The sequence below is a fragment of the Cornus florida genome, unplaced genomic scaffold (assembly GCF_030987335.1).
Source record: "Cornus florida cultivar Cherokee Brave unplaced genomic scaffold, ASM3098733v1 CherokeeBrave_3.0.0_Hap2_Chr06, whole genome shotgun sequence".
Classification (NCBI taxonomy): domain Eukaryota; kingdom Viridiplantae; phylum Streptophyta; class Magnoliopsida; order Cornales; family Cornaceae; genus Cornus; species Cornus florida.
The window spans coordinates 105,788,530-105,902,464 of record NW_026775576.1 but is presented as its reverse complement, the minus strand read 5'-3'; the positions used below and the strand labels follow the sequence as shown (position 1 = coordinate 105,902,464).

The following is a 113,935-nucleotide window of genomic DNA, read 5'->3' as shown; positions in this document are numbered from 1 at the left end:
TGAGATATAAGAAAGTTGAAAAGAAAAATGTTCATACCTTAATATTTGTTGCAGCTCTGCCTTTAGGTCTCTTGCTGAACATTATCCACACAAAGGCGGTGAAAACTTTCACCCTCAAAAACACAAAGGCAATAATGAAAATTTGCTTTGGACTGGAATGTAGTTATATGAACTACATTATCAGCCATAAAGCAAAGATGTATATTGACCTTGAAAGGTTAAGAGATGTTACACCTGACAAAGCAAAGTAAGCCAACTTAAAATAGTTAGTATGCATATAAATTGACCGATACCACTAATTTCAAACTTTGAGGTAAAATTTTAATGTTTCTCGCATCTGGGCACTGATTTGTGAATTCCATTCAAAAATATCTCTGGTCGAGGCTGTGCACCCTGGATCAAAAAACATTGTAAATTCAACATTTCCCTTAAAATTAATTATCTTTAATTGCTATATTTCTTGTATTAGTTTTTTTCGCAAAATGTCAACCGGAACTGTTAACAAATCATAACAGAATTTCTAATAAAGGTATGAACCACATTATCAGATGATTACTTTTGGAAAGGTATGCTTCCACTATAATTAACGATGATTGTCTAACTCATATTTTCATCAATTTGTTTTATCAATAGTGGAAATGCTAACAGAAGGCTTTCGATTTTACAAACCAAAAAAGTACCACTCAACATATGATTAATCAAAAGAGAAAAAAAAAAAAAAATACCAATCTTCAAATTTCATGTGCAATAATGAGTCTTTCTCTATCTATACATATTAAGATGATAAGAGTTTGTTCTGGGTCTGCCTGATTTTTAATTTATTTATTGAAAACGTGCAGGGTGGAATTGTATCATACATATTGTATGCTATATGGGTAAGGAAATTCTGGTGTAAAGTGGGACCGTTGTAATTCAGTTGTTGCATAGATATATGATTTTCAAATGACTCGTTATCCACAACGTCCCAATATAATTTCTTATTCGCCCACATGTAAAATAAGAAGGTTAGCTATTGTATGAGTATGCAAATAAATTCCTAAAATTTCAAAGAGGAAGAGAGATTATGGCCCAATTCTATTATCCAACTACATAAACAATTGGAAATAAAGGAATTGAACCATAAAATCTATCCAATATGACTTCTGATATACGACTAAATAATCACAATCTTATAAATTATCAAATAATTCTAAATTTACCCCCAAAAAAATAGCAAAACATCCAATATTAGTTCCTAAACCAATATCAAAAGTTTTCAACTATTGTTCCTAAACCAATATCAAAAGTTTTCAACTATTGTTCCTAAACCAAAATTCACGTTCTTCAAGTGTTAAAGATGTTAATAAATCCTTTTTGCATTATATAATCAATGGCCTTGCAGCATATCAAAGAAAGTTATAAACTTTATGAAGTTGCCTTCACATAATTCTAATTCAAACTTAATTGAGAAAATACAAATAGCCTTATACTATTTTCAGTTTAACATTAAGAAAAGAATCAACAGTACTCTTCTTTTTTTCACAGAATCATTTAAGTTCCAAATCATTCCCTAAATGTTCTCTCACCTTTGCAACCATATTCACATGTCCATTTTCAAATTTGAAATTTCTATTTCCCATGCATATATCCACTTAATATCAAAGAGTGGTAAACAAAAGTGCCATTCAGACTCTCCATCATTTGCCATTATTTAATCCCGAATCAACAAATTTCAAATATGCATTTCTACACTTCAACCACTTTTGGCTATTTGAGGTTTGTAACAATGTCCCCACATTAAAGTCTTGATCCGTATTCATGTTTGGATAAATTATGAAGGAAAAAAAAGGAAATAATAGCATTCTTGTTTGAAAAAGGTAACATCGAGAAAAGAAAAGAAACCATTATAACCAATTTACAATGATACACTTTTGTATGATAGTGAAAGCTACCAAATCCAATAAGCACTCCCAAATAAAAAAATAAAAATAATGAACAATGAGTCATTAAAAGATTCAGTAAGAATGAATTTCAACATTGCTGTGTAATATTCATATGATGCCAACAAAGAAAAACGGGTACAAAGAAGACCAAAAAAGTAACAAAATTTTTGTAAGTTCACTTAAAACTTGTTTTTATTTTTATCTTCTATATGCTAAAGGCCATTACTTAGCTGGTCTTGGAGGAAAAGATTGGATATAGACTCAAAACTTTGGCAATGTTTTGCACAGGTGATTGCTCACAGACCTAACCTTCTAAATACAATTTCAAGCAATGATAAAACTAATTACACTATTTCATATTTTTATGAGTGAAGATGACGGACATGCTCTATCGAAACTTGTAGAAATCTCTATTAGTTAACTTTAATTAGAGTTCAACACATTTGACTTGGAAAATTTGTGTTAGGAATGATTAAGAGTGAAGGCATCAGGAAAATTTGTTTTGGTTTTCTTTAATGTTCATACTAAAAATATTTATTCATCAGGTTAGCTTTCGGGATGGTGATGAGTTGGTGTTAATGTAACTGAACTTCAAACTTGTACACGCGAAATCTGGTTAAATTGGATAGTGTGGAAAAGATTGGGTAGAATAAATTAAAAAAGTGAGAATTATATGCCCTAATGTCAAGATGGGATCCAAATGTTTCTAAATTTTTATTCTTTAAAATGTAAAGGTTATTTTCGGTATTATGAAAGTTTCACTTAAGTTGCTACCATTTCTCTCCAAATCTTCCCACTTGTGCAAGGATAGCAAATCCTTTTCTTTTTTTTTCTCTCTCCTGAATGATAAACTTAACATGAAAATCACCATCCCTCCCTTTCCTTTCCAATTCCATCAATCCAAACAAAGCCTTAGTAAATATCTTGCAACACTTGGTCTTTCCCCCAAAAGAAATTTTCATTTTGACAATATTTTAAAATTTTCATACAACTTTAAGAAATGTTATTTAATAGTAAATTAAAAAATCCAATGAAGCTACTAATTCAGAATGTTTCAAGTGTGCATTTGGGAATGAATGAAAGTGATACATACAATGTTAGAAATCAACTCATCAGAAGAAATTCAAAGATAGTGTATACTTGAATTCAAGTGATACAAATGAACGGATCAACCTCAATGCAAAGTTACACCCATGGAAAATGTCTTTTAATCTTAATGTGAATATGTTAACCGTCAAAGCAAAGTTACTTCTATGAAAAATGTATTTTAAAGGGACAAAACTAACTAAAGTGAATAATCAAAAGAATATCTGACGAAATCTTCACAACACTCGGCTGACACTATTTCAGTCTGATTTTGTAGATTGGTTTAGCACAACCCTACTCCCATAATGCATCCATACAAACACCATGTATCAAAAATAGGCAACCTAATCAAACAGGAAAAATACACATCACCAGTAACATACCTATTTTCCGACACTACTCAATCCAAAGAACGGGGATAGGTTGAAGAAACAGTCCTGCACCAATACAATTGAAGGAGAAGTCATAAGAAACATTTATTAGTCTTATTCTGAAGATTGTAAGATGTTATTTAGAACCTGTAGTAGAAGAGGTTGTTTGTAAGAAACTTAACAATTATGGAGATGGTGATTTAGACTCATGAATTCAAAATGTGTGCCATTAAATAAAATAGATGTTAACATAGGCAATCCAACAACTCTAGCAAAAAGAAAACAGTTACCCGAAGACTGAGGCGACATCTCCGGAGTCCAGACTCTTTAAGCCGGGATCAAAGCCCAAACCCTACGTCCAAAATACTGATAAACTGGTCCTGGGAATAACCTAGGAAAATGTTTCACCATTTTGTGTTATTCCAATAAAAAAAAAAAAAAGAGAATTTACTTGATTGAGATTGTATAATACAAAAGTGGGACTTGATTATTGGTGTACATATATGCATATATTAATTTTATAATCAAAATATTAGTATTCAAACCCACCAACCAGTCCACTGAGTTGAATTGTTAATCAAGTATTATATATAAGTAAAAAATTACATGAAGAAGCCACAAACCGGCTCAATCTAACAGCCCAATCTAGTAATCTAGTCATTGAACTAGATAGTTCGGTGAAAGTAAACAAGTTGGCTGACTACTCTCAACCACAAAAATAAGAGAGAATTGAGTGATAAATCTCCACCACAAAGGCAAGAGAGAGACATGATCGAGGAGATCGCTTCAGAGCGAATCCGGTGGTCTTGGTGGAGGATGAAGGACTTGTATTCATGTACTTTCTATCTTTCCTCCCTTTAACAAACTGCTTCAATTCATTGGGGAGAAATACCAATGACGCAGTCAATCCGTGGCACGAAATCCATCATCGAACTTGTTCAATGCGCCAAGAAGACAAGCAAAAACCTTTCTGGCAACAGTAGATGAGAAATCTACACCCATTTCAGAGTAGCAACCAGTCAACAACCTCAGGCATACCAAGGTTGTCAGGATCAAAGATCCGTCTATACGATCGGATCATAGTACGGTTGTACATATAGAAATTCACTAGTTAACATCATAATCATGCATTTGGGACAGCCTAAGTATATTTTTTCTGTGACTGAGAATTAAAGTGAGCTATTTATGATCTTAAACATACCTTTGTTTAGTGCGAAAAGATAGTGCCAAATAGAGAGCACGCGTGGTAGATGCGCCGGAGAGAGAGATGAAGCCGGATTGAAGACTTTTTCCGGAAACTTTTAAGGGCTTCTTTGCTTCGCTAGGCAAGTTTATATAGAAGAGTGGGGTGAAGGTGGGTTGAACATTGGTACCCGTTTTCAACAGAGCATGATAAAATAGGTGATCCAAATCCACTAAAAAATGGGCGGGTTAACGGGTTTGAACCTCCATCTCTTTGGCTTTCTCTCTCTACCGGATGAGAAAAGATAAGAAAAGAAAAGAAAAATAGGGTGTAAGTGTGTTTCACTGGGTCAAATGGAGACAAAAGAGAGGATAGGAAGAGACTGGTATCCCTCACTGTTCTCCATTTGCTTTCTCTCCAATTTTAATTAACCTTCACAAATCAATACACATATTTAATATTTCATTCAAGTCCCTGTTACATGCATCGTTGGAGTTTTATATCCCAATGCTCCATTGTTGTACACTGTAAAAAAAAATAGAGGTTATCCCATTTTACCATCTATGGTGGAAGATATCAAGGTCTGGCCTCTTTGGGGTGGTCCATTCATTAATATAAGAGAATAGGGTTTTAGTGGACAAGGTCTTATCTGATGCACTCTTTACCTTTTCTGCCTCGTTTCAAAAAATTTATTTGAAATGTGTTCGATATATCCATGATCAGCTTTCCAAGAATGTACACATATGGTATATATATACAATATATTAAGCATATTCTCACATTCTCACATTTTACGATATAGTCGTGATACTTTGTGAATCTAAATTAAATATAAATATGGTATCTGATCTTGCAAAAAAAAAAAATTATCAATGTCGTATACAAAAAAAATTGCAGTTCTCCAAGTTCATAAAAAGTAAAAGAAACAGTAAGTTACACAAAATCTTTCCCCAGTATAACAAGGCCTCATGCTCTTGCTTTGTGGAAAGGGGTAGGACACTAATTTGATTATAATCCTTTTTTTTTTTCTCATCTTTCTTATCCAAATTAGAACAACCATCCTTTTTTTTTTTTCTTTTTTTTTTCCTCCCCTTTTTATCTAAACATGAATAGAAATTATTACTATCTTTTTTTTTTCTTTTTTTTTTTTTTCTCTCCTAACTAATGGTATCATTCCTTAATTGATACATGTGCGTCTATCAATTCAACATACATTCAAGATATTTTATCAAACATGTAACGAAGAGATTCTCCCTATCTCTTGAACCAAATTCTTAGTGAAAAAAATGATTTTCGATAACTTCTTGATTATTCTTCCGTCCATTGAACCAAATTCTTAGTGAAAAAAATGATTTTCGATAACTTCTTGATTCCTCTTCCCAAATTTATCATTTATTAATTTTGTTTGAGATAGAGATAGGCATATCTCATTTTAACAATGACTGAACCAATGAAGAAAGTGAGAGAAATGGAACTTAACCAACTTTTTCTTTTATGATGGACAAATCAGGTCTCTATTTTGCAAGAAAGTAGGAGGAGGTGTCTTTTAACTAAAATAAGTTTGCTTTTTTTCTTAATAAATCAAAAGTGATTTTGAGGATTTTTTATGAAACTTCTCTTATTAGAGTTCTCACTACCACAAATTATTTGAATTCAATTTTTTATTTTTCGTATTTGTATTTGATTTTTTGTGCAATGTTGAGTAAATTGCCTCAATTTTGGATGAGTTAAATGTCTTTAATTTACAATTTGTTTTTTAATTTTTATCTTTTAAACATGTAGAAGTGTAGAACCCAAATTTGTTCACTTGTTATTTTCTCAAATTTATATGTGCAACTCCCAGGAGGTAACTTAATTGCAAAGATTCTCACATTACTACTTGAAAATCAAAAGTTTGGATTCACTTGGAGTCACCCATAAAGATTTTTTTTCATAAATACAAAGTCGAGTCAAAATTATGAGTCCTCGTTGGGTCAAAAGGTTTTTTTTTTTTTTGGAAATATTAAGGGTGTGAAAAACTAGTAACTGGTTTTTAAAGCTGAGCTTGTTTTAAAATAGGTTGGTTTTATTGAAGGCAAATGATAGGATGACCGAATGATTTTTCCGAATAAGTCTCGAATCTAACGTGTTTTTGTCTACCTCATCTACTTAAACAGTTTTCAAATAATAATTATTTAACACGTGATAAGTATACCTAACCACGTCAAATTCAGGACTTATTTGGGAATTGCTTTTAGGTTCCCCTATCATTACTCTTTATTAAATTAGTCAAACTATATTAATTTAGATTTATAGCTTTAAATTTCATAAAATAAGATAGAATTAAAGAATTTTCAAAAGAAATTACATTTTTTTAGGTAAATCAAACATGTTTGACCAATTACTTGCATAATTAGTATGAATTTTAATATTTTTTAACAGCTCATTTATAATCTGAAATTATTTATATCCCGATTTGCTTTTCACCCGACCTCACATTTGACCGCTCATCATCGAATAGGTTCAATCTCAACCCAACTTGCTCATTTGTTAGGCTCATAAGAAACTTATTTATTTATTTTATTATTGTCTTTTTTATATTTTTTGTGTCGAACTTTTTATAACACTCTCATAATTTATTACTGATCACATATCCCTGAATGTTTTTGAGAACCACTCATAAAAATTTGAACTCCCAAATAAGCACAAATTATATAACAATGAGATACATATAATCTTACTCATTTAACCTAAATTTAAACAACAATTTTCTTATATAACAATGAGATACATATAATCTTACTCATTTAACCTAAATTTAAACAACAATTTTCTTTTCTAAAAAAACAATCTTTTACCTAGTTATAACACTGTGTGTGTGTGTATATATATATTATTACTATTATTATTTTTAAAGAGAGAGAAACACAACTCCTCAGAATCAAACCTTACTACAAAAAAAAATAATAATAATAAATTAATCACACCCCTAAACATTGTGGCGGGTCAGACTAATTTGCTGCTCGTTTAATCATTGTCATATTTACATTTATGTGCATGTTCAATTACCTAAACATGACGAATTGACAAGTAGCACGGTTGAGGACAACTATGTAAATTCGAATAGAGTCTCATTGACACCTAATTTATACCAATGATTTTACAGGATCGTCTCATGGAATAGAAGCATTAAACAGAAATGTCACCGTTGGTCCATTCTAGCCTTTGGACTTCACCATTCAAACATTTGCATTCTCAAAAGAAGCTATTACTTCTCAAATTATCCACCACCACCACCACCACCACCACCGAACGGTATGATGAATCGAAGCCTAGTCGGCCCTTACCCCCTCCGATCCGAGTTTCGCTCACTGAGTCAGCCGGCCGAGGCGTGTTCGCGACCCGTAGAATCGGTACTGGAGAACTCATCCACACTGCCAAACCCATAGTTTCTCATCCTTCTCTCTCTTCCATCCACGGTACCTGTTATTTCTGCCTCAAAAGGCTTGGAAATAAAACAAGTTCTTTAGCCGAGGGTGTCTCATTTTGCAGCCAAGAATGTAGAGAACAATATAAGGTAAAATGGGTATACACAGTTACAAACACATGTGATTTGTGGTTATTGTTTTCTCTCAAAAAGTAATTTTATTCACTTTGTTCTAGTATTATTGTCTAATGTATTTGCGGGGTTCTGTTTTTATATTGTTTGGTGAAGAAAGATAGTGCATGACTTCATTCTGAAATTTTAAATATGGTACATGCCCATGACATGTTTGTGAATTGGTTTGTGGGACAAGTGGTTAGTTGGGTTGTCATAGTATTAGGAGTGAAGTAGCTTTGCTTTGACCACTTCAATCATAAAATTGGATTTGGACTAATGCGGTTCATTGGATGTTCGAATTTCATGTAAGTGTGTTAAAGGGTTAGTTTTTAACCCCAACTCAGTGCACAAGAATTGTGGGCTGTTGTACTGACAACATTGTTTCAGGTGTTTCTAAGGACAATCATCTACCCAAATTTCCTAATTTATTCATTTTGATAATTTTTGGAAGGATTCAAGGAGTTTTCATTTTTATCTTTTAAAAGAAAAACCAAAATAAGGGTATTCAGCTATATGGGCAACCTGAACACTGCCTATTTATTAGACGGATCAAACAAAACAGAATCGTAATCAGATTTTGTTGATTCAAGGTACAAATATGACATGCTTATGGGTAGATTACAATATGCAAAAGGTAGAGAATAATGTTTAAGAAAGAAAAAAAAAAAGGTTACTGGAGCATTGTAAAAAATAAAGAAGTGTCTATCTAATAAAAGGGGAATGTTGTGCTTGGTTTGGGTAACTCCTACCTTCTAGTTTCTTAGTGGAATTTGTGGACGATCTACTTATCATTCTAATTTATTAACATGTCAGTCATTTATGGCCTATTTTTGAATTCTCTTTAGGAATATATATATATATATATTTCAGCCATCTTTAGAAGTTCGTGGGAAATAATAAACCATTTCGTGCTTTAAATGGGCCTCAATTGATCTCCATTTCATTGAAACTCATGCTTTTCCCATGATTTCAGGATTATTATGAAGTTGAGAAGATGGCAGATTGGTCATCCTACAATGACTACTGCCGGTACGGAATTTTCTCAAACCTTAAATTTTTATTTGCTTGTATTGCAGTGATCCTCCAACATCATGATAAATTGTGTTTTGGTCAAAATGTTTTTCCTTATTCTATTCACGTTGACACCATAGTTCTACCTTGTAATTCATTGGTTATTAGAAATATGGGCTGCATTCCAGTTTTAAGATCATCTTGCAACATGATACGCTTAAAAAGCAGCTGTAGTCTTCTTCATTTTTCTTCATTTGGAGTTAAATTCAGCATGGAAAACAACTTATGCACTAATGGCATAGAAACAATTTTTTATGTTTGGCAAGGAAAGATTTATGGTTGTCATATTCATGACTTAGCAATTTCGTGGTTCCGGCAAATTATCAAATTTCAGATTCTAAACTATGCTCATGCAGTTATTTTAGATTTTGTCTTGTCATCTATATCAATGCATGCATGCTTACAATGGCATGCCTACTAATTTAAGATTCTATTAGACAGTTGTTGTGGACTGAAGATTAGACTATGTGGTGCAACTTGATACACAAGACATCTGATAGACAAGGCACCCTCGATGGAACTACTATTTTGGTTTAATACAATCACATTTAGGAAAAAAAATAGTCGTTCCATTGAGAGTGCCTTGTTTATCAGGTGTCTTGTTTATCAAGTTGCACCACATTATAACATGATTGTTAACTGAAATTCCAGCTATCTACAGAGTTAAATGTGTGTTGCACTTTCAATTCTCTGGCCACATCACTAAATATTAAAACAACAGTTGTATCATTTAATTGCAAGTTTACAATAGGCATGATGAGTAATTGTATACCCTTGTGCTCCCCAATCAATAAATATTTCACAAGGCATCCTTCAATTTGAATTATTTATTTTTTGAAGTGCTCAAGGTTTGAAATATCCACTTCTTGTCAAGCGGTTAGCTTGTATGGTTATATCAGGAGTAGCCTCTGCTGATGATCTTGACATACTTCAGCCTGCTATTTTATCTCCTGAGATGACTTTTATGGTAAGTTAAGACTTATCAATCCTGATGTTAATTATTTTTTTAGTTAAGAAGGTTCAAGCAGGGCTTTGAGCCATGTCAGGTGCGATTTATGTCTCTCTTTTATTTGAAAATTTCCATGCACAAGTTTGTCAAATTTATCGTACTATAAAAATTTAATATTAGATCTAAATTAGATATAGGTTAGATCTTGAAAGACAATGCAAAAGGAATAAAGTTTTTCAAAATCTGACCAATTAATTTAATGTTTGGGAATCCTAGATTGTAAATCTATGGAGAAATATTGAGTTTTCATTTGTTTGAATGAGCAAATATGAGGATTTGAGGGCTAGTGGTACAAGGAATTTGCATGAATTTGAGGGTTGGTGGTGGAAGAAATAAGAGACGAGAAAAAAAAGGGTTAGATACCCAAACCATTTAATGACATGAAATGACACTATGGGATTGACTTGCCTGAGAATGTCACATCATGCTTGTGACGTGGCATGACGTGACCATCTTGGGTGTATCAGCCGGTGATATTTAAATTTAAAACACATTGAAACTATGTTGTTTTGTGCATGTTTTATTTATTTATTTTATTGTAAATGCTTGAATCGCACTTTACATGGCTCAACTAGACTGAATCGAGTGATTTGCATGTGTGATGTGCCATGACGAGCTTGACTCGGCTGAATTGAGCCAAGTCAACTGCGATTTTCATTTGAACTGAGATCTTGGCCTTACTTTGTCTTGAATTTAGCTTAGTTTGAGTTGAATTGAGCAAGTTGGTCCTAGTCGACTGAGTTTTGAAAACTTGGTGAGAATTAGGGAAAGGAAATGTATAATTTGACAATGATGATACATTAGTTGGCTTTTGTTTCTTCCATTTCTTGTTATTATCATTTTATAGATCATGACAATAATCAGATTGAAAAGGAGTTTTGCTTGCTTAAGAGTGTCTTCAATAATGCACTTATCACAGGCGAAAAGACAGCGTGTATCCTCCATGCGGGAGAGATTTCCCTTTATTTTATTTCTTTTTAAATAAACTACTTTCCATGTGTTATTTGTAGCATTTTTGAGTTTGAGATATACAAAGTTCTTTGACATTACTAGTTCTAACCGAGCAATGGTACAATGGTGTGCTTGCAAGAATTCGCATTAATGCATTCCGTATTGAATTGGTTGGAGGGATGTATGAAGATCTTCTTTCAGCAGCGTCAGCATCTGTAGAAGCTGAAGCTGCTGTTGGAAATGCTGTTTATATGCTTCCGTCCTTCTACAACCATGACTGTGGTAAGCTCTCTTATTCATTTGCTAATTCAGAGTCTGCTGTTTATGAGGGGCACAAGCCAAGCTACACATCTTTGCTTCCTTTGCTTAGTTGTTTATATATATACCTAAGGCTGAGGGAATTTGTTCTGGGAATTTAGGATATATTATAATAAAATGGTTTAATTGTATTTTCTAGTGATTCAATGTAAATAATTGTCTAGTTCAATGGAGTCATCACCTAAATATGCGCATTATGTTCAAAAGAACAAGCAGAAATAAGACCTTTAAATACTAAATTGATCCACGTAAAAGCCATTTAAAACGAAATGAGAAGTTTTCATTTCTATGTAAATCCAGGCCTGATTAATCAGTGATTGGTGATCAGATGCAGAGGTTCCTATAGACAACCGACGACCATAAGTGATTGGTACACGTTTCCTAATGTGGTATATTGAACAAAAACATGCATATGCAGTAATTTACGCACTGCCTTCCAGAATCCGGTACCAAGGGATAAGCATATATATAGGAAGTGCTTAAGGAAAATTTAGGAATATTCTAAGATTTTTGGACAATCTCTCCCTTCCTCATTTGGAACACTCTTGAATTGGACAAGTTTTTTACTTCCTTTAAAAGCATGCTTAATATGGTTTATCCATTTAAGGGCGCAACTCCTCTTAATTTTCCTTATTGTAGGTTTTTTTGTCTCTGGCCATTAGGCCTTTTGCCTTAGATCTTTATATCCTAGTAGGTTCAATTCATTAATTTTTATGTTTCCTTGTAAATTGTGAAACTGAAAGTAGACATGATAATGAGATTTTCCTTGCCAATTGGGCAGGTTTTAGGGCATTATCGCTCTAGTGAATAGTAGGATTTGTGGTTCTATGCAGCTGACTTTTTGTTCTTACAGATCCAAATGTACACATTATTTGGATAGAAAATGTGGATGCGAGATTGAAGGCTCTCCGTGACATTGAAGCAGGTTAATCTCATGTTTCTGCTTTTCTGTTTTTCCTTAAAATCTTCTAGGCTGAGTTTTGTAGTAGGCTGATATAGAAGTATTAGGAAGAGGACTTGAGTAAATAACTCACCATGCTGTTTATGGAGCAAGAATATGGATTCATTGATAAAAATTCTACAACTGCTTTCGTAGCGTCCATATCTCATACCCATGTTTGAGTATATACTGCAACTACTTTTGAAGCGTCCATGTAACATTGCTAGATGTTAATTTCATACCTCAACTAAAAACATTAATGGAGTTTTTCACTTTCAGTTTACAAATAGTTTATATGGTAGTTGCACTATATTTTAATATCTCACACATGTAAGGTACAGGGTTGATATTTGGATAGGCATTTATTATTGCACTTGTATGCAACACCAGGGCTTTTAAGTCACTGATTATATCATTACAATAACATAAAGTATTTTTAATGAAGCAATATTGCTTCATATAAACATGACTAGCTGCTTCTGAATATATAGTAATCATTCCCTTCAGTATCTAGGAGCTACTTTTTTGCTGACTCATGAGCGGGGAAAATCTCAGCCTATAAAGACACTAGCATTTGACAGTTCACAACTTTAGGTGATATCTCTTCTCCTCTTTTTGCCAGGCAAAACTTGGGGGTTCAGGAAACATTTGCACAGTATTTTGTTTAAATAATCCTCCTTCAACCCAGTATATTCTATACTATATATATATAAAATGAGTTTTGTCTGCCATAAATAGACTTAAAATTCTTGATGTGGCATGGTTAAAAAGTGATTTCTAGTGAAGCGATATACCGCATTACCAAATGCAAACGCGTATGGCATGTTTCATTTTATCATCAGCCATGCAAGTATGAAGTTCTAAAATGGCACCTCTTGATCTCTGTTGTTGACAAAGCTGGCTTATAGGCACTTCTTTTTAATAAAACTTCCAGATGAACCATTATCTAGATTTTATTTTCCTGTTTGGTATTGCAGGTGAAGAGCTGCGAATTTGCTATATCGATGCAAGTATGGATCATGGTGCTCGGCAAACTATCCTGTCCGAAGGGTTTGGTTTTCAATGCCGTTGTCCTAGGTGCTTATCTGGTGATTAAGGTGTTCCTTATTTTTGTTTTTGTTTTTCCCCACTGGTGGGGCAAGAGTTGGGTTGGGGGGTTGGGTTATCCTTTATCAAGCAAATGCAAACTAAAGTTGACAACTAAGCTGAATAAAGTGGTGGGAATTTGATATTCAAATTTCTGATTGTATTTGTGATTGCTCAATTTGCATTGGCTTCAAGTTTGCCGTGACACCAATATGTAGTGCTGGGCTTTCTTTATTTAATGCAGTTCAAGTTTGATTTTGTATAGGCTTGTTCATAAATGAATTGCTGATAAATGAGCTTGAGCTTGAAGCCTTGAGCAATCTAATACAGGATTAAACTTGTACTGCATTACATAAACAGCGAAAAGAGTGGCTTAGCTCTATTTTTTTATTTTTATTTTTATAATTATTATTATTATTATGAGCAATTCATTTATGAACAAACCTATACAAAATATGTTCTTTTGTCAACCATTTGATCTTAGGATGGATGGGTGACCAGAATTTTAAGTCCTCTGAATATATATAATGTATGATGTACAGATCTTGTGAACCATCTTGGCGTTCAAACTGTTCAGATTCAAAGTTGGCATGGTTAGGTAAATGATTATTTTGTGACGCTTAACATCGGACCAAAAGTAAAAGATATTAAAGCCACCCTGGTGCATATCGCGGTAAGGTATTCACCATTTTTGTCAAATTATTAATTTTACCAAGAAAATACATTATGCCACCTTGGTACATTTTGCCTACGGTTTTCACCACTTTTGTTGAATTATTAATTTTGCCCCAATTTCAATCGTGCAAGTTCATGAGAACATATTGTGTTAAAAAAAAAAAAAAAAAAGTAGTTCATTGAGAACATATTTGCTTATTCTTTTAAGAACATGCTTCACAGAGCACCAAACAAATGCACAACACTTAATAATAATTGTCCATGTATGTAGCTTGGATGCGCATGTAGAAAGAACGTATAAATTTAGGTTAAAATCGGATTAGACTCTTGGCTTCTTACTGGGTTACTCTAGGTTGGTATCGTCCAAGCTCGGCCCAAACTTTAAGGTGTCCAGGCCCCTGAAAAATGGGTTGGATTTGATTGTCCCACTGTCCCCACAGTCCCACTTGCAAATTGAAACCAATGAATGAAAAAGTGACTGAACAGTGAATCTGAAATTGATTTATGTTACTGATTAATTTAAGGGTAAAAAAATAAGGAAAGTAAAAAAAAAAAGGTAGTTTGAAAATGAACCCATTTTCAACATAGGGCTCTTCTTTAATAAAATCCCACACCCTTTATTCTCAGATACTTTTTGCCATTGTTTATAACCTAAATTGATAATAAAATATAAAACAAAATTATATTCCCTCCATCTTAGCCGTTGGAGAGAAATGTGGAAAGGTGGCAAAAAGAGAGCCTTTTCATTACACTCCTAACTCTCATCTCCTCTTCCCTTAAAACCTCAACCCACCCCTCTCTTCTCACTCCTCACTCTCTCTCTCTCTCTCTCTCACACATCAAACCAAACTCAAAACTATAGTTGTTTGTTTGTTAACTAGTCTTTTGCTTTCTTTTTGTATAGGAGGTAATTAGTTAAGGTTTCAACTCAACCATTTTCACCTTTCGAACTTAAGTTTGTTTTACAATTTTCTTCTCAACTTTTCAATTCTCCAGGCAACAATGGAAGCTTTTTCTCTAACTTCCTTCTCAACTATGCCAAAGGACACGGTAAGATTGTCCGGTAAGCGTGAATGTAGCTTGTTGAAGAAGAAGAAGAAGAGCATTGTGTATTGCCAAAATGGTGGGAATGCAGTAAAATCTAGTGGGCTGGCTTCTGTTTTGCCTGAAAGATCAGCGGTGGTGAGCTCGGATCATGGTACGGCCCTATTGGATGCAGGAAGCTTGGTTTTGACACCGAATGGGAAGGGCCAGGCTGAGGGTACCGCAGTGAAGGAGTTGGTGCCTTATGGTGCGCCTACCAAGCATATATTGCAGATGGGTGATGGTATTGGCATTGTCAAGTTTCTTAGAGGAAAGGGTTTTTTCATCACTGGTGCAACTGGTTTTCTTGCAAAAGGTACATATTTTTCATACTTGTAACTAGCCTTTCTTTGTATATGGAAATATCGTGGGCCATTTTCACTTCCATATATATATATATATATATATTATGGATTCAAAGAGACTCATGGATGATTAGGATGTTACCGAGTTTCTTTTTGATTTCACAAATTGGATTCCTTAATCTAAACTTCAATTCTAGCTGCTAAACATTATTATTAAGTGCATTGATAATTTGATAGCCAAAAACTTTAAAATTATAATTAAATTAATTTTCAATATCATAATATAATGAGCCTCCTTTCAATTCACATGATCTACGTGATAAGATGAAGCTATGTGGGGCTACTAGAAAAACAATTGTGTAAATCATGATAACATTTTTATGATCACCATGTTTTCCATGTATATATATGTTTATTTGAGGTTTTTAATGATGATGATATGGTTTCCGTTTTCTTTCTATTACCCTTTTCTGGTTTATTGTTATTCAGTTCTTATTGAGAAGATACTACGGACTGTGCCCGATGTGGGGAAGATATTTCTGTTGATCAAGGCGAAAAACAAGGAAGCTGCAATGGAAAGATTGGAAAATGAAGTATTATTACATACTGCTAAACTTCAATGCATTGGCTTTTAATTTTTTTTTTTTTCTGTGTTCATAATTATATAAATGATCTATGATTGTTGTAGATCATAAATACAGACCTGTTCAAGTGCCTTCAGCAAACCTATGGAAAATCCTATCAAGCTTTCATGTTGAGCAAGCTAGTTCCTGTGGTCGGAAATGCCTGTGAATCTAATCTTGGGTTAGATGAAGATATTGCAGATATGATTGCAAAAGATGTTGATATTATTGTAAATTCTGCAGCTAATACAACTTTTGATGAAAGGTAATGAGAAATTTTACATTTTCTCTAGTGATTGAGATGTCAATGGCTCTCTTTAAGTGTCTAAAAATTTGATTTTGATGAAACTGCAGATATGATGTTGCCCTGGACATAAACACAGGAGGACCAAGTCGCCTTATGAGCTTTGCAAAAAAGTGCAAGAAACTTAAGCTCTTTCTGCAAGTATCTACAGGTAAGTGCGATGAAGGAAAATATAGGGAACAATCGTCAACACTATCACTTGCCTGTAATTTGACCAGCATCTTGCTTTGTTAGCATGTATAACTACTACTTGTCTCAAACGTTCAAGCTTTTGAAAAACTGATGTCCTTGTCACCCACTATTAGGAGGATCGTTCTATGGCCACTAAATCATTTCCGATGCCCTGTATGAAGCAGGACATTACTTGCTCGGATACTATGTTAAAATCACTACTTGCCTGGAAAGCTTTAAAATTTTGAATTATTAGTGGTGTGTTGGTCACCCAAATCTAGGAATAATCGTTTTATGTCCACTAGATGATTTTTGGTGACCTATATGGAGCACTTTTCCTCCAGTACTGTATATTATTAATTTTGTTAACAACTACAGTTTAGATGCATATTGTTGGCAAAATGTGCCTGCTAATTCCAATTACACGTATCAACTACAATCACATTTTGATTTGTTCTCTTGCCTACAGCTTATGTTAATGGACAAAGACAAGGAAAAATCATGGAAAAGCCATTCTGCATAGGGGATAACATTGCAAGAGAGAGCCTCATTTTTGAAACCTCGGAAGGATCCCTTCCTTCATTGAACATTGAAGATGAAATAAAGCTAGTTTTGGAATCAAAGAATGCATTCGAAGATGACGCAGTAGCTCAGAAAATGATCATGAAAGAACTAGGTTTGGAGAGGTGACGAGTCTCAACTTTTATTCTTTCTTGAATGTTATCTTATATTAGTAGCTACATTGGAAAAAACAGACGAAAATTTGAATCCGACAATGTGCACAACCTACCCTATATTAAATTTTAAAATTATCACTTTATTTATTAAATGAACACCCTTTTTACATGTTGTAATCGAAAGGAGTCTGAATTTATGGTAACACAAAGTTTGATCTAATCAGGGCAAAGAAATATGGATGGCAAGATACTTATGTGTTCACAAAGGCTATGGGAGAGATGTTGATCGATAATATGAGAGGAGAAATACCGGTAGTCATAATTCGTCCCAGTGTTATTGAGAGCACTTACAAAGAACCATTCCCTGGATGGATGGAAGGAAATAGGTATGCCATATAATTTGGTAATGGCAAGCATTGCTCTGTTGTAAACTTTGTCGTGATTCTCTCTCCCTCTGCAGGATGATGGATCCAATTATTCTTTATTATGGAAAAGGGCAACTCAGTGGATTTCTGGTTGATCCAAATGGTGTCCTTGATGTAGTAAGTAGCAATCTTCTGGTTCTTATTTACTAATCATACAATCCGAGGACAGACTGCCTATAATTGGCAGCCTGTAAGTATTACATGTTGTCACAGATCATTGTTTTTATATGAATTGCTTGGACATTCATGACATCATGCATGGTATATAGAATATACAAGCTGATAATAACATATTTAGATGTCACATTTCCTTTTGACCTCATGAAGGTCAGGTGCTGCCTTCTTAACATGACTAGTTGCAGGTCCCAGCTGACATGGTCGTCAACGCAACCTTGGCGGCCATTGCAAAGCACGGTGCAGCAGGAAGTTCAGAAAGTAACATCTACCAGATTGCTTCATCAGTTGTTAACCCTCTAGTTTTCGGGGACCTGGCCAGATTGCTGTATGAACACTTCAATTCCATGCCATTCATAGACTCAAAGGGGACACCAATCCCTGTTCCCACAATGCAACTCTTCAGCTCCATGGAAGACTTCTCATCTCACCTCTGGAGAGACGCAATAAATCGAACTGGATTGACCGCTTTACCCACTCCGAATGGGAAGCTGTCCCAAAAACTCGAGAATATTTGCAGAAAATCAGTGGAGCAAGCAAAGTACTTGGCAAATATATATGAACCATACACCTTCTATGGTGGAAGGTAAGATAACAATTTTATAGTTCCTGTATATTTGCTTCTCTTGTGGAGCAATATTGTATTGACATATATAATGAATAAAAAAAACTGGCAGGTTTGATAATAGCAACACTCAGAGATTGATGGAATGCATGTCTGAAGAGGAAAGGAGTGAATTTGGATTTGATGTGGAGAACATAGATTGGAAAGATTACATAGCAAATGTCCACATTCCAGGTCTAAGGAGGCATGTGATGAAGGGTAGAGGGATGTGCAGCTAAGTAAGTACAATATATATGCATCTTGCAGTTGGGATTAACTTCGAAATCCAAGTCCTGCATATGATTGTAATGAACTAGTGTAATTGCCTTTTTCTTTTTCTTTTTCTTTTCTTTTGTTTTTAAGATTTCCCATAAGTGGGGGGCAAAAAGAAAAGCTTTGCCTTTATCATAATTACTGTGATATCATTGCATCCTTAACTTCTATCATAAAAGCTCTTTTGGTTAATTCAGTTCTCTTGATGGATTGCAATTTAAGGGGTGTTTCCACATAAAAATGAAGTGTTAAATGCTCAATCCATTGAAATTTCTTAATACGTACAGATCAAGTACAGTTAACACTGGTAATTTTCATATACATACGTACTGAAGCTTCAAATGAAAAGGTGAGCTATGCCATTGCAGTTAACACCAATAATATTTCAGTCCACTGTGTGATGAATGAAAGTTAAGAGACGTCCATGGGTGATCCATCTTTCAGGTCAATTATAAAATAAAAATTAAGTAATGAAAATTTGAAGAGCTAGCTAGATTTTAGAAGTTTTGAAGCAGAATGCAGTGTGTTGCGAACAGTTAGACATAGGAATTTTGTTAAGGTCATAAGTACACGTTCCAACCCTGAGTTAAGAGCATTAATGGTGCTGCAATACATGCCTAATGGAAGTCTGGAGAAGTGGTTAATTTTATTCTCACAATTATTGCTTGAATCTGCTTCAAAGAGTTGGCATCGATCATGCTTGATGTTGTCTTGGCTTTGGAATATCTTCGTCATAATCAATCAGAGCCAATTGTTCACTGTGATATGAAGACATATATGGTCGCGCATGTCGGTGATTTTGGCATTGCAAAGTTTGGAATATCTTCGTCATAATCAATCAAAGCCAATTGTTCACTGTGATATGAAGACATATATGGTCGCGCATTTCGGTAACTTTGGCATTGCAAAGTTTTTAACTGAAAATAAGATTGAAACACAAACACCGTAACTTTGGCATTGCAAAGTTTTAAACTGAAAACAAGATTGAAACACAAACAAAGACTTTAGGTGCGATTGCTACATGTATTTTTTTTCTGCCTTAACTATTCTATTTTCCAATATCTGTTTTTTCTTTAATGCAGCCAATAATTAAGAAATCATTTACAATAATAGCATCTCAGGCCATTGCTGCCAGTTGATTTTTTTAATTCAATTTTATCTTTAACACATATATGGAAGCAATAGGTTGGTTATCTGCACCAGTCTTGGGCATGTGTAGGTGAGGTTTTGGTGATCGATCCTGACAAATGCGTTTGTTTTATCTGATATATGGAAGCAATAGGTTGGTTATATATATGCATTTTTGCATGGTTCAAATAATCAATTAGGAATTATTATTTGTCTACATATTACCTTGGATATTATGTTGGTGAGGTTTCTGGTGATCCAAGCCAATTGTTTGGTTGGGTTGTTGAATTTCTTTTGTCAACTTTACGATTATATTATGGTAAAAACTCGATATATATATATACTTTGTGCCCAGCTTATAGCTAAGTGAAGAATTTTCACGAAGAAAATTTTATTAACAGTAGTATATCATATATATATATATATATATATATATATAGAGAGAGAGAGAGAGAGAGAGAGAGAGAGAGAGTGGATTGGTTTGTTTTTCATGCTCTCTATTCTACTATTATATTGAACCATGTCCATATTAACAAAAAAAAAAAAAAAAAAATTCACTTCATAGACAAAGCCCATTAACCAAAGAAAAAAGAGGGTAGGGTTAATATGAACAGTAAAAGAAAAATCTTGAAAAGCAGTGGAAACTTCAACAGAAATCTAGGGCACAAACTCAAAATTCCAATTTGCAGAGACGTAAGCATGCGAGGTCAACTATCACATCACATTTGAAAGGAAATTTTTTTTCTCTGATGGATGAAAGGAGGAGTTCTCGTGGATTGGATATTTCCTTTGTAAAAGGGCAATTAATTACATGTTTCACTGATCGAGGAGGCGAAAGCGAATGGATTCGCAAATGAAGGCCAACCCTATCTAATCAGCTCAATAGTGATGATATATATATATATATATACATATACCCTCACACTAGTCTATGGGATGGATGGATGATGAGGAAGAGTGTTAGTGTGATATTTGTGAAATATAAATGCTTTGTCAACAAATATTTCTTCTACCACTGTGAAGATCATGATCATGAATGCTACCCTCATCGGAGATGCGTTCTCTAAGGATGATAAATATTCAAATGTTGAGTTGGGCGGGCTCAATAATATCACTACAATCGTGAAGACATGCTCGCAATGGTTCGAGATCACGAGGACAAGACTCCATGCGACAACTGTGTCTCTGCGATGAGGTCTTCTTTTAATGTGAATACTGCAATTTCAACTTTGAACATGTCACGTTCTGTGCAATAATGTTTTCAATTTACAAGTTTTATATAAAGGCACACAGTCATATAAAGCCAAAATGAAAGTAAAAATTCTTGAGCGGAGTGCAAAAAAAAAGGTAATATTTAATCACAGATAGTGAAAATTTGAGCGAGAATGTATGCCGAATTTGAGAGCGAGTGCTCAGAATATGGAGTATAAATATATTTTTTCCTCCTCTGCTTAATTTACTACTTGGCAAAATATATATATATATATATATATATATATATTTAGAGTAATGTTACTTAGATTTTTTATTTTTTATTTAGAGTAATGTTACTGAGATTTTCCTCTTTTTATTTTTATTTTTATTCTTATTTTTTATTTTTATTTTTATGATTATGTACAAATATTGAGGTACGAACTCAATTACTTGTAAATGAGTAAAAAGAGAGTTTTATGGTTCAAATTTCGCTCAAAAATTCATTAACTGTCAAAATTTTACGGGTAAAGTGCAAGAAATTCCTTTAAACTATATTTGAATTTGCAAATAATTCATTTGAAGTATATTTTGTGCTTAATACTCCCTGAACTATTACATTTTGTAACAAAATGGCCCAATGTCTAGACTATTTTTTATTAAGTAACCATAATGTCCCTTCTTATTAAATTACACTTCATTTATTTTTTCTTATTGAAATAAAATATGAAAAAATTCATACTATATTGGCATATACTCCATTAAATTTGCATAAATTTACCTTTAATTTTTTTAATTAATTGTTTAAATAAAAATCTTAAGTAAATTTTTTTATTTATTTAATTTATTAAATTTTCTTGAACATATTGTATTAAAAAGAAGGCATTTTTATGATAAAAAAGTTTAAACTTAATATAATAAGTTTTATTATAAAGAGTATTTTTTTAATAATAAATTAATCATATTAGAAAATGGTAATTAAAAGTCTATTTATTTTTTTTCCCATTTTTATGATAAATTGGTACTAATAATAAAATCAAGGTAAATGGTATAATTAATATTTAGATAAGAGAAAAGATAATAAAAATAATTTAATGAGAAATGAAAATTTTAATGAGAAAGGATAAAATAGTCTTTTGTGATAGGTTTGTCCTTAATTGCAACAAATCAGCAATTCAAGGGGCCAACAATTTAGATGAGTTATTTGTAAAAGTGTAATAGTTCAAGGGTTTTTTGCACTTTATCCAAATTTTACACTTTAAATTATATTATTAATTTTGATCAACTCATATATTGTTAATGAATTTTTGAATGAAATTTTAATTATTTAATTCTCGTTTAGTCATTTTTTAAGTAGGTGCGTTTGTATCTCAATATTTGTATATAATCATGGCAAAAAAAAATTCTGTCAACTCATAAAAAAAATTTCACCTCAAGACTTCATAATAACATTACTCTTTTAACAATAATTTAAAATTTCATTGCCTCACGCGGCTAGACTCCAAAAAAAATCTCTAGCGGCCTAGCGCACTTGGACTTTGGTACCACTAGTTTCATAATGGGGACTTCTCTATGGTCTGTACTCTGTATACAACTTGAGTTGACTTTCAACTTAATTAATGGAAATCATTGATTGAGGGAATGGCCAATCCGGATGCGAAGGTGTGTGAACTTTGACCTCTTCTATTTTTCAGTTTACAGCTGTTTCTAGAGGCCATTCTTCATTATTGGAGACTGCACACAATGCCTCTATAATTCGAATTTGTGCCAGCAGGCTAATGTAGTGACCGCTTCTCGGTTGATGCAATATATATATATTTTAGACATTTAGACGCGGCTATAGTTTTTCTTTGTTGTAGCATATATTTAGAAGAATATGAATCTATTGTTTTCAAGAGATAATACAAAGTATATACAGTATATAATTATAAATTAAACAGTGGCAAAATTAATTATCATGCCACTGTTTAATTGATAATTCCATGTTTTATATGATTATTAATGATACAAGAACACTTACATGATAATTTAAAATATATTTAGAAGCAATATTAATAACGTTTCTTGTATTATTCTCGTAAAATCATTGAAGATATATATCAAGCTGGAGATGTTGTTCTTGATATATCTACACAATCTTACAACATTTTACTTAGCAAAATATATATATGTATATATATAAATCTAACTCATGACAAAGAGTCAACAGGTCAAGGATAAGAGGCCTTCACACAATGATCTTTTCTTTTGACATTGTTGTGGAGCTAGCTGGTTGTTGATAATACCGGATACTGGAAACAATTAATAATGTAATCCAATTATGTAATCCCCCATATGACTTTTTTGTTGGTCAGAATAGATTATCCTTTTGACTCCAATACGATTGCGAACTGTTCTTGATATCTTTTGACAGCATATACAAAGAAGACTCAGATGATGTGAATTCACGTTGCACTGTCCATACCTGACATTTTTCTTGCTAGTCAGATATGCTCGTTCTATATAATACAGCTTCGGTCAAGCAATTAATGTGCATGAATATTTCGTACTGGTGCATTAATATTAATTGTGCAGTGTGTATATATATGTGTGTGTGATCAGCTGTTAGTACAATGTATAATGCCCTCTTCTCTCTCTCTCAATCTTGATGATGATATTGCAAAGCTTTCACATGACCTCTCTATTCATATTACTGCTGCAAGTACTGCTGCTACTGCAGTCTTGCATGGTAAGTTTGGCCTTCCTTTCCTCAAACTACACTGATCAAATTGCTCTCCTTGCCTTCAAGTCCGCAATCAAGTCTGACCCCAAAAATGTGTTGGGGAGTAATTGGACTGAAAAGGCCAATTTCTGCGAATGGGTTGGGGTCTCATGTAGCCAGCGTAGGCAAAGAGTAACAGCTTTGAACCTTGGCGGGTCACAACTCGATGGCACCATTTCTCCTCATATTGGTAACCTTTCCTTCCTCACAGAACTGCAACTTAGTTATAACCATTTGCATGGTCATGTTGTTCATGAGCTGAGTCAATTACGTCGCTTGACTATACTCATATTAGATTTTAACAACTTACAAGGGTTGATCCCTGCAAGTTTACACCTTTGTGAACAGCTTCGGGTCATTTCTATGGTAGACAATGATTTAACTGGTGGCATTCCCAGAGAATTGAGCACCTTGACCAAGCTCCATACGCTTTTTCTCGGAGGTAACAACCTCACAGGTACAATTCCTTCTTTCTTGGGTAACATGTCAGCATTATTAGCGCTTGATATGGGACTAAACAAATTTTATGGTAGTATTCCTCATGAGATAGGAAATCTTCCCATTCTGGAATTCCTTAATTTGGGTGAGAACTATCTCACTGGATCCATACCTCCCTCCATTTTCAACATCTCATCTTTAGCACAACTTTCTCTACTTCAAAATAGTCTTTCTGGAAATCTTCCGTCCAATACTGGGCGTTGGCTTCCTAGTCTTCAAACACTCTTTCTCGCAGTTAGTGAACTCGGTGGAAACATCCCTTTGCATCTGTCCAATTCTTCTCAGCTCGACATCTTAGATCTTGGTTTAAACAAATTCACAGGAACAGTGCCCACAAGTCTAGGCCACTTAGAAGTACTCACTAGACTTAATCTGCAGCAAAATCAGCTAACTTTAGAACTGTCCACAAGTCAAGAACTTAGTTTTCTCACTTCTTTGACAAGCTTGAGATACTTGGAGCAGTTGTACATAAATGAGAATTTATTTCATGGCATCTTACCAGATTCTATTGGAAATTTTTCAAGTTCCCTCCAGATTTTTTCTGCATTTAATTGCCAGATAATAGGTCCAATTCCTGAGAGAATTGGTTCTCTTAGAACCTTGACTTTACTTGATTTGGAAGACAACAATTTAAATGGAACCATACCATCCACTATTGAGGGTTTGAAAGGGTTGCAGAGGCTGTATCTTGATGGTAACAAGATTGAAGGATCCATTCCAAATGGGATTTGTAGTTTGGGCAACTTGGGAGAGATTTATCTCGAAAACAATAAGTTCTCTGGATCAATCCCTGGTTGCATTGGAGATGTTACTAGGCTGCAGAGATTGATATTAGGTTCTAATGCACTAAACTCCTCGATACCAATCAGTTTATGGAGCCTCAACAACCTCTTGTTCTTGAATTTATCGTTCAATTCTTTGAGTGGAAGCCTAGGTCCAAACATGAGAGCACCGAAATCCCTTGAAAGCATAGATTTATCTTCCAACCAAATCTCTGGTATTATTCCAAGCAGTTTGGGAACCTTTCAAAGCCTAACTTCTCTCAACTTGTCAAGAAATTTATTTTGGGGATCCATACCTGAATCGTTTGGCAACTTGATAACGTTGGATTCCTCGGACCTCTCCGTCAACAATCTATCTGGTCCGATACCCAAATCTCTGGAGGCACTTTCTCATCTCAAATTCTTGAATTTATCTTACAATAAGCTGTCTGGTGAAATTCCAAGTGGAGGGCCTATTGCAAACTTTACAGTGCAATCTTTTATGAAAAATAAAGCGCTTTGTGTGAAAAGTGTTTTAAAGGGCATCCCACAGTGCAAAACTTCAAAAGCTAAGCATTTTCCTTTCAAATACATTTTTCCGGCCATTGTTGCATCAGTGGCAATCCTTATTGCTCTGTTGTATATGATGCTGAAAACATCATAGAAAAAATGCACAAACTCAGAATTCTGTTATAGATGCAACAGAACATAGATTGATTTCATATCATGAGCTTTGTTGTGCTACAAATGACTTTTGTGAAGCTAGCTTGATTGGAATAGGAGGTTTTGGCTCAGTATACAAAGGAACACTTTCTGACGGAACAAACATTGCTGTAAAAATTTTAAATTTACAACTTGAGGGAGCTTTTAGAAGTTTTGAAGCAGAATGCAGTGTGTTGCGAACAGTTAGACATAGGAATCTTGTGAAGGTCATAAGTACATGTTCCAACCCTGAGTTAAGAGCATTGGTGCTGGAATACATGCCTAATGGAAGCCTTGAGAAGTGGTTGTATTCTCACAATTACTGCTTAAATCTCCTTCAAAGAGTTAGCATCATGCATGATGTTGCATTGGCTTTGGAATATCTTCATCAGAGTCAATCAGTGCCAGTTGTTCATTGTGATTTGAAACCTAGTAATGTCCTTTTAGACGAAGACATGGTCGCGCATGTGGGTGATTTTGGCATTGCAAAGTTTTTAATGGAAAACAAGATTGAAACACAAACCAAGACTTTAGGTACAATTGGCTACATTGCGCCAGGTATATTTTTTTCTGCCCCACCTATTCTATTATTCAATATCTATTAATAAATTCTTTTGATGCTGACATTAAGAAATCATTTATAATAATAGTTACTTAGGCCATTGCTATCCATTGATTTTCCTTTTCTAGCTATTTTATCCGTACCATGCTTCTTACACAATGATAATGTTTCGCAGAGTATGGTTCTGAAGGTAGAGTGTCTACTAAAGGTGATATATACAGCTATGGAATAATGTTGTTGGAGACATTCATAAGAAAGAAACCAACAAATGAAATGTTTACTGGCGAGTTAAGTCTAAGAGAATGGGTGAAAGCTTCACTTTCTTCCAATATAATGGAAATCGTGGATGGCAATTTATTGACGGCAGGAGATCAAGAAATAATTGCGTTAGAGGGTATTTTTACTGTCATCATGAAATTAGGCTTGGAGTGTTGCAAAGAATTGCCGGAAGAGAGAAGTGACACAAAAGAATTGGCGAATAAGCTGAACAAAATTAAACTGCAACTGCTTAGCAACCCATGTCACTGATGTGTGCTCTGTTTTCGTCTTTTAATTTGCACGACTATGTCCTAATTAAGACGCAAGTGCTGGTGTTTGTTGTTTTGATTCTCCAGACTGGTGTTGTGTGTGGACGGATAGTCATGATGATGTTTTGTTTTAGTTGTTTTTCTTTTATCTTTGCCTGGGACCTACATGCTCTCGGTGTTCTTCTTAGCAAGCATATCATGAAGAAAAGTTGATATTAAATCGTGCATTTTTTGATGGATGATTGTAAAGTCAAATGGGCATATATTGGTCAAAATATGTACTGAGGACCAAGCCTTCATAGCAAACAAACTGTGAAGCCCAAAAACAGACAGTATAAAGCACCAACCCTCAAACCAAAAAGGACCAAGCCTGTTCAGTTAACAAAATAATAGGAGCAAAGCCCAAAGAATCGTGCTATTCAGGCACAATTCTTCGACCGTAGTGTTGGGCCTGGGTGGTCTGGACAAAAATTAAAGGGTAAGTGTCACAAGTGTGTGAGTGATGACTGTTTCTTCTTTTATATCTTCAGAATTTATTTATGTAAAAACTGTGACAGTGTAATAAGAGAAGAGCCCATGGGCTAGTTACAAGGCCTGACTCCTGAGAGAAAGGGAAACATACTAACATGGTACCAAAATAGCTAAATATAAAAGAAGCGCAAATAAGACCACCTGCTGCATAAACCAACAACGTGAGTGACACATCAGTTATTCGATGTTTTAGTACGAGTCAATGTCCGACCCTACCGCCAGTGATGCGTTCTGGTAACATAACATATGGACCGTCGGATCAGAATAAAATAATATATGTATAGGACCGTGCAACATAAAGGGACGCACGTAGGAGTGGCGCTTGTTAGCGGTTAAAACGCTCGAAACCGATATTCCCGCGAAACACAAACGCTGTTTCCTTTGTTTGCCCCAATATTCGACAGGAGAGGAGAGAGAAAGAAGAGAGAGAATTTGACATCACGCAGCTCATTTTTCTTCTTCTTCTTCTTCTTCTTCTTCTTCTTCCTCCCTCCCTCCATTCTTCTCTCTCATACCCCAATTTGTTTCTCTTACGGATTGTGATTTTTGTGGTCTCGTCACATTGATAGGATTGCAGGTGTTTGGTATGTAGTGCATTCATTAAATCAATTTTAATCTTATTCACATTTCTTAGTATCTTGTATGTCACATGTTTTACTATCCAAATAGTATATAAATTTTGGGTATTTTTTCTTTATTGAATCCATTTATGCTTTGGATTCTCCCACAATTTTACTTCTGCAAATCCTTGTAAGTTATTTTCCCTAGTATTTTGAAGCTTGTGATCTTCGTTTTTGCCCTTCAAATCATGTTAATCTCAACTGTGACAATGAATTAGACCAAATTGATCCCTTGACATCATTAACGCACAAATTTATCAAATCTGATTTCTCTCTATAATATATATTATATATCAATAACCTATCACAACCCCCGAAATGCTAGAATTCCAAGTTCTTTTTATTTTCTTCAGCATTCTGAGCTTCCAAACAGATTTATTTTCTTATAATTTCATTAACGAGATGGAGTAGGGAATAAGGGTGTGTGAAAGTATAATTAAAGTTTTTTGGCCCGGCAAACAGATTTAATTTCATAATCACACTGAAAGTCAATGTATGTGTTAATAATGGTTTTTTTTTGTTTTTTTTTTTTTTTTTTTTTTTTGATTCTATCATATGGTTTTGACAAGTCGCATTGCAGTAACTGCAGGAATCTGCTTGGATATAACACATCAGTTGTGAATTTACCGTATATGAGTTGTTGAATATTGCTACGCTCGGTAGTTGAATTATGTTCTGCTGTGGAGGCAAGGAAGAGGAATCGAAAGGCCCATCTGTGAACCAATATACTGCCCCACCTAAAGGGGCGAATACTTATGGCCGTGGTAATATGCTCGCTTACTGCTCTTTATGCTGTTAATTAACTTAATTTCATGTTGGTTATCACATGTCTTTTGCACCATTGTTTAATAAGTGCAGTTTTAGTGATTAATTATGGGCTAAGCAATGGCTGTGTATTCTATGAATATTGTTAACCATATTGCGTTGCCTGCACAATTGTTCCTCCGGGATTCGAACATTGACTGCTGTGTTTCAGGCTAAAGTTTGAATTTTGGGGAAAAAACTTCATTACAAGGGTTATGCCATGTCATTTCGCCTAACAAGATACAAATTATAATTGTTTACCTTCTTGGGATTTTTATTCTTCTTTATTTCTTAACTTCCATCATTACTTATTTTTTTACTTCGACGCATAAATGTTTATCTTGGTATCTAGAATTATGTGTCCGGTAACCATGCTCGTATGATTCAGAACCATAAATATTTGACTGTGGAATAGAGACCTCTGAAGTATTCATTCCATAGAAGTATTTTAATATCTATTAGACAGTTATATGTAAGTGTATAATACAGGAGAAGACCATTTCAGTACTCTGTTTAGTATCAATATCTAGTTAAAGACTTTGTTTTCATATGTGCATTTTCCAATTTTTATTCTTCCTGCCTTTTAATGCAAGTGGCATATATGGAATTGAATTTAAAGTTTGTTCATGCGGAATGGAAACATAGGATTCATGTAGCCGACCCCAAATGATAATTGAAAAAATGGCTTGGTTGTTGTTGAATTTATAGTTTGTTCATGCTTGTGTTGAAATTTGCCTTATTCATGTTTTAGGCAATGAAAGAGGAGAGCCAAGGAGTTCTAATGCTGTAAGAAGTGGGGCTCCTCTAAAAGCTTTATCTATTGAAACTCCAGCTTTGTCACTGGAAGAATTACGTAGGTTGACCAGTAACTTTGGTGCAAAAGCTTTAATTGGAGAAGGTTCTTATGGCCGGGTTTTTTATGCAACGTTAAGCAATGGTAAGCCAGCAGCAATAAAGAAGTTGGATTCCAGTTCTTCACCTGAGCCAGACTCCGATTTTGCGTCTCAGGTGAATATTTTGGGCATTAGTTTTGTGAAAGCCAATGTGGTCAGGCTTCATATACTCTTTTTATCTAATTTGTATGACTATTTATTTATATTGCAGTTATCAGCAGTGTCAAGATTGAAACATGATCATTTTGTGGAGTTGATTGGGTACTGCTTGGAGGGAGATAATCGAATTTTGGCGTATGAGTATGCATCAAAGGGTTCTTTACACGACATCTTACATGGTACATATATGGTACATATACACACACACACACACACAGTGTGACCAAATTTCCAAATTTCTGGACAACCAATTCATTTTTATTTATTCCCTGGTGTAGGGAGGAAAGGTGTAGAAGGTGCTGAGCCTGGTCCAGTTCTTAGTTGGAATCAGAGAGTTAAAATTGCTTTTGGTGCTGCGAAAGGCCTTGAATATCTACATGAAAAGTGCTCGCCTTCTATTGTACATCGTGACATCAGATCCAGCAATATCCTACTGTTTGATGATTTTTTGTCTAAAATAGCTGATTTCAACTTGACAAATCAATCTTCTGACACGGCAGCTCGACTGCATTCAACCAGAGTCCTGGGAACATTTGGCTACCATGCACCCGAGTAAGCCTTTTTACTCTTCATTAATCAAACACCACATTAAATTCCTTGAGTTTGTAACTTAAATAAAGACTTTCTTATCCAGTTTGGAGACAGGTCTCTGTTTGTTTTGCACACAAACAGAGAACTACCTTTATGTTGTATATGCAGTAGAGATCCCAATTACTGTCTGTTAAGTCTCTTTGAGTGCAAAAATTAAACTTTTTATTGTAGTCTGCACTAACATATCTTGGTTTCTGATTAGATATGCCATGACAGGGCAGATAACTCAGAAGAGCGATGTTTACAGTTTTGGAGTTGTTCTTCTAGAGCTTTTGACAGGGAGGAAACCAGTAGACCACACAATGCCCAAAGGACAACAGAGTCTTGTTACTTGGGTGTGTTTTCAGTCTCAATTTTTCTTCCTTTGTCACCTCTATTGTATACATACATACATATATATATATATATATATATATATATATCTAACTCGTATTCTCAAATTCTGCAGGCAACTCCAAGATTGAGTGAGGACAAAGTGAAACAATGCGTTGATCCCAAGCTAAACAATGACTATCCACCGAAAGCTATTGCTAAGGTTCGATTATTTAGTTCTAATAACTTCCCAATACACATTTCTATAAAGGTGACTTGGGCAGAAAAGGGTTGTGAATGTATCTGCATCTTCACAATTGTGTTTATTTGTAAATTTTCAGTTGGCAGCAGTTGCAGCACTGTGTGTTCAGTATGAAGCAGACTTCCGGCCGAATATGACCATTGTGGTGAAGGCTCTCCAGCCACTTCTCACCTCAAAACCAGCAGGCCCAGACCCTCATGGATCATAGTGTACCAGCTCAAATATATTCTAGCAGGATCGATCAGACTCGTGTAACACTAAAATCTTTATTTTACTCTCTGAAATTCTTGTTTGAATATTTCCAAGGCATTGTTAACTTATTTTTCCAGGATTACGGTTTTTTTTTTTTTTTTTTATCCGTTTCATTACTCCCTGGAATAACTCTTTTGCTATTTCTTGGTAGAAGACATTGAATTTTTGTTCTGTACTTAGAATTCTTGGATTCATTATCACAAAATCTTCCTTAGAAGAAAAACAAAACCATATATGCAAACCTCTGTTTAACTGGTAAGTACACTTCCAATCAAGAAACAATTGATCACAAAACATACCTTCACAAATCTTGAACTATCTGACATTTATTATTATTATTATTATTATTTTGGGGTCAATTATACCTTTATCTTTTGTTTTTTTTACTGTATTTTCTTGTGAGTAGACAAATATTGTTCTTTTCTAATCATCTTAATTGATGGTACATATGCTAGTAAGTGTAATAGTACATAAAGACATGCATAAGAAATGGGAACATATATACAAATAATGAATTTGGTTCCCTCCATTTGTGACTAAAGTCACTATGCCTATTAATTGTTAAGTAATCTTTTTAGGTAAGAAAAATTGGTAAAACCCTCTGGTACAATAAGCTGCAAGGCAAGGTAAATTTCGAATGCGTGCAAGGTAAAACCCAAATTCTCCTTCAAAGAATAAAGTAACAGTGTGCGTTATTTTAAGAAATTGAAGATTATGAATACAAGTGAGTGCTTTTCGAGGATTGGATTTTATAAGGAAACTTGAAAAAAATAAAAATAATAATAATAAGACCATATTTCTTCCGGACGATTTTGACTAATTTAAACAGATTGATTTCATTATTAAAACCGATTAAATCAGTATTGGCTAGGTTTATCGTTAAACTTTGATTGTTGCTCGTTTAAATTTTGGCTAGGGATGGCAAATTCCCCATTCCCACCGGGGCCCGTCCCGCCCCGCCCCATTTATAGCGGGAATAGGGATCCTTTTAGCTAAACGGGGATGGAGATGGGGGCAATTTATCAATACCCGCCGCGGCTGGGGGCGGGAGCGGGGGATGGGGTAAACCCGCCCCAGGTGTGAAATTACTAATATACCCTTATATATAATAATTTATTACTAAATTAGATTTATTATATATATGAAAATAAGAAAAAATATATATATATATATGTTTTTTTAAATAAAAAAAAAATTATGAGGCCGGGGGCGGGGACGGGGATAAGGTGTCGGGGGTGGGTATGGGGATTCTGGCAAAATTTTAAGTGAGGATAAGAGCGGGGATGAGAAATGAAAAATGTATCGGGGATGGGAATGGGGAATAAAATCCCCGCCCCGTTGCCATCCCTAATTTTGGCATTCCTCTCGTTTTAGCCTATTTATTGCTTTTGTTTTACTGATAGGCTTCTTTGGGCTGCTGGGCCTTTTGCCCCCTGGGCTTCGGGGATATAAGGGCCCTTTGATGCTGTACAATTATTATTATATTTTTTTATAATTATAAAATCTCTAATTACCGAAGAAATTTTTTTTCATTTAGTCACATGGCCCCCACTTCCTTACAATATTACATCTGCAACGTAGAAAATTCCATTAATTAAATTCATTGTGGGTCGTTTGTAAACCCCAGTAGCTTTTAAACAAATAAATTAAATTAAATGATATAATTACCTTAAAAAGAACATTAATATCCCACAATTATTGGAAAATCTTAAAAATTAACTGTCAAATGTAACTTAATTAGGTGGGTACTTATAGGCCTTGGCTCTGTAAATCCAAATTAAGGAACAAGTGGTCCCTTTTGTGCTTCAAACGTCTAGCCAAAAATAATATAGACCATATATGTCTTAAATGTGATACTCTGTATTTCTGAGCCATAATATTTGTCACTATGAGTAGGATTCTCCTCTACTTTGAATTTAAAATATAAAAGAGAAAAAATAATTTTTAATATAAATTTTAAATTCAAAATAAAAATGTATCATTTCATAATTGTGCCACATAAAAGAAAATTCAATTTAACTATATTCTTTAAGAGGCATTTAGTGTATAAATACCACCCTAGCAAGGGTCATTAGAATCCATATTTTCATTGACAAAACAAATACTATGGCTAAGTTTTCTTACCTTCACCTCTTACTCGTTGTCCTTGTCTTTTCAGGTTTGTTCGTTTGTCCTATATTATATTTTCTCCGTCTCACATTAGTTGTCTATTTCGAAAACTTTGACTCACCATCACCTTTTTTATTTTTGAGGTCATTTTTAGTTATATTCCTACTTTGACTCACCATCACCTTTTTTTATTTTTGAGGTCATTTTTAGTTATATTCCTTTTATATATACTTATACACTATCTATATCCCATATTAGATATCTACTTCGGTAATTTGACTCACAAAAATTGTGAGTCAAAATTTTTGAAGTGGACAGACAACTAATATGTGATGGATCTACCCATATAGATTGACTCTATAGTATATAATGTAGCGGGTTAGTTGCATAAAGTTTCCCTTGACTTGTAGCATTTTATAATAAATTTCTCTTAAATTTTTTTTTAAAAAAATTATTTTTTTATTTACTTTCATTAAATATGTATTACAATTATGAAAATAGTCTATAAAATCTGCCTCGTTCCTGTCTCGTCTCACCCCGCCCCATCCCGTTTAATAAACAGTTTTGGAACAGAAACGGGATAGACATTTTAAATGGAGTTAGGGATGGGCATAGCACTCCCGGCCCATTGCCATCCTAAATTAGGGTTGCATGTATAATTAATTAATTTGGATATGTTTTTCCAATTGTGTCTGCGAAGTAATTCATGCCCCATGTATTACTCGGTGCTGAACAAACACAATGTGTAATATGTTGAAGTTATATATATATATATATATATATATATATAAGATTGATTAATTTGGACATGTTTTTCCAATTGCAGGAATGCTCTATGATGTGGTTGGTCAAAAAAGATGTCCAGACTTGTTGTACCCCTAGGGTTGTACACTTGCTGATTGTCGTGAGAAGTGCTCTAAAAAGTACAAACAGGAACTGATGCCATTTGGAGTTTGCGTTTACAATAATAGTGGAGCTACTTACGAATGCCAGTGCATCCACAACTGCTAAGATATCCAGTTTGACCGCCACCTACTTCATGATTAGCTCTTAATTTCTCTTTTGCCATCGAAAATAAAACTTGATCGATCCTACGTGAACCTCATGATCATGCTAATTAATTAATAACGGTCATTTTGTGCTTCATAATGTTGAATTGTTCTTCCGTCATCCTTTTTCTTCTTTTTTTATTTTTATTTTTATTTTTTTTAGAGTATAATAATATATTGATTTGAAAGATGGGTTAGGTTGTCCAAAGTCAGATAACCATGCATGCTCGTTTATTGTCAGGTTTAATCGAAATTCAAATGCATGATATAACGGATCGAAGCAAGAGGATTAGCCGTAATACATAAGTTAATATATTATTTTCCTCTAATGTCCTAATCAATTTATAAATATATTCCTTTCCTCTAAGGACAATCAACTCCCAAAGAAAGCAGGTGCATGTGGGTTGTCCTATAGGCGCAAATCGGGAATCACCTCTTTTGATCGCCCATTTTTGAGATGGAAAGTGAGTTTAGAGATGGATGAGATATGTGTCATGGTCGTTTTTTCGTGGAAAGCTTCATCCATTGGATTTGATGGATGTGTTTCCAGTGCACCATGTCACTCTTTTCAACGAGTACATTTAAAAGTATTTCGCGTATATGTCTAACATTGAGAAGTAACAGGAAGGCATCTGATTCCGTTAAACTTGGTTATATCCTACAAGTTGGATATTTGGGAGGTAGGCTGGTTGGATTGCCACTCTTGTCCCCAGATCCATGTGGATCTTGTCAATCTTTCTAATGTACATTTAAAGGTCTTCAGCGTAGATATTTAATCCTGAGAAATAGTAGAGAGGCATCCGATTTCGTTATACTTGGTGCTTAACTTATAAGTAGTGTAAGCCAGCTACAAACTAAAGAATAAAAAATAAAGCAAACAATTATAAATAAATAAATAATATGTAGAAGCAAATAAGCATATTAATATGAATGACTAAATGAGTAACATGATTATTGATTAATATTTACCAAAATCAATAAAAATGATTAATATGATTATTGTTCACAATATAGGGGATATACATGTAGATGTTGCATGTATCATATACCTTGACTTGACTAATTTGACATCGTTTGGTTTTTAAAGTACATAACACATTATTACAATAAATAAAAAGCATTGGCATGGAATGCATTAATGTATGCGTGATCGGTTCGTGTTTATGCAAACACAAGAGAATGTGCTCATAAGTAACGAACAAGCATGGATCTGTGAAAGGCTTAGTGGGAGCATCGGCCCCCATTGAAATTTTTTATTTTTTCATTTTACATCCCTAAATTTATACTTTTTAATAATTTTTTATTTTTTCATTTTACATCCCTAAATTTATACTTTTTTACATTTATACCCATAAAATTTTGAAATTGCCCCCACTAAAATTAAAAATAAAAAAAAAATAATAATAATAATAATAATAATAACCTCTATATAAATCCCCCACCCCCTTCATACAAATTCCTAGATCCATCCCTAGCGGCAAATAACAATTTCATCTATATCATGGATTTTAACAATAGTAAATAAGTTAGTTGAGGAGGTTATTTGTATCAATGTATTAACATTGTTAGGCTAATATATCAAACATAGCTTCAGTTGGTAAGGCTGATGCCACCATATATAGGTTCAATTTAAGTTTACCATCGATCTGTTAGTGCAATCCATCTTACTAGCTGTATGTTCAAACCTACCATTTCTAATTCCAATACTACCCACAGTGTCCCAACTATATATTACTCAATGCATTCTTAAACTCAAGCCACTGTTTTGCTGCAAGCTGCACCTGAACTCTTTCCTTAATAAAATTTAGAACAATGCTTGCCTCTTACCCTATCAAAAAATAGTGGCTCAATGAAAATATGACACGTGTCTTTAAAAAGTTGTATAATATTAAAAATAAAACTCAATTGACAAAACTCTACCATACTCCATAATCCATTTTAGCCGAATAGAACCCAATTGACAAAACTTTACCATACTCCATAACCCTACTCCCTCACCACTGCCACCATCCCTTTTCCATCCTTCTCCCCACCACCTCTCCTTCTCTCTCCCTTACCACTTCCTCTCTTCAATTTTTACTTTATCTATTTTTTTTATATATATTTGTATATATATATATATATATATATATATATATGCAGCAATTAAATCAAAAGATGCAAGTTTCACAACTTAAGGAGAATTTTAGTTTCAAGAACAAATTTTGACTTCTAAATCTCCTATGTGAGAAACACGAGTTGTCCTTACATATAATATATAGCAAATACAATGATATCTTTGACTTTACTGCCGGAGGCTATTTTCTTGGCGGGAGTGACCACGATGAGGGGACGGGATGAGGTAGTGTAATACCCCTAATTTTAAAAAGGATATTCCTGGTATTTAATTTATTATTTAAGTGCATTTTATTTGATTATGTGTCATTATTTTTTTTTATTAGGTGCTTAATTGTTTTCTTTTGTGGTGATTTAATTTATTTAAATGATATTAATTGGTTTAGTTATTTGATTAGAATTACTTGTTAGTGTTTTAATTATTTAATTGGCATTAATGGTTTAAGTGTAATTGGTTTAATTATTCTATGTGTGTCTTATTATGTGTGTCTTATTTGATTTAATTGGGTTTACTAATTATTATTTTGTTCAATTAGATTATTTGTTAAGTATTTAATGGTGAATAGGGTAATTAGGTAAATACATCTAACTAGGGTTTTAATTACAGTATAAATTAGGGTTTTATATTATAGCCGTCGTAGGTTTCTACGTTAATTGGATGGGCCGGTTAGGATTGTGAGTTGGATGTAAATGAACCTAGGGTTTAGGAAAACTCTATAAGTATAAGGTAGACGTCTTTGTAGGGTTTTTTTTAAACAAAGTACACGTTTTGTGGAAGTGGAGAAGGAAAAACGCAGTTTTTCATATTCTGCCAAGGTTTGATCAAAGCTCCGATCCTGCTTCGTCCGTGGTCCGATTGAGCTAAATTTTTGAGGAGAGGTTCACGACTCAGTGACGCACAATCTGAACGGTGGAGATCAGAGTTTGACCTCGGGAACAGTGATTCGTACTCGTGAACAGTAACTGGGTCGCACAGGTTTTTTCCATTCTGCCCAGATTTCATCAAACATCCAATCCCGCTTCGTCCATGGTTCGATCGAGCTGAATTTTGGAGGAGAGGTTCACGACTCAGTGACGCATAATCTGAACGGTGAAGATCAGAGTTTGACCTCGGGAACAGTGATTCGTACTCGTGAACAGTAACCGGGTCGCACAGGTTTTTTTTCCATTCTACCCAGATTTCATCAAACATCCGATCCCGCTTCGTCCGTGGTCCGATCGAGCTGAAATTTGGAGGATAGGTTTATGACTCAGTGTCGCACAATCTAAACGGTGGAGATCAGATTTTGAGTTCAGGAATAGTGTTTCGTACCCGTGAACAGTAACCGGGTTTTGGAATTCACCGGGATTTTTTTAAGAAGACGACGTTGAAACTTTGAACAAAAGTTTTTGAGGCAAGATTCTATCCTTACTCTTTCCCTTAGGCTTCATACTCTTTGCACTCTTAAATGATTCCAGGATTAATGAAGATTAAACCAAACTAAAATGATATTTGTTTTGCTATGAAACTGGTAGTTACAGTAGTGTTGTATGCTTGTTCAACCTAGACTAAGCATGTTTGTGGATGCATTGTGGTTCTGTGGTTCACGTTTTTCCTTACCACTGCTAGTATAAATTATTGGAAGGATGGGTCTAGATGATAGCTATCTTAACTTCTGTAATAGCAACTGTTGGAACTTAAATAGTAGGAGGATTTGAGTTTAACATTAGATCGGTTTTGTGGAACACTATAATTTGAGCATGTCTACATACATACTGTGAATATTGTTTTGATGCTTACATTATCATAGTTAGTATCAACTGTGGAGGTTAGGATTTTGTGATACATACCCTACATATCTGTATGTCATTTGTAAGGTGTTAAATGGAAGTTTTAATTAATTCTGTCTTTATATCAGACTAAATGGAATAACTTAAATTGGGCATGTATATGTTGTTATTGTGACCCTGTTTATCAATGCTTATTTTATCACTGCTAACATTGAATGTTGGATGTTGGAATTTAGTTGATATATACTTGATTTATTGGTATTATTGACCACTGGAGGATTGGAAAGTAGGCACCGGTATGGGACGGTGGCATACTAAGGATGGGTTTGGTTTTTAAAACAATACCATTACCCACCTACTTGGAATAAGGATGGGATTAACTAAAAGTTAAGTCCCGTGGATTTGTATTGTCATGGCAACTACTTGTTGAGCGGCAATACCATGGATTTTGGATGGATTTTATATATGTACTGTTATGGTGCCTCGGTATGAGCTTGAGCCTCAGGACCGATGGCTAAGGAGCGTATATGCATCGGGATGTGTAGCTGGCTACGATGGTTGGAGGTGTACCCTGTTTAGGTATAGGTACATATGCCCACTTCGTGTGCGTTTTAGCATGTTACCTCTATTCAGGTTGAGACCGGCCTGTAGTCCAGTAAGAGTCCTTTAGTGTGACTATATATATATTTACGGACTATTAGCTATTGTTGAATTGTTTAGGATGTACATGCGTATCGGGCCTCTGTTTGGATAGTAGTAGTATAGAACTTGCGCGTGGGCCTGACCCACTTCTATTTTTCAGGTACACGACAGTTCCAGGCTTAGACGTGTTCGTGCTGAGTAGAGGTTTCTATTCACTCTTCCGACGACGTAGGGCTCTCTCTATAGTTTTATTTCTGGACGTTTATTACAGTTGTTCTATCTTCCGTTTGGATGTTTAATAGGGGTCCACTAGAGATGGATTCCCAAGTTGTAAACTGATGGAGTTTTAGAGTTTGGGTTTGATCGATTTTAATAATTATAATATTTTGCGGATTCTATTTTTAGTTCCTTCCAGCTTTAATTTCATTTCTTAATTTATTTTGTATTCCGTGTTCATTATAAAATATTAATTGTTTAATATTCCCTCAGGTTTGGACCTGGGCCTGATCAACCCGTGTCTCAGATCCGAGGGGTATCACAGGTAGAAAGGAGGATTTGCCGAATTTGTGGATTGTGGGAAACTCATGTTTTTTAGATGGATTATACTTGTTTTTAACGGATCTACTTTTAATCTTAAAACACACGTCATGTTTTAATGGAATCACCTCACATGGAGAAGTATTTTCCTAAAATTTAGGATAAAGTGTAATAAACCCCCCAGCCAAAAGCATAAAACCCCCCTGAACTAAGTAATGCTCCCTGAACTATTGAAAAAGTGCAATTTAAAGACAAAACTAAAAATCTCCGTCACCAGAGGTCACTGTAGGTGCTAGATTACCGAATTGCCCTTTTAATAAAATGACATCTTTAAAGTTACTATTACAGACGTGCACCCACACCACACCACGCGCTAATCACCACCCATTCAAAGCCTTTGCAATCATACTCATAGCTCTCCCTCTAAACCCTACAACAACCCCCATCGTCCATGGCAGCCATCACAACCTCTCTCTTTTATTTTTTTCATTTTTCCCCAATCAATCTCTAACTCGGGTGAATAAAAGAAATTAAAGGAAAGAGGAAATTCACTTGTTGAAACCCTAGCTTGTTCCATTACAACATAGCAACTGTAAGAGTCAAGATCTGCTCATCTAATATTTAGTTCCTATCCTACAACTCTTTCTTGATTCCTGATTATTCACGTACAATTTTTGGTTCTTAAGCTTCTTGTGTAGAAACTCTATTCCTTAGCAATCTATTTATTAAAAAAAATAAAAAAAAAAAAATCAGATAAACTTGAATAGAGACCATCATTGACGCAAGGATTGCAAAAGTGTCACTTACCCGCTGGCAACATCACCAGTGCCTACTCCAGGATTCATTCGATCTTTTGAGTCTGAAATGCCAACATCAATTTTTAATCCTGAATTCGAGTTTTCAATCGGCTCTATGCCGCTTGTAGTTGATAAAGATCACTCGATGTTTAATTCACAGCTAAATTCTGAGAAAACTTTCAAAATCTCTTGATTCGACCGGCCCGGAGAGTCTTCGAAGGAGTAAACCATCTGGTGAAGTCAAGTTGCGGCCGTAGAGTAAGAGTTGTTAATACTTAACCTTAGGTTCTTGTACAGCTTGGAAGAGTTCAATGATTTTTTGGAGCTTTGGTGGGAGTTCTTCAATGGGTTGCAAGGTAATAAAGGCTGAAGATGATGAAGCATGTGGTTTGCTTGGTATGGTTAATATTGAGAGATTGATTTGGATTGAAGATGATGAAGCAATAATAAAGATGAAAACAGGGGGTGAGAGTTTCAATTTGGGGTTGCAATTAATTTAGCATTCTAACCTTAATAAGGGTAGTTTTGTCAATTTTAAATTACAGCCTAATCACATGCATGTTTAAGGGAGATAATCAAACGTAATAGTGCCATAATAATTTTTTTGCAAAAGGGAGAATAGTTCAGGGGGTTTACACTGATCAAGGAGGTTTTTTTGCACTTTTCCCTAAAATTTATTTATACTTTTCCAAATATACCAGCAATTATACAACAAAAAGCTCAAAAAGTACATCTTATCAGCAAGGACGGATCTAGGAATTCATATGAGAGGGAGCAAATTTATACAGAGGGGTTTTTTCATAATTTCAGTGAGGGCAATTTTAAAATTTTATGGGTATAAATGTAAAAATATATAAATTTAGGGATATAAAATGCAATAATTAAAATTTTCAGTGGGGGCGGATTCCCCCACTGAGCCCTTCACAGATCCGTCCTTGCTTATCAGCTGATTTCTCCCATTGTTTCAATAGACTATAAAACCATTAAATCCAAGAAGCAGCAACATAAAGTACTTAATCCTAATTAGGCACACCTTCTAGACTTTTGACTTTGTATGGGCACCTTAACATAACATGGTTTATGGATTCCACCTCCAAACCACATCTCAAACATGCATCATTTTCCACTATGTGTAACGACCCACTCCACCATATGATATGATATTGTCCACTTTGGGCCTGAGCCCGCACGGTTTTGCTTTTGGGCTTTACTCCAAAAGGCCTCATACCAATTGGAGTGACACACCTACATCTAAGCACTCCACCTTTCCATTTCCCAGGCGATGTGGGACTGTGCACCCATAGCTCGCCAGTGTGGTAGTCTATCAGTGTCTCACACCTGCTCACGGCACACCCGTCCACAGTGTCATCACAATCTATCCCCTTTGGAGACCCAACGTCCCCGTCGACACATTCCCGGCTGGGTCAGGCTCTGATACTATTTGTAACGACCCATTCCACTATATGATATGATATTGTCCGCTTTGGACCTGAGCCCGCACGGTTTTGCTCTTGGGTTTCACCCCAAAAGGCCTTAAACCAATTGGAGTGACGCACCTACATATAAGCACTTCACCTTTCCATTTCCCAGGCGATGTGGGATAGTGCATCCGTAGCTTGCTAATGTGGTAGCCTGTCAATGTCTCACACCCGCTCACGGCACACCCACCCACAGGGTCAATTTCATATCATGTGGTGGAGTGGGTTGTTACACTATGCCTCTTTTCTTTGATAATACTACAACTGCTCCACAGCAACAATTTCATATAAAATGGATCTGACTTTTTCTTCACCTTTAATTTTCATAATCGACTCCAAAAACCATGACCATTTGCACAATCCGGAACCCTCCCTCCTTGTATATCCAGAAATGTGATATGGACATTGTAGCCCTTCAAATGCAATTCTCTGTAAGTAAATTTAACCACAAATCTTCATCATTAGTGAAGTGCCACACTAGTTTATCTCTAGCACGTTTATCACTTACATCATAGGTTAACTTTGAATCTTGGCAAATTTGAAACCAAAAGGTATGTCTATACATTAACGTCATCATGTATACCACCTTCCATCTCAAACCTCGCTTGAGAACCTCCCTGCAACCACAAATGCTTTTCAGCCCAGCTGTAACTCTAGCCTCTTTTCCCTTATAATTAATGTTACTCATATATATATATATATATATATATTAATTCTACTTATCTAAACCAATTCTTTTATGTTATCATACTAATAAATTTACATAACTACCCTTTTAAAATATAAATAAAAATTAAACTAAAAATACGAGTTTGATATAAAACATAACTATCCAAAAAGTCACAACCCTAAGATACATGGTTATTTACTTTGGAAAAAAAAAAAAAAAAAATTGGATAAATTGCACTCATATCCCTTCATGTTTGGGTTAAAAATAAGTAGCAACAGCTTAGACACTTTTTGGACAATAACACCTCCAAATTTGGTAAATTGAACAATGACACCCCAAAATCAAGGTAAAAGTACCTTATTATCCTTTGACTTATGAATTTGCTTATTTGAATTATGAATTTACCATTTTAACATTCTCAAAACATTTTAATGAACCCAATTTTTTTTAAAAAGTGAAGATAAATATTCTTTTAAAAAAATACGGTATTTTATCTTGATTTAGGGTGTCATTGTTCAATTTATTAAACTTGGGAGGTATTGTTGTCTAAAAAGTGTATAAGTTGTAGCTACATGTAACACGCCTATTTACCAAAAAATTCAAGCTATTGGATAGTGTTACATACTCACCCATTTATACCCAATCACTTTTCTATTCGAATCCAATGTGAGACAAATTACCCTTATTACAATCTCCCCCACCCAAACTCGCAACGCCATCATTGTGGTTCAGGCCACCTAGACGTTTGCCCATATACCTAAAAGTTCAAGTTGTTGGGTAGTGCTCTATACCCACCCATTTATACCCAATCACTTTTCCATCTGGATCCGATATAGGACAAATAACTCTTGTTATATTTTCTCCCACTCAAACTCGCAACACCCTCATTACTACTCAGGCCACCCTTCCTATCCGAGCTGACTCACCCGGACGTCTTCCGGGCCAAGCATTTGGCGTGACACCGGATCAAGGGTTGAGTCTGGATCTGGATCTGATATCAATTGTAACGGATGGACGCTTACCCATTTAACAAAAAACTTAAGCTGTTAAGTGGTGCTGCATACCCAATGACTTTTCTAATCCAATATCGGGCAAATCAACCTTATTAAACTACCTGTTTTTAACTCAAAACCAAACCTGAGGGTGTAATTGTCACGTACAGTTAAAATCATTTAACCCATCTCCACCTCAAAAATGGATCATTTTATATATTTAATAATCTAACAGGAAAAATGACATCTTGGTCAAAATATAAAGGAAGTCGGCCAATGTATAATTCGGTAGCGAGGTAAGCTGATGTATGAATGGTTTGTACAGACGCTATGGAGAGAGAAACTGTAGAAGAAGGACAAGAGCAGCTTCTATGGAGCAGAGAAACAGTACCTAGGGTTTTGAAGATCGTTGGCACGCGACTGCCTCAGAGAGACCTCATCTCTGTACTCCTCGTTAGCCCTTGGCTTCACCGCACTCTCGTCTCCTACCCCTCCCTCTGGCTGGTACTCTTCACACACACATCGATGCTTATGACTGTGTGTGTGTGTGTATATATATATACACATGTGAAAGTGTATATATGCTTTCATCTGTACCATTCGATTCAGTGTCTTCTCGAATGTTCCTCGAATTTCATTCATCAAATCGATGATCGAGAGTTTGATTGTTTCGGTGTTTGATTGATTCAGTAATCGGATTTCATTTTCAGGTTCTTGATTTTCATGAGATGAATAATGGTGGTGATCGACTTGTATCGGCTCTGTCACTGGTTAGGTTTTTTTTTTAAATGATTACTTGAGTGCATTAAATTTGATTTGCTGTAATCCCTTGTTTGGTTGCTTAGAAACCTAGACCACAGAACAATTGGCATTTAGTTTTTTCATTTTTGTTGGACTATAGGCTCTTTCACTGGTTATTTTTATTTTTATTTTTTAAATGATTAATTGAATGCATTAAATTTGATTTGCTGTGATCCCTTGTTTGGTTGCTGAGAAACCTAGACCACAGAACAATTGGCATTTAGTTTTTTCATTTTTGTTGGACTATATATCTATGTATCTCTCTATCTATCTATCTATCTATCTATATATATATATATATATATTTTTTTTTTTATTTTTTTTTATTTTTGGATAAGTATCTCTCTATCTATATATGAAGATACAATATTCAGTTTCATCTCTCTCATTCTACAGTATTCAGTTTCATCTCTCTCACTCTTACTTTCTCTTTTCTTTTTCTCTCCCTCCGTTGGTCTATTTATAGGCCAAGACCCTCTTTTGCAGTTAACCAATTACATTGGGCTTATAGCCCAAAGTTCTCTTCCTTCTGGGCTGGGTCTTGTAATGGGCTTGACCTTCCTCGGTGGACCCCCCACGTTTGGCCCACTCCAGGGTGCTTTGACATGGATCCTTCTTCAATCATTCGACCCGATCTCGTTTCCGCGATCCATATCCGGCCTATGCCACTTGCCGCATCCTCAACTGCCCCCATAATTACCCCTTATTGATTAGGGGGTAATTATTAGAGGCTGCTAATGATGACCTGACGGCTCGAGGAGATCGTGTGGGAGAATAGACGGTTAGATCTAGGGGTCGGCGCTTCGAGATTCAAAAAGACAACTCATTGCTTTCCTGACTCCTCGGCTCTCGGGCTTATCTCGTCTTTATAAGCTCCATCAACTCCCCATCGATCCTCTTTACCGTCTCCATCTCTCCTTTTGCTGCTTGAATCCTCTCCGGCGATCTCTTGCGAAAGGTTTTCCTTCCAGTGGCTTTGCAATACTTCTCTGCCATCTTCACTCTCTAAGGTTAGTTTCATTTGCATTTTTCTTTTGGAAGACTTCTTTTCTCTCCCCGGAATCCTCATCCACTCACATCATGACAGTAGATCTAAACGTTCTTCGCATGAAGCTTCAACTTCCTGATGATGTAGAAATTAGAAACTGCCCCCGGGAAGTGAATATTAGAACCGGTGCTGGCCTTCTTCCCTGCGAGGCCTTGTTTTCACTCCTCCATCTCAATCTCCTTAGATTTCCTCTACATCCTTTCTTTTGCTATGTTTTTAACAAGCTAAATCTTTCCCCTTTACAAGTAAACCCCAATTTCCTTAGGATTCTATCCGTTATGCTACTCCTGATCCGTGACAGAGGTCTGGATCTGGACCTCGTAGATCTCCTCCTTTGTTACAAGGTCAGCAAGATCAGAACGGACAAACCATTCTACCACCTTTTTCCCATTGAGAAGAGGTCTATCTGCACGGATAAGATCAAATCTGAGAAAGGCTGGAGGAAAAACATCATTGGGGTTAGGGGAGCCTGGTTCTCTCCAGCTGCGGAGGGTTTCCCTATCCCGAGCGCTTTCAGAGAGTGTTCTGTTTCTTTTTACAAAAAATATAAAAACCATAAGAGTGACTGTCCTTGCGAGATCTGCATTCCTCGTTTTTGTTCTTTCTTGTGCCATTCCTTAGGCATTCCTTGTGATGACTTGAGCTACAGTGTGTGCAGGGATATGGATAACTACTTGAAGCGGTACGTTCTGACCAACGTTCCCTCTTGCTCGGACCTTCTCACCTCAGATAATCTCCTGGACATCTCAGTCCTCGGCAAGACAATGAGCCAACTCCAGATCCCTTCCTTCGGTAGGAAGAAATCTGCCCGCAGGCCTGCTATCACTCCTGCGTCAATCTCCTCTCCGGCTTCAGCATCTTCTTCCGCTACTCTTTCTGACACCACTCCTTCCACCGATCCATCCGCGACGGCTGCTGACTCGGTCGCTAACACGGCGACTGCCAGCCCGAACGTTGCCCCCTCTGCCAACAATCCTCCTGGCTCTACTGCTGCTTCTGCACGGGAAAAGGCCAGAGGAAAAAGGCATCAACCTGACAGTGCTCTGAGCGCGGATGACGTTCCCTTGTCTCAGAGGGTTAGGCCCTCTGGGCCGAATGTGATTTCCCTGGCGAGACCTCTTCAAGCTAGGCCCCCCACCCCTTCTGGGCAAGCCTCTGCTTCAGGAACGGCGCCATGGAGCCCTCGCTTCATCCGAACAGACGGATCGTCTGTAAAGCCGACCGAGACCATGTTCAAAGATGGTCAGATCGCGATGGCCTACTACAGGAGTATGTGGACTCCCAAGGACATCGAGGTCGCCAAAGGTCTATCTCAGAGGGAGGTGTTTAGCCGATTCCCCCTGTCCGCCATGGAGGTAACTTCTACCCCTTAGTCAATAAATCTTTACATACTCTTGCCACTTATTTTCTTCTAACCATCTGCTCGGCTTAACCAGTTGTCCTGTATATCTCTACAGACCTTGTACGGGATGATGGCTATGCAAAAACAAGTTGAACAGGTGAATGCCAAGGTTCGCGCGCTCTCTGACAGCCTTAGCGCAGCGAACAAGGAGAACGATAACTTAGTCGCTCAGAAGACCGGGTTGATGGTTCAACTCGATAAAACTGAAAAAGAGAGGGATTTGCTGAGGAGAGAAACCGACTCTCTTCAGGATGAGAGGAATGTTCTCCAGCTTGAAAAGAGTATTTGGCAGACCGAACGGGACTCCCTTCGGGCGGAGAAGGAAGAACTGCTTCGCCTTCTGAATGACGAGCAGTCCGCTCGGATGTCTTTTGAGAAGAGGGTCCTGGACGAGCGCAACGCTTTACTTGATACCATCAGCAGGGTAAATGGTGGTATGCTAGCTCTGCACGCTCGATTCTCTAGAGTCGGGGCCCTCAGATATGCCCAGGGGTTCCGAGAGGGTTACGTCGACCGCATCCCGGATGAGGGTCAGACTGGCTCTAACCCTGATGATGTTGATAAGGATCTGGATATTGACCCTTCTGGTGTTTATATCGATCCGGACTCAACCGCTGCCGAGGGGATATTTGATGAATGTCAGGAGATTGCGTCTTCTCGGATCATTCCTACTCCTCCTGCCGCTCTGCCTTTGGACATTCTCCCTGTGTCCGCTTTGACTCCATCTACCGTTACTGCTAAAGAAAACCCTCAACAGAATGATTCTTCCAACGCTGCAGAGGGTAGGATTCAACAGAACGATTCTGTCATTCATCTTGATTCTCCACCTCGTGAGGATGGCGACACCACCAACAATGAGGAGGTGGCCCAACATCATCAAGAGGCCGACGAGGCAAACGCCTCTTAGTTAGGACTTCTTTTTTTTTTTTTTTTTTTTGTTTTTTGTTTAAATGTACTGACTTTGGCATATGTGCCATCTTTACACCTTACTTTTTGTAACTTTCTTAAGCTTATTTAATGAGAGGGCCGACTCCTGATCAAATTTTTTGTGTCAACTCTTTTTTTTTTTTTTTTACTTTGCAAGTGTTTGGCGTTCGGCTCATAGTGCCAGCTGCCACTTACTTTGCTTAAGTGCCTGGCGCTCGGCTGGAATGCCTCTTGCCACTCGGCCTTTTATTTTTCTTAGCAAATGTTTGGCACTTGGCTCATAGTGCCAAATGCCACTTACTTTGCTTAAGTGCCTGGCGCTCGGCTGGAATGCCTCTTGCCACTTGGCCTTTTATTTTTCTTAGCAAGTGTTTGGCGTTTGGCTCATAGTGCCAGCTGCCACTTACTTTGCTTAAGTGCCTGGCGCTCGGCTGGAATGCCTCTTGCCACTTGGCCTTTTATTTTTTTTAGCAAGTGTTTGGTGTTCGGCTCATAGTGCCAGCTGCCACTTACTTTGCTTAGGTGCCTAGCGCTCGACTGGAATGCCTCTTGCCACTTGGCCTTTTATTTTTCTTAGCAAGTGTTTGGCGCTCGGCTCATAATGCCAGCTGCCACTTACTTTGCTTAGGATTTTTAAAGAGGAGTGCAATCTTTATAAATTTCAAAAACTCATACATTCAACTGTTTTCAATTTAAAATAAACAGAATTCAGTACTGAATCTCAACTTTTTATTGATAATACCTCTTTAGAGAAGTAGCATTCCAAGGCTTGTTTACCAGCCTTCCGGCCATGGTTTTCAAGGTATATGCGCCTTTTCCTATGGCCTCTGCAATTCTGTATGGGCCTTCCCATGGTGGCATCATCTTTTTGACTATCCCCACCTTCTTTTTCAGAACCAGGTCACCTGGCCTAAAGTCTCTGTGCTTTACTCTCCTGTTATGGCTGTTCGCAAGTGTCTGCTGGAAAGAGGCGAGCCTTACCGCTGCTGCGTCTCTTTTTTCTTCCAGCAAATCGAGGTTAAACCTTAGCATCTTGTCATTATGCTCACGGCTCCAGGCCAAGCTTCGAACGGTCGGAACTAAGTGCTTGACCTGTATAACTGCCTCTGTCCCATACGCCATGGTGAATGGACTTTCTCCAGTCGGTCTTCTTGGGGTCGTTCTGTAGGCCCATAGGACGTTCGGCAGTTCATCTAACCACCTTCCTTTCCTTTCTTCTAGTTTCTTCTTAATACAAGTAAAGATTGTTCTGTTTGTAATTTCTGCTTGTCCATTGGCCTGTGGGTGACTTACTGCTGCCAGCTTTTGATTAATTCCATACTCCTCCAATAGCTCTCTTACCTGCTTACTGTCAAGGTTGGTCCATTATCCATGACGATTGACCTCGGAACACCGAACCGGCAAATAATATTACTCCAAATGAATCGTCTAACATGAGTTTGAGTAACGCTCGGGTATGGCACTGCTTCCACCCACTTAGTAAAGTAGTCTGTAGCCAGCAACACATACTTGTTCTAAGCTCTGGCAGTTGGTAGAGGACCAACTACATCCATCCCCCATTACGCGAAAGTCCATGGTGTGGCCATTACATGCAAGTCTTCAGGCGGTTGGTGAATCAGTGGTCCGAACCTTTGGCACTTATCGCACCTTCTGGACAATTCTTCCGAATCTCGCGACATGTTTGGCCAGAAGTACCCTTGAGCCATTGCTTTGTGTGCTAATGATCTCTCCCCTGAGTGGTTTCCACACACACCTTCATGAATAGCTCGTAATATTTGCCGAGCCTCTGTGGGGGTAACGCACTTTAAGTACGGTCCGGAAAAGGATCTTCTGTACAACTGGTTATGCACTATGGCGTACTTTGCAGCATTCGCTTTGATTTTCCTAGCCTCATTTCTTTGTTCAGGCAGAGTACCATCTCGGATGTAAGTTATGATCGGATCAATCCAGCTTGGCTCATATGGAATAACATTCACTTGCCAAGGATCTGAGCTTGAAGGCTCTTCGAAAATGGATGGCTGTTTTAAAATTCCCACTGGAACTACCCTTGCCAATGTTTCTCCAGAACCCGAGGCGTTACATGCTAGCCTGTCGGCATCTCCGTTACACTCCCTCGGAATTTGAATAAATTCAATTTTTTCAAAGTTCTGTGCCTCCCGCATAACAACAGAACGATATGCTTCCATCGTTTTGTCCTTGGTTTCATATTCACCCCTCACCTGCCGAACGACTAACTGTGAGTCACTGAAAACATTCAAATTCCTGACCTTAAGTTCTTTGGCAAGCTTTATTCCTGCCAGCAACGCTTCATATTCGGCCTCATTGTTCGTGGCTGCGAATTCAAGCCGAAGCGCTTGGCTTAAGGTTGTACCTTCTGGTGTCTGCAGTTTGATCCCAACGCCTGCACCCATCTGATTTGAGGATCCATCAACGAAGAGTTTCCATAAGCATTTACAAAGATCCTCCTCCACGTCTTCTGAATCACATTCTAGTAGAAAATCTGCCACCGCCTGCCCTTTGACTGCTGTTCTAGGTTCGTATGTAATATCAAATGAGCTTAACTCTATGGCCCACTTAGTCATTCTTCCGGAGAGATCTGGTTTGTGCAGGATTATTCTGATAGGGAAAGTGGTTAGAACGATAATAGGATGGGATTCAAAATAATGCCTGAGCTTTCTTTTCGCATGCACTAGCGAGAGTATCACCCGCTCTGCCTTTGAATAACGCCTTTCGGCCTCAGTCATTGTTTTGCTAACATAGAACACTGGGTATTGCTTCCCTTCTGCGTAGCGGATCAGAACGCCACTTGTTGCAATGCTAGATACTCCGAGATACAGAAACAGCTTCTCGCCCGACTCTGGAGCTGACAGTACCGGAAGGTTCTGCATATATTTTTTCAAAGCAGTTAACGCTAGGCGTTGTTCATCTCCCCAAACCTACCTGCCGTGGCTTCGGATTGTGTCAAAAAATGGTTTGCATCGATCTGACAATTTGGAAATGAAACGACTCAGTGCAGCAATCCGTCCCGTAAGTGTTTGCACCTCTTTGATTATTGTCGGCTCGGCATTCTTAGTCAGAGCATCTGCTTGGGCAGGGCTTGCCTCGATCCCTCCGAGATTAACCACGTGCCCTAGGAATTGGCCTGAACTTACACCGAACGAGCACTTGGTCGGATTGAGCTTCATCCCATACCGCCGCAAAACATCAAACACGCCTCGAAGGTGCTGCACATGATCGGCTTTCTTCTTACTTTTGACCACCATATCATCTATGTAAGCCTCCACTGTCTTCCCTATTTGTTCCTTGAAAATCTTGCTAATAAGCCTTTGGTAAGTTGCCCCGGCGTTCTTTAGTCCGAACGACATAACTTTGTAGCAATACGTCCCGCGTTCAGTAACGAAAGAAGTTTTTTCTTCATCAGCGGGGTCCATGGGGATCTGATTATAACCCGAATAAGCATCTAAAAAGGTCAGGCGTTCATATCCAGTTGTTGCATCCCCCATCTGATCAATCTTTGGCAGTGGGAAGCTGTCCTTCGGACAAGCCTTGTTTAAATTGGTAAAATCAATGCGTACGCGCCATTTCCCATTTTTTTTTTGTACAACGACCAAATTCGATAACCAGTCGGGGTAGTGCACTTCTCTTACGAACCCCGCATCAAGCAGCCTATCAACTTCCTCGGCAATAATTCGGTTGCGCTCGGGGGCAAACCGTCGCTGCTTCTGTTTTACAGGTTTTGCATTGGGATTAACGTTCAAGGAATGACAAGATACCGAAGGATCGATCCCGGGCATGTCCAGGTGACTCCATGCGAACACATCTGCGTTTTGAGACAAAAAATCAACTAATTCCTGCTTTTCCTCCTCAATGAGTCGTTCCCCTACTCTGGTTGTCCGTTCCGGTCGTAATTGATCGATCTGCACATCAAGCAAGGGTTCTTCAGTCAAGCCCTTTGGTTCCTCCTCTCCGTTCTGCCTGGAGGGAGGCTCCTGTAATTGCTATCTCGGGCTTACTGAACGAATGGGAGCTTTCCCCTTTCTGGCATGTTTCAGCGTTACAGAGTAACATTCTTTAGTTGCAACCTGGTTCCCATGAATGTCAATCACTTTGGTTCCGTTTGGTGCTAGGCATCTCATTACCTGATGCAGAGTGGAAGGAACACCTCGAACCCTGTGGATCCATTCTCTGCCCATCAGAAGATTGTAGGAGGGATGAATTTCAACAACTACAAAAGTTTCCATCAAAACTCTCTCGGCAGCATGTACCGCTACCTCCACCGTGCCGACGGGCTCCACTCGCTTTCCATCAAACCCTACTAGTGGATTCCCGGTGGATTTTAGCTGATCCTGTTTGATCTCGAGCCGATCGAATGTATCTCTTGGCATGATGTTCGCACTACTTCCAGGGTCAATTAGAACTCTGCGCACCAAGCATTGGGCCACTGTCAAACTTACGACCAGCGGGTCCTCGTGAGGGATCTGAACACGCAACAAGTCTGTCGCGTCAAACTTTATCTGCGTTGATGTGCTCTGCTTGTGCAGAGTGTTTACACTGCCTATCCTTCTCTTCATCCGTGCCTGACGAAGGCGTGTTCGAAGCAATTCATCTGATTCCTCATCAGGTTCTGGCCGACCGTGAATTGCATTAATTACTCGAACTGGTTGCGTGTTGTGAGAATTCGACTTCTAATTCTTCTTCACATGCTCCATTGGCCGATTCTGCTCCACCGCTGGTCCTTGAATATAACTTGCGAACTCCCCTCTGGCTATCAGCATCTCTACCTGTCTCCTGAGGTTCCTGCATTCATTAGTCTGGTGGCCAAAATCAGAATGAAATGCACAGTTTTTAAACTGATCCCTCCGTTCGAGAGGTTGCCTGATTGGTAAAGGAGGTCGGAACTTATCTTTATTTTCTTGGTACAGTCTTGCTAGGGTAACTTTCAATGGAGTAACCAGCTCTTCCTCTCTGGGCCTCTTCTCAGATTTCCACGAGGAGCGTTGCGGTTGGACCTGTTTTTGCCTGATCTTTGCTTTGGTCTTTTCTTCAGTGGATATAACAGATGTCTTCCGAGCGTTTGCCGCCTTTTCTTCTTCCAAGCGTACAAATCCATCGGCTCTTTCGTTGAGTTCATCCATAGTCCTCGGCGTGTTGACCACCAAACTTGTGTGGAACGGGGTGCCACGATTCATAGCCAGAATGAATGCTTGAACTGCCGTTGAAGGATGGCATTCAATAACCATGCTCTTGGTAAGGTTAAACCTGGTTAGGAAAGCCTAGAGACGCTCTTCAGCGTGTTGCTTCATTGTGAATAGGCTCGAAATATCTTTCGCTGGACGCTTGTTTCCATAGTATTGGCTTATAAACCGATCGCACAGGCTTCGGAAACTATCCACCGAACCCCTCGGCAGGTTCTTGAACCAATTCAGAGCTGGTCCGGCTAGACTCGTAGGAAAGCACTTGCACATCAAAGAATCATTCTCAGTGTTTAGAGCCATTTTCAGCTGGATGTGATACACATGATCGATCGGATCAGTCGTTCCGTCGAATAGAATGAAAACGGGCATGGAAAATTTCCTCGGACTCGGAGCATTCAGAATCTCATCGGTGAACGGTGAATCCACCGTTCGAGCTGCTGAACAGAGTGCTTCATTCTCCCTCTGGAATCCCGCGGCTGCTCTCTGGTCTACTGATCTCCTCTCTGAGCTGTGATAGTCAAACGTCGTCATGGAAGGCCGGTAGGTCGGATCGAATGATCTATCCTCAACAAAGTCCTTGCGCCATGGAGGCATAGCTTTCTGACGAATCAACTCTGTTGCTTCACCTCGGCTGAGCGTTTCTTGATGTGGATCAAAAGTCATCGCTTCGTTTCGCCTGATCTGCTCACGCCGTGGATCCATGTGAATCGATCCTTCACGATCATCCATACGACGAAGATTTGGCGGCAGACCGTCTCGCCGAATTTCCTCGCGGTGAGGATTAACTAGATTGTTTTCAACCTCTTCACCGTGATGTGCTGCATCGGTACGTGCACCTTTTTCGCCTACCGGAAGTGGTCGTGGAATTACTGGAGCTTCTTGACGCTGTATCTCATTCCTTAGATCTGCATTTTCTCTCCGGAGAGCTTTGATCATGTTCATCAACTCATCGAGTTTCACTTGCTGGATGTTCTCAACCGTATTAGAGTTGTCACCCCCTATAATGATTCCAGATCGAAGCAAAGGCATGAATTACAAACTTCGAAACAGATCTAAGCGTTACCGATGCAAACTCCGCTAGATCTGGGCTTAACTTTACCGAATCGTGATCGCTGTTTGTTAGATCTGAACTTTTCTAGCTTCAAACTCGTCGGATCTGACTGCAACTGATCGAATCGCAATTGCGTCCTTCCAAAGCAAATGCCTCAGAATCCACAATAATCAAGAATTCTCTCGGAGCAAACTACAATCTCACTGATTTGGATTCAACTTCCAGAAGTTACACTGCATATTCACAAACTCGATTGAACTAATATGGTACTGATCGGGCTCGAATTGATCTTCGTCCTCGGTTCCCACAGACGGCGCCAATTGAAGATACAATATTCAGTTTCATCTCTCTCACTCTACAGTATTCAGTTTCATCTCTCTCACTCTTACTTTCTCTTTTCTTTTTCTCTCCCTCCGTCATGGTCTATTTATAGGCCAAGACCCTCTTTTGCAGTTAACCAATTACATTGGGCTTATAGCCCAAAGTTCTCTTCCTTCTGGGCTGGGTCTTGTAATGGGCTTGACCTTCCTCGGTGGACCCCCCACGTTCGGCCCACTCCAGGGTGCTTTGACATGGATCCTTCTTCAATCATTCGACCCGATCTCGTTTCCGCGATCCATATCCGGCCCATGCCACTTGCCGCATCCTCAATATATATAGAGAAATTGTTTTATTCTCAGATAGTCACATTTTGATTGTGCACAACTTACTCAAAGACACATATCAGGTTAGTGGAGTAGATGGAAACGACTACACAAAAATAAAGACATATACTTTTACTCTAAACACCTAATGTTTTTCCAGCAACCAATAGGAGGGTGATGGATTACTGATGATGATTTAATCGTGGCGATTGTATTTTGTATTTCACAGCCTAGGTATCACCATGTGAAGCACATAAACCTTGAATTTGCACAAGATATTGAAGACAGACATCTTGATATCCTCAATAGCAAGGTAACATCTCTGATTCATATCACCAAATTTCGTACTTGTTGATGAGTGTGCTAATGAATTAGGGAGTCTTAGCTAGGAGAATTCTTAGATTGTGCATGTGGAGGAGTATTGAGGAAAAGGTTGTATAAAATTCACACAATTCTCTTATGTTCATAGCTCTAGAAGATCGGTGCTTTTTCATCTCATATTATGTCATTGTACAGATTGAAGTGGCTTTGTTGTATTTTTTTATTTTTTATTTGTATTGCCTCTTCTTGTGTAATCTGCTGACTTTGTATGTCTGCGATTACTGGTTAATACAATATCATCTCGAAATCTTTTGAATTGAGTTTTGTTAATTTATTCATTTATTGGTTGAAACAATTAAAGTTTGAAATACAGAATAAACTCAAAGGATTTCCCAAATGCCTATTTTAATTTGTTGATGTTAGTTCGAAGAAATTCTGATAGTTTGTTGAGGATATAAATGCTTAAAATACACCCTCTGTGACATTTAATGGTTTTAAAGTTGGTTGTCCGTTGTTATCATAATATCAAATCTGGCAGGGTCTGTACATTAGAAATGCACCCTCCCAATATATAATATTTTCCCATGATTCCCTTCTTTTGGTGCAGTTTTGGCTGCACATTGGGGCATGTGGTATAAATGCTTAAGTTAGACCTCCTCTGATAGATTAAGCTTTTTGGCAGCTAATTGTCAACATAAAAATTCCAAGATTCTTGAGGAAATTATAAATTTGGTTCAAATATGTTTCTTGACTTTTAAATATTTCCACATGAAAACTCATGAAGTATGCAATACTTTTTTGAAGAAATTCTCTATCATTTCTTGATATTCTTTTGCAGCATTTAGATTCCCTTCAAAACCTGGAGTCATTAAATCTGAATGGCTGCCAAAAGATCTCTGACAAGGGACTTGAAGTTATAACGGCTGCTTGTCCTAGACTGAGGGTCTTCTCAATCTATTGGAATGTAAGGTATTTTGAAGTTCACCTGAATTTGCATGCCTACCTTTGTACTATTTACAATAAAACCAAATTTGTTTTTATGATTACCCATGAACATTTGTCTAAAAATTGAGCTTCAGGGTTACAGATATTGGTATAGAGCATTTGGTGAAGAATTGCAAACACGTAGTTGACTTGAACTTGAGTGGCTGTAAGGTATATCATTGGTGACTGAATGCAAATCCAATTTATTTGTGTTAATATATTTATTGCGAACTCCATCCTGTTAAGTGGATTTTCCGTATTGTTTTTCTTTTTATCTTAAAAAACTGAAGAATGGAATTTGTTTCACTTGATTATGTCCAACATGAAAAGAACCAAATTGAACACTTACTTTGTTGATATCAACTTAATACAGGAGTAAAGGAAATGTTTTAGTCATATGTTTCCTTTGAAACAAACAGATTAGCCTGAAGGAGAAATTTACTGATGTAATGGTAAGATCAGTTTTTTTTTGATGGAGCCTGTTTACTGATGTAATAGTAAGATCAGTTATTTTTTGATGGTGCATGTTAGAGGATTTAAATATTAAAGTTACATCCTCTCTAACAGCTTAAGATTTTAGAGTAGATGCTTGTTAACATGGTATCAGAGCCAAAGGTCACGAGTTCAAACCTCACCGTCACCCTGAGAATTAAAATTGAAAAAACACGTGTTGGACCAAAAGAAGGCCACACGTGAGGGGGCATAGTAGAGGATTTAAATATTAAAGTTACACATTCTCTAACAACTTAAGCTTTTAGAGTAGATTGTTGTTAACATAGCAAAACTTTCTGAAGTTCCTTTTACTGCTCCTTAATTAACAAAATAGGATGAACAAGTGTTACCACATGTTTTGGGAGAAAATGGGGAACTAGATTATGTAGAATGGTTGAAAGGGATTTATTGATTCTTAATCAATATGGATGGGTCAAGGGTATGATGATGTTAATGAAAATAGGGGTTGATACTTGAAGCGCTTAATATTAAAAACAGAAGCCTTGCAGTAAAATCTGATTGATGCATTATCTGTTCAGAACATAAAGTGGACCTAATTTATGCCTTTGCTATGACTTCTGTTTCAAGCTTTTAGCCCTCCTCTATTTCTTCCAATTTTCTAATGAATAACTAATTTATTTCATAATTTTTTTTTTCAGAGGATTGTTTACAGATGGAACCTGCTCCCACATTACGAAATAATTGAGCCTTGGGTTTTAAAAGAAAGAAGGGGGGAAGTAGGGGGTTTGCTGTATTTATGGGATTCGTTAAAATATTGGGCGTCTTATCTATGTTCCTAGGTATTAGAATATCTCCCATATGCTATTGAAAAGATGTTGAACTATATGAGTAGCAAGACAAGAAAAGGATAGCATTACATATAAATGCACTCATGAGAAGTTAATAGGCATCAGCATTTGAATAAAATGTAGGATAATGTATTATTTTCATGTGCAAAGAAGACTAGTAACTGTACGCCACCGATAAAAAGTGATGTAATTCAAATTTGAGTGCTGTAGTGACAACAAGATAGCCAAAAAAAAAGGAATATCAGATAGGAAAAATAACAAGGTGTTGGGTGGGGGTGGGGGGGATATGTATTCCTCACTCAAGCCAATAAATGGAAAAAATAATAAGAAAGCTTGAGCCCAAACATGGGAAAATACTCTCTCAGTTCTGCTTCTCTAAACAACTCTGCTAAGTGCTATATATGAGCCATTTATTGACTGTTTGCTCAACCATATATACATATATTTTTGAAATTTTAAAAATTCACAAGGCTATAATGATTTGAAGTTCAGTGAGATACTGCAAGTGTTAATCTGCTTCTTTCGAGAATCTAGTGTGGTTGATGTGGGATTAAGTAGAGAAAGAGTTTTTTTTTTCCTTTCTTTTGAGGTGTGTAATATATACAAACTTATTTGACTTATTTCTATCCTTTTTAATAAGTTCATGGTGTATGTTGTATTTATTCCTCAGCTCTTGAGTTTTTCTGCATCTTGAAGGTTGTCTGAAATAGAGTACTTTGATGTGGCAATTACAGAATATTTTAAACAAAAGTTTGCAATTAGTTGCTGACAATTATGAAGAATTGGAATCATTGAACCTCACCAGGTTTGTGTTTTGATTTATGTAGATTAGAGTAGTTTCACAAATTTTAGGCCTGACTCATCTAAACATGGAAACTGGATGCTTTCATGCTCCATATTAATGGCATAAAACTTGGTCATGCTGAGTCTTTATAATTTAGTCATTTTAACTTTCCCAATCAAAGATCTTGAAACCTTTTTGCAATTCTAAAAAGTAATCAAGTCAAACTTAATTTCTATGGATAAAAACTTTACCTTTCCGAGGGTCTATGAGTTTCATATATCTTTTGGATGTTTTGTAGGTGCATCAAACTAACAGATGGGGGTTTGCAAAAGATATTATGCAAGTGCAATTCTCTTCAGAGTCTAAATCTCTATGCACTTTCAAGGTATTCATTAGAAGTTCTATATTTTCAAGTTCACACTAGGTTATTTCAGGTTTCTAATGTATGTAATTGCTTTCATTCATTAATATAGCTTTACAGATGAGGCTTACAAGAAGATATCACTTTTGCCCCATCTTAGATTCTTAGACCTCTGTGGTGCTCAGGTATTATAATATTGAACAAAATTTATCACTTGGAATTTCCTTTGATAGACACTGAACTGACTAGGAATCTGAATTTCAGAATCTATCTGATGAAGGACTTTCTTGCATAGCCAAATGCAAGAATCTGGTCTCTCTTAATCTGACGTGGTGGGTGAAGCGCTATTAATCTCCATTTCTAATTTTTTGGAGCCAAATAAGTTGAGTTTCTTTTGACCATGAACCAATGTCTAATGTCTGAACAGGTGTGTACGTGTCACCGATGTGGGGATCATAGCCATTGCACAAGGTTGCAGTTCCCTTCAATTTCTTAGGTAAGTCTTGATTTTGAGAAACAATATTAAATTTGAAAGATTGACATTCTTTATTTAAATCTTGAATGTGAGCGCTTTTGGTAGCTTCAAAGAGGATACCACATTCATTGGGCCATCTACTTGAAGTTCAAATTTACGCTATTAATATAGTCTCATATATATTCTGCTATATTGCAATAAAATGGAAAGCAATGGATAGTTTAAGACTAGAAAGAAATATGAAATTCATGGAACTGTCACAATCAGAATGTTATGATTTGTTATTGATTAAACTTTCTCCTAAGGGAAGATATCAGTGTCATCCAGCTTCCTCAATGTTATCGCAACTTGAATTTCTATTGATGCAGAGCACTAGTCAGATTGATGAGTATGTAGGGTAGTCCAGGCTGTCGTGATGAAATCCTTTGTCCTTGCAGTAACATTTTGGCTATTAATTAGTTCTTTATTGATATAGATTCTGTTACTGATGTCATGGAATGAAAAATTGCAGTTTGTTTGGAATTGTTGGTGTCACTGATAAGTGCCTGGAAGCCCTCTCAAGGTTCTGCTCAAACACACTTTCTACTCTCGATGTGAATGGATGCATTGGCATCAAGGTAAATGAAATATTTCTTATCTAAATAGATAATTAACCTTTCTTGTGTTGACATATGCAATCCATAGTCTTTATACAAAGATTTATGGATAACATGAGATGGGAGTGCTCCCCTAATCGGGTAGGTAGCTTATGGTGTTTAAAATCACCAAATAACATAGTAGTAAGGATGGTTTAACTATCAATTTGCCGATTTTTTGTATATATAGGTATTTTTAGATTTTTCGGAAGAGGGTGGGATTGGGCTATTGTCATTTCTCAGACACCCAAAAATATTTGCTGATTTTCCCTAATAATTTCTTACACTGTCTTAGTGTGTGTGAATGTGAGGGTTCAGAAGCTTGAGAAATCACCTATGCTTTGACTGGAATCAAACTTAATGAAATAATCGAACACAGAGAGAGAGAGAGAGAGAGAGAGAGAGAGAGAGAGAGAATGAGCCGAAAGGAATGAATGGGAGGGAGAGAGAGAGAGAGCAAAAATGAAGTAGAGTGGAAGTGGGGCCTTCTTGACGTGTCCTCCCATGCATGGCCCTTGGGGGTATTTATAGGGCTCATGGCAAGGTATGTTATAGCTGTCATCCACCACCTGCAACAATTCCGGTCAAATTACAGATATACCCTTGGAGGGTCACGGATCACTTGTATCAATGAGGGGTGTCTATGGCACGCGGATGCCGGATCCGTACGCCCATTAGTCGCGTTCCTATACCGTGTAATCTAACGAACCTCCCTCTCAATCCTCCATTCCATAATCAACCCATTTTCCCGTTTGGGTCTATGACGCTACATGTCTCAATGTGACACCATAGTCGCCTAAGCCATATCACTGCGTGCAAGTAGATATAGCTTCCGGACCTAGATTGTGTTCTTTAACCAGTTCTATCTACCAATCCTTGGCAATAGCCTGCAACTAGCTTTCTCCTGTTTTAGCAGCAAAACTTAGTTCAATGCTCTCTAGGTCAATGCCACAGTACACGACACCAGGTTATGAGTTTGGGCGTAAGTGACATTGCATATTACACCTTGTCCTTCAATCTATGTGATTGTTTGGTCAAGGTATTCTTCAAAATGCACTTTTGCTTTAACCGCATAATCGTTGTCTCAATGTGTCGCTACCGTCCTAGGATGCATCAAGAGTTTCTTTATAAGTTTATTCCCTCCTTCGGAATAACAAATTTAAAGATTCTCAAGATACACCGGCGAGGGAGAGTGCCCCATTTCCTCATCCCAAAAGCATTATAAATCCCTTTCATATACATATATATGTATATAATACCCAAGTATCATGCAATGGTCCTGCGGACCCCACATTAATCTTCATATAGTTAGGACTTGCGGATTTATGCAATCCGCACTGTCACGTGATCAAGGTCTTCTCGCACACTTTCGCGGATGTCATTCATCGGCACCTTTTACATTTTATAACTTTGCATATCCTTTTTGCTAGACAATTAATTCTTAATTGATAATTTCAAGGCAAAGTCAAAGTCTGAACCCATTTGTCCTTTGTACATCTATTACTTTAGTAAGACTATATTTATTACATCTATTATGTTTATTATATTTTATTATATATATCCTTGTTCCAAATCACACACAAACCTAGTTGTCCTTTGACTTCAAGTACCTAGACTAGTTGACATCACCTAATCACTTTAATCATCCTGTTTTCTCTTGTGAAATCCTTTTGCACAAGTTTGTGGATGACCCTCATCCGCACCTTATTTACAGTGTGAATCTGTTGTCCTTGCAGCGACGGAGCCATGAAGAACTGCTTCACTTGTTCCCATATCTGAGGTGCTTCAAAGTGCACAGCTGATCTTATGGTTTATGGAAGTGGCAAAATGATTTTCTCCTTCCATCAAGGTATCCACCAACCTATTTATATGCTCCCACAGTAGTTGAACAAACCACCAGCATTGTAGACTCTGATAAAATTATAATCATCTTCATAGCATTTATATTCAAGCTATACCACACTTGACCTGTTGATGTGCACTTAAGATATGCAGGGAAACTTGCTAGTTCCTAGAAATAAAATGTGAAACCAACAAATCATTTAAAGATTCCTATTAACTTTGATGCAATGGTTTTTCTCTGGATGGTTAAGTCCTTTATGTCAGAATTTTTCATTTAAAAATATGGTGTCCTTGTGCCATATACTCTCTACTTTTCTTTTCTTTTTGTTTAAAAAAAAAAAAAAAGTGTTGCGCTGGCATGTCCATTTTGCTTTTGAAGCCACTGTCTTTTTAGATTTAAAACATGTATTTGTAATTGATGCAGAAATAGGTTTACAAGTGTCGGGCATGTGTCCAAGAGTGTATATGAAATGTCACTATAACAAGGGCATCACACCTTTTTAGAAGTGAACGTGCTTCTTATAGTTTAGCCGGAGTCTCTACCAAAATGAAAATTAGCATGTTATGAGCCAGTACCGTCATATTCTAGCCAATGCATAAGCATTCAATTCCCTTTTAACGTATAACTATCCTACAATTGCTGTTTTAGTGTCGACCATTGTTAGGTCTAGTACAGTTTCATCATTCCTTGGACCTGCAGTTGATGTCAGTAATGATCTTGTTTTATCAACTTCTAGGTGGATATTACTGTTTGCAAATTTTGGAGGCTAATGATGTAGACTTGGACAACTGTTGCCGATTATGTAGTTATACATGAATGGTGGAAGATACTCAAGATATGAAAGAGAGAGACATGAGATTCTTCGATGTATAATGCTACTGTACAAAATAAACTTCTTGGCTCTTTATTATTTATTTTGTTTTTGTGATGTTGGTTAACGATATAGTCTCTACCTGATAACATAAATACTACTCATATTTGACTAAAGAGTACAATTGACAAGTTGGGGAAGCAGAAGTTCTTTATTCGATAGGTCCCTCACGAAAGGATTGATCTCTTGTATGGAGTGATGTTAACATTGGTGAAATTGCTTGTGAGTGTCAGATTTCCTCTAGTTTTCATGGCCATCAGATGGTTGTTTTTGCGTGGCTTCATGAAGTATACGGAGTCGTGTAAAATACCAATTCTTTACTTTTAGATATTGCATGGAGACTGATCCTCTGCAGAGACAAAAACATTACCATCACTTATTATCATCAATAAGGTGCGAGAATCATAAACATGATTATAGGTTTTTTTTAAACAAGAATAATTAGGTAAATTTAACACTGGCAATGAAGATTGACGACTCATAGAAGAGTCGTATCAAAAGCCAAAGTGAAATGCCAGCCCCTCGCTATTCCAAGCCATTTCCTTCTCGCAGGTAGAGAGCTTCAACGAAAATTCAAAAAATGATGAAATTGCCGTTAAAAAAAATCTCAATTACCTTATTTTTTGACAAGAAATGATAAAAAAAAATACTATAAAATGTCAAAGTACTAATTTTCATACCATTTTTATATTATTAATTTTTTTTATTTTTTGTTAATGAAATTTGATTAGGTTTCTTTTTAGGGTTTGATTAGTTTTGTTTTGTATTTTTTTTTTTTTTTTTTTTGTAATAAAAGAGGTACGGTAATAATATAAGAAATAAAAGGGTTATAGAATCTTTTACTTTAATAAATCCTTTTTTTATTAAATTAGATAAATATATGAAAGATACTTCACATTTTTAAAGGTCAAAGTGATCTGTTATTGTGTAATTTAACCCAAGATCTATTATTGTGTAATTTAACCCAATCTCAGGAGGGTCAATATAATTTACCTTTTATTTTATAATAATTACTTGTTATATGCAATTATATAACCCCAAATGTATGGTAGTAAGCCCAGTGTAAATTGGGATGTACTCTTAAGGATTGAAAGATGTATTAACTGATTCACTGACTCGTCCTGAAGAAACTCCCTTATTAACATTACTCGAAGGAACATCTGAAGCCCTACAAGGCTACAAGCTTGTTTAGGCAGGCGTATTTATTGGACCAACTCCAATGAACAATTATAAAATGAATATGTTAGATGCAACACCAAACTCCAATTTGTGTATACAGTATAAATCTATCATCCAATCAACTCCAATCAAGTCCGCAATCTCAACTTAAGATTTACACACATTTACAACGACAGTGACAACAATGTAGACATGGGGCATTGAAAATACATATTTACCACGCCACCGCACATTATACTGGGGAATCAAACTATAATCAAAGAACTAAGTTAATAGTTCAGATATATGCCACTCTCATATCTAGAAATGCAACTGACTGTTAAAACCATACTCAGGTTAAATTCTGCGTCGAAAATGAAATCAGCCAAGACACCGAAGGACCATCTAAAATACTCTTAAATTTCACTGCGATACACCCTCCATGGGGCTGTGCTGGATAAATGCACATTGGGTACACTGTGTAAGGCCATACAAGATACAGTTCCCAGGGTAAGAATCAAATGCTGGCTCGGAAATTAAATAGAGCTATCAACTTAAAAAATAAAAATAAAAATAATACGTAATAGACAAATAGGAACCCCCACCACGGTCCTGACAATTTATAATCAATTTCTCCAAATCCCACATTGCTATTTTGCTTTCTAATATAAATTTGATTGCAGTGAAACAGAGATATAGAGGATAAAGGATTTGTATCCAAGGAAAATTACAATCAAAACCTAGAAAAACCAAAAATTTGAGAACTGCAGGCCAGTAGGCCACACCTGATTTGCGAGAAATTTCTCTCACGAGTACAGATGGGGGCTAAAAATTTGCTCTGCAAATATTACCGGATATATATATATATATATAAAAGATCGAAAAAAGGTATCAAATAAAACATAATCATAAATTTTCTATTGAGATAAAGGTAGCATAATACAGAGCAGATCATAGCAACAATGAAAAAAAAAAAGAAAAAAAAGAAAAAAAGAAAAAGAAAAAGAAAAATGAGCATGATCTACCATTCTTACAATAACTCATCTTCATTTTGCTCTCTCTACTTCTATATCATGGGTTCAACTTCTTCGGACCTGTAGGCAATATATATTGGTCATGATTGATCAAGGAGAGTCACATTTATTCAAACACAATAACACGAAAAATCAGTCAGTCTTGGCTTGAAGACTCAACTATAATAGCTTATGCAAGTAACCATTCGAAATTCCAATAATGAAAGATGTATCAATCATATATTCTACCATTACAGAACACAGCAAAAACGTTTGAACTTGCATGACTACATACTCACGCTTTGTTTCCTTTTTAAAGTGAAACGACGAGATTTTTTTAGCATATAAGTTCATGTCATTATGTTTTTGCTTTATAAATTAATGCAGTACAAATAACTGCAATACATTGAGATGATGTGGGTGCTCCCGAGACCTTTATTACATAGTCTGTGATCATTTGAAGGGGATGAGGAGATGCACTATTAGTCTATTAACCAGAAATAGTTGAGTGGCAAGGTGAAACCTTCCCATGAAACTTTCTTGGACTTTTTTGAGAACTCATTTATTGTCCAAGAAACAGAAACAGGTCGTTGTATAGCAGCGTGCATATAAGTTGCACCACCTCTGGTATCTTTAATTACAATATTTTACTTTGTGAATACACTAAGTTTCGACAAACAGTATTTCTTAATAAAATAATTCTTGCACATGCATTTTATTTCATTCAATTTATATTCAAACTTAAGTACTGAAAAATACAGCTGATAAACAATCCTAGGCACAATTTAACATATGCTTCTGATGTTTAACATTTTACTTAAGAAAAATGGAACCTAGTGTGGCGACTAGACAAGCACCGGTACAGAACCTTGCCAAAAATCGTATGGTTAGAATAGAATCACTGACAGTGAAAATATTAGAGTCGTTAAACATTATAATTGGAAGCAGAGTTAATATTGCATGTCTCTAAAAAACTAAATGGGTAAATAGAGAAAGTTAGGAATAATGAAAATAGATTTTGTTCACAGAAATAAAGTAGGACTAGTTTATAAGATTTTTAAAAAAGTTTTAGTTGTTAACAATAATATTTAGACTTGTATTCGGATAGTTTATATAATTAGTGCTTATGCACTCTAGATAAGATTAGACAATTACATTTTAAAACAATTTTGAGAGCATAAAGAAGTATTAATTCGAGAAACAACCAAAATATAGAAATTCTTCACAGAAAACCACATTAATTGTCATGTAGGTAAAGATACAACGAGAGAGAGAGAGAGAGAGAGAGAATCACAATTAAATCTCAAAAAACAAATAAACAATAACTACTTTCCATTACTATAATAAATTTAATTGAAATTTCTTTTGTTTGATGTAATATTCCTTAATTTTGTTAACAAGATGTCAAATTTGACTGATCTTTTAGCTCTTCATAGTTACCTAATACAATCCCTGCTTCTTGTTTGGCTCTAACAGCCAGGACTTGAACTAATAAACAAGATATGCACATTATCACTGCAGACAAATTCAACACATAGGGCAAAGTGAGAATAACACCCCCTAATGTTTATATTATGGGCAAATAAAACCCCATATCTTTTATGTTGGGTATATAAGTCCGTTAAGTTTGAAAAAATGAGCAAAGAAGGGCTTGAAGTCACTGTTTTGTTAAAAAATTAGTCATGTGTATTGCACATGACATTTTTAAGGTATAAAATTCCGAAAATACCCTTATCTCTTCCAATAATACCTTTATATATATATATATGTGTGTGAAATTATAAACCCTAATTTAGCATAACAATCCATAACGTGGAAGTGGTGGAAGTCCCGGCCTAGTTCAATTCTAAGGGTTTCTTCCTTCCTCCTACATTCGGCATGGCTAAGCATCAAGTATCTAATGCTTCTATTGCAAAGGAAACAAAACTTTTGAAGGCGACCCGGAGAAGCTACAGTCTGACGACCTGGTGAGTCACCGTAAGAGGTATAGCGACCGCAGCGACCTTGGGCCGCGATGTGGAGGAATTGGGCCGCTGCTAGCTACCCAACACAACTGGAGGGGGACGGCGACTTGGGTCGCCATCCATGGTGTTCACCAGGTCGCGCTCCGGCAACCTGGTTGATTGCAGAAGAAGGGCAGCCACCTTGGGTCGCCACTGATGAGGAACATGCAGCGGCCTGGCCGCTGCAAGGTCCAGCGACCACACCTGAATGAGAGGAAGCCGGCAGTGACCTGGTTTGGTCGCCGCCGGCGGCAACTGTCTTCATCGCCGGCAGCATGCTTGCTGTCGGCAGTGATGATGAAGAAGAAGAAGGGAAAGAAAAAAGAGGGTCACTTTAGTCATTTCACATTTAATTATCTTTTATTCAGTTATAGAGGAACACTTTAGTCTTTTCAGCATTCAGTCCTTGTCTGCTCCAAAATTGAATGTTAAGGATTTTTTTGAAGGTACAGGGAGTTATACACTCTATATGCATTCCATAGGAGTGTTTTTTTATCATGACCCATTCAACAAATAAGCGCATCTGCAGATCAACCAAACTATAACAGTGTAACCCAAAAAGCAAAATGCAATGGGAACTATATATAATTATAACTATAATAATAGTAGTAGTAGTAGCAGCAGCAGCAGTAGTAACGTAGTCACCTACCCAGTACCGTTAGCGTCTAGTTCTAGGCTTGCAGCGAAATTCAGCTAAAAGTGCTATATGATCAGACGACCACTCTGGAGAAGGAAGCGCTGTATCTTTCCTCAAGCTATCCTCATCCAAGAGCTCCAACAACGATTCAACAGTTAAAGAGTCCGCTGAAACAAAAGAAAAAAAAAAAATTTCTAAAACTCATATTTCCCTGTGGGGCATATATAACCTAGCACTTAAATTCTACTAGCACTCATGATTTAGTGAAAACATGGGCAGGAAAGACGAGGATGAAGATAGAAATAACAAACTGCAACAAGTAAAAAAAATATATATATATATATATATACAAGAAAATGGAACATATAAAACGAAATGTCACAAGAGGTGTACCTGAATAAAATATGTAATCAAGAGTACCAATAAAATCTCTGGTGCAATTTGTAAATAAGGGTTCATTTGTAGTAGGGTCCATTCTTCTTCTCTGTTGTTCAAAACCGAGACCAACCCCCATTCTTGCAAAGGATGAGTAGGCGCTCACCTGTTAAAAAAAAAAAAAAAAAAGTGCCACAATTAGTAATAAACTAGAAGCTAATACATATACTCACACAACTTTCCTTCTCCATGGGAAAAAATTTACTAGAAAGGGTAAACAGATACATCCATAAAGCAAGCTCTTAAAGGAGTGCGTCATCAGAAGATATGTTACCAATGGCAGCTGATGTGTTAGTTTGCTGGCAGGGCGCAAGATTCCAATAGGGTCTACGGCTAAATCAGGATGCATTGGATCAATTTTTCCCATTGCAAGAAGTGCATGAGGAGAACTGCAATAAAGTTCAACAATACCTTCATATAATCAATAAGCCACAAACTAATTTACAGTAACCATATAATTGTATAAGAACAGAAGACGGACCTTCCAGGAACAGCATTAAAATCCCCACAAACCAACATGGGAATGTCTGCACTGGCAGCTATCTTTTCTAATCCTTTTAAGAGTGTGTGTACCTTTTAAGAGAGACAAGCACCATGGAATATTTTAAACAAATGAGGCAAATAAATGGCAACATATTAAGACAATAAAATGGGCCTTGGATGAAAACCTGCCAGAGCTTGACATCCTTTAGATCTTGGACATTTACATGTGTATTTGCCTGTATGTCACAACCATCAGCAAAAATGGTCATTTAATGCTCCAAACAATACCAATGAAAAGAAAAAGGCAGAATGATGAAATGCCAAAATCTGGCTACTGCTGACAGGTTGTTATTTTACATGCCGGAGAACGTGTGAAGCCATGAAAAGTAAGATGCAAGAGGTAGCTGTAGCTCCAAAAACTTGATTTCTGAGAGTTACGATTCATTCAATCTACCAAAACCGCCCATCCACGAGGTCTGGTCCTTGCACAACAGACTAGGTTACTTACATGCTAACCTTGCTAGTCTACCAAGTCATTAATTAATACTGGCCAGGTGTTTACTCTCTTCTCTTAAATTAAAGTTTAAAATAAAAAATTAAAATAAAAAACTCCATTGCAGTGGTGGACCAAACCATTTGACCCAATACCCAACAATAAGACGGGCTTGATCGTCAATGATACTACTGGTCCACAAGACCTGGCCTGCATTTCTAATTTTCTACCATCCTCAGTTGCAGCTGGTTCCAGCTTCAAATTCAATCCCACCAGTATAATTATGCAAAATTACTTTATAAAATTCCCGCATAAACGTTTTCATTGATAAAGAATGCACAAATGATGCTACTTTATGTTTTCATCGATTAATTACTTAGTTTTCTTTTCCGATAAGGCTGCAGATATGGTACTTAGGCACAATATTATACTGCACCAGCATGAGCCATAATGCATCTTTAAAGTGATAGTCTGGCCTAAGATGGCCATCCATTGTCCTTGGTCAAGCTACTTGTTCTAAGAAAAAAAGCAGCTTCACTAAGCAACATGTGTTGCACAATTCCAGTGACATGACACATTGTCGAATAGAAATAATAGTTGGAGCGGTAGTAGCAGTACTGAAATATTAACAACAAAAGCAAAAACTTAATTAAGTCTTACAACACAAACAAGCTGGCGTTTCCCAGGATTATCGACCCCCTGGTTACTAAATTTTGCTTCTAGAACCACTATCAGTGCAACGTTATCCTACAAAAAATAAATAAATGAACTTTATAAGCACAGAAAGCAAACATGCAACAAATCACCATAGGGGTTTTGTCCCAAAAAAAATAATAAAAGAAAATAAAACATAGATGCAACTAAACTACCTTAACCAGTCGACCTAGAGCAGTTTTTTTCTGAGCACTAGGAACCAAAGCATCAGTCAGAGATTGTGCAGCTTTATTAAATTCAACCTGGACGCAAGCATATATTAGATCCAAATGTACAAAATTTTATAGAAAACATAAATTTATAGCAAGAACACCCTCAAACCTCATATTTTTTCACATGTGAAAATCTGTCTCTGCGAAAAAATGTTGCACAACCATCAATTGTACGAATACTTCCACTGAAAACCTGCACACAACGACGATAACTTGGCCTAATAAACATAAACAATTTTTAAGAGGCTACAACCGTGGGGCATGAGTTCATTGACCAACCTCTGCTGTTTTTCTTTTAAATAAAGCTTGATACCCATGCTTGTCCAACTCAGGGGCAAAAAATTCCTCAAAGTGATCACTTTGAACCTGCAAAGAAAAAGATATAACCATCATTAGTCAACGTCTAAAAGCATGTTCAACCTTACAAAACAATATAATTATATATACATGCAGTAATCTCCATATAATTGGTAAATCTTTAATTACTATCACTATTATTCTAAGGTAGTAAAATCAGATGATGCCAGTAATATTTTGGTTGTAAGCTAGATCTGAGGAAACACGCCACTCCACTGTGAGTATGTCTAAAAGTATGATTACAGAAAAACATTAAAATGAACACAGAAAGTAGGACAGCAGAGGTCAACAGATCATAATTAAAAGGTATTACTAAATCAGCATCTTGTGTCTCCTGCAGATATAGTGATTTCCAGTTTTCTGCTAGGATTTAGTTTCTATCTTACAGCTAAATGCCCAGTCCAATGGCCTTTGTGCCCCCTTGCTGATATTTTACCGTGATCAGCTTCTAACTTAAAGGGCAAGCAGTTGGGGTTTCAGCCAAATAAGCAGTTATTTGCTGCAACAGTTTCTAATGGAAAGAACAGTAGAATTCAGATAAATGAATAAAGGGCCGTAGTCTCCATTCAGAAAGATATCTTGGACTCTGTTACATATATATTGACGCCTCTTCCCCATATTCCTTACTCTCAAGCAGATAGAAAGCTTAAAAAAAATGGAACATGTCAAGAGTCAATTTTGTGTCATATTTTAATTCAGGTGTTTATCCTTGTGTGCTCAACTCTCTCTTTTGGTTGGCACAATTACTTTTGCTTTCGATCTGTGTTTGCTGCTTGTCTTTCCCAGCAATTGGGTTTTGCCTTTTACCCATCTGCTCTGCAGGTTTGGGAGATTTTCTCTCTTTTTTCTGAGTTTTGTTGTTTCATTTAGGTTTTGGATGTTTCTGTTTAGTCTGGTTTTCATATAATTGAGCGTTCTTGTACATGGGGGAGGAATAGGATGTCACTCTTTATATCTATACATATCATTTATAGTTCTATAAAATTATCTTACTAACCACAAACATTTTTGGAGGCATTTTCAATAACATTTCTAGTTCTCCAAAGAAGCCATTATCACAAAGTAAGAAGCTTAATTATTGGCTTTAACAAAAGAGAGTAGCTTGACAACTAAACACCCTGAAGACAGTATGTTGATGAACATTTTCATTGATCCCATTTGCAGAAAAACAAGCTCTCGGCATCCAGGCCATCAGTTAATCCAACGAAGTACAAGTAAATAGTTGGAATGAGGATTTTTAAATATAATAATTGCTTTGGTCCTTAAGCATGGCTATCTAACCAAAAGTTACTTTACATATTTAAATTTCAAGGAATCAGTTTGCAAAAATAAGCAAACAGTTAAATGTTCCATTTCCTCAGCTTCCAGCTTTCCAACAAGAATGTCATATTCCAAAGTTACAGAAGATAGACATTTACCAGAGTCAATTTCCAAAACTTAAGTAAAATACAGATTATAGAATCATTTTCAATACTTATCAAACAATAGCTCTTAATTGTGCTTACATACCTCTTGAAGACAAACAATATCTGCACCATAGCCAACAATTTCTCGTAACAAATTCTGCCTGCGGTAAGGCCAAGAAAGAGCCCAAGGGGGGCAATAACTGTATAATTCACTGGTGGCGTAGACATCAGCTAAAACGTTGTATGAAAGCACGGTAAATGTTCCTGCAGTGGAAATACGGCCATCTGAATCAATATGCCCCATGACATCAATTCCACTAACTGATATCAAGCGGCGTGGACTAGGAGATGGAGCCGGAATGACACGAGACGTTAATATCGTATTGGCATGTCCTACAAGTAGTTTTGTTTCTGAATCGACCACAACACACTCAAATTTTAGGACATGGCCAACATCATCGACAGTTGGTGTATATCTTTTAGTGTTTCCAACTTCAAACCAAGTTTCACCACCACTCCTTTGTGTAACCCCCGCAGGATATAAAGGTGCTGCACCATTTGCCAAGTTAGGGTTTGACAGTGAACCAGATAAGTTTGTGTTCACCACCCCAGATCCCGTGCTATTGAAGCGCCCATATAACTCTTCGTCCTCAGCTCCATTTTCACTTACAGCACTAGCAGCACGCTCATGCAGAACCCGATGATGCTGCCATGCATCCGAAAAACATTTAGGAGAGCAGTGATAACTTTTAGTAACAGGTATTTTGGCTTTAACACATCCTAGGCACTGCAATGTGGCTTGCTCAGATGGATGTACACTACATATAGCTACTTTCCGATCACTTTGTATGCGATACCTGCAAACAAAACCAAGAGTACACAAATACGCATCAGGTTATGTACTAAAGACCAAACTCATTCTTTAAGACATCAAGCAACCAAAAAACAGAGGACATATAATCAGAAAGACAAATAAAAAAAATTAATCAGATGAAGAAAATTAGAATAAAAACAACTCACGACTCCAGTATCAGATCAAATTATACATCACAACAGTCTCATATTGAAGGCTAAATTTATTTCCTGACAAGAGATATGGAAATCCAGCACATAGCTATAACCTTTAGGATGAAATGGAGGGCACAAGATTTAAAACTACATCGAACCGAGCACAAGAGATTGTCATGTGACATAACCAGATGTTCTTTCCCAGGTGTTAGCTAACACGAAACTGAAACGAGTATGCTTGCAATGCCTACAGTTTAAGCAAATTTGTCTACGGATATCAAAAATGTCAACTGAAACATTCATTTTTCAGCATCATCTCTATAATGATTAACGCAGTTTAGTCTATCATAGAAATAATTATTTCACATGGATCCCATCAGTTACCAAATTCTTTAAATAAAACCTCCTTATGACTTACTCTTGCCTAAGTGCGTGAAGTAGGCACTACTTACCTATTATCTTCTATGGAATATGATATTATCATATTTAACTACAGAAGTACAGAGTCCATATGTAGCCATTGGTGCTGGATGCAAAAGATTAATACAGCCTTTTTACAAGAATTGATCTCGATAGCAAAAGAGGTCAGACAATCATCAATTTGTGCAATATCAAGCCCTGGTCAATTGGCCACAGGATGCCATCCTTATTTCATTAGCAAATTTGACACAATTGATGCATATCTGAGGCAACCTACAGAAGGAGCCACCCTTAGTTTTATTTTATCAGGTATGAATATGCTTATACATTCTAGAGTCAAACTCATAGGCCAGCTATTGCAAATCAACCAACACTTTTAAGTCGCAAATTCTGTGTTCAAAGTTTAGCAAAACAGCAACACTGATCATGATGAAGTTTAAGATCTAACTGACAATGAGATTGGGAAAGTATTGTATAGGATAACTAGAAACTGAGGAGGTAGGACTAATGTCTTAAATTGATGGCTCTTCCTTCATATCTTGAACTTTATGCAAACAATATTGCTACTACATTCTTAAGTTTGAAAGGCTGTAACGGTTAACATGATTACGAGTCATGCCATAGAGAGCATCAAATCTGACACACACTCAAAACACAGAAATTTATTCATTTACTCAAAGAACGCAAGTTAAGAAATCGTGATACTTGAAAAGATGGCCAGGTGATATATTTATCAAGATTTAGTATTGTGTAACATAAATTAGTAATACCAGAGTTGGTAAAGGTAAACCCACAGCCATGATAAAGTATCCTGTTGATATATGTGCATATATTTATATATATATAACCCCAATATCATCAGTCAAAATTCATTGGGTATTAACCAAGTGGTCCACCTATTAATCTTGATAAATCAGAGGGATTTACGTTTACTTTTTTGAACTCCTATTACACTAAATTGTCTCACAAAGTACATGTCAAAATTACTTCTCAAAATTCTCTTGATTTTTTTAAGGTAGTTAATGAGACTCTTCAACTTCTTATTCAGTTTCCTAGATTCTTACTAAATTCATATAAAGTTCTGTACTCCAATCCAACTATATCAACAACTAACAAGCAAGACATCTTTCCTATGGCTCCGGGTGTAGATAGGATCAAATCTGCAGGGATCCTAAAAAGCAACGTACAGTTGCAAGATCTGTTTTCCATACTATAAACACTCAGAACAATTTCTAAAAACTGCAGACAAGAAGCATGGATACACGCACAGTCTTGGCGAATCTTAAATAAGTAGGATGCGGACACGTGAGGAGAGGACATTAAAAGATACATCTTTTATATAAAAATATCTATACTATAAATAATTATTTACCGACTGTAACATCAAATATACAACTTATTAATGATATAATAAAAATTGCCTCTGCCGCATATAGATATAATAATGGTTAATGACATGATATAAATCAGTATGCATTGTATTTGTATATGCATGTAAATGGGTATTATGTCTTATCCAAGGTTCATTAGTCAGATCTTAAGACAAGTCCAAGAAGTGCCAGTCGTGTCAAAATTAAAGAGTTCTATTTGTAGATCATTGACGTGTCAAAGATATGCAGCACGTATGCCTGGACTTGTCCAAGAAGTGTTTTTGTCTAATGCAAGCTGCAACACAAATGCAGCTCCTCCTTGCAAATGTCCATCTTATTAGAATGACAAAAATTAAATTTACACAAGTAGTTTCCAATACAATTGCATTTTCCTCATTAAGACTTCATTTTTTTCTTATATCAAACACTCCTCATAAATCATGTTGCCGCTGCAAAGCCTATTTAGAAATAATTGTAGTATAGCCTTCTTGGCAAGACAAAGAAGGGATAATCATCAATCCATGCACCATTTGCTGCTAGTTCGGTATTGGTATTTAACATACTTTTCCCCATCAGCAAGGTTTCGTACATTAATTGCTTCATTATCCAGAAAGACCCATAGAAATTGCCAGTTAATTTTATTGAGAAATCAGGGCCCATCATGAACCGTACCCATTGATATACTCCTTTGAACCTGTAAATGCCCTCCCGTCCACAAATCAAACACATCCGAAAGTACTAAAACTTGACACAAAGTGTAAGTAGGATCTTGTTGAAATTGATAACTTGGAAGTAATTGTATAATATATATACGGAAACATGAGAATGCTTTAATGTTTATATATATGCTTGTTTCTTAGCATCTTAAATTAACTACAGCTTTTCTTTGTCAATCATCCTAGGAGGAATGTCCAATATATTATAGAAGACCAGTTGAAAATAATTTCACTTTGTGCATTTGTGCTAATCCTTAAACTACACATGGGAAGAAAACATGAAATTTACAGTTTTAAAGTATCAAGAGAAAATGGCTGATAAGTTAAAAAATCTGACATCCTATTGTTGTTTACTAAACTGCAGTTTAATTAGTGGGCAAAATTCTCTGGCTTCGTCTTGCTGGTCTCTTTAAGCAGGAACTTGAATGTGATAGAAGTTATGCCAGCTTTTACATTCAAATGTAAACAAACTGTACATATTAATCAACCTGATTCTTGGAATATAGAATGTAATTGTACTGAACTGAGAAAGATGAATATAAATAATGGAAATCAAAGCTGTGGAAAGATAATAAATCGCAACCCAAAAAATAGGACTACATATTTATGAGTCTGTCAAACGTTGACTTTTATAGCAAGGCCAAATCATATAACGTTTGGTTTCTTTTGAATTTTCTCCGATACGTACCGCAAGGAAAAAGCTACAATGAGTGCACTCTAAATGATTTTATGCACCATAGCCATTAAATCATGAGGTTGACCTCATAACGTCTGACTAGGGCACGAACTCAGTGAGAGAGCCTTCATGCTAGACTGGAGGTCAACCTCTCGATGTAATGGATATGAGGCACGAACTCAATGAGTGCACGCTCATGATAGATTGGCTCTTGCCATAAAGGTGCGGAACTGCGGATACAATGCATCTAAGCCTGTAAGTCACAACCTCTTTTTCCAATGAAAAGATCATTATGAAAACAAGGATGCTTCTTTTTTGAGGTCAAACCCTTTTGACAGGAACAATTCCATATCTAGCACAACAACCAGAGTGCCAACTCAATGTAACACCAAATTTCAGTGTCTTTAAGTTGTCATTAATGATGTTTAGATCCTAGCACGTTTGCACAATATTATTTCTGCGTATAAATCATAATTTGGGAAAGAAAGCAGAGGGTGAAAACCGTGAAATGCAACCCAGAAATTGATTAATTTTTGGTGGTTAAAAATATATATTAATGCAGGAGGGAAAGAAGGTAGAAATTGAGATGAAAAGCAAATCACATACTGAATGCACAAGGGGGTTTTGATGATAACAAGGAACAGAGCCATGTGACACTCTCAACCACCATACAGCAATTCACATCCACTGTGTGCATGTGTTTGGGCGTGAGAGAGTATACACACAGACACTTGCAATCAGACATCTAGGATTCCATTGTGCACCAAATCCATAATTGAATCTTGTAATTTTCTTAAATTACACGTGAGGACAATTGGAGTTTCCTTTTCAAATTTAATCCTGCCCTTTTCACTTTCCTCAAATCTGATTTGATTATACTTTAGCCAAGTTCAAGGCCTTCACCCTCTCATGTTTGCCATATTTCTATGATATGACGCCCTTGACTAGTCATCCAAGCAGTAAACCAAACCTTCCAATAAAAACCCCATCTTTTAAACTACCAAGTTTCCTCATTTTTTATTGTAGCTTTTACCTGCATTAAATTTTTAAACAAATCCCTACAACTCAATTAAGAAATAAAATGTCTTGTCCACGCACATTCAAGAGCATCAACCATGGATCATCAAAAATTAAAATCTTTACTAAAATCTCAAGTTGCATATCATTCCAAACATCCAAAGGAATAAAAAAAAAAACTTGCAAATTTGATAAATTACAAAAAATAAATAAATAAATAAATAAAATAAAAAAATAAAAATAAAAAATATCAAGGAAAAACACAATCAAAAGAGAAAAGAAAAGATGTGACTAGCATCAGTGGAAGTAACATTACTGACCACTTGAATCTCAAGAAGTGACCATCCAGTGGGGCAGATTCAGGAACATCCTCGGTAGAAATGGACTTATCGGGTCGCCGTAAGAGCACGTACGGCGTGAGCTCGCAGCCTACAATCGGAATGTCGGACGGAAGATGCACTCGCAGCACGCTCAGCATACTTCCCACTCTCTCACTACTTCCCACTCTACACAACTCTCGAACCCTAACCCTAGAAATGATCCGAGTCTTATATATTTAATTACACCTATATTGAGCAACAGACGTTGGCGGACACTTGGCGGATCCGCCATAGCCTGCCCTGGACACACGCCAGCCTTGCCCAATCTCGCAAAGAAAAAGAAAAAAAAAAAAAAAACCGAATAAATTCAAAATTCAAGAAATGCCTGAAATGGAAACGAAAGGTCTAGAGACAGAGAAAGAGCAGAAACGTCTAGGGAGAGAAAATGGACGGATTCAAATGCCAAATAGAGTAATTGCAGACCGGAAAGCAAAGAGAAAGAGACAAATTGATGTAAGAAAGAGAGTTCGAACAACAGGGGAAGAGTCGATCGATTGGTGTTAGGGTTTTACAAACAGGAACTTGAGTTGTTCGTATTGCATTGTTCGGTTGCTCTCGACAAGAAAGCAAATAATATAATTTATATATATATATATATATATATATATATATATAAGTGTGCCTTTGTATTAAGCACGCATTATCGGCCACGGAACAACGAATTTAAGTCTTAAAAAAAATGTTAAATTCATACTAGCAAACGAAGGACATGTATTTTTACTATTTGTTTCTTATTTTTCTTTTTTCTGTATAATTTATTACGTGTTCTGAGACCAATATAAAAAATAATGGAAAAACAAAAAAAAAAACCAGTACAGATTAATTTGAGCAAATGTCAAATTATGACATTCATGGATGATTAGAAAAAGAAAAAAAAAAACATTAATCATTTCCTTTTTTAATCAAATTAAAGACAAATATAAAAATGGAAAACAAATAAAATTTTAATTGGCTTGGTGGCTTCATCAAAACCCCAAAGTGTATGGTCATGTTAAAATTTCTTAAACACTAAATTAGATTGTAAAGTAAGTAAATTGACTTAACTTTAACATTTTTGAAATTAAGCTTGTTGACGACAAAAAGTTAAAGTTTGATTAAGATCGTATTTAAATCCTGACTCCATAAAAAATTAACTTTGAATAAAATCGTATTTAAATCCGGACTCCAAAATAAGTTACGCAAAATATTATTTTAATGTAAGCTTGAAATTTGGCCAAATTATTGAATTGGACATAGCTTGGTCAAATTATTCAACTCAGACCTTATTATCTTTATGACAACATATTCTTTCCTAATTCGGAATTAGTCATTATCCAACCTAATCACTTGTCTCCTTATTAAAAGAAATATCAATAGACTACCTCCCTTTGTAATACAAATTATCGAGTTCCTCTCGGTGTAGGGGTTTCTGTGGTTCAGAGTTTTCAGTTTTGTCAGAGTTATATGTTTTTGCTATTTGTGGGGTGTTTTGTGATCCATTGTTGCTTGTTTCCCTTTCTGTGTTTGTGTTGGTGATTTTGCTCCTGTCTATAGTCATGTCTTTAGTTTGTGGCTATTCTAGATTCCGATTAGCTTTTGGTAACTTGCTTATCTTTTGGCGGATCTGATAATGCACTATACCCTTAATTACTCTTTTTATTTATGCCACTTTGTCTTTCTTTGTCTCTGGAAATTATATATTGTCTTGCTTTTGTGGGTTTATGGTTTGTTATGCTGCTTTTCTGGTTGTTCCTCCTGTTTGTCCACTTTCTATTTTGGGTTTTGATCATGTTGGGATGGTTCGGTGATCTAGTGTGCTCCTAGGCCTTCATGTTTGCCTCCGGTGCCGAATCTATTTGGTGGGTCCTCTTTGGAGCTTGTTACTAAGAGGTTTTCTGAGTATGGTGCATGGGTCTTATGTCTATCCTTTAGGTTTTCTGAGTCTGGTGCCGGATTTGATTGTTTTGTTCCCTCTAAAGGATTCTACCGGCTATTGTGGGTTTTGTTCTATGGTTTTGGGATCATCGGTATGTCGGTTCCTGTAGTCAGAGTTCGTTTCCTCAGCTGGGGTAGGCCTGACATCATGGAAGACATCTTGGAAAAGTCCTTTAGAAGCTTTCTTCTGGCTTTCTGTGGGCCAGGGGCACGTGCGTTTTCGAGACCCGTGTTTGGCAGTGACATTTTACTTATTCCTTGGTACGTTTATCCATGTGGTACATTTCAATCTCTTTCCGATTTGTGTGGCTAGAGCAGCAAAATATATCCCATACACCTCCTACTCTGATGTCATGGCGAGATCATCTCTTTGGAATAAGTAGCGCCTCTATTTCGAACCATTTAAGTCACATCTGGTTGACTTTTGGGCTTATCTGTCATTTCTATCTCGGTATCTAGTAAGTGCTTAGGACAAATTATATATTTTGGGTTACCATCTTGGCAAGGTTTATCCTTTCTCCTTCCGATTTATTTGTAACAAGTGGTGGTTTAATTTAGTGTTACTTTCCCTCATCTTCCTGTCCCTCTCTTTTGTGGTGTCAATGGAGCCTACCATTATTACTCAGTTTTGAGGAATGACGTTGACTCCAGCGGAGAAAAAACCAACCCTTTTGTCGACTGATAACACTGCCCAGAGCGATTAACTCTGCCATTTTAGTTTGTTTGGAAAGGTTTGGGCTTTTAAAACAACGACTTTGGCCGGGGTTAAGTACACATTTGGCAAGTTGTTTAACAAGCTTTGACCAAAAGAGAAGCAATATGAGCCTATTTCTAAGCGACTACAAGTGTTCAAGGTCGCAAGGAACCTGTTCCAGCTTATTATTCCATATGCTAGTATTCATCAGCGTATCCTCAATGGTTGTCGCTGGCTTTTTGGTGGTTCTTAAGGAAAGGGAGGAGGGCTTACTGCGCTCTGATGAACCGTTTCAGGTTTCTCCTTTCTGGCTCCAAATTCTGGATGTGCATGCTAATCTTCTGTCTGAAAAGGTGGGGCAACAAATTGCAAACACGTTAGGTCATTGTTTAAAGGTGGAGTTGAGGGATAAGGGTCTGTTTGACAGTAAGGAAAACGTGTCAGTTGATAGATGGGTTCTTCATCTAAGAGTGGAATTGGATATAACAAAGCCTTTTCGCCGGCATATATTATTATCAAGTCCGTCGGGTTTAAAGTCTTGGGTGCAAGTTCGATATGAGAAGTTGTCTTCTTTTTGTTATGCATGTGGTATTATCGGTCATCATTGAAAATCATGTCCGGTAGGGTCTTCTTTGTTCTCTGCGGATTTGAAGGAATATGAGGGTTGGTTGGGAGCGAAAGGTTTTCTGGGAAAAGACCTTTGGAATCCAGAACAGTCTATGGTTGATTCTCTAGGTGATGGGAATGGCAAAAATTAGCTCTATGTGGAGGATAGGGATTCGAATGGTGGAGATGGCCTTAATGTATCTAAATCTTCTTCCGTTCTCCATCTGTTGCCAGACTAGGCATGTGACTCCCGTAATGTGTTTAGACTTCATGATCTTGGTCCTAGAATCAATCAGTTGGATAAATCGGATAATGCAGTTGTGGCTTTATCCAGTGTGGGTGGATAAACTATAATGGTTGGTGGCGATGGAAAAAATGTGAGTGTTCTATTGGGGGTGTGGCTACCCACAGTTTGGATGTCATGAGAGGCCATTGGAAAGGTAATGTTGAGGATTTTATCCCACTTGGGGTGACCATCTTTAAGCTAGATGGCCGCATGATGCCGGGCTCTTCCTCTCAAAGTCATGTGGCTCGGTACAAAATGAGGAGTTTTTGCCCTCTGATCCAGTAACTTCCCCAGTTAAGGGACAGATTTTACCATTGCAACGCTGGGATCAAATGTCGAAGGCTTGGAAGAAGGGTAAAGCTCGGGTGAAGCCATTGAAGGGGACACAATCTAATTCCTCCGCTACTTCTCAAAGCCAGGGATCTTCCCCTGCCCGGCAAGGCCGTAAGAAGAGACAATCCACTTCAAGTGGGTCTCAGGGTGGTTGCATGGTGAGGGAGAAGAAACAAAAAGTTATGGTGAGTAGTGCAATGTGTAAGCCAAATGAGATGGGCTCCTATGGTGTTATAGTCTGTCCTCTTTCTGATTCTTCTCGAAAGTTAGACGTGCAAATTGGAGAATCATATCACTCTGAATCATTTCCATCTTAGTCTTTTGCCACTCAACATGCGCTTCTTGTGGGTGCTAGCCAACCTACTGTTATAGACATCTTTTAAAGCTTTAGATTGTTGTAAAGACCGATGTCTTGACCTAGCTGGGTGTTGGGCTTGTTTGGGGGATACCTGTGTTTTGTCAATGATTATGGTTCTTTGTTTTGGATGTTGTTTTTGTGTTCTTGCCTATGTAAGTGCCATTTGGCTGTTCTTTTGCCAGGGTTAAAAAAAAAAAAAAAAAAAAAAAAAACTTGTTTCCTTATTACCATGCTATATTAGTATATAACGGAAGGAATTATTCCATTTTCAGCTATTATTTTTCTTTCAAAGTTTTTTGGTCAATCAAATCCTACACTCTCAGGCGATCTCCAGCCCTATCACTAGAGGGTTGGTTTAGTGAGAATGGGCCAAAAAGGCTAGCGACCTCGCTTAAACGAGGCGGGCTCACTTGAACTCACAGGCTTTTTTGCTGGTCCGAACGAGCCTGCCTGTATTCGCTTTTATTTTTTTATTAAAATTTGTTATTCAAAACAACGTCGTTTTAAAGTTGGTTTAAAAAAATAATAATAATAACCAAAACTGTGCTGTTTTTCTTTTTAAAAGAAAAAGAAAAGGGGGAAACGGTCCAAACAGTAAGGGCTGTTTACCTGATTAGTTGCGCCCACCCCCCCAAAACCTATTTTTTGTAATTTTTTGATCACTTTTTATTTTTAAAAAAATCAGTAAATAAATAATATAGTCCTTAGGCACTATTTTGGCTGACTAAAATATTACATAAGGACTATATTGGCCTAGAAAATAAAAATAAAAAACTTTGAATCAACGCGTCAATAGAGTCATTTGATAATGGAGATGATTCAGAAGATAAAGAAGATGGAGGATTTGAGTCTGGGAAAGGAAAAGTTTGTGATGACAGCCTGAATTTCGAGATTGAAGCAGATGGATAATGATATTTTGTTACAATGAAAAAGATGAATCCCAAATGATGTCATGATGAACAAATGAGTTACTATATAAGATGAAAAATATAGTCGTTAAAATATAACCGTTATAAATATAGTCGTAGGTAAAATATATATATTTTTTTAGAGAGTAAAAATCCCTAAAAGCTGCTGCAACGTGACTTTAAAAAAAATTAAAGGGGCTAATTTATAAAGTAAAATTTTGGAGAGGCTGCTGCAAATGATGACTTGATATGAAGAGATGGTTAATAAAATTTTGTGTGATATTGATAAATATCAAATGTATACTTCTTTCATACATCAACCATTATGAAAAGGGATCAACTGTCTTCAATATTTTGCTACAATTTACAAATATTTTATTTTAATAGTCATTCATGTGCTGTTGGAATAAAATGAGCACGGCAATGTTACATGTTTTCGTATGTAATTCCCATTAATATAAATGAAATATTACATATGTTTGGTTCTAAAATGCCATCCAATTTCTGACATAAATTTCGAGAAAATCTGGCACAATCTCATTGAACTTTATTTTTACATAACCAAAATTTAAGTGTTTATTTATCCTTTTCATCAACAAAAATATTATCCAAACGTGCCGCATTACGACGTCACTATATATGTGTATTTGATTCTCCGTAAAACTGTATCTTTATCTAGATGATAGAACTATATGTGTAAATGTGGGCCGTTGGCATAAATTCACATTCATACATGCATTTCTCTCATTTCTCACATTTGGTTAATATCTTACTTTGTGTAAATTTAAGAGGAGATCACACCTGATAAAGAAATGTAAGTCCAAATTAACTAAAATCTACATTTCATGTTTGTTTATAATATTTGCACACAATTATAAGATAAATCTATCATTAGAGTCCCTAGATTCTTCTTTTTTTTTGGTTTGAAGAAACAATATCTTAATTAATTTATTATTATTTTTTTTTTCACAAGTCCGTATTATTAAAGATGCTCTTAAAATTGTTTGGTTCAACATGACGGTTGCAATATTTGTCTCCACATAGATTATTGTGGTTTGTTGGATAAAGATAATCCATATGATTCATTTTCAGTGTAAAATAGAACATCAAAATGGAGAAGTGTATAGTCCACTAGTCCACATTTATACATTGCAAAAGATACACTCTTTTTAATTAAAAAGGGAAACTAGATTACCCAAAAAAAAAAACTATGAAGATTGAAAATATCATCAATTTCATCCCACAAAGATCCTTGACTCTCTCTGTATATATATATATGTACTTTTGTGTGTGTGAGAGAGAGAGAGAGAGAACACATTCTCGAGAGGTAAATGAGTAATGGGTGTTACTGTGGGGGTTGCTTACAATAATATGTGCAGATGCAAATGGTGCCTTTGCATTTTCCCACACCATAAGGCTCTTTAGAACATGCCCGACTGCACTTGTGCATCTCACATTTGCTTCGCCCAATCAGCTTATGACAGGTGTGCTCCGGAATCCTTATGGCATGTGCTGCTGCCCCTTGAACTGGTAAGGCTATGGCAAATTCAGCTGTCCAAAAAACTTCAAAATTTGAAATTTAATGAAAAAAAAAAAATTAAAAAATAATCTTTTTAAAATGATATACGGTAAATTTTACAGAATTGAAATGATAGCAGTATCCCTCGTAAGGTTTGGAAATATAAGAAAAGGAAAATAAAAAAATAACTGTTCTATTTTGTAAGTAGAGTGAAAATTTACATTCATTTATTAAAAAAGAAGAGGTATAGTAGAGAATAAATAACTGTATTTATACAATATCTGTTATGAAAGGAAAATAAGAAATGATAAAATGAGAAATAGGTAGAAGAGAGAACCAACCAACCTGAGGAAACAATAAGCAAGAGAAGGAAAGGAGAGAGGTTGCATGCTGCCTTCATTTTCAACTTCAATTTGGTAGTGCAAGACTCCCAACTTCTCTTTCTTTCAAATAAATAAGACCCCCAATATATAAAAAAGGTGGAGATTCTTGTGAGAGAAAGCTACAGTTTACACAACAAACACACACACACACATCATTCATTAGTGTGACTATTATTAGATAGTATAAGTTGGTATTTATATTGTAATGATATATGGTTTAAACTGTCCCAGTTGCATTTAGAACCAAAAAAAAAAAAAAAAAAAAAAATTGAAGAGTGACACAAAAAAAAGTGCATCTGAATCAAAGTATCTAAAGGACCATACTTTAGTACAGCTTAACAAGTTCCTTTGCCTGGGCACATATCCTTTCCTTTGTGACCACTCCTTAAGTCATGCCATTTGGTTGATTTGGAAATTTTCAATTTCTACTATTTATATTAAGACTGCATTTTTTTTTAACAAAGACAATACAGCAAAGAGACCATACTTTTAGTCTAAAACTAGTACAATTTTTTTGAAATACACTCTTATTAAGACTTCAAATATCCACATACGCATCCCCAATATAGGTAGGTAACCCGCCCAAATATAATGTAGCTTTCTTTTGGATGTAAACAGAAGAATTTTATTTCCTATTGGCAAATACAGATACACTTGCCCTTGAAAACCTGTCGAAGGACATCTCGAACATCTATTTCACAGAAGACAGAAATTGAAATGGATAAATAGAACAACAGCATATTTTTTTGCAAGACTATTTAGTGCTGATTCTGCTTGACAAAAAAGCTCCCAACAGAATCACATCTTCAACGAGTTAGCAACAGTAACAAACAAGCTCTACCCCAGATTTATGAAGAGAGAACGAAAAAATATATTTACCAAAATGCAACACAGTGGCAGAATTTTAAATTGTCATACTCCTATATTTCCTGACTCCAACCATATTTGAGAAAGATAAGAGAGAAACATGAGAGATTAAGGCTTGCTTGGTTTGTAACTCCAAAAACAATTCTCAAGATTTCAAAAAACAAAAAGCAATTTACAAAGAACAATAAAAGACAATTATCTGAAAACAGACTTTTTATAATTGAGTTTTAATAAAACAGTTTTCAGAAAACTGAAGCAATCAGTTTTTTCTATTCTTAGAGTTACAAACCATCCATGCCTTTTCTTTTAACTTCCATTTTCCCTCGCCATTGCTAACTCCATAAAACATTTGGCATAAAACAAGGCAGTGGCATATAATGATTGCCGGCATTCACAGAAACTTGTATGGCTATTTCAAAAGAAAATAACTCTTCATTTAACACAAAATTTGAGCAAACTGTGTCCTTAGCTAATAATATCTTGGAACATAAGCTCAGCAACGAGCAGAGAAGAAAACATTCATATAAATATGCTAGATCAAATCACTTCAGATGTCCAACAACCCATAAAGCAAAAAAGAAACCCAGAACAAGTTAATCTAGTATCCACCCTTGAGATCATTGACGACATCATAGGGGATTGGAGTAACAGTTTCCAAGATGTGCCCTTCAACCATGAAACCTGGTTTAGGGCCCTCTGGCTGCCTCTTTGTGCTAATGACCTCACCTTTTGCCTTTGCCTCTGCCTTCAGTTGATCATTCTTCTTCTTCCTTAATTTAAATTCCTCAGTGCACCTAGAGGGCTGCACGTGCTCCACACGGACGTGAATCCTCTTCTTGATTATCCTGTTTCCGACCTATATTCATTCATATACAACACAGCTCGGTTTAATTACTAATTATCTTCTGCCACGAAACAGAAAAAGTCACAAATAGAATGCCAAATATTAAGCACTGCAGGATGGCAAAAGAATTGAAAAGAATCCTACAACCATAAACATTTTTTTTTCTTCGTACAATCATAAATGCTTAAGCCCACTGATTCAACTTTTACATATTATTCCATAAATAAATATATTCCTATTTCGAAAATGATGCATGACAATCTGAAAGCAGCCATATAATGAATGGAAATGATGACACTACTCAACTCCAATACAATGGAACCATCTTGCTTCCAAAAGCATACTTGGGTAAAACAATCACAAAATAATACTTTGAATATGAATCAATAAAAGCCTGAGTACCGTAATGACTCGGGTATGTTACAATGCAACTTTTCTTGCATCGAATTCAAAATTTCAAAATTCAATAACTTCAAATCACTAGAGAAATAAACAGGTATATCACACAGAAAAGGCAGTCTTATATGGAATGTAGCCTCTTTATTTTAAGGACAAAAGATTCATTGGCTTAACTTGAATTGTTGTGTTTCTATGTTGAATCCAAGAAAGAAAGCAAAATTTTATTCTAATATTGTTCTAATGATTTACTATTATTTTTGTTCTTGTATGTCTAGAATAGATTGAAGTATGCCATTGTAATTTATCTACTGGGTTACAGGGGGATTTTACAAGAGGTTTCTAATCTACCCTTGTGTGATTCATGTTGAAACCAAGGTTGTTAAAATAGAGATTTTATGTAGAATCATTTTGGACTCCGTAAAATCGGATCGGAAATCGTAAGATTCGTGTAAAAACAATTCAAACTAACCCCTTAACCAATATGTGTAAAATATAGCAAGAATAAGGCCAAAACATAAAACACCAAAAAAAAAAAGAAGTATAAAAGTACCATTCTAAGGTCCAAATATAATATAAAAGAGAACACAAAAGGTAGAGCACTCGGAACACAAAGTAGTAAGTTAAAATTTAAAAACATAACATAATATCATAAACTGATAAACTTTGGAAAAAAATTAAAAATAGAAGTATACAAGTTAGAATGGCAAAAAAAAAAAATTCCACAAGCTCAATTCTCAAAGGCTCAAGAGTAGAAATTTAAATTTTAAAAGCAGAACATAACGTCACAAACTGATAAACTTTGGAAAAAAAAAAAAATAGAAGTATAGAAGGTAGAACAGCAAAAAAAATTGCACAATCTCAATTTTTAAAAGCTCATAACAGCAAAATATTTCCTACTTTGCACAGAAAAAGAATAACAACGTACGGAACAGAAGCAGAACCAAAAAAAAATTGAACATGAGTCAGAATAGAAGCATAACAAAAAAAAATTGCACAGAGCCAAAAATCAAAATTTAAAACTCAAAAACCAAGAACAGAAAATCAATTAATCAAATACCCATGCATGATGCATATCAAAACTGTTAAGAAATCAATTAATCAAATATACCCAAAAAAGTGTGAAATAAAAAAAGTGAACAGTAGAATAATGTAGAATTGGCCCGGATTCTACCCAAATGAACAATTTTTATGCAATTCAACTTATTTTTGGGGCCTAGGATCATAGAATCATGACCTAGAATCGCGATTTAACAACCTTGGTTGAAACAAATACTAGGGGGTCATTTTACCAGAGGAAATCAAGTTATTTGTTCTAATTCATCGTGATGAATCATTCCTTTTGCTGATATACGAAATAGGGGATTTAACTATGTGAATTCTTAGGAAATCTCGAATGAAATCATTTGTCCTTATTTTCAATAAAATGTTGAACATTGCAAACAAATAACTTGATTTCCCCCCTCTATACACAATTACCCGAATCAAACTGACACCATTAAATGCAATAATCTTGGGACCCTTCAGGCCAGGCAAGACAAGAAAAAGTGGAGAATGAAAAAAGGTTCAGGACCTAAAGAGTTTTTCAAAAGACATCTATATAAGCATTAGAGATGGAAATAGAAGTATGAAACTAGGCAAAAGACCATATACCAATCTAAACTTAAACTGGTAACTGCAAGCCAAAGGATTATGACTTCAAATGCTCATACAGGTTTAGTTACATTTTACACGAGGGAAGAGTTGCTACATGACATCAAGGCCAATTACAATTGATTTCTTTTCCCTCACCTAAATTAACTGTTTTGCAAACACTCAAATAGCTAAAAGTATCACAAATACACCAATCCAAATCAATTTCTTAGACTTCATTTATTTTACAAATATAAAGTAAGCAAAATGAAACAACCCCATAAAAACAATCAAGATCCCAATTTTATTTTAGTTTTTAAAAATTGCCCGGTATGACTATTATCTAAATAAGTAATGAAATACTTTATATCAGAAGCAAGTAGATCAACAATGTAATCCTATCCCAATACACAAATCCCAGGACCATTTCTACCCAAACGGAATGTAAAACAACTTTAAATAAAAAAAACAAAAACAATAAAAAAAAAACGATAATACTAATAGATCCACAATAGCATTCACTATAACTACCAATACAATCAGACATACGAGTTTATATATATGTGTAGCATTCATTATTCTACCAATACAATCAGACATACGAGTTTATATATGTGTACATATGCATATGAGAGAGAAATAAGTGAGAGACCTGCTTGTTAACTTCGACGCCGATGGCACGCTTGGTGACGTTCCAGACCTGGCCAGTGCGTCCATGGTAGAACTTGTGGGGCATACCCTTGTGAATGGCACCATTTACCTTGATATCGACATAGTCTCCGGTGTGGTAGGTCCTCAGGTATGTAGTGAGATGTATGGTACCCTTCTTGCGAAAGCCCCTAGAGAACGAGTCTCTAGTCCTAGATCGGAGTCCATGGCCAGCCGGCATCTTCTCACTTTCTCTCTCTAAAACTCTCTGTTTCTAAAACTCTATGCCAAGGACGGTAAAACCCTAGCTTTGTTTATAAATCGCTTTTATAGCTGTGGCTGTGTGCGGATGAGAGAGAAATGGTGTGATCGCTAGGGTTCGCAACCCTTGTTTCCATTGGGGAGGGTAATGGGCCGAATGGCCCGAATAATTGTTCGTTTCAGTTGGATCTTGGTATGGACAGCAAATCAAGCCCAAACTTATACCAGGTCAAGCCCAACCGTGTAGTTCCATGAGTTGGCCTTTTTCATGCAATTCATTGGGCAGATTGGGCTTGTTCGGCTCTCTTGAACCCGTTTGGCATACCTTTTGCTTCACATGTTAGAAGGCCTGCTTGGTTTCTTATGGAACTATTTAAAGAATATTAAATCCTCTTTGCAAGAAAAGCAACATAGGATGCTATGGAACTATTATCTCTCCAACCTCCATTCTCGTCTAAGAAATCTAAAATAAAGGAGAGAACACGGAAAATAGGGACATGCTTGGAAATTTTTTTTAAGTGTGTAATAAAAATGGTATATTTGGGTTTTTAAAAGTGTCAATAAAAAATCATATTTGCTTCCCGTATTTCTTACAAGATTGTTTTAGAGAAGAGAAACTTATATCTCTTAACTTTGCCAAAATGCTCTTTCAAGACCCAAAAACTTTTTACAAAATTTATTATTACGAATGTGGTCATGATAAATTTGTTATATTGACTGACAAATGATAGCAAAACTCAAATTGTATTTTTATGATGTGATTTATCTGAGGGTTCAAGTCTAATTTGCGCATGTGCATAACTAAATAATAAATTCCTTCTCAGATTTATAATCAAATTCAATAGGAGTAAATGTGTAGCATCTCACATTGTGTGAAGAAGTTACAAACATTTAAAACATCTCCTACATGTGTAGACGCGTTTGAAAAAGAAAAAAAAAATTAAAAGTGTGAAAAGCCAATAATATCTAATTAGTAGGATCAAGTACTCATATAAAACTCAATTCCTTGAAAATAAAGGCCATGCACAAGCCACACCGTGAATGTTATGTCCAAGAAAGTAGTGTGATTGTTACTGTTCCGTACTAATGGGACCAAAACAATTAAATATCTAAAAGCATCGAGAGCAAGAATAATATATGGGGTTCCTAACAGTTAAATTTGGAATTGGACCAAAACAGTTAACTTTGATTCAATATGGCGCAAAAACAACATATTTGTGCAAGGAAAATAAAATAAATAGGACAAAATATAACTGTATGATTTAGATTGGTTTAAATCGTATGGGTGTCAACCGTAATATGTGATATTGTCATGCCTTTAAAATGAAATTTGAGAAAAATTTAGTCACATGCAGACCCACAATCGAGTTGGTGTTCTTTGCAGACCTAGATTTTGGCAGCAGCCGGATCTTCTTCCCCATTTTCCAACTTTCACAACCAAACTCCATAAGTCTAGACTGGCCGCCAGAATTTATCCACAGAGGCTCTTGGGTAAGTACACTTCCATTCTAGAAGTTCTTTGAATTACACACATATTATGTTCCTTTCTTTAAAAATGATTTTAAAAAATAAAATATAATAGATGAAGTGGTATTTAATGGAAAAGTTTAAAGAGAAAATTTATATGACCCACCTTATTATATGAGATTAAAGGTAAGGAGGATAATAACATCTCCATGAAGTCATGAATCCACTCTAATACTTTATATTTTTACTCTGTCATGTTTTACTTACAAAAACTGATTATTAAAATTGTTGATCGAGCAAGTAAATGAAATTGGTTTTGGGATGGGGTAAATAAGCAGTTAGGGTACGTTTTGGAAGGGATTCAATCAGTCGGTTTGTAGGTATACTACCTTCGTTTTTTTTTTTTTTTTTAATAATATATTAATACATTACTGTGCACATAAACCTGTACATATATCGGAAGATGCTAAATATCACAAATTCACAAAAATAACTGCTAATGGGTTAATGTTTTGACAACTTTTGTACTGTGAAAATATTTTTCTTATAGAACGAAAAATAAAAAAGATAATTCATTATTGATTATAAAATTTGCCCTTCAGAAGAGGGGCTGATTAAAAAGACCTTCCTCTTTTTCTTTTTCTTTTTCCTCTCCCTAGTTTTCTTCCATGATTTATTTCACCTACCGTTTCGGGTTGGCCTCTTTCTCTTGAATAAGTCTTAATTCTCGTCGCCATCTACATGTGTACGTATGTATATATATATATAATACAATAAAAGTAGAGAGAAACGTACTCTTATCTTTCTATTTAATTAAGTTTAGTTTAGTTAGTTAATTTGCTAGAATACAAGAATTGGAAACGCAAATATATATACATATATACAGCCATATAGGGGTAGAGCCACTGTAAGCTCAGGGCACGTGCCCCTACCCTGCCCCTGACTATTATATATTGGGTAAAATGCAAGAAATCTTCCTGAACTATAAAAAAATCTGCAACTAATCCCCTGAACTTTAAAAAATATAAGAAACTCCTTGGACTATGCAAAATTATTGCAGATCACTCCATCTGTTCAACGTCCGGTGATATATGACCGTTAAAATTGTTTCTTAAATTTAAATGACCATACTGCCCATAGAAACATGAAAGGACAATAATATCTTTAATTTTAGAATACCGACCAAACAAGCCTTTATCAAAATTTCCCCAAATCCACAACTCTGATTCTCTGAATCGTCCCTGTAACACGCGAAGGTCTTAAAGCGTTCTCAATTTCCTAGTTTGGTGGATCGTACGGTTTTACGGCAAGGATGAGTTCATTAAAATCTAGTAAGGCAAGATCATCGATTCACCGCATGTCAAACTGTAACACAGAGGACGGAATGGTCCGGTGACTATACAGAGGACGGAATGGCGAGAAGCAAGAACTGCCAGTGAACATGAACATCATGATGCGGAAGTATTTCAAGCATCCCATAAATTTTCAAATTGATAAAAAAGGAGACAAAATATTCCATAAACAAGCAATTGGTAAAAGCCAAAAAGAACCCAGTACCATAAATTGGATTATTGGATCCGTCCATGCGACCCTCTGCCTTGCCGTCGCCGCACCAGTAAGCCCCTTCGCCGGCGACCCGTTCCTCTCTCTTCGGGTCTCTTCTCAGTTCATGACCCGCCAATCTCTTAAACTATTCCAGCCTCGGAGGTCCAGGCTACATCCAATTTCTTCACCGCCACCAAGGACAACGCCAACCTCATCTCACCACCGACCCCGATAAGTCTCTGGTCTAGACTCTAGACACAATGCGTCTGCCTTTTCTGGTCTCTTCTCTGCCAAAGCTCACATAGCGAACTCCGCAAATCCATGACCGATGGCGACTCATGTTCTCTCTCTAGGAATTCGCTTATGCAGTTTCAGTAGCCACCGGCGAATGAGAATTCCAACTGAAGGTGGTTACGTTGAAATTTCACCACCTATCATCACCTTCACCCGATCTTCTCGCCAGATTCGCACGCAATCTCACCGCCGAACAGTTTTCACCAGCTATGCTCACACGCAATAACACGGTGAGAAAAAGCCGACTAATCAATACCCAACTCTCCCCAACGTGCGCTCACGCGCCATGTTTTTATGATTAATTTCTTCACAGAATTGTTCATGATGGTAGCTCTGTTCTTGGATTTGTCTCCGATTTTGCTTCTTTGGTCTGTTTTGGATTGATTTGATCTTAATTGGTGCATCGGATTGACTATATGCGTGAATAAATGGGTTTGTTTTGTTGTTTAATCAACCCAAAATATTAATCTCTCCCGTGCAAGCTCTCTGGCATCTGCAACTGAATCATAAGACCCCAAAATTATAGCCGCTAGACCAATAAAAATCTTGTAGTAGATGTGGTTGTTGGTGTGATGGAGTATACTTATCTCTTTGGTGTTCTGTCAATATCCCATTACCTGTTGAGATTTTTTTGCCACGTAAACAAATTAATATGACAATGCTTCAAATGGTGTAGTTTCATAGTAAGGGTAAAAATGTCATTTATCTTTTCCGGTGACCTGATGGGGTAATATGCAACAAAATCAAAGTCTAGAGGGTTTTTTTTGTAGTCCAGGGGGGTTAGTTGCAAAACCTCCATAGTTCAGGGGGTTTCTTGCATTTTACCCTTATATATATACACACATACTAAATTTATATATTTTTTTAATGTCTATATAAAAAATCATATAATGCCCTCATAAAATTTTTATTTTCTAAAATTATTTTCTTTAAGTTTTATTTCTTTTCTCTTTAGTCTTTAAATTCGTTTAATTTCCTTTTAAAAAAAAATTAAATTTCCTTTTTGAATCAAACTCTATTTTTATTTCCTTCCAAAGTTCTCTTCTTCTTTTTTTTCTTTTTTTTTTCACTTTTTATCTTTCCTATACTATAATACATAGTATTTTGTAATAATTTTTTATTCTTTGCCACTTAATCTGAAGAATCTATATTTATTGTCATGGTTATTGAATTATTATTATTTTTTAACTATGTGTCCTTGAATTTAATTTCTGGCTCCGCACCTTCATATATACATATAAATTACACATACATAAATATGGCAGTACAATTTAAATATAATTACAAATCTTATGAGAAATTGTAATTATATGTATCAAAGTAAATGGTATTTTTGTAAATATATGTATCAAAGAAAATGCTATTTTTATTTTTTAATCATCATCACATCAGATTTAAGATAAACATCTTGAATTAGATTCGACCCGTTTAGTGCTTCTCTGTGTCAAAAGAATTTCCCATAAAAAATTTATTTTTTACTTTCTATCTAACCTCCACCCATCTCTCCTTCCTTTGAATCAAACCAACCGTACATTATTATTGCATGTCAAACTAGAGTTTTAATTTAACACAATTCTAACATGAGTCATGACCTATTTCGATGCTTTAATAGGTAGTAGGTCCTTTATGCAACAATCAATTCTAAAACGAGTCATGACCTATTTCGATGCCATTGAAAGTTGGACCGCTGTGAATAATGCTAGCTTTATATAAATGTTGGACACAAACCCCAACTAAGAAAATGAACTATACCATACAATTAAATCTTAATTTATTCGATCCCCACCATGGCCAAAGCCCTTGCAATGCTCATCTTCATCATCTTCCTTTTCTCTGCCCTCATTGCCAGAAAATCTCATCATTTATCGAGAAACTTGTCTCAAGAAATGCTAGGGCTGAAGAAACAAAAGCTTACTCATCTCCACTTCTACTTCTATGACATTAGTACCGGCCGAAACCCTACTGCTGTCCAAGTAGTGGAAGCGGCCGTGACCAACACATCAACGTTCAGGTTCAGTGCGGTGGTCATGATAGACGATCCGTTGACGGTACAGCTCAAGCTAAGCTCGAAACTGGTGGGAAGAGCGCAAGGCATTTACGCTTCAGCGTCACAAAGTGAATTGGGTTTGTTGATGGTTTTGAACTTTGTTCTCATGGAAGGGAAATATAATGGCAGCGCGCTCTTAGGGTATTAGGGCGAAACGCCGTGTTTACAACGGAGGTGACAGAAATATCCATTGTCGGAGGGAGCGGAATGTTTCGGTTCGCACGCGGCTATGCTCTAGCCAATACTCACTCTTTTAACACCACTGGTGATGCTATTGTGGAAGACAATGTCTATATCTTCCATTATTGACCACCATTTTTTCTTCTTTTACGTGCCTGCATGCCTTTTTTTTCCCTTGTCTTGTTATTTATATTAGAGTACTTTGACGAGTATTCCAAATTTCTAGTTAGGCGTTTAAGCTTGTTTTAATCTTGATTAATGATTTGATTTTAAATTACTAGAGACCGTGTGATTTTGTTTGGGAGTAGTAAGTTATTTCTTTGTAGAATTGAGGTCTTGGCGTAACCTTTTAGTGAGTAGGGGTGATTGTGATTTATGGAAGGACTTTTGTGAAGTTTGGTTTAAAATTGTGGAAGTTAAGGTAATTTATATATTTGATGATATGTGGTAGAATCTAAGGAAGACACATGCCCCACTTCTGTATGTAACTCAACTTTACTATACAAGGGGCAATCACATAAATGTCTAGCCTTAGTTTTGTTCCCACATTGGTATAGAAAAAGAGCACAAGGAAATAAAGTTAGAGAGAGAAGTGTTGTTGGCGGAATGAATAAGAGAAGAGGAGCAAGAGAGGACCGGCCATGGAAAGAAGAAGAGGAAGGAACAGAAGGCCGGACAAAGGGGAGAAATGAAGAAACTAGGGTTCCTCACTTTCACCTCATCATCATCTTCAACCATTTTTATCCATGCTCATCTCATGTAAGGTAGGGTTTCATTAACATCCAGTGCTTTGAGTTGATTTTCCAAAAATCTATAATTGCTGGCTTCATGTAATTAATTGAGTGTTCATCAGTTGATGTCCATCCAAGAATTTATAATTGTTAGCTTTATGTGATTAATTTATCTGAGTATGCATCAATTCTTGTCCATAACTTCATGTTTTGTTAAGCTTGTGCTAAACTGTTGCTGCTTGCAATTTTCTTAAAAATTGTGATGATCTTATTTTGGAAACACCTTGTCGTACCTTATTTTATATGCTTGCTTCATGAATTAGATGGGTTATTTTGATATACGTCATATGTGGGATAATTTGGTGTCGAATTTGGGTAAAAACATTGTTGGTAGTCCAACCTGTTGCAACAGGTTTTTCTTGACTAGAATTGCGCTTATTTCTAATCCTTGGGGATTTTCATGTATGGCGTCTTTAAACCTATTTTCACTTTGATATTGATTATTTTTTTGAACATATGGTATTTTAATGAACATGGAACTCTCTGGCCTTGCATACCATGAATTCATTTGTCACGTGCATAAATCCCTCTTAGGATTGCTTGTTAGTGTCTCTCTTACTGGGACTCTAGTCTCACCCTACTATTTTTGCAAGTTTCAATGATCTATTGGGTTTGAAGTTGCTGATTTGTTTCATTGGAGACCATCATGTTTATGTAGTTTAAGTGACTGATTAAATGTTTGATTCAATTATACTTGAGGAACTTTCTGTATATTATGGATTTGATATGATACCTATTGTGTATGTACCATTTATGGACATTGTGGAGGCTATAATATATGTTGCATGTGGTTATTGTATGAATTTGGTGGTTTAGGACAAGCAGGAAATTCTTTTTTCTTTTAACTTTGCTGAAATTTGAAAATTTATCCAAGGTGCTGTAGTGTTCCAAAACTTACCAAATTTTTTTACAAAAGTTCTTCTACATGTCTAGAACATCACAAATTAATTTTGTAATTTTGGACTAGCAGAAAATTTTCTAAAAATTCGAAAGTAGCTGCTGTCCGTTTTTCATATTGATTGAAAATCAAATTTTTGAATAATTTATTTGACTTACTTCCTGACACCGGATCATTACCAAAATTTCCAGTTTTATACTTCCGTGAATCTACTTTCTAAAAATAAATTTATTGAAATTTTTTTTTCAGCTCTGTATATTTTCAAATGAACGAAGTTTGTCGAAAGGTTTATTTTCAATTCATTTGAGATAAGATGAATTCATTCTAAAAACTGATTTCATCGGTCATCAATTTGTTTTCGAGAATGGTTCAGCAATTTGCTTCCGAGAATGGTTCAAATATGTTATATGCCGAGTCTACTTTCCAAAACATTTTGGTTTGTTCCATTTCGATTTCAAACGAATTTTCTATGAATTTTCTATTCACCGCTGCACAGATTTTTACTCCTAACTCAGCACTCCTATCCTAATGAATTTTTTACGAAATTTTGAGTACCCACTATATAGATTTTGAGGTAGCTGTGATCTATTTTGCTTGGTGAATATTAGAATAGCGCGACGGGAATTGTTTGAGATTAATTATGTTGATTTAGGACCATGAATTGACTGATTTTATTCGTATGATTTTTCAAAACTTGTTTTGTCATAACCCCTAATTTCGGGTAATTACAAATGGTATCAGAGCCTGACCAGCCAGAAGTGTGGCCAACGAGGATGTTGGGCCCTAAATGGGGGATTGATTGTGGTGACCTTGTGGGCGGGTGTATGTGAACGTGTGCAGGTGACACCACTACACTAGGCGAGTTACAGGTGCACAATCCCACATCGTCTGAGTATGGATGGAACAAGTGCTTTATGTAAATTCAACACCCTTCGATAACACAACGCGTTTTACTTAGAATATGAAAAGGGGAAAACTATGTGACATACCTTAATGGCATTCGTGAGCCTTGATATGTGAAAGTAATTTTTAATATGTTGATATATGATAAGTAACTACTCAATTTGTTCATTTATGTGCGAAGTATTGGATCCAAAAGCCTTGATATGTTTATAGATGAGGTATTTTTTTTCACTATTGTATGAATCTTGATTACCTGGCACACTTTTGAAAATTGTAGTATCTTATCAATCACTTGATGGTTTATTATCATGAGATCATATTAAGTTGTTTTCCTTTATATGGATACCTATGCGTAATATGTCATTTAGTTTTTAATACATATCCTTTTCAATAAAATTGTATTCTGAAACACATGTAGATGATTGATTATGTTATTATTCAACTTGGCATGTTCATCATGAACTTTGAAATGAATTTTCTTCTAAGAAAAGTATATATTATATTTTCCTCTTATATATTTATATACATGGGTGTCTCATTTTGGTTGTCATATATGTTGTTAAAGAGAATAGTTGTTCTCCTCCATGCTTATGATGTTATGTTGCAATAGGTGATCAATTATCTCCCATCATTTAGATGAAATGTTTTCCATTGTTCATATGAATCTATGATTGTATCATATATAGGCTTGCCATTGTTTGCACTACTTAAGATTAAAACCTAATCTTAAGGCTTGCCAATTATCATATATAGGCTTGGCATTGTTTGCGATGCTATTAATTTACTCGGTTGTTTCTTTTCAATTATTTTTTTCGATCAATCGTTTGTTAATCCTTTAGTTTACATGTTTATGTGCTATTATACCTTTTTGGTTACGTTCAATCGTGTAGTGAAACTTTGGTTATTTTTCGTGATAGTGGAGATTTTGAAGTTGAATGAGGTAACATTACCTTAAAAAAAATTGATAAATAGATTGTGCTGTTGAAATAAATTTCTTTTGTTGCTATTGTAGTCTTTTCAGGCTCTGTATTCCCCATGTTTCTATCCTCATAATTCTCAAAATATATATCTTTTTTATCATACGTGGGTTTGTGTGTCTAATTAGTCTCTGCCAGATTTCATCGTTATCGGACAGGTGGTTAATTTTTTTAAAAATATATATATATATATATATATATATAATCTGGAACTGCTCTTTTCTTTTGCTAAGTGTTGTTTGAATTATTAGTGAATTCTATTAACAAGTTCTCAGCCGTCGGAAAATTTTGAAAACTTCTAGATTCTTAGAACTGTTAGTATAGTTTCCAAAGAATTTCAGTTTGCCTCGTTTTGAGAATAGATGAATTTTCTAAGAATTTTTTTTTTTAGACACTGGTCAGATCTCATTCAGGGTCCATTTTAAGCAGAATTCCTATTATTATCCATGTTTGTGTGCGATCATCTTTGTAAAAAAAAATCATTTTCATGAAATGCTTGTCAATCATGTGTACTAAATGTATAATTTTATTTTTATATGAAATGATATAGATATGATCAATGTATACATACATGAGCCTTTTTCATAAACTGCTTGCTATCACTTGCTTAACACCCTCTTAGGGTCTTTGGTTAACATCTTTTCTACTGGGACTTTTCGTCTCACCACCCCACATTATCTATAATTTGAGTTTTGGGTTTAAATTGGACAATGATAGAACTATGTATGAATTAAAAGAAAGGTTAACACACTGTTGTGACAAATGTAATTTCTCTTACGTCTGCGTGTTGTACACTAAGTTGTAATGTTAATGATTATGGAAAGATATTTAAAACAATAAATGTGGGATTATACCTTGTTGATATGTATTCCATTTATATAGAGCCTTTCGCTAGTAATGTTCAAATTTGTATCTTGGTTTGGATACAAATGGCTATGGACAACCTCTTGGCTAAATTGTTGAATTTATTGTTGATAATTCCCTTCATAAAACTATATTGTGGAGTTGAACATGTTTTGTGCCTTGGCTGTAATGCATGTGACGAGAGATTTATGGCTTGATTAAGATACAAAGGGGATGGAACATTTCCAGAAACACGAAAGGGGTGATGTTTTGGAGAGGAATTAATTAGGGTACGAGCTACCCTAGGGTGAAAGACCTGAAACCCATGTGGTAGACCCTTGTTTGGGTATAGAAAGATGGGACCACACTGATTCAAAGGGGGGTGACAATGTGGGACACTTTCGGGTACACACTTGGACGGAAGTGGTGAATTAATTAGGGTACGAGTTACTCTGGGGTGAAAGACCCGAAACCCATGAGGTAGACCCTTATTTGGGTGTTGAGAGTTGGGTCAACACTAGTTCGAAGGGGGAGTGACAATGTGGGACACTCTATGATGTTTTGAAAGGCATTTGACCATATGTTCCTATGGATAGGAATGGCAAGGGAGTGATAGTGTAGGACACTCTAGGAGATAAATGAAATGGTCACGAAATCTGTATGTCAAGTTTCATGCCATTTATGTGATAGCATTTGACTTAGACATTTGACTTATAAAGATTAATGAGTTAGGGTATATATGGATCCATGCATCTATGTAGCCTAAATAATAATAATAATAATAAAATAATTTAAAAAAATAAAAAAATATCAATTTTATTTCCCAAAAATGAGTAATGTTTTGATTAAAAATTGTAAATTGAAAGATTTTGTGTGTGTTTTAATAAGTTAGAGAGAATGAACTTGTGGATGTACTCTTGAACTTGTGGATGTACTCTTGAGCTTGTGAATAATTCAAGCCCTTTTAAATATTTTATGCATAGTGATAATAAAGATCTTTGTGACTGACTTTCCTAATAAGGTAAGTGTTAAAATAAAATTCTTTAAGGGGAGGATAATGTAACACCCTAGATTTTTTCTTAAACTATGCCTTTATTTATGCACAAAGGGTTAAGTGTTTCCATTTAATTTATTATTATTATTATTATTATTATTATTATTATTATTATTGTACCCTATGTGATACTTATATATATTTGATCAAATTTTATAGTTCTTATTATTATTAATCTAATTTTTGCTTTAACGCTATGTGATGCCATTTTGTCATTTTAATTAAATATAGAAAATTAGAGTGAGGTCCCTAAAACATTTTCTTTGCTAGTGAGGGAGGCCAAAACAATTACTTCACTAAGAGTTGCCTTAGTGGGTCTCTATGTGGTAGCCCCATAAAAGGGTATTAGGATGTCCCCAGCATGCACCATAATGACACATTTACACCAAACACCCGCGACTTGAAGTTTAGTTTTCTTTTGTGCTGATAGAGGGATGGAGAAAAGAATAAAGAGAAAAGGGAGAAACCTGACCATAAGTTTAGAAGAATAAGAGAATGAAGAAGAGAATGAATAGAGCTAGGCCTCTCATCATCACCATTTCATTATCCATTGGCAGGGTTCCTCTAACTTTGGTAGCCGTGGGACATTTTCTTCAAACTCTCTACTTGTTTTTCTTTCCCTTTGGCTGGTTGTTATTTTGGTTTTATGTGTTGTTCCAATTTGGAAAAGATGTTTACATTTTGTTATAACTTGTGTTTTTGTTGTTCCATGTTAAATGAGTATGATTTGTTCCTAATCCTGATGTTTTAATGTAACACCCCCACATTTTCCACGCATAAGTTGATCAGGCTTATACACGAAAAACGAGGGATATCAAATACAATTGGCAATATACAAGCATGGAATACAAAATGATGATAATAAAAGAATTTAGACAGGAAAGGAACACTAAATAATACAACATCCATCCATCCTTTATTTAATACAGTACTTCATTACAACTTGGAAATCCTATATCAAGGATCCCTAAATATAACCCTGAGAGTTCAACGTCAAAAGTAAATAACAACTGAAACTGAAGTAATACATAAAACTTCTACCCTGAACTGGATCGTAAGAGTAGATGAGTTCGGATGGTGGTCCCTCACTGCTAACCTCAACCTTGGAACGGGTACTGACCGTATCCTGAAATAACAACAATGGTGGGTCAACCCCACGAGCAAGTCCTCTCTACTATGACCCAAATCAGAGAATCAAATAAATTAATCATTAAGAATCGGATGAGTACTATATCTGTATACATCCTAAGGGAACTATCCAATGTATAACATGACCTCAACCTGAATAGACGGTGATCACTTAGACTCACACTAGGTGGTTAAGTGTCGCCTTTCCCTACCCGGGAAATCAGCTATTATACATGGTGCACGGTACTGACAACACAGACTGTAAAGACTACACAGTAGTAACACATCTCAATGTACTAATGAGGTACCGAGCATAACAATTAGGCAATACATGCCAATAATAATACTAAATAAACTGAGTATGTCAATTAGGCAACACATGCCAATAATATTAAACCACATACCCCTACAGCCACACATCTGTCTATAGCAACGAATGCATAAGGTATAAATGAGTCTAAACTTATTAGCCAGCTCACATGATTCTATATGGCAACTCATCCATATAATATAAATGTGACATAATTAAACAGTCCATTTATTTCCTGAAATGCACACAGCATAATAATCATGGTTTATATATCATTAACAACATAAATAATCCTGCAATGTATAACGGACAATTTATTTGAATTAAAACCATGTAACCATTTAATTTTAACATTAATGATTTAATACTATTTAATAAAATAATAACACAATTAATGATTAACAATGTCATTAAATTAACTACATCCGTTTAATGGTGATCTGCATTGAAAACGATACAATTAATATTTAAAAATATTAATCGGACATAATAATAACTAACGGTTAATAAAATAATAATTTAATGTCCCGTTAAACCCGTAAGTACCAACCATAGGCCCAAAAGTGCAAGTTTAAGGTTCCAGAAATTACAAAACAGGCCCTAGGGGTATTCTGGTAATTTCCAGCAGGTGACAGGGCCCTTCACGCGCCCCCACGCACAGCCCTAAGCTTCCCCACGCGCAGCCAAGCTTTCCCACTCTCCCACGCGCTTGCACGCGCGTTTGGAGAGTTCCACGCTCGCGCACGCGCTCCCACGCGCGTCTGGAATCAGTCACGCGCGCACTAATGGTTCCTTGCTGACGCGGCGACCTCCGGTTGGTTGGCTGCATCATCTTTCCTACATGCGCGCCACACAGGATCAATCCACCTACTTTCCCTCCATCCAACGCTCACGGATCCGGGTGTACCGTGGTAACATGGACCGCGGTGCACCGGATCAATCGCTGCTATTTAATGGTCCAGATGCGCGCGTATACCCTCCTATGGTGCGCCGCATCACACCGGATCACTCCGGTCATCTCCCCCATTGCTGGCGACCGGAAAACTCGCCGAAAGGTCGCCGAAAATTGCAGAAAAGCCCCGGAAAAATCTAGAAAATTCTAGAAAAATCCCTAAAGCTTTATTTAATCATTTTCAGCCATTATTAATTTCATAGGATATTAAATAAATATATACCATCCTATATAATTAAAATTTCATTAATTTAATAAGATAAAATTTATAATTTATTAATCTACTAACCTTGGCTCTATGCATACAAATAAACTAAACAATTAATTTATTAATTCAAAGGGGAAAAGTAGATAATAACTTGCCTTTTTGGATTTAAAATAAATCCGCCGGTTGCGCGTAATCGGGTAAATTCCCTACATCGGTCCAGGCTCCTTTCTTTCTCTCTTTTCCTTTCGGTCTTATACAAGAACTCACTTTTATTATTTCCTTCTTCAACTTATGTGAATCCTCAACTAAAGGGCTAACTTCTATATATAGATTACTTATATAATTTAAATATTACAAATATCTATTTTTTGCATTTAATTAACCACATTCCCAACCATAAGGCTTTAAGGTTAGCAAGCCAAGTCAAGCAAGATGTCCTAAGGTAAATCCTATCCTAAGATTTAATTTCTTCATCATTACATTGATTTAATACTATTATTATTATTATTATTAATAAACTATTATAATTATTATTATTAATAAACTATTATAATAATAATTATTATTATATTATTATTATTATTAATAAACTATTATAATAATTATTATTATTATTACATAAGAATACATTATATCATCATAATACTTTATAACACCAATATAATACTTTAATTAACTAATATTGCTTAATTAAACATAATAAACAAATAAAATTATTAATAATAATACATGCACAATTAAATGAATAAATTTACTATTTTAACATACACAATTAATTTACATGCACCATTAAATGAACTTAATATAACAATGTAGCATGCACAATAATAGGTAAAGAAATCCACACATAAATGAATTTAAATAAACTAAACTCTTTAATAATGTAATACCCCTAATTTTGAAAGGATAGTCTCGGTATTATTTAAATTATTTTAATTGCGTTTTAATTATTTCTTTGATTTCTTGGCTAATTGTTTACTTGTTTAATTAATTTAAGTATTTGTTTATGTGTTAATTGAATTGGTTGTTTAAATTAAATGGTGTGCTAAAAGTATGTGTACTTGACTTATTTATGTAAATTAAATTATATATGATGATGTGTATTTGTTTGGGAATTTAATTGTTTTATTTTTATATATAAGGAAAGTCATTTAGGAATAATCTGATGTGTATATTTATATAGGGATTACACATAGATTATACGTAAAGATATATTTTAGTTACCTTTTTAGTATTTACATTTCATTTTATTTTTATTATTAGTTTGACTTGGATTGGGAAAAGGATTTTAGGGTTATTTTAGTTGCCTATAAATATATAACTATAGGGTTGTAAAAGGGGTTAGAACATAAATCACGTAATATATTCTAGAGAGAGAAAAAAAGGAAGAAGAAGGAAGAGAAAAAGGAAGAAGGAGGCTAGGGTTGAAAAAGGAAGAAGGAGGCTAGGGTTTTTTTTTATCAAATCCCTAAAGGCAAGTTCTAATTCTTCTCTTCTCCTTTGATTCATACTCTATGCATGCTAGATTAATTATAGGTTCGTTAAATAAATTAATTGGATAAATTACATGAATTAATTTAGAAATTTTAGTTCATGTTTTAATAAAGGGGTTTTATGTCGAACAGGTCATGTGTGGTGGTCATGAGTTTAATTTATTTTGTTTTATTTTTACTTGAATTAATGAGACAGTATTGTATATAAATACGAAATCAGAATTTATTTTTGCATAAAGCATGCACACAAAACGAGGCCTTAAGAGTACTGAATTAAAACATAAATTGATTTATTTGTATAAACTCAAAAGTGGACGTGAGAAGCAGTTTTGTGCACAAAGTATGAAATCAAATTTGTTTCTTTCTTAATAAAGGCACGCCGAACGAGGAAGGATGGAAAAAGTCAAAAGGTTATATTAATGCATAAGTTTTGCTATTTGTAATTAATACTAATACTAATAATGGGTTATGCATTTAATTTTTGTTTTTAATGTTATTTTGATTAATGTTAGAATATTAAATAGATATTTGTGTGTTTGATTGATGGGTCTGAATTAAATATTTAGATAATTTAATTGGATTCATTAAGCATTGAAATGCATGATTTAAATTTACCTGCTAAGTATGAAATTTAATTAATTTTAAAAGGATAAATTAATTAAATATTGTTGGATTAAATTATTTTAATCAATTGTTGGATTTAAATTAATTTAATCAAAATATGGAGATGTACATTGTAGTTGAGATGCATATTAATATCTTGTGATGTAAATTAAGTGCATGTTACTTAGAATTGATATTTTTGCTCAAAGAAATGCAAAAGATGTGTATATGATGCATATCCTGTTTATTTGGATTATTAGATGTAAATATTATTTACATTATTCTTGGATTGGAAACTTTTATTTGATTATGATATGGATTAATGCACCATTATGGGATGGGGGCATATTAGGGACGGATTAACTTAAGAGTTAAGTCCTACCTATTTTTAATAAGGGAATGGATTAACCATAGTGTTAAGTCCTACTTATTCGTGTCAGGTCAACGGAATAGTTGGATGACATATTATTAAAATAATAATTGTATTGGTTATTATTTTTTTTTAGTTGGATAGGACGGATTTTAAATATATAATTATACGCCATGATATGAGCTTGAGTCTCAAGATCAGTGGTTAGGGTGCGTATATTGCCAGGGATGTGTAGCTAGATATAATATAGTTGTGTACCCTGGTAGGTATAGGTACTCATGCCCACTGTATGTGCGTTTTGCATGTTGCTTACTATTCAGGTTGAGACAACTCTATAGTCTAGTGAGGTTCCTTTAGTGTGTATATATCTATATATGGACTATTTAGTTATTGTTGAATTAATTAGGATGTGTATGTGTATCGGGTCTCTGTTTGGGATGTAGTAGATTAGAACTTGTTTGTGGGCCTGACCCACCATTATTTTTCAGGTGTTCGTCAGTTCCAGTCTTAGAGATTGTTCGTGCCGAGCAGAGACAGCCATTCACTCTTCCGATTCTATGTAGGACTCTTCTTCATTAGTTACTTACTATTTTTATTTCGATTCAGTTATTTCAGTTAGGATATTATTAGGGGTCCACAATATGGATTCCCGAGTTGTAGTTTAATTAATTACTATTATCAGAGATTGGAGGATTTTAGTATTGGATTTTTTTTTAATTAATTATCATTTATTTGAGGATTTTTAAATGAGGATTATTTATTTAGTTTTCTTTTCAGCTTCTTTATTCATTCTTAATTCATCTTGTATTCCAATGCTTGTTTAAATATTAATTGTTTGATATCCCTTGTATTCTGTGCTCGGACTTGATCACCCGTGGCTCTAGAATCGAGGGGTATCACAAATAAAATACGGGGTATTACATTTAAATTCTTGGAAAAGTTTAGATATATATACATATGTTTACATGATGCTATTTGTTATGTTCTGAAGTTTTAGTCTCACGAGTATTAATTGGTTTTTCATGAAATTATTTTTCTAGAATCTGGAAAAAGGGGTGGTCCAATCTTAATATTTCTCTAGGACTTGCATGTATGTTGGAATAGTCATTGTTTGATTACTGTATTTTTTTATGATGAGATAATTGGTTGAGTTTCGATGTGTTGTATCTCAAGTTAGGTACAACGATGGTTTGGGAACAAGTTCTTATATACTTGATTTGGTGTATCCTGGAATGTCATTAAGATGTTTGATGAGATGGGCAGAGGACTTATGTGCTTGATATTTTCTAATGATGATACTAAAACCAATTGGAGATTTGAATTTCGAGGACAAAATTTCCCTAAGAGGTGGAGATTGTAATACCTCGAATTTCTAGTTAGGCATTTAAGCTTGTTTTAATCTTGATTAATGATTTGATTTTAAATTACTGGAGACTGTGTGATTTTGTTTGGGAGTAGTAAGTTATTTCTTTATAGAATTGAGGTCTTGGTGTACTCTTTTAGTGAGTAGGGGTGAATGTGATTTATGGAAGGACTTTTGTGAAGCTTGGTTTAAAGTTGTGGAGGCTAAGGTAATTTATATATTTGATGATAAGTGGCAGAATCTAAGGAAAACACATGCCCCACTTCTACATGTAGCTCACATTTACTATACAAGGGGCAACCACATAAATGTATAGCCTTAGTTTTGTTCCCGTGTTGGTATAAAAAGAGAGCACAAGGAAATAAAGAAGTGTTGTTGGTGGAATGAAGAAGAGAAGAGGAGCAAGAGAGGACTGGCCATAATAAAAAAAAAAAAGAGGAAGGAAAAGAAGGTCGGACAAAGGGGAGAAAAGAAGAAACTAGGGTTCCTCACCTTCACCTCATCATCATCTTCAACCATGCTTATCCATGCTCATCTCATGAGGTTTCATTAACATCTAGTGCTTTGAGTTGATTTTCCAAAAATCTATAATTGCTGGCTTCATGTGATTAATTGAATGTGCATCAGTTGATGTCCATCCAAGAATCTATAATTGCTAGCTTTATGTGATAATTTATCTGAGTATGCATCAGTTCTTGTCCATAACCTCATGCTTTATTTAGCTTGTGCTAAACTGTTACTGCTTGCAATTTTCCTAAAAATTGTGATGATCTTATTCTGGAAACACCTTGTTGTACCTTATTTTATATGCTTGCTTCGTGAATTAGATGGGTTATTTTGATATACGTCATATGTGGGATAATTTGGTGTCGAATTTGGGTAAAAACATTGCTGGTAGTCCAACCTGTTACAACAGGTTCTTCTTGACTAGAATTGCGCTTACTTCCAACCCTTGGGGATTTTCATGCATGGCGTCTTTAAACCTATTTTCACTTTGATATTGAGTATTTTTTTGAACATATGGTATTTTAATGAACATGGAACTCTCTGGCTTTGCATACTATGAATTCATTTGTCACATGCATAAAACCCTCTTAGGATTGCTTGTTAGTGTCTCTCCTACTGGGACTCTAGTCTCATCCTACTATTTTTGCAGGTTTCAATGATCCATTGGGTTTGAAGTCGTTGATTTGTTTCATTGGAGACCATCATGTTTATGTAGTTTAGGTGATTGATTAAATGTTTGATTCAATTGTACTTGAGGAACTTTCTGTATATTATGGATTTAATATGATACCTATTGTGTATGTACCGTTTATGGACATTGTGGAGGCTATAGTATATGTGGTTATTGTATGAATTTGGTGGTTTGGGACAAGCAGGAAATTCACTTTTCTTTTAACTTTGCTGAAATTCGAAAATTTATCCAAGGTGCTATAGTGTTCCAAAACTTACCAAATTTTTTTTCACAAGTTCTTCTACATGTCTAGAACATCACAAATTAATTTTGTAATTTTGGACTAGCAGAAAATTTTCTAAAAATTTGAAAGTAGCTGCTATTCGTATTTTATATCTATTGAAAATCAGATTTTTGAATAATTTATTTGACTTACTTTTTAACATTGGATCATTACCAAACTTTCCAGTTTTATACTTCCGTGAATCTAATTTCTAAAAATAAATTTATTAAATTTTTTTTTTAGCTCCGTATATTTTCAAATGAACGAAGTTTGTCGAAAGGTTTATTTTCAATTCATTTGAGATAAGATGAATTCATTCTAAAAATTGATTTCATCGGTCAGTAATTCGCTTCCAAGAATGGTTCAGCAATTCACTTTCGAGAATGGTTCAAATATGTTATATGCTGAGTCTACTTTCCAAAACATTTTGGTTTGTTCCGTTTTGAATTCAAACGAATTTTTTATGAATTTTCTATTTACTACTGCGCAAATTTTTACTCCTAACTAAGCACTCTTGTCCTGATGAATTTTTTACGAAATTTTGAGTACCCACTATGTAGATTTTGAGGTAGCTGTGATCTGTTTTGCTTGGTGAATATTAGACAATGGGAATTGTTTAAGATTAATTGTGTTAATTTAGGACCATGAATTGACTGATTTTATTTGCATGGTTTTTAAATACTTGTTTTGTCATAGCCCCTAATTTCGGGTCGTTACAAATATGGAACGGAAGGAGTATTATATTTCATGTATAGTACTTTCAAATTTGGTTCATTCTTAATAGAGCAGTGATAGAGAAACCGAAATTTTTTACCGAAAAGAACACCGAACAAACAATTTCTTTACGTGTAAGACGCTAACTCTTTTTTCTGTCTCTTCCTCTTCGTTTCTCTCTCTTGTTCTTCATCAATTCTTCTTATCTATCATCTTTCTCGAAATCTAGTGGTCAAATTTCTTTAGATTAATTCTAGTTTGAGACTGGTCCAAACGTTTGGATGGAACGTATACACATATCAAAGTTTCTGTTTGATTTTCATGAATACAAAATTTAAAGGACAGAAACAATAGTTGTAGTTTTTTGATAAATTTTACCTTCTGTATTGGGAAAGCATAATTTTAATTTATTTTTTATTATTATTATTTTTTTATCTTCAATTTTGCAAAATCAAAAGGAGAAACACAAAACCAGAATCAATTGAAATAAGATTGAATAGAGAAGAAAAACCCAGAATTAGAAGAAGCGAGTTGAGAGAAACAAAGAGGTATCTCACGCATTTATACTTTTAGGAAAATAATCTGACATGGCCAAGCCACGTTAAGTTCGACCTCTCATTCGGTTGTCATATCATTTTCCTTCTTAATATCTCAAGTCTCTTTACAAGATATTAAAAAATAAATAAATAATTTTTATCATGTGTTGGTCCTTGGTAACAAAGATCAATATTTTCACCAAACATATTCATCCAAAAAAAAAATGTTTTCAACAAACATGTCAAGCATTAGGTTTCAGATATGGCAATATGCTTGATGAACCATTCTCGTGAGTCCATAATTAGGTTTGTAGCTTGTTTGAAGAGCAAAATTATATGTCCTCGGTACCTTTCAAAAGAAACCCATTTTTTATAAAAAAAAATTAGCAGTTTGGATAGTGTGAAAATGAAAGCTTTAATAAAAGTAATTAATATTTTTGCAACAACTTAATTTTTCTCAAATTGGAATGTTTGTTTCATAAAATATGAAAAGTTATAGCATTATATGTTAGTTATCTCTTATACCTTTGTAAGTTGTTTTCTCTTTGTTCTTCTTCCAACTCACAAAAGGAGAGTTTTCTTACACAAAATAATACTCCTAATTTGGTTACAGGCTCTTACTCTTCAAATTAAAACTCTTCTACTCTTACAAATCAAAGTAAATTCATCTAATAGCAAAGTTCTCATATATAATGTAAACTTCTGAAAACAACAACAATAATAAAATAATAATAATAATAAAATACAACCATACCCCCTGAGTTTTGGCAAAATGATACTCAGAGGAAACATACCTGTTTTTTGGACAAAGACATCCCCTAAAGGTTCAAAATGGACAAAAACACCTATTTACATGAGAAATTGACCAAATTACTCTTTGACCGTTTAAGAGACTTTTTTAACTTTACATTTTAATAAATTGGACCAATCTACCCTCATGAACAATTTATGCATAAAAAAAAGAAAAAATAGATAAATAAATAAAAACTTTATATTGTTCACTTTTTTTTTTTTTTTTGTTATTTATTTTATAAATGTCCAAACTTCTTAAAAATGTACACGTCTAAAATGATTTTTTGATCCAATACATATATTTCTAATAAATTATATTTTGTTATTACTTCTTTTCTTTTTCTTTTTCTTTTTTATTTTTAAATTAAGATGCTTAATTCTTTCATCTAAAAAAATTAAACCTATCTCTTTTCCTTAAAAATAAAAAATATGGTACCATTATAACTTTATGCATCTTAAATTTTATATCAAATATTATGCATTTCTAACATAAAATAAAATAGGTACCAGTATAACTTTATGCATGCCTTCGGTTTTTTTTTTTTTTTTTCCCTTTGTTTTATTATTATTTCTTTTCCCTTTCATGTTTAAAGTTATGCATAAAGTTAATATTTTCTAACTAATCAAACGGACCCTAAAAGAATTTTTTTTGGTAATTAAAAGCTATCGAACATGCAATTTGGACGAGCCAATCTATATCGGTTCGACTACATCCCAATATTTTATGAATTTGGACAATCAATTTTACAGCTAAAATTGGTCTTGAGTGGAAAACCTCTAACTTGAATTTAATTTTAAACTCGATTTGAATTGAAGTGTCAAAATTTCGTACCTAATTCAAATCTGAAATTATTTTTATATATTTATAAAATTAAATTTGACGTTATAATCGTGGTTTCTAAATTTTTTTTTCCTTTTAAAATTTTAGTTTATAAATCTTAAAATCTTAATTTATGGCTTATATATGCTAGTACTTTGAAAATTTAATTTCTTGAGAAATTGTTTATAACTTTACATTACAATGTTTTGTATGTTAGTGAAATGAACCTAATTTGAAATCCAATTTTCCTGGGCTGATGTCAGAGTTAAAGAATTTAATCAACCATGAACCCTGAATCCTGCCTCGGTTCTGGTTTCTGTCTTTCTCTCTTAAACCCTAATTCGGTACCCTCTTTATACATATATTGTATACATATATCAATTGGGCATATTATTACTCGTTTGATGAAATGCTTCTTTGAACCCTTACTCATCCGATTGTTTTTATAATTAATTTTTTTTTTTTTTTTTTTGCTGAAGCAAGAAAATGGGGAATGGACTCTCACTTGTGTTTTACAGGATGCCATTGCTGTTGTATGTTTTATACTTCTCATATGTGTAGATAACTAAATATGTATAAAAACAGTCTGCAACTATTCGGTTTTAAGGATTAGTTTTTTTAAGCATTAGTTTTAAATAAACTTTACCTGCAAAAATTATTATACATAGTAATGCCATTCACCATTTTGTCATCAACAATCAAGAGTCAACATGCAAGAAATTTGAACAAGAATTGTACATAAACAATTGAAGTGAAGAATGAGAAATTTCTTTCCCTTCCTCTGTTTACTGTTGCTTCTATGGCAGTTCTAATTGATGTTGCAGCAATGGATTTTTAATTGTTTGGGTTGGGCTTGTTTTGGGCTTTCTGCTAGGCTTGTTCGGCTTTGGGCCTTTTTTGGGCCTTTGCCCTCTTTTTTATACGGAGTATATTCCTCTCTTCTATTTATATATATTGATTTACCCAAAATTTAATTGCTATGGCCAGTTGGTCTTCTTTAGTTAGACCTCTATCTTAGCAGCTGGATCTTCTTCCCCGTTTTCCAACTTCCACAACCAAACTAGCTCCACAAGTCCACCAGAATTAATTTATTTTTTCATAAAGAAGTGGGCAGGTGAACTTCATTAGTTCTTCGACTTAGTGTGTATATATATATACACAGTACATAAACACATACTATGTTTCCTTCTTTAAAGTAATAGACATCCAACAAGTCATGAATCCACATTAATACTTTATGTTTTAACTTTGTCATGTTGACTTAGAAAAACTGGTTATTAAAATACTGTTTTTAAGTTTTGAGCTGGGGGGTATACCTATACCGATACCTATATCTATATATATATATATATATATATATATATGTATATTTCTTTTGAATATATTAATACATGATTATGTATGTAAACTGCCAAAAGAGAGTTGACAAGTGCGCATTCTTTTCATGTTCATTATATAGATCGACCTAACATACAATTGTGAAACTAGAGTACTATAAAGATGTGAGCAAGTTCATGGAATCGACACTCAATTAACACCACGTGTGTGTGTACATAGTATATTTTAAAGTTCAAATGTGTTAAAAATATAAAAGAGAGAAACTATATATTGTATTAATATATAAGATATGAGATATATACACACGGATTTCTATTGGTGACAAGATCTAAACTTTGTACGGTAGATCTATACATGGTTAAAATATATCACACAATATAGTAAAAATATATTCCACGGTTGGTAAGCTTATACATGGTTAGAATATATTACACAATATAATAATAATATATTCTACACCTAATTATAATAATTTACATAAATACATTAGGAAATACAGTTCATGTTGACACTCCCCCTCAAGTTGAAGAATAGATATCTATCATGCCCAACTTGTCAATTACAACATGTAATGCCTTTCCTGAAACTGCCTTCGTGAGTATGTCAACCAACTGATCTTCGGACCGAACAAACCGAAATTGTATAACTTTTCGATCAAGATTATCTTTAATAAAATGATGATCAACTTCAACATGTTTTGTACAGTCATGTTACACCGAATTATGTGCAATTTCAATGGTTGCCTTATTATCTGTGATACCCATCGGATCCGAGACACGGGTTGATCAGGCCCAAGCCCAAACCCGAGGGAATATCAAACAATTAATATTTTAACGAACACGGAATACAAATTGAATTAAAGAAATAAAAATAATAAGCTGAAATAAACTAGAATAAAAATCCTCAAAACATAATTATTTAAATCCGTTAATGCAAAACTCCATAAGTTGTAATCGATTAATAATCAAATAATCAATTAAGTCCAACACACTAGCAACTAAACAATTTAAATAATTAAAAATTAAAATTTTAATTAAAACAATAAATTAAATACCAGAACTATCCTTCTGAAATTAGGGATATTACATCCTTCCCCCCTAACAAAAGAATGTAAACTTATGGAGTTTTGGATTAACGGAATTAAATAATTATGTTTTGAGGATTTTTATTTTAGTTTCTTTCAGCTTATTATTTTTATTTCTTTAATTCAATTTGTATTCCGTGTTTGTTAAAATATTAATTGTTTGATATTTCCCTCGGGTTTGGGCCTGGGCATGATCAACCCGTGTCTCAGATCCGAGGGGTATCACAGTTGGTATCAGAGCACTCCAGGTTCAAGTGTCTCTAGGATGTTTGGTATTAAGACTTCCGCGTAGCGTTTTCTCTTGATTAGAGCTTAAGTTTAGGATTCATAGTACTCCTTTACAGTTCGTTTAGAAAGTACTAATGTCAAGTTTATTCTGTAATTGCAGAATGTTTGGCACTAGGAAGAGGATGGGGTCCGCGATGAAAGCAAAGACGGGCCCAAGGACGAGGAAGGTTACTCCGGTGATTCCCCTACGAAGGCCGACCAAGAAGGTAGAATGGGAGACTAAAGAATTGTTTCCAATAGGCGTTGCTTCGGAGTACAAGCCAATAAAGGTTTCTTGTGTGCGGGATTGGTGTAACGACCCACTCCACCACATGGTATGATATTGTCCGCTTTGGGCCTGAGCCCGCACGGTTTTGCTCTTGGGCTTTTATCCCAAAAGGCCTCATACCAATTAGAGGTGACACACTTACATATAAGCACTTCACCTTTCCTCTACCCAGGCGATGTGGGACTGTGCACCCGTAGCTCGCCAGTGTGGTAGCCTGACAGTGTCTCTTGCACCCGCCCACGGCACACCCGCCCACAAGGTCATCACAATCCACCCCCCTTGGAGGCCCGACGTCCTCGTCGGCACACTTCCGGCTGGGTCAGGCTCTGATACCATTTGTGATACCCCTAATTTTGGAACACGGATTGATCAAGTCCGCGCACAAAATCAAGGGATATCAAAACAATTTAAGTATTTAACAAGCACAGAATACAAAGATGAATAATAAAGAATAAATAAACCGCTGAAGAAAACTAATAAATAAATATATATATATTTATATTTATTTTATTTTATTTTTCAATGATTTATTTTCTTTTATTGAGTGCTAGATTAATTATCTTATTTTAATTAAGTAATATTTCGTGATTATGTATGATGATTGATTGTTTGTGTGGTTGATTATTGATTGAATTATTGGTATGTTGATTTTATTGGTATTATATGATTTAGTTGTAAATTCTTGTTTGTTTATGTGCTTCATGTAATTAGTTATTTTAATTTCTGTATTTAATTAATTATCTTATTTATTTCAATTAATTGGATTGGGCTTAAGGAAAGTTGGACCAAAAGATGTGGTCTTGGGCTTGTATGAAACCTTATTAGGTTAATTAATGAAGGTCCGTGGTTATTTAATTATTTAAATGATCACTTTT

The 113,935-nt window shown here is 35.5% G+C and overlaps 8 protein-coding genes, 1 long non-coding RNA gene and 1 pseudogene across 11 annotated transcripts in view; 7 read left to right on the top strand and 3 right to left on the bottom strand.

The window, feature by feature from the left end:
• LOC132313683 (uncharacterized) overlaps window positions 1–4,799 on the bottom strand; it is a 6,615-nt gene extending 1,816 nt beyond the window's left edge. Inside the window, exons 1-4 of the long non-coding RNA XR_009483453.1 lie at window positions 4,581–4,799; window positions 3,670–3,770; window positions 3,392–3,445; window positions 38–234 (exon numbers count right to left, since the gene is read on the bottom strand). This is a non-coding gene — a long non-coding RNA (uncharacterized LOC132313683). The remainder of the gene's footprint in view (window positions 1–37; window positions 235–3,391; window positions 3,446–3,669; window positions 3,771–4,580) is intronic.
• A 2,902-nt stretch (window positions 4,800–7,701) lies between these two features.
• LOC132313682 (histone-lysine N-methyltransferase ATXR4) lies at window positions 7,702–13,756 on the top strand. Of its 2 annotated transcripts, XR_009483452.1 has the most exons (8): window positions 7,702–8,118; window positions 9,116–9,171; window positions 10,054–10,180; window positions 11,087–11,156; window positions 11,276–11,455; window positions 12,345–12,416; window positions 12,939–13,025; window positions 13,409–13,534. XR_009483452.1 is itself a non-coding variant. In XM_059812576.1 (7 exons), the coding sequence occupies exons 1-7, from the start codon at window positions 7,741–7,743 to the stop codon at window positions 13,525–13,527; spliced, it is 1,002 nt and encodes a 333-aa protein (XP_059668559.1). In that variant the 5' UTR covers window positions 7,702–7,740; the 3' UTR covers window positions 13,528–13,756. The 2 variants fall into 2 exon arrangements, 1 of the variants encoding a protein (XP_059668559.1); XM_059812576.1 differs by lacking the exon at window positions 12,939–13,025 and having other exon boundaries at window positions 13,409–13,756.
• Window positions 13,757–15,173: 1,417 nt separating this feature from the next.
• LOC132315104 (fatty acyl-CoA reductase 2, chloroplastic) lies at window positions 15,174–19,110 on the top strand. The gene is made up of 9 exons (XM_059813862.1): window positions 15,174–15,591; window positions 16,070–16,173; window positions 16,269–16,468; window positions 16,558–16,658; window positions 17,148–17,364; window positions 17,580–17,741; window positions 17,816–17,897; window positions 18,143–18,540; window positions 18,632–19,110. Exons 1-9 carry the CDS (start codon window positions 15,195–15,197, stop codon window positions 18,795–18,797), a joined length of 1,827 nt encoding a protein of 608 aa, XP_059669845.1. The 5' UTR covers window positions 15,174–15,194; the 3' UTR covers window positions 18,798–19,110.
• A 4,765-nt stretch (window positions 19,111–23,875) lies between these two features.
• LOC132314763 (probable LRR receptor-like serine/threonine-protein kinase At3g47570) lies at window positions 23,876–26,962 on the top strand. The gene is made up of 3 exons (XM_059813585.1): window positions 23,876–25,722; window positions 25,835–26,430; window positions 26,610–26,962. Exons 1-3 carry the CDS (start codon window positions 23,876–23,878, stop codon window positions 26,960–26,962), a joined length of 2,796 nt encoding a protein of 931 aa, XP_059669568.1.
• Window positions 26,963–27,832: 870 nt separating this feature from the next.
• LOC132313681 (probable protein kinase At2g41970) lies at window positions 27,833–31,644 on the top strand. Of its 2 annotated transcripts, none has more exons than XM_059812575.1 (8): window positions 27,833–28,076; window positions 28,702–28,876; window positions 29,668–29,924; window positions 30,021–30,147; window positions 30,247–30,520; window positions 30,762–30,894; window positions 31,008–31,094; window positions 31,213–31,644. In XM_059812575.1, the coding sequence occupies exons 2-8, from the start codon at window positions 28,783–28,785 to the stop codon at window positions 31,339–31,341; spliced, it is 1,101 nt and encodes a 366-aa protein (XP_059668558.1). In that variant the 5' UTR covers window positions 27,833–28,076; window positions 28,702–28,782; the 3' UTR covers window positions 31,342–31,644. The 2 variants fall into 2 exon arrangements, with proteins under 2 accessions (XP_059668558.1, XP_059668557.1); XM_059812574.1 differs by having other exon boundaries at window positions 28,693–28,876.
• Window positions 31,645–43,813: 12,169 nt separating this feature from the next.
• LOC132313680 (F-box protein At3g58530) lies at window positions 43,814–62,373 on the top strand. Its single transcript, XM_059812573.1, has 13 exons — window positions 43,814–44,048; window positions 44,255–44,314; window positions 54,842–54,925; window positions 55,772–55,902; window positions 56,013–56,088; window positions 57,953–58,023; window positions 58,301–58,387; window positions 58,476–58,548; window positions 58,628–58,695; window positions 58,791–58,859; window positions 59,350–59,455; window positions 61,210–61,322; window positions 62,053–62,373. The coding sequence occupies exons 1-12, from the start codon at window positions 43,857–43,859 to the stop codon at window positions 61,273–61,275; spliced, it is 1,083 nt and encodes a 360-aa protein (XP_059668556.1). The 5' UTR covers window positions 43,814–43,856; the 3' UTR covers window positions 61,276–61,322; window positions 62,053–62,373.
• On the top strand, window positions 44,321–54,674 carry LOC132313679 (uncharacterized). The gene is made up of 2 exons (XM_059812572.1): window positions 44,321–46,748; window positions 46,851–54,674. The coding sequence occupies exons 1-2, from the start codon at window positions 45,426–45,428 to the stop codon at window positions 47,700–47,702; spliced, it is 2,175 nt and encodes a 724-aa protein (XP_059668555.1). The 5' UTR covers window positions 44,321–45,425; the 3' UTR covers window positions 47,703–54,674.
• Window positions 62,374–64,236: 1,863 nt separating the features above from the next.
• LOC132313678 (carbon catabolite repressor protein 4 homolog 2-like) lies at window positions 64,237–77,259 on the bottom strand. The gene is made up of 12 exons (XM_059812570.1): window positions 76,626–77,259; window positions 71,202–71,955; window positions 69,615–69,701; window positions 69,445–69,528; window positions 69,279–69,365; window positions 69,070–69,156; window positions 68,102–68,152; window positions 67,915–68,006; window positions 67,708–67,822; window positions 67,392–67,539; window positions 67,011–67,165; window positions 64,237–64,439 (listed from the first exon to the last, which is right to left on the bottom strand). The coding sequence occupies exons 1-11, from the start codon at window positions 76,781–76,783 to the stop codon at window positions 67,020–67,022; spliced, it is 1,809 nt and encodes a 602-aa protein (XP_059668553.1). The 5' UTR covers window positions 76,784–77,259; the 3' UTR covers window positions 64,237–64,439; window positions 67,011–67,019.
• A 7,706-nt stretch (window positions 77,260–84,965) lies between these two features.
• Window positions 84,966–88,415, bottom strand: LOC132313677 (large ribosomal subunit protein eL21z/eL21y). The gene is made up of 2 exons (XM_059812569.1): window positions 88,078–88,415; window positions 84,966–85,409 (listed from the first exon to the last, which is right to left on the bottom strand). Exons 1-2 carry the CDS (start codon window positions 88,312–88,314, stop codon window positions 85,152–85,154), a joined length of 495 nt encoding a protein of 164 aa, XP_059668552.1. The 5' UTR covers window positions 88,315–88,415; the 3' UTR covers window positions 84,966–85,151.
• Window positions 88,416–93,427: 5,012 nt separating this feature from the next.
• On the top strand, window positions 93,428–93,996 carry LOC132314762 (dirigent protein 22-like; annotated as a pseudogene).
• Window positions 93,997–113,935: the final 19,939 nt, after the last annotated feature.

Coding starts and splice junctions, on each gene's coding strand:
- LOC132313680 (XM_059812573.1), top strand. CDS start 43,857: ATGGTTTGTACAGACGCTATGGAGAGAGAAACTGTAGAAGAAGGACAA. Junction 44,315..54,841: donor TTGTATCGGCTCTGTCACTG/GTTAGGTTTTTT, acceptor TGTATTTCACAG/CCTAGGTATCACCATGTGAA. Junction 59,456..61,209: donor ATGGATGCATTGGCATCAAG/GTAAATGAAATA, acceptor TTGTCCTTGCAG/CGACGGAGCCATGAAGAACT.
- LOC132314763 (XM_059813585.1), top strand. CDS start 23,876: ATGGTAAGTTTGGCCTTCCTTTCCTCAAACTACACTGATCAAATTGCT. Junction 25,723..25,834: donor GTTTTAAAGGGCATCCCACA/GTGCAAAACTTC, acceptor AAAACATCATAG/AAAAAATGCACAAACTCAGA. Junction 26,431..26,609: donor AATTGGCTACATTGCGCCAG/GTATATTTTTTT, acceptor AATGTTTCGCAG/AGTATGGTTCTGAAGGTAGA.
- LOC132313679 (XM_059812572.1), top strand. CDS start 45,426: ATGACAGTAGATCTAAACGTTCTTCGCATGAAGCTTCAACTTCCTGAT. Junction 46,749..46,850: donor TCCCCCTGTCCGCCATGGAG/GTAACTTCTACC, acceptor ATATCTCTACAG/ACCTTGTACGGGATGATGGC.
- LOC132313681 (XM_059812575.1), top strand. CDS start 28,783: ATGTTCTGCTGTGGAGGCAAGGAAGAGGAATCGAAAGGCCCATCTGTG. Junction 30,521..30,761: donor TTTGGCTACCATGCACCCGA/GTAAGCCTTTTT, acceptor GTTTCTGATTAG/ATATGCCATGACAGGGCAGA. Junction 31,095..31,212: donor CACCGAAAGCTATTGCTAAG/GTTCGATTATTT, acceptor GTAAATTTTCAG/TTGGCAGCAGTTGCAGCACT.
- LOC132315104 (XM_059813862.1), top strand. CDS start 15,195: ATGGAAGCTTTTTCTCTAACTTCCTTCTCAACTATGCCAAAGGACACG. Junction 16,659..17,147: donor CTTTCTGCAAGTATCTACAG/GTAAGTGCGATG, acceptor TCTTGCCTACAG/CTTATGTTAATGGACAAAGA. Junction 17,898..18,142: donor CAAATGGTGTCCTTGATGTA/GTAAGTAGCAAT, acceptor GACTAGTTGCAG/GTCCCAGCTGACATGGTCGT.
- LOC132313682 (XM_059812576.1), top strand. CDS start 7,741: ATGTCACCGTTGGTCCATTCTAGCCTTTGGACTTCACCATTCAAACAT. Junction 9,172..10,053: donor TCCTACAATGACTACTGCCG/GTACGGAATTTT, acceptor TATTTTTTGAAG/TGCTCAAGGTTTGAAATATC. Junction 10,181..11,086: donor CTCCTGAGATGACTTTTATG/GTAAGTTAAGAC, acceptor GACAATAATCAG/ATTGAAAAGGAGTTTTGCTT.
- LOC132313678 (XM_059812570.1), bottom strand. CDS start 76,783: ATGCTGAGCGTGCTGCGAGTGCATCTTCCGTCCGACATTCCGATTGTA. Junction 69,366..69,444: donor CACATGTGAAAAAATATGAG/GTTTGAGGGTGT, acceptor GCTTGCGTCCAG/GTTGAATTTAATAAAGCTGC. Junction 68,007..68,101: donor AGGATGTCAAGCTCTGGCAG/GTTTTCATCCAA, acceptor CTCTCTTAAAAG/GTACACACACTCTTAAAAGG.
- LOC132313677 (XM_059812569.1), bottom strand. CDS start 88,314: ATGCCGGCTGGCCATGGACTCCGATCTAGGACTAGAGACTCGTTCTCT. Junction 85,410..88,077: donor GCGTCGAAGTTAACAAGCAG/GTCTCTCACTTA, acceptor GAATGAATATAG/GTCGGAAACAGGATAATCAA.